General features: G+C 41.7%; 3 protein-coding genes across 6 annotated transcripts; 1 reads left to right on the top strand and 2 right to left on the bottom strand.

Annotated features, from left to right (window-relative positions):
- Positions 1–5,603: 5,603 nt before the first annotated feature.
- Positions 5,604–54,180, bottom strand: LOC310745932 (macrophage mannose receptor 1-like). The gene is made up of 30 exons (XM_083579241.1): positions 53,922–54,180; positions 50,579–50,980; positions 48,402–48,575; positions 46,613–46,777; positions 45,122–45,235; positions 44,419–44,565; positions 42,757–42,939; positions 38,034–38,191; positions 37,813–37,926; positions 36,124–36,239; positions 34,278–34,426; positions 33,169–33,368; positions 32,171–32,295; positions 31,273–31,360; positions 29,554–29,698; positions 27,496–27,537; positions 26,953–27,116; positions 26,109–26,176; positions 24,938–25,038; positions 24,627–24,769; positions 19,332–19,446; positions 18,174–18,331; positions 17,402–17,504; positions 16,300–16,529; positions 14,761–14,926; positions 12,444–12,593; positions 11,171–11,287; positions 9,692–9,859; positions 7,791–7,832; positions 5,604–6,148 (listed from the first exon to the last, which is right to left on the bottom strand). Exons 1-30 carry the CDS (start codon positions 53,980–53,982, stop codon positions 5,898–5,900), a joined length of 4,359 nt encoding a protein of 1,452 aa, XP_083435367.1. The 5' UTR covers positions 53,983–54,180; the 3' UTR covers positions 5,604–5,897.
- A 7,725-nt stretch (positions 54,181–61,905) lies between these two features.
- Positions 61,906–87,291, bottom strand: STAM (signal transducing adaptor molecule). 2 transcript variants are annotated; one of them, XM_083579800.1, is made up of 14 exons: positions 87,015–87,291; positions 80,857–80,941; positions 77,494–77,569; positions 77,294–77,389; positions 76,114–76,260; positions 74,450–74,540; positions 73,972–74,164; positions 73,288–73,382; positions 71,194–71,282; positions 68,851–68,938; positions 68,562–68,616; positions 67,513–67,666; positions 66,777–66,952; positions 61,906–66,465 (listed from the first exon to the last, which is right to left on the bottom strand). In XM_083579800.1, exons 1-14 carry the CDS (start codon positions 87,052–87,054, stop codon positions 66,222–66,224), a joined length of 1,629 nt encoding a protein of 542 aa, XP_083435926.1. In that variant the 5' UTR covers positions 87,055–87,291; the 3' UTR covers positions 61,906–66,221. The 2 variants fall into 2 exon arrangements, with proteins under 2 accessions (XP_083435926.1, XP_083435927.1); XM_083579801.1 differs by having other exon boundaries at positions 77,494–80,263; positions 80,631–80,941; positions 87,015–87,229.
- A 2,087-nt stretch (positions 87,292–89,378) lies between these two features.
- Positions 89,379–110,259, top strand: HACD1 (3-hydroxyacyl-CoA dehydratase 1). 3 transcript variants are annotated; one of them, XM_083580020.1, is made up of 7 exons: positions 89,379–89,808; positions 95,185–95,302; positions 99,012–99,030; positions 99,115–99,200; positions 104,065–104,186; positions 107,184–107,362; positions 108,151–110,259. In XM_083580020.1, the coding sequence occupies exons 1-7, from the start codon at positions 89,534–89,536 to the stop codon at positions 108,231–108,233; spliced, it is 882 nt and encodes a 293-aa protein (XP_083436146.1). In that variant the 5' UTR covers positions 89,379–89,533; the 3' UTR covers positions 108,234–110,259. The 3 variants fall into 3 exon arrangements, with proteins under 3 accessions (XP_083436146.1, XP_083436147.1, XP_083436145.1); XM_083580021.1 differs by having other exon boundaries at positions 89,380–89,808; positions 99,118–99,200; XM_083580019.1 differs by having other exon boundaries at positions 89,383–89,808; positions 99,112–99,200.
- Positions 110,260–111,456: the final 1,197 nt, after the last annotated feature.

The raw sequence follows: 111,456 nt of genomic DNA, 5'->3' as shown, positions 1-111,456 counted from the left end.
GGGAGTGCCTCCAATGCCCTGTTAAAAAGCAAAGATGCTCCATAATTCAGGAATTTAGAATGAAAAGCTGGCATGAGAAGGTGAGGTCACAACACTCTCTTTCTCTCCATTATTCCTCCACTACAGCCTACCTCCAAGTCAAATCAAATCAAAACCTGTTTTTTTTTTTTTTTTTGCAACGACAGACATTCATGTGAAACCCTAGAATGGGTGGGTGAGAGGAAGTCACCTACGGTGGGCAAATCTGATTTGGCCACTGCTATATACAATTCATAGGTAAGAAGTAGTTAGCCCCTTATTTCCTAGTAAATATTCTTAGGACTGCAGTTATATTAATTTAAAGTTATATTTAAGTCAAAGGAACTGTTCTCAGGAAATTTGTTTCACAACAGGATGTTAAGAAACCCGTTTCCAACTCCCCAGGAGTAAATTGCAACCAACAAGCAAATGATATTTCCTTTGCAGCTGTGTCTAAGGTGAAGTAAGTTCAAAAAAAGAAGAATTTAGAATTAAATTATTAAAAGGCACTACAGCAAAGAAATTTAAGGGGCTATTTTTTTTTCCTATTAAATTTATATCGGGCTGCCTGCAAGCTTAAGTATTCTCCCCTGGAAGTAAGTGCTTTTGAACTCAGTGGAGTTTCCTTCTGAGCAAATATATTTAGGATTAGGCTGCCAGAACAATTCCTCCTTCAACCCCCACCCAAAAAAAATGTAAATGGCAAAGTCAACACACATTCAGGTTATCCATCAGCTGTGTGTGAAAGCGTGGCATCATTCTTGCGACTGGAAATCTCCGACTTATTGCCGTCTGAAAGGAGCAGCCTGCAAGACCGTTGACTGCAGGGTCTAAAATTACCAAGCTGTACTTCTGCCCTTCTCCAATCCATATACAGAAGCTGATTGGTCTGGCAGTTGAACCTTACTTCAACACTGGCAATCGGGTGGCATCCTGCACTGCACACGACGCAGCAGGTTAGTTTGACCAGTTAACTGTCTTCCAAGCAGTGGGATTGGTCATGGCCTTGGGATGTTTAGCAGAGAACTGATGCCACCTCCCCAAACATCTGCCATTTGAGGTGCTCCCAATATCTTCTTCACATCACCAAAAATACAACAACACACAAAACCAGACTTGGAGGAAGAGGAGCTGTGTATCAAGTTGTCTTTCCCATAAGAAGAGCCCTGCTTTAGACCAAAGTTTGTCTAGTCCAATATTCTGCTGTCAGAGAGGCCAGTCTCATGCCCATGGAAGTCCACAAGCAGGAAGTCCACAACTGCAACAGTATTCTTCCATTTGTGGTCCTCAGCAACTGCATCTGATACTGTAGGTAATATTGCCATCATGACTAGAAGATATTGACAGCCTTCTTCTCCATTGATGGCCCCTCTGTAGCATCTAATTCATTAGGCTCTGTTTCCTCCAGGCATCATTATACTGAGTGGTGTGTTTTTTGTTCTCACTAGGATGTGGGTGGTGCTGTGGGTTAAACCACAGAGCCTAGGACTTGCCGATCAGAAGGTCGGCGGTTCGAATCCCCATGACGGGCTGAGCTCCCGTTGCTCGGTCCCTGCTCCTGCCAACCTAGCAGTTTGAAAGCATGTCCAAGTGCAAGTAGATAAATAGGTACCGCTCCAGCGGAAAGGTAAACGGCGTTTCCGTGCGCTGCTCTGGTTCACCAGAAGCGGCTTAGTCATGCTGGCCACATGACCCGGAAGCTGTACGCCAGCTCCCTCGGCCAATAAAGCGAGATGAGCACCACAACCCCAGAGTCGGTCACGACTGGACCTAATGGTCAGGGGTCCCTTTACCTTTACTAGTAGCCACCAATGTGTCTTTTTGGGGTGGGGGCAAGAAACAATGCCAGGTTATGAGATTTAAAGAACCACATGTTATAGGGAGAATGAGGGGGAAATGGGGCTGCTGTTCTCTTGTGTGCATTTGAAGTAGTGCCTTGTTCCACCCTGAGTGTTAGCTGGAAAGTAAGAAACAAACGCGAAATGAAATGAGACAAAAAAGTGAAGTGAAAGTAAACCGATATTAAGAAGTTCCGTAAAAATTTTGGAACAGTTATTCAAGTAACGTCTTCATTCTGGTGGCTGCTGTGATTGTCTTGGTCAGGTGACTACCAGCTAATTCAGAAGAACTAACTCAACAGGTGTTGAAATGCTATGAGGAAAAAAATGCTAGTAATTTCCAGATGTGCCATAAGGGGGGTGGGTGGTGTATTTCAATACAGTGGTACCTCGGGTTACATACGCTTCAGGTTACATACGCTTCAAGTTACAGACTCCGCTAACCCAGAAATAGTACCTCAAGTTAAGAACTTTGCTTCAGGATGAGAACAGAAATCGTGCTCTGGCAGCGCGGTGCCAGCAGGAGGCCCCATTAGCTAAAGTGGTGCTTCAGGTTAAGAACAGTTTCAGGTTAAGAACGGACCTCTGGAACAAGTTAAGTACTTAACCCGAGGTACCGCTGTACCCATTTTCTAAGGAAGCAACTTCAGGTGGAACTACTGGAGACATGCATTCCTTGATGAGTCTGTTTATCTGGATCCATTCCAGATAGGAAATGAGGTAGTAAGGGAACACCTAGCTACTTTAAATAAATTCAAATATCCAGGAGAACATGTTCAAAGGGGAGTGAGGGGATATGGGGCACCTGTGTTGGGCAACAGTCGTCTTCTTTTTAATGCCAAAGTTCCTCTCTTGACAATATCTGGATAATGTGAATCAAACGGAAACATACACACACACAGAGAGAGAGAGAGAGAGAGAGGGAGGGAGGGAGAGGGAGAGAGAGAGAGAAATGAAAGTAATCTCTGCTATTAAGAAGCTTCCTGAAGATTTTGGAGCCATTATTCAAGTGGACTTTTTTATTCCAATCCCTAGTGTCAACTGTCTTGTCAGACTATTGCTAGATAATTCAGAAAAAGACATAAATGTTATACAAACCTCCTACTAGCAGTTTTTTAGAACTGTCATCAAGTGGGTTTCAAAAATATATAATAAAACTACAACGCTAAGCACACTTACGTTGGAGTAAGCCCTTCTCAATACATTTCATGTGTACGTAAGTAGGGTCTGTGTGTGTAAATTGTGTATGGATGCCTTGGCCCCGCCCACTTTCTGCTTTGACCCCCACCAACCACTGCCAGGCAGACCTCGAGAGCACGACCAACATGGCCCTCAAGGTAAATATGTTCCCCAGCAGTAATAAAACAATAAGAAATGTAAAATCAGCAAAATTTTTAAAGTCAGTACACATTCACATAACTAAATTATCTGTCTCTGTAGGCTTGCTAAAATAAAGTTTTTAGAAAGTGTCTAAAAATATACATCAAGAGTACCCGCCTAATGTCAATAGTCAGGGAGTTCCAATATATATATATGCTGCCACATTAAAAGATGGACTGCTTGTAGATGTGGAAAGAAAACTGGTCTGAAGCTGTTAAGGGGCTTTATATACCAATACAAAATCAAATATCTTTAATACGGTCAGTGACCAGGAAGCAATACCAATACAGTGGTACCTCGGGTTACATACACTTCAGGTTACAGACTCCGCTAACCCAGAAATAGTGCTTCAGGTTAAGAACTTTGCTTCAGGATGAGAACAGAAATCGTACTCCAGCGGCGCGGCAGCAGCAGGAGGCCCCATTAGCTAAAGTGGTGCTTCAGGTTAAGAACAGTTTCAGGTTAAGTACGGACCTCTGGAACGAATTAAGTACTTAACCTGAGGTACCACTGTAGTAAAATGCTGAATAAGGCCTAGTAACAAATCAGCGGCCAGAGCAGATCTTTGCAGGAGTAATATTCTGCCAGAATCTTATCCCTGTTAGCAATTGTGCTGCAACATTCTGTACTAAGGATAGCTTCCAGACTGCTTTCAAGGGAAGACCCACAAATAGTGCATCACAGTAATCTAATGCTTGAAGTGCTGTGGCCAAGCCATCCCAAGCAAGGCTGGCAATAAGTGCTTCTAGACAACAAAGCTGCCTGGGATCTCCAGTGGCAAAGGTGGATCCAGGAACACCTCCAGATTGCATACCTGCTCCTTCAAAGTGAGTGCATCACCTTTAGATTGTCACTTTGCAATTGATCCTGCTGAGATGAACCTGCCACCTGCAGCACACAACTTTTATCAGTTGAGTCTGAGGCTATCCCTACAACACTTGCTCAAACCACACACACACACACATCCCATTGTCAGCTGCAAGTCCTCAGGCCAGTAATGAAATACAGTGGTACCTCGGGTTACATACACTTCAGGTTACAAACGCTTCAGGTTACAGACTCTGCTAACCCAGAAATAGTGCTTCAGGTTAAGAACTTTGCTTCAGGGTGAGAACAGAAATTGTGCTCTGGCGGCACAGCAGCAGCAGGAGGCCCCATTAGCTAAAGTGGTGCTTCAGGTTAAGAACTGTTTCAGATTAAGAATGGACCTCCGGAACGAATTAAGTACTTAAGCCGAGGTACCACTATAGAACAATTGTTCTTATCTGAGGAGTACTGTACTGTATTTCTCTTTGGGTATATGAAGATCATCAAATGGGATTTGGTTTCCCTCTAGTGGCTGAAGGCAGGAAGACCTGAGATTCACAGAAAGGAGTTGAGACTCAGCTATATAACGTTTTGAATGTGTTGTAAAGTGCAATATACAATTGTGATACTAGAAGGCGAATGTGAGCTATAGCAAATTCAATGCAATTTTCAAAATGATTTAAAAGAAAAAGCATTTTCACAGCATTTTCAACATGTGTGTAAATTCCACCTGAGTCTTCTCCTTCATTTCCCTCAACACTTGGACCAGAAGAGGCAGTGGTGAAAATGTGGAAATAGCTAAAAAAAGAGAGAGCTAAAATAGGATGCTGTGCACCTAAACAACAAAGAAAATGCAGTACTGTACAGACCCAAGAACTTTTTATTGCTAAGTACCTGGACTGGAACCTGAGTGTTGGGCTAGAGATACTTGCTAAGTATCCTGTGAACAGAGGAGAAAGGGTAAAGGTAAAGGGACCCCTGACCATTAGGTCCAGTCGTGACCGACTCTGGGGTTGCGGCGCTCATCTCGCTTTATTGGCCAAGGGAGCTGGCGTACAGCTTCTGGGTCATGTGGCCAGCATGACTAAGCCGCTTCTGGCGAACCAGAGCAGCGCACGGAAACACCGTTTAACTTCCCGCCGGAGCGGTACCTATTTATCTACCTGCAATTTGATGTGCTTTCAAACTGCTAGGTTGGCAGGAGCAGGGACCGAGCAATGGGAGCTCACCCTGTTGCGGGGATTCGAACCACCGATCTTCTGATCGGCAAGTCCTAGGCTCTGTGGTTTAACCCACAGCACCACCAAGAACATTGCTAATGGTAACATACCTCCTGAATGCTGTGAAATCAACCACATACCAGTGAAAGAAATTTCTCCAGCTAGTTGAAACTTTTCAAACCTCCATGCACTGAAAGAATATCACTGTGCCATGAGAACACAGGCACTTAAGGTCCATCTGCACTATACATGTAAAGCAGTGCTATACCACCTTAAACAGTCATGGCTTCCCCCCGTTTGTGAATATGCAGATACACAAATAAGCATAGCCATTTCTCCATTATTATTAATTCAGCATTTATTTGCTCTATCCATCAGCTCAGTCGTCAACTCAGGGCGGCCATTGGGCAAAATACTAACTTTGCCAATTTGGAATACAAAGCTGCTGAACTGGCACAAATACCCAATGAAAACTATTGCTGCTTCTAGCATGCAAACAAAAGTTCTGAATCAGGTGGGATTTGGGCAACTATTTTGTAAAGGAAAGACCGGGTTTGGATAGAATGCTTGTGGATTTCAATATGTGGTGTAGATCTTGTTTTCCCGAATGAAGGACAGTTTGTATTATCCTGGACTAAATGGCAGCGTGCTCATTGCACTCCATGTTCATCACCAAATCCTTTGTGTCGCTCGTTTCAGGGGTGGAGCTGCTATTGAAATAGAGAGAGTTCTCGAAGTTGTCATCTGTGAGGACGAGCCGGCTCCTTTTCTTGTAGAAATAGTAACATGCAATGGCCGCTACCATCACAACCAGGAGAGTCACGACAATCGCAGCGGTAACTCTCCTATTGGAAGGCGCAGGAGTGTCGTCTGTCTTTCTCGGTTCTGTAATTAATGCACAGCAGTTACAACAGAATGGTGGAAATTATTATTACTATTGTATTTTGAACTCGGCCATCTTCCCAGGAGCTGTGTGTGGCATTCAAGGTCCTCCCCTCCCCATGTAACCTTTACAACAACCCTCTCATGCAGGTTACACTGAGACCAAAGGTCACCTGTTAGCATTGTGTTAGTTTAAATTTGCTGAAATGGGAATGTTTAAAGTATATTGCCATGGATGTTTACAGACAGCCCTTTGAGTTTTGATTGGTTAAATAGCTGATCCCAGTATGTTCTCTAGTAAGCTCTCATGTGGTTGGTTAACTTTGGTCACAAACTCCTTTTGTGTGCTTGAGTTCTCTGTGATGAACACAGGGAGCATAGGAAGTTGGCTGTGAGTCAGTAAGATGTTATAAATACTGCTGTGAGAGAGGGCTGTATAAAGAAGATTCTCTGAACAATGCTGAGAGAAACAGCATTAATGTTCTTTTTCTGAATAAAGAAGACAGAAAGGTCTCTCTAAAGGAATAGAGGGGGAGAGAGCAGTGCCACAGTTAAGAAGGTCTCTGAAATTAAACACTGAGAAAGACTGAAAGAAAATGGATTTATTCACACAGCTGCATGGCCTATATGGTAAAGTAGAGGCTGGAGTGCAAGGCTGGAAGAGGGAGACAGAAAAATAGAGCTTCTCATTTTAAAAACTGAGTGAAACCTAGATAAGCATATGTCTTGTGAATGCATATATATTATTCTTTACCATCTGTTCTGCAAGTAAAGCTTTTGAATATTTACCTGAACGATGATGTACTTCCTAAAAGGGAGTGGATCTCATAAATACCATTACTCTGTAACACATCATGGCTGAGGAAGCATCTTAACATTGGTTCTCCTCAGTTCTTGTATGACACTAACACAACCTCCCCCAGCCTGGCATTTGCTCAGTGTTTTGGTCTTCAGCTCTTATCATCCCTGACCTTGACCATGTTGGCTGGGGGTGATGGGAGCTGTGGTCAAAAACCTCTGGGCAGCACTAGGTTGGGAAAGTCCACTTTAACCACTAGGCAGCACTAAGAGACTAAGAGTCACTCAGGCATAGGAATCATTAGGGCAGGGCTGGCTAATCTGTGGCCCTCAAAATGTTGAACTACCATCAACCCCTGTCAGAATGGCTAATGTTTGTTTGTTATCTTGTTTTCTTATTCTTCTGGTAAGTTAGCTCAACAACATTTATAAAGCACAGCTCCCCCACCTCTGCAGTAGGGGATCAATAAGGGAGTCAATTCGGTGTAGGAAACAGTAGGGGACCAAATATTATTTACTTAGGTCATTTTCTATCTCCAGAATATAAGGTAGTATAAAGGATCACCATACATTTTTGGCATTTCTTTTTTTTTTTTTTGAGACAAAAAAACTCAAAACAACAACAACCAACCAATATCAAAGGCCAATCTAATTATCGACTGAAAGATATTTAAATTTTAGACAACAAGTAGAAGTGGATGAAGGGAGGCTGAAATGAAAATGTTCTATTCTGCAGGAAATATATTGGCTTTTTATATAAGATACTCAAAAGATAAATTCCACCACGGTATATCCTTAATTTCTCATTTTATTTTTTCTTTATTTTGATTTTATTTCAAAACCTTACCTTTATTTTCTGGAACCTTCTCAGTAGACACAATTTCAATAACTAAAAATTGGAAGAGAAAAACCAAATGACCATGTGTCAAAAGCCTTTTTATTGCATATTCTGATTCAACTGAATTATTCAGCAGGGTTTGAAATGATCTTGGGCAATGTTTTGTAAGGGTATGGGAGACTCCCTCTGGATTTAAAGCATTGGTTCAAAGCATTAAAAAATATCATCCAAGTTTGGTATAGTTTATTTCTGGAATCACTCTTAACTTCAGAAATTGCCTGTTAACTCCCACCACTCTCTCTCACCTCAGAAAGCCCCCAACATTTCCACAACCTCCTTTCCCTTCCCTTTAAACTAGTGATGGGGAACCTCTTCTGGCCATTGGGCCAGATCCTTATCTCCATGAACCCGGTGAGCCAAATCGGAGAGATGGTAGAGTTTCCCACCTGTCAATCTCCTGGCACTACTGTTTGAGCCTTTGGTTTTCCGGGGTTAAGGGAACAGTGTGGGGCTGTTTGAAGGCGCTTTTGCAAAGTGCCCCATGCTGCTCTTTAAACGTTGAAAGCCAGAGGTTAAAAGAGCACTACAAGGCTGTCAACCAGCTCCACACTATTCTTTGAACCTTGTTCCAGGAGCGGGTAAGTGCTTTCCACTGAAACTACAGTTAAAATGGGAGGAAACATTTTCCCATTTCAGCAGCAGTTTCAATGGAAACCATTTTCCTCTCCTAGAGCAAGGTACAACCATCATGATGGGTGGGGGAGCATGACTTGTTCCAGCAAAGAAATGACAGGAAGCTCGCTGCAGACTCCTGGTTGTTCCTTTAATGCCACACCAGTACATACCCCACCACTGATGTAATATATGACAATAGGTATGGGGTGAGTGGACATGTTTGGGGAAAACGCCTTGTGGGCCAAACCGAGAATGCTGGTAGACCAAGATTGGTCTGTGGTCTGGAGCTTCCTCTTCCTTCCTTAAAACGCTTACATATTGGCTCTACAAACTGGCTGAGCAAACTATGGGGGCAGTGGGGGCAGCAGCACTAGCCCCTCTGTAAAGATAGGGAAGGAGGAAAGCCCACCCCCTGTTCCCCAAGGAGAAAGGTCCCAGCAGTCCTTGGGAAATGGAATTTCCCCAAGGCCTATAGCAATGGAGATGGCACTCCTTTAGATTGCACTGTGGTCAGGAAAAGACCTCCAGTAAAAGGCAAGAATTGATGCTTTTGAATTATGGTCTGGAGGAGACTCTTGAGAGTCCCATGGACTGCAAGAAGATCAAACCTATCCATTCTTAAGGAAACCAGCCCTGAGTGCCCACTGGAAGGACAGATCGTGAAGCTGAGGCTCCAATACTTTGGCCACCTCATGAGAAGAGAAGACTCCCTGGAAAAGACCCTGATGTTGGGAAAGATGGAGGGCACAAGGAGAAGGGGACGACAGAGGACGAGATGGTTGGACAGTGTTCTTGAAGCTACCAGCATGAGTTTGACCAAACTGCGGGAGGCAGTGGAAGACAGGAGTGCCTGGCATGCTCTGGTCCATGGGGTCACGAAGAGTCGGACACGACTAAATGACTAAGCAACAACAACAACAAAAGGCAAATCTCAACCCCAACCAAGCAACCTCTTGATGTACAAGGTCTCTGAGGAAGCCGGACACTTCAGCTTCATTATAGAGTTTCAGGCATGCAGTGAACTCCCCTCACTTTTCCCTGTGGGTGCTTGCCACCTCCACTTGGTTTTTAAGAGATGGCAACTGGGTTGTGGGTGGGGGGCAAGATTGGATTTCATTCAAGATCAAAAAGAATTTGGGTCAAGGCTAAGGTTCACTGGCATCACTTTTTGCAATGTAATGAATATTCCCCAGGAACTACTAAACAAAGTAAAGTATAATAACTGTATTACATACTTTTAGGTCTTTTGCAAATATACGCCCTGTAGGAACTGCAGTAAAAATTATTCCAAGTCCCAGATGAAGAATACATTTCCACACAGTCTTCATTAGTTTGAGGAGAGGGCTCTCCTTCGTTCCAGTTAACAAAATCCACTACGCTGTTGTCGAGCCATAACCAATTGCCTACGGTTAAGTTAGAAAATAAATGAGAGAAAGAGCTCTAGCAGGTCTGCTTCTAGTATATGTTGAACAGGGTTTTCTGAACAAGGATGTGGAATTTTCACTGTGTATAATATATTGGAACTGCTGGGCATGCTCACTGAGAACTTGATTCTTAATGATGTCAATACACTAAAGTAAATGGGTGTGTGATTTTCAATTATGAGACTAAAACACGGGAGCAGGTGATTTCCTGGCCTTGTACATATCTGTGCCTGGAGGACATCATGCATGATGCAGTGCTTGGGCTGGCCACCAGATTTTGCAGATTTTTATATCACTGTGGCAAATTCAGCTGCTCCCCCCACCCCCGATCACTTTGGAGCCTCTTCCTACAGAATTCCTCAGCAGACAACTAAGCAAATATAAAATGAAATTGTGCACAATATTGATTTGCTTCTTCTCTCAGCTGAGTTACTTGCCAGTAAAGATGTTGGGACAAGATGGTCATGATCTCATTGGCATAGGGTAGGGATGGGGAACATTTTTGGCTCAGCGGGTGAGATTATCTTTTCCATATCTTGCACAGTAAGCCATCCACCTGCCAATCATCTGATGTCACAATCACGTTAGGTGATCTTTTCAAAGCATTATTTTGTGCAGCGCTTTGAAAGCGGCTCCAGAAGATCAGCTGATGGTATAGCCCTTTCCAGGATGTCTGTACACATCCTTTCAGCTGAGCCAGGTTTTTACCTGCTCCGTATCTGGTGACATATATGGCATCAGGTATAGGGCAGATGGGCGCGCCCTCATGGGCCAAATGGGGAGGCATATGGAGGCTCATTAGGCCCACAGCCTGGAGGTTCTCCCACCTGGTACAGGCCTTCAGAGAGCCTAGCATAATTGGTGGTACAGTCAATAAAAGACTTATTTAAATTGTAAACCCAAATGTCTACTTGTTCGTCTTCCTTAATAACTTTCTATCTGTTTAAATTGTCAGTTAGCTAAGCAGGATATACTTCAGACTTGAATTTTGTAATTGGTTCAGCATTAAAGCAGTGCAATTTGTAGAATCTTATTTTTTAAAGAAAAGCTTACATTTTGGGCTGTGACCAGGATGAATGCAAATACCAGGTCATCTACCCTGGTTTCCTCATCTTTCACTTACAAAGGATGACGTGCTGGTGAAAAAGTGGAGTTTTTAAGACGGTAGAGTTAAATTTCTGTCTTTTGAATTTGGCCAGATATGATTAACATTTAGATTATTTAAGTGTATATGATAAAAACATTCACTGATTACATAAGCATACACTAAAGATTAAACAAAAAATGTACCATGTATATTTCTGAACATTCCTGTCCAAAACGTTCGCACTTTACTTTCAAGAGGTTCCACATTTTCTGCCAGAAAATGTGATTCAACTGCATCAACTACTGAAACCAGACCACCACCTGCAAAACATGAGTAAGAATTTAGGTGATTAGAATGGCTAATTTCTAATTCTCATGCTCTGAAGACTAACTCCTGGGTGGGACTGTTACTCGGGCAAAATGAATTTTTGCAATTCAGAACACTAGATAATATTTTGACATTTAAGGGGAAAAGATCATCTCCTACCCTATGTTTGATACTATTTATTTTTCAAACACTTGCTGACATCAAGATGGGTTGACCATGGCAGATTCCACACACGCCACTGAAGTATTTTTATTAACCTACTCACTGTATTTTCTATGGAGTTACATGTATTCACAAACCACTTTTTCATATTCTAATCTCTTTTATGCAAGACATACTCTCTTTCACTGACCTGAGGTTTGCAATACCTCCATCACTTGTCTCTGGGGGAAACTGTTGTAAACATAAGGATGGGAAAGTTGGCAAATTAACCACAAAACTTTGAAAGATGCCATATATACACTAAAATGTTCACCCAGCACCTGCACAAAGCACTTCAGGTTTAGAGTCTGCATTCATCATATTTCAGCTATCCCAACCTTCCTCTGTTGTCTTTCTCTCTACTTATCACTACTGCTGTTTGTTGGGACTCAGCCTTTACAATGGTCTTTGGAATTTAGGAATAGGCCTTAGACAGCTGCTAGAGGACAGTTAGGGCCAGAGGTGCCAGCTTTCGAGGGCAATTGGAGCTGGGGGGGGAGTCACAAACATGAGCATTGTGCCTCCCTCCCTAAACCAGGCAGAAGCTTCCTGGGCTTTGGGAAGGAGATGCCAAGCTTCAATACTTTAATACTCTACTTTACTGGGAACATTTAGGGGACTAGCCTAGTCCCCCTAGTCCACTGATTGCTAATAATCCAAGGTTTTTGGATACTCAGGTACATATTTCTCAGGTCAAGATATACTAAGTCCCACCTTAGGTTGAAGTTTCTGTATGTACTAGATCTCTCTCTCCTTCTCTCTCTGATCAACAGAACAAAGCTTTCTAAGATGCTACAGTTTGGTGTATGGTTTGCTACTAATCTTGCATTTTGCATATGCCTTTTGCTGCTAAAAGCCAACTCACTCCTAATGGAAAGGGGGAGAGTATCATGTAACTAAACAAGATGTAACGTCTTGCATCTTGCATCTATATGGAAAGGTACTTACCTAATTGTAAACAAGCTAAAGAAGCCTGAGGCCAAGATTTTTTAGATGACGTCTCAAAGTGGTAGCAGTGGCCACGGAAAGGAATCCACGGTGTCTCCAGTGATTCTGGGCACTTTCCAGGTAGTTGAGGTTGCTCAGTAGGTGCCTTCACTATTTTTTTTTGGGGGGGGGGGAAGCAGCAACTTGTAATTCAATTAATTTTCCACCAGATTCTCTATGCTACATCACAGATAGGTTTCTTGCATGCGGAACTTAATAGAAAGTCTGCTGGCGCAATTGAGACAGTCCTATAACTGGTTATCAAAATGCCATTTTTAAATTAAACCGTTCATAGTGCACAGGTACTAATGAATTACTAGTTATTCAGTGAACTGGAAAATCCAAAAACGGTGATTTAAAAATAAAGGCAACTAACATTGTATTTCAATATCTATACTCTGCTTGGGATAGTAGACTTAAAGATAGCTGTAATTAGATTCTGAAAAGAGAAATTGGTTACCTGAAAAAACTAAGGGTACTTCCACACACTGTGTTTTAATGTGGAATTATCACTCTTTGCCTTGTTAAAAGTGAGGAGAGATTGGCATGATATTGAATAGGGGATGTACCTGCTGAAGTGTAAAAAACAATGCAGCTTACAGTAAGGTAGAGGTAAAGGACCCCTGGATGGTTAAGTCCAGTCAAAGGCGACTATGAGGTTGCTGCGCTCATCTCGCTTTCAGGCTGAGGGAGCCAGCGTTTGTCCACAGACAGCTTTCCAGGTCATGTGGCCAGCATGACTAAACCGCTTCTGGCACAACAGAGCACCTTGATGGAAACCAGAGTGCACGGAAGCGCCGTTTACCTTCCTGCCACAGCGGTACCTATTTAACTATTGGCACTGGCATGCTTTCGAACTGCCAGGTTGACAGGAGCTGGGACAGAGCAACGGGAGCTCACCCCTTCACAGGGATTCAAACCTCCTGATTGGCAAGTCCAAGAGGCTCAGTGGTTTAGACCACAGCGCCACCCGCATCCCTACGCACCTTACAGTGGGAGACCAATGACTGGGCAATGCTAAAAACAAAAAACCCCAATCCCAACACAGTATGGAAACATTCAGAGTAAGAATGGAAAAGTCACTAACTCAGCTCCTTTCCATGTTCTCTTTGAATGAGTCGTGATATTTCCCCCTCTGGCTCATGGTAATGAGCCAAGATATGACAGGCTGCTTTCCACCATGTGACATGAGCAGGAAAGACTGGGCACTCACTTCCCCTACCCCGTCCAACCACATTCAACCAGCCTTCATCCTTGTGGGAACTTCCTGGCCATCAGACTGATGTTGAACCATGCAGGAATTTTTCCCATACCAGGCCTAGATTGGACCAAGGTTTTATGGAGGTGGTGGGTTCTGCCTCACTGAGTGAGGTGGGAGGGCATTATTAATTTATAAAAGTATTTATATAACCCCATTCATAAAAAAATATCTAAGTGGATTACAATGACAGTACTTAAAACCACGCAATTAAAACCATATAAGAAGCTTAAAAACATGCATCAGTTAACTATTGTGGAAAGATGTATTCTTAATCTCCTATTTAGGTGGAATAAAAAAGTTTTCAGCAAGTGTTTAAAAGTTGAAACGGAAGGCGCCTGCTGAATCTCTGTTGGTGGAGTGTTCCACCATACTGGGCTGATGACACTTAAGGTGCCATTACTTGTTGTTGTCAAATAAGCCTTGCCAATTTAGGGAATGGCATGTGATGCTCCTGCAGATGGATCTCAGTGATCAAGCTGGGATATAAAGGCTCACGAGGTCCCTAATGGTTAAGTGTGATAATCTTAAGGAATTAGCAGATAGAAAAATGCTACAAATTGAGTCCTTTGAAAAATGGCTCAAGTTACAGAGAGCCAGTGTGGTGTAGTGGTTAAGAGCGGTAGTCTCGTAATCTGGGGAACCGGGTTCGCGTCTCCACTCCTCCACATGCAGCTGCTGGGTGACCTTGGGCCAGTCACACTTCTTTGAAGTCTCTCAGCCCCGCTCACCTCACAGAGTGTTTGTTGTGGGGGAGGAAGGGAAAGGAGAAGGTTAGCCGCTTTGAGACTCCTTCGGATAGTGATAAAGCAGGATATCAAATCCAAACTCTTTTTCTCTTCTTACACAGGGGTGGACCTTTCAAAATATTTTTGTTCATATAAACGTATTTTGAAACCTCTGTGAAATGCAAAAGCCATGCTGTTCACTGCAAAAAGGCTAAATTATCTAGCCTGTGAGGCGATGCTTCAACCTGAAAGGCAAGTAGTGAATGAGAAGTGTTGCTCGTCATTTGCTTACCATCAGAGTGTTTACAGAGTGGGAAATAATGTTCATTGCATGATCCTGTCTTCCAGGTTCCATCCAAATCCAGATAAACACAACCAAAATTTTGTTTTGGTTCCCCTGGAGCCCATTTTGTGAACTTCATTTTGAACTTGTCAATCCATGTATATTGTCCATCGGTCTGAAAAAATTAGCACATTAGCAAAATGCATTGAGTATACAGGCTGAGACGCAGACAATGGTGTCAAGAGTCACTGCCATCCGAAGTACAGTCTCTAGGTTTGTTCTGGTTGTACATTCTATATATAGAAGGAGAAGGTGAGAGGTTGTAAACAGCGAGGTCAGAGGACAGGAAATGCAAAGGTACAGGCAGTGATAACAACTTTTTTAACAATGACTGTTCCCAAAAAAATCCCCAGTGACTGATAACATAGAACTCCTGGCATTGGTAACCCACTTTACACATGTCAATTCATCCCACAACTGATAGCATTGAATATCTTGATGTATTGCAATTCAGTGGAACATAAAAGATAGTTTGGTAACAACAAACCCTGTTCTCTGCATGTGATTCTCACTGCATGTGATATTCTGAACAGGGCTTTTGTCCTTGTAGCATAGGACAGGAAAATCTAACTGACTCAGTATATTGGAAAGTGAATTTAATATTAATCTCCTTCACCTAGGCTTCATTTGGATTGAACTTTTACTTTGCCAAACCTATATTAGGCATTACAAATATAGGCCATCATAAAACATCCATATATACAATTTCAAAATATATACAAATAAACAGCCATGTAAAAATATGTAACTGTAATGATTTTCATTGGAGTTTCTTCCTGCTAAATAGTGCTATTCATTACTCGAAGAGATACTATTGATAAAAAGTCAGCTTCCAGATTAATAATATCAGACAGATAGAATCTGATATTTTCATTGTGCCATGATGTCAGGCTATTCGGGAAAGGGGATGGCATGTGTTTATGTAGCTTGTTGCACAATGGACAGTAGAAAAGAATATGTTCTACTGTGTCCGGCACATTCAAAAAAACATCTACAATGTCTATCTTTTCTGGGGATGTTTAAATATCTGTCCTTGACAAAAGCTGAGGGGAAAAGTTTCAGTCGGGCTAATATAAAGGCCCTGTGTTGGACTGGAATTATTAATTTTGAAATATGGGACACTGTTATCTGTTGTGTTTGAATCATAAAACGTGGGGCAGCAAATTTTATTTACAGCGGACTCATTTTGTTTTTCAATGTCCCTTAATCTGATTTGAATATTACAATACATATATTGCTCACTTTAGCAAGTCAATACCGATACAATTTTGCTATGTAAGAGTTGGAACCATCTGGGTTTATAAGAGTCCTTTAGTAAGTTAGAAAGCAGACTTGAAATGTTGGCTGGATTGAACTGAATGTGTATTGTAACCTATTGTCCTATTTTCATTGCATGCTGATTGAATGACCTGAGATAAACAAATAACTAGAAACAAATAGAAGCATCCATCTTAAGGCCTCTTCTAGATAAATATGTGATGTACTTACCACATTAGTATTGAGGCCAAGCCACACTGGGCTTTTATACTTCAGCAGCCGCAACCAGAGGAATGAGTGGGTGAAAGGGTCTAAAATGCTAGCAAGGTTAAAGCTTTGTTGTTCACAACTTTTCTGAGCATCTTTCCACGCCATTTTGCTTTCAAAGAAGAAGTAGGTATTGTTATTGTAACGGATACGATATGCTGTTGTGGGTGTTGGAAGAACAGGAGTTTTGGGGTCTGCAAAAGGGAAAGGGAAATTAAATCCAATGCAGTGTTACTTTAAAGAAAAATATATAAAGGAGAAAAATAAGTTTACAGACATGGGGCACTATCCAACTAACTTTCTCCATCAATGCAGTTTTCCACTCGTGCCACAGAATGCCCCCCTCTCTTCCCCCATGCGGCCTTTAAATCTATTCTGGGGGTTCAACCAACCCTCCAGTGCAAATTTGGGGAGGATGTGAGGTACATGTGGAGAGAGGGGAGGGGACAGAATCGATTGCGCAAATGGAAATGCATGCGCTGACAGAGTAAGTCAGTTGGATGCTGCCCATAAACTTGTGACGAGATGTAGATTGGATAAGCTAGATAGTCATTGCATGGAGGTAATGGGATGGAATGGAATGCAGTGGACTAGGATATCATATGCAGAAATGTATGTAACGAAAGGCCACAGCTCAGTGGTAAAGATGACTCAAACACAGAAGGTCCCAGGTTCAGTCCCTGGCATCCCCAGTTAAAAGATCTCAGGTAGCTGAGCACTGCAAGAAAGACCACTACCTGTGACCTTGAAATAGGATGTCCATAATATTTTTCTGTACGCATATTATACAGTATACTATATCACTGGGCCAGAGGTGCAGAAAATGACAATCGGAACCTCCAAGATCCGAACTCGATGTGGCAAAAAGTGCTCTAAAACTGTTCCATGTGTCCAAAGGCCACCTTGCTATCTGGACCACTTTAAAATCATCGAATTGTAGAAATGGAGATTACCCTCTGCAATGCCCTTTACTGAAGCATAGAGGAAACCATGAAAGCTTAATCAGGGCTTGCATGAGATTTTCTTCTAATGTAAGCAGGGGAAACAGATTAGCAGAAGTACCCACCTGTATCTGTCTGGCAAATGTAGCCCTTTTTCTCAGAACAGTGAAAATGTCTCCATTTCCCCGATTCTTGAAGAGGCCTGTTTTTCATTGCGACACAATCTTCCTACGAAAGAAGAAGAAGGAGAAACAAATGCTAAAAATAGTAGTGGGACATTCAGAGCATCTTTGATTTCTTCCCGAGCTATATAAATTTAATTGCAGAGAGCCACCAGGAGTAGAGTCGGGATATTTCAGATCTGTACACTGTTGCCCCTTATGAAACCTCTTATTTATTCCCATGCTCCAGGGTGATTCCACTAACCCAACAATCTATTCATTTTCCTTAATATCATCGGGCTTCTGGGTCAGGCTTGGGCTTTGGCTGGCCAGGTGTCAGAATTGCCCTTGCCTTCCTAGCAGCTACCATAGGATCTTGTTTCCCTACCTACTAGATGTCCTCTGCCACAATTCCTTCTTGGAACTCCCGCCTCAAGTTCAAAATACAACTTGCAGACTGTGGTGCGTAGGGCCTGGTTTTATGGCAAAAAGTATCTGAAAAATACTGATTTTCAGTATTATATTTTTCCAGTTCAGTATTGCTGGCAATTTTGCTGTTCCTATTAACGATTAACTTACTTTTTGCTCCTTCACATTGCCTCTTTTTTCCTCACGGTATGGTTCTGACTTGAGGCCACGTACAGGAGAAGCTTGTGGAAAAGGAAGTGTTGTGGGGATGATATGGAGCAGTCTTCCAATTAACATTTGCCATATTGTGCATTCATCAAATACGTACCCTCTCTGCATCGTAATTAGATGATGGGAAGCCTTTTGCCCAGTTTGTGTAACTGACTCTGCTTCCATCTGTCCAGAGGTACATCTCTTCTGAATTGATATCATTGAATCCTATCCATGCATCCGTTGGGAAATTGTTCAACTGGGAAGTGAGGAAAGCTAAGGAAGGGAAAGGAAAAGTGGAAGGAAAAGCTGACATCTCCAAAAACTGAGACACTATTCAAAACCAAACAGCCTTGAAAAACACTGAGTTTTGGAATGAATGAAAGGAAAGGGGAATGCCTTGAAAATTAAATATATATACTATTATTATTATTATTAGAAAACACAGAGGACTATGAGAAATGTTAAAACCACAACTGTAAGTTTTAGATTCTGCTTGAGAGTGTAGAGAGAATTTCAGTGTTTCATAACTTCAAATATTGAACATTATTACACACTCAGGCATCAATTGTATTCAGATGGTATTTTGAACACAGGCAGACTCAAGCCTACATATTTGGTTTGCACATCTAAAGATGTGAAGGTCCTTCTGCTCCCCACAAAATGGAAAAAATTGTGGGAAACCCCATCCTCCCATTTTTTGGTTTTTCAACATTTCAGAAACAAATGGGGGAAGTGTCCTTCCCCCAAACACACCTGGAGAAAACTCATGGTTCCCCCACTCCTTCTCCCCTTCCCAGGTGTCCCCATCCCTACATGAAGAAAAGAGCTTTGGAGTTTCCATTTTTGGCTTGTTGGTATTGTTGCTTTCCACTCCCAGGTCCCTGCAAACAATAGTGTTTACAATGTTTGTGCAAACAATATTTGCCTCAGGATCTTAAAGCAGGATCAAGCGGTGATTTGGGATCCAAGCTCACAGGCAAAGTATGGTTTGCCATTATGTCTAAATGAAGTAATGGACAGGTGCCCATGCTGCCAAAAACGTTTTTGTAGGCTTTATTGTATCATTGTTGCGTTATACAATTCACATTTTGTTTTATAATCGATAGAAGTTGAGTATCAGTATATGATAATACTACTATTACAGCCTTTCATTGCATACTGAAAGAGATGGGTGTGCAGACTGATGGCACATTAGTTCCAGAAAATATAAAACTGAAGTAATATTTTGCAAGTATTACTTGTGCTTGCATCTATGGATGCAAATGTGGAGTACCTTGAACCCTTTCACTCGATATGGTAGCCAGGTTTCCTCGTAAGCGTTTGCAAACTGTTCGTGCAGAATCCCAATTATTTCGGTCTTCATCTGCCAACCCAAATACTTTGTAACACTAAAAAGTTGAAGAGAGAATGATTAAAAAAGAAAGAAATCTGAGTATAATCGAGGTCTAGGTAGGATTGTCATCTTCGAACCCAGAAAATAGACACTGGCCTTTAATTCTCCCTTTACTTTAAAGCTGTGTCCTTTTTTGCACTTGAAATAGGAACATTTTTAAATGCTTGCAGTTGCTTTCCTCCTCTACCCCTGTGGCTCAAGCTAGTGAACCAACCACTGCCTGGCACATGAATAGGCCCTCTGTTCACATGCTCCATCCTTCCATTTGTAACTTTATGGTCTCAGCCAACCATAGTTTGCCATTACTTCCAAATCAGCCAACTGGCCCCAACAAACCAGCATTAGAATCAAACTATGGCTTTATGTTACATCTGAATTAAGGGTATGTTTACATTACTGCTGGAAAAGTAAGATCTGAAAACATCCAGAAATATTTGTAAGAAGAACCTTCCCAAAACTCAATATGGAATTTGTTTTTTTTATTAAACTCTTTATTAAGCATTTTCTTTTTCAAAATAATTGGTGAAATTAAGTTAATTGTACCACAACTGTGGTTACCTTAAACTATTTGTGATAAGTTATTGAACCTCATATATATCGATTCATCTTAGCTCAAGCATGCAAATACTATGTCAGCTTCAGATATTTAAGAATCCCAGATTTTTCTCTGCTAGGCTGTTTTCCTGAACAGCGCTCGCAGGACACAAGGATCCAGCAGATGTAATCCAGGTCACTTCGGCAATGATCACTGCATTACAAACTGTTAATCAGCAACTGCGATCTGTTCTCGTGGACAGGATCACAGAGGCCTCTGCACACGAGCTGCACCTGGCCGTATTTGCTACACCATTGTTGCCAACAGGAATTTTATATGCTCAGACGGACAAGAAGAAGACTATCTGCATTATAGAATGGTTACATTTACCTCATACCCCTCCGAAGAACATTTATTCCATAACTGAATCCACATCAGACATTGTTATCAAAGGACGTTCACGTGCTATAGCTTTGAGCGGTTTTGATGTTGCATCAATTTATTTGCCTTTTTCACAGACTGAACAGCAGCATTTATTGATCACAAATGCTGCCATGCAAATTGCTTTGGCTGATTTTATAGGTGTCATCATTTTTAATCCTCCAAAGGATGACCGTTTGACATTTCTGACACAGGTCACCTATGTTTTGGCTACCCCCTTGTCTCTCACACCTCTCCCCTCGGCGCTAACCCTCTTCACGGATGGAACAAGAAGTAGGGGAGTAGTGACGTGGGAGGAGGGAGGAAAATGGAAATGTTTATTCACCCCTCCACAGTCTTCTGCCCAGCGAGCAGAGCTAGCGGCTGTGATTCTTGCCTTTCAATCCTTTCCTACTCAACCTTTCAATCTTATTGTGGATACTCAGTATGTATATCGCCTTTTTGCTATTTTACCAATATCTTATATAACTCCTTCCTTGGATTCTGACTTGTTTTCCTTGTTTCTCGCCCTGCAGGCCTTACTTCAGCACAGAGAGTTCCCTTATTATGTTGCACATCTTCGCTCCCACACATCACACCCAGGGTATTTAGCAGAGGGAAATTCAAGAGCAGATTCAGCTCTGAAGAACATTTCTGCCTTTTCTCTCTTTTCTGATCCTGTACTATGTCATAACACCTTTCATCTCCCTGCGAAAGCATTGGCTAAGCAGTTTTCTATTCCTTTGGCCCAAGCTAGGGATATTGTGTCCCAATGTGCTTCTTGTTCTAAATCTCAGCTGGCCATCCCTTTTGATGCTGTCAATCCTAGGGGCACGTCTGCATTGGCGTGTTGGCAGATGGATGTCACACACACACCTGTGTTGGCTCCACTCTCCAAGGTTCACCTCACGGTGGACACCCACTCTGGATTCATATGGGCTACGCCCATGAGGGGGGAAACAGCTCGGCATGTCATTCAGCACACTATCCGCTGTTTCTCAGTCATGGGTAAACCTGCGCGCATCAAAACTGATAATGGTCCAGCATATATTTCTAAAACATTTTCAGAATTTTGTATGTTGTGGAATGTGAAATTAACTCATGGTATACCCTTTAACTCCACAGGGCAAGCGATAGTGGAAAGGGCGCACCTGACGTTCAAAACACTATTGCTTAAACAACTTGGCGGCCGAAGCATACCAACAGCAGACATCCCTTCGGCAGTTCACCAAGTTCTTTTTGTGCTTAACCATCTTTTATATCCACATAATAGGGCCCATACTCCCGCGGAATTGCATTTTAGGAAGGAGGAGGCACTCCCCCGCCCCTTGGTGGTGTACCGACGCTTGCCTGATCCCGCGTGGCATGGACCTGTCCCGCTGATCACGTGGGGACGAGGGTACGCGGCAGTGGACGTCGAGGACAAGCCTTTGTGGGTTCCAGCTCGATGTGTGCGGCCATGGCGAGTCCCTTCAACTGTGGAAGTGCCTTCCTAACCATTTGCCTTGCCATCTTTTGCTGCACCGTTATACAAGGAAGAGAAGCAGACGACACGGTCCAGTTGAAACCACCATATTTCACCTTATCGGCTGGCAAGCAGCTGTCGCCTGAATCCTACTCTGGCTGGCAGTATCCATGGCTCAGCCACTCTCGAACTAGAAGAACTGTGTTGTTGAATAAGACTTTTAGGGGTGAAAATTATCATAAGATATGGAGGAATAATATTTTTGTACAAGATATGATTAACTTTACTAGTTTATTGCATGCTTCTAAATGTTGGTTATGTATGCACATGCCGCCCTTTGCCAGTCATTCAGGCATAATGCTTCATGGTGTGCCTGTTAATGGATCTTTTCAATTTACTAATATCATATCCCCTAAGCAAACTTTTTGGCCTCCAGTACAATTGACCCTCCATGAGCCTGCCCCCATTTGTTTTCGAATTAAGGAGGGGGAAGAATCATGGGGCATATATCCAAACTGTCAAGATACATTGAAATTCATGTTTAATAGCTCTTGTTCTCTTACAGGAACATACAGTGACCAATCTCAGTGCTATAGGAGTGACACCAGTGCATGGCTAATAAACTAGAAAGGAAGCCTACCATGCAGCTTGGAATCAGAATTCTTATATTCTTAGCTTCCGGATGGAAGTTGGCTTCGACATTTATTGATTATAGTGATTATTATAGTAGTTATTTGCATTATTTTGTGTTGCTATATACAATGTATTCATTCTTTTTTGTGTTGCTATATACAATGTATTCATTCTTTAATTTCTGTATGTACTGCATGGTTCTCCAGTCCACGGCCCGCTTCCGGTGTCAAAAGAGTCGCTTATCTCGCTCGACAAAGCCATTGGTACTGATATATATGATTATGATTAAAATATAAAGAAAGAGGGCATGTGGGAGCCAGAAAGCCCTGGCAAAGGTTTGTAGTGCCACCTGGTGTCTTGCTGACCCAGTGACCAGCATGGTTGTGCCTTATCATGTATTAGAATTGTATTGACCTTAAAAGGAGTTGTGTTTCCTCTGGGCAGTGATGACCCTATATGGTGTGGGTGGGTTCAAGCCTTGGCCAGATGAGGTAACATGAGACACTGGCAAGCAGCCATGCGGCTGGAGAGAACAAAGGGTAATAAAGTGACCGGAGGAGAGGAGAAGATGTCTGAAAGAGCTGCTCCTCAGTCCAAGGAAAAATACTAGCTCTCTGCGTCTTTATTTTATGCTAAACAGCGCCACTTATGACGGCTGGTTTCCGACACAATAAGTCAGCAAATTAACCTCTGATTTCTTTTGTACACTGTAGCTATTACAACTCAAACTTCAGACATTGTCAAACGGGTAAAGACGGAAACGACGATTCACAGATGACATCACTTTCAGTGCAGGATTGTCAATAGCAAGTAGTATCTAAAATTTAATGCAGAGCCAATCTGTTGCCAACCTTGTGCTGTGAAAGGCACAACATTCTCACATGCTTCTCTATTAACACAGAAGGTAGGAAGTTGCCTTAAAAGGTAAAGGTAAAGGACCCCGGACAGTTCAGTCGCAGACGACTCTTGGGTTGTGGCGCTCACCTCGCTTTACAGGCCAAGGGAGCTGGTGTTTGTCTGCAGACAGTTTTTCCGGGTCATGTGGCCAGCATGACTAAGCCGCTTCTGGTGCAACAGAACACTGAAACCAGAGCAGCACACGGAAGTGCCGTTTACCTTCCCACTGGAGCGGTACCTATTTATCTACTTGCACTTTTACGTGCTTTTGAACTGCTAGGTTGGCAGGAGCTGGGACCAAGCAATGGGAGCTCACCCCTTCGTGGGGATTCGAACCATCAGCCTTCTGATTAGCAAGCCCAAGAGGCTCAGTGGTTTAGACCACAGCACCACCCACGTCCCATAGGAAGTTGCCTTATAACAAGCCAAATCACTGGTCTGCCTAGCTCAGTCTTGTGGCTGCTGACTACTAGTGACTCTCCAAGGTTTCCGGGAAGATTCTTTCTCAGACCAGCCTTGGGAACACTAGGAATTGAACTTGGGACCTCTTCCACACAAAGCATACCACTGAGCTAAAGCCCTTCCCTGGTAAATTTATATAAATTTATAGAGAGATAAGAGGGGGGAGGGAATTATTAATATTACAGACACAAGGCCTCTTTTTATTGTGCATTCCAGATGATTTGTGCTCATAATGCTGTAGGGACTGTGACACATGATGCTGCTTTCAAACGTTTGCAGCACTCACACTGCTTTGTTTCCAATTAGCACACATCCTATTGAAATCCCATACCCTTTTTCTTTTTTACCACAAATGTCCTGCTTCATTTCTGTCCCACTTCTCTTGTTCTATTGCAACTCCCAGCAACAATAATGTGGTAGCGCTGGGGAAGCACCACAGAAACAACTGAAGCAGAATGAAGCCACCACTCGTGCACAATTAGAGTGTCCATAACATGTTGGACCACATACCCAGAACACCAATCTGGAGGTGCCCCAAACAAATGATACACAGCGCAGAATGGAAAGTACCAGATAAATGAGATCCGTGCTCATTTTGATCGTGACCAGCTGCATAAGCAGAGCTCCATTATGATGGGGGTCTGCCAATACACATTTTGAATATACAAAAAAATAAAAACAGACAAAGCCATGTGGGGCAGTATTGTACATATTTATAGCTGTTTCCCAGTGTTCCTTTGAAACAAGAACATTATAATGGTACCTTGTTTTCAAATGAAAGCCATGATTCTGGACATCCTCCTGGAACAGAAGGGGCTGTAGGAGCAACTGTTGCATTGACTGAACTGTTGTGTCTTTCACATATGAAAGGATTGGGGTGGCCACAGTTTATATCATTCCAAAGTCCTAAACAAGAAAGAATAAGTGATCTGCCATAAAAGTTAAACCGTGCATTGCATTTAGGAATACCGTTCACCCTGTACAAACAAGATGCCTTATTATTTTTCCTGGAAATTTCATGTGCACAATGTGTTGCCACAAAAATAAAATGTCGGCAATCGGCAGACTACCCACCTGTCCTTCTGTAAATGACCACACAGTTTTCATCGTTGTTTGCAAAGTTGGGTTCATGCGGTGCCCAGGCTAAATACTGCACGGGGGTTCCGTCCATCCAGCTTAAAGACAAATTATTCTGTTATCTTGATTTGTTTTCAACATGGCTTAAGGTGCAAGGGAAATTCAAGGGTAATCTTTAGGGAGCGGGGAACCAATAGCAGCTTCGCAATGATGACTGCATCTTAAAAATCCAAGCTGTGGCTCTGAGAGCTGAACTAGATACGAAGGAAAAACACTGTGTTTGATGAAGATTCCTTGTCAAAGAAATATAAAGCAGGATTACGAAGTCCTGTGGAGGATGCTCAGGGGTTGGTGTGGATGTGAATCCCTCCTCTGCCTGCAACCTCTTCCCTATCTGCTTCTATCATAATTTGTATTTCAGTTCCACTAAGCAGCCCAAATATGACCTGGTTTGGAGTTTGAGGGCTGGGTGTCATTAGGAAGTGAATTCCATGTTAACTTCCTTTAGTCTGCCCATGGGTCAGCTTCACTGGATCAGTGGCAGACTTTGGACTTTAATATTTCAGTGGTGCCTTGTGCAATGCCAAAATTCACCACCCCTCCATTGTTCATAATTTTTGCTGCACCCCCTGCAGCTCCCTCTCCGCTTGATCATGCTCCCCTAAATCTGCCTCTGGCTGGAACTAGAACCTTAATTCTAGTATTCTAAAAAGAGAGGGAGAAGGACTTCCCTCTACCTTTTTTCTACATCATACATCATTTTATAAACCTTGATCTTGCACCCCCTCAATTCCATGCCCTTTTCAAAATTAGAAAGCCCTGCATGTTGTATCTGTGTTTGCACCATACATTTAAAGCACATGCAAAGCATATACCCCTAAACACAAAACTTTCAGTTTACCACTTGCACAGCTACCCTTCCCAGCTACAGTTCCCCAGGATGGGAATTGGGGAGAGGGTTACTTTAAATGTATACAGCATACACATTATATACATCCCCACTAAGTTGCTGCAGCCTTTTTCCAGCTCTGCAATATGTGTGTACGCACACAGATAAGTTACAGAACATACTGCATTGGGCTTGATTCTCTATATAGTACTATGCATATTTGTCTAGTATTAATAAATTGAGTCGCGTAATAAGCTCCAATGTTTTCTGTTTACTTACCTGACGTCTTTATCAAGGCTCAGTTTTAAGCCAATGTAGTAAGCGTTGGTCCAGTCGTTTTTTGAGATCTAAAGCATGAAGATGAAAATGCTATGTCTGAGGCAAACACTAAGTTTTTATACAACAAATGACCATTGTAAATGTAATCCCTTCAAAAACACATTGAGAATAACTAAAGTCCCTAGCTACCCAGTTAACTGGGCCTTCTGAAACTTATTTAAAACACTGAAAAGAAAAGAAATTTGTTATTCCAGGTCTCTTTCGATTACTGAATTAAACCCTGTGAAGGCCCCTAGGCAGTCGAAACCTCAGGGGGGGGCCTTGTAAAGTATCTCCTAATATGTTTTTGTTTTTTAGGGAGAAATCAAGCAAGCACCTTCACTGTTCTCTTTTCAGTGCATGCTAAAAACATTCTTGTTTAGACAAGCCTACCCAAATACTTAGAAAGCTAAGGAAATTTCAATCTGTTTTAAGTATTTAAACTTTTGTATGTTTGAAAGTACAGTTGTGAATTGTTCTTGATTTTACTGTTTTATCTTTCATAAACTGTTTTGAGGTTTCTTACAAATCAAGCGGTGCATGAATCTTACAAAATAAATAAATACATAAAATAAAATAAAATAAAATAAAATAAAATAAAATAAAAAGGTGTGTAATTTAAATGGCAAATTGCTGTTACTTGGGGATAACATCATGAAAGGGAACAAAAGGTATGCCAAATTTCTAGAGCCAAATTTCTAGAGCAAGTGTTTCACGAAATGAAATTTCTGAAAAGTCTTTTATAACAAAGAATGTTTACTACTCCGAAGTATTTATTTGAGGAAATAATAAACTAGCGCCTTACATATTTTGTTAAGAATCTTCTTTCAGTGTTGCTTTCAATGACTGCAAGATCTCCAAAGTTCTTCTTGCAAAACTCACGTCCTGTTTCCATAGGAGCAGTGTAAGTGCTGAAATAATACTGCTTGTCTCCATTGATGAGCCATCCATCACTGCTATATTGAAATTCTGCGAGAGAGGTGGTATGGATTAGGGGGGGGGGGCGTGCATCGCTAACCACCCCTACCTGGGTCACTTCCTGCATCAGATCTGGGCTTTGAATAAACTTCTTAAAGCAATAGGGCACAGTAGGGTAGAGCAACGAAGGGGTGTGTAAAAATTATCTGAGTAGGTCAGATCCATAGATGCCTGCCCCATCGCGTCTAGTTTTGGACTCTGAGCAACTGATGTGGGAGAAGCTGTGCTTGATAACCTTATTCCTGAAGTGCAGTTCTCAAAGAAATTGGAAACCTCCATCTGCCTGGGTGGGAATGGTAACACTCACTTAGCTTCAATCCCTAGTTATTGACATGACATGATTTCTTCAAAGGAAGCAATGCAAACTTACTTGGTAAAGGTGGTTCTGTTGGTTCAGGCTTTGGCTCTTCTCCTGGGGAGGGAAATGTGATCCACACATGCATTATCCTATTAAAACCAATAATTAAGCAATGCCTCGGGGTGATCAAGGCAGCAGGAGCCCCTGTGCTGGTGGAGTTTGGTGAAGAGGAAGTTCAACAATATCTTTTTAAAAAAATATATTCTTAGTTTTTAATTTAACTATTTGTACACATATTCCATTTGTTCTTCAAAACATGTTATCTTATTCACAAATGCAAATCAAAATAAATCAGTATTTCTTCACATGTGAGTTCCCTCCACCTCCTTGCAACTCCTTACTTCTTCCTTATCTTTTAACTGTGTTTTTTTCCCCTTAGTTCGCTTCTCTTACATAAAGTATACATTATCTATCTATTATTTACTTTGCAAAATTTAGTCAAAACACATCAAAGATTTTGTTTGAGAACAATGTTTTTCCAAGTACTCTTTGAAGCAGTCCCACTCCTTTTTAAACCTTTGGTTTGGTTGATTCCTGATCACCTCTGTCTTTTTTTGCTAATTCCAAATATTCGCACAATTTAATTTGCCATTCTTCCTTCGTTGGTGTCCTATCCCCCTTCCAATTTTTAGCAACCAGCATTCTCGCTGCTGTTGTAGCATATAATAACACCCTCCTCTTATCAATTGAGATATCAATTTTCAGAATGCTCAGAAGAAAGGCTTACGGTTTTCCCACAAATGTTTGTCTGAACATTTTTTTTAATTCATTGTAGACAATACCCCCCCCTTTTAAAATTTTATCACAACCCCACCACATATGGTACATTGTTCCTTCCACTTGCTTATACCCCCAGCATACATCTGAATTTGTTTTGTATATTTTGGCCAATTGGGAAGTTCAACAATATCATCCAGCAAGTTGAACTGGGGGTTAGAATTGCTCTGCCCAATTCCCACATTATTTCCAAGTGGTATTTTAATATTATTAAGTTGAATTTGGATTTCTGTGTCACTCATATTTCAAAAGGATCCCATTTTGTAACAAAAATAATAATAGAATGACTCTTCACAATGGATTTTGAATTTGACAAATGGTGCCAAAGAAAAAAATGGCATAACTTTTTTGTATAAAAAATTGAAGTTCACAGCGATCCCTGTGAAGGTGGCTACATAATATGTTCAGGCAGAGTGGGGAATTTGATAGGTTTGATAGATTGCATACAATAACTGAAAATGTGAAAACTGGTGATCATATTCTAAGGTAGTGGTCAAACTATTGGGTTTTATTCTTTTGCAACTTTTTTTAGCACATCCGCTTACACTTAATTCTCCCTAATGCATTCACCTTCCTCTAGTTTGGAACAGTGGTCTAAGGATGCTTCAAGGTGGTCTGTTTATTGAGATTTGTTTGAAAGGTAGGTTGGATGGCATTTGCTATTTCATGAGCATTTATTTGTTGGTTAAGGTTGCATCAAAGCAACCTTAACCAACGGAAGCAAAAAGCAAGTCATCTTGCTAGAGCTAAAATGGAAGTCTACGAAAGTTGATAGAATTTAAATCAAAATTTTGAATTTAGAGTTTGGCTTCTAACTCCGAAATTCAAGAGGATTCCAACAAAAGGGGGAAAGAAACTTTTGACTAGCTCAGCTGAGCAGGATTACCACCAGATATGCAACATGACCAATACCTTTTTTTTTTTAAAGGATTTCAGTACAATTAGGGCATTCCTTGGAGAAAAATTATCCAAAGGTTATTCACTAGCAATGTAACCAATATTTCTTTTGTCTCTGATCAATCAAGACTCAGGGCTGATTCCACTCGCTTTGCTGCCGACTGTATTTCAACTCTGCTGACGCCTGGTATGAAGTATTTATGGCAGCTTTCACACCATAAACAGCCACAGATTTATTATTGTCCACATCTCTGAGATATGTGTGTGTGTGTGTTGAATTAATCAGAATGCTGATTTGTTTTAAAAACATTTTTAGTATTTATTTATTTTTAAATACCGTAGTATCACAAGCAATCTTCTGGTGACGTTACAGCTTAATAAGGCAAGAAATCTTACCTTTTTTAATCTGACAAATCCAGTTGTACAAGTCCTCACAGTGTATATCATTCCAGCGCATCCGATAATTTGCATTCAACTCTCCACAGTGCTCAATTTCATTGTAGTTATTGGGTTCTCCATACTCCCAGTTTGTATATCCAAGCTGAGGAGAAATAAGTTCATTACATTGCTTGTCTGAAAATAAGGTGGATTCATTTTAATGAAGGGTGCCTTCACACAGCAGGTTATTGCATACTCAGCACTGATCAGGCATGCAAATTCTTTCGCAGTGTCCACACTGCATTGTCCTCATCAAAATGCCATCTACAGCCTAGGACTCTCGTACCTATGGGACCGCCTCTCCTGGTATGCCCCACAGAGGACCTTACAGTCTGCAAATAATAACATCTTGAAGGTCCCGGGCCTCAAGGAGATTAGACTGGCCTCGACCAGGGCCAAGGACTTTTCAGTCGTGGCCCCAGCCTGGTGGAACACTCTGTCACAAGAGACCAGGGCCCTGCGGGATCTGACATCTTTCCGCAGGGCCTTTGGTCAGGGTTCAGTTTGACTCCCCTTTCCCCCATAAGAACTTGCATGAAAGTGGCCTCCCAACTTTTTGCACAAGTTCATATAACTTCAGCACAAACAGCAGGGCCTGGTGAGCATTGAAAGTCTAGGATGATTCTAGGATGTATTTTAATTGATTGCTTGATTTTATCTTGATGTGTTACATAATTGATGTTAGCTGCTCTGAGCCTGGTTTTGGCTGGGGAGGGTGGGGTATAAATTTATTTATTTATTTATTTATTTGTTGTTATTGTTATTATTATTATCTCCCCCCATTTTAATATGTATTTACAGTGCAGGGGGTTACACAACAGATGGAAATGTTAAATCCAGATGAAGTAGGAAATTAATATGGGATGGCATTTGTACAGATGATGCAATGTAAACGCTGTGCAGAACCTGCACAACATAAGCAGCACTAAGTCTGCAATAAAGTGCCATGTAAAAATGCCCATTATTATTATTAATTACCCCACCCATCTGGCTGAGTTGCCCCAGCTCTCTGGGCATCTTCCAACACATAAAAACACAATAAAACATCAAACAATAAAAACTTTCCGATAACGGGCTGCCTTCAGATGTCTTCTAAAAGTTGTATAGTTGTTTATCTCCTTGGCTGGATTTATACTCACTCTTTAAGCATTCTAGAATGATGCTTTTGATATCATTCTAAAACATAAATACATCCTACTCTTCCTTTTCTACAAGGTCTACCCACTTATTTCACACGGGGAGAACTCTCAGTGTCCTCTGGTGTGTCAACTTAATAATGCATTGTTGATGTCTTAAAATAACATTGTATGGCTATATGATTATCATAATTATCCTTAAAAACCACAAGTATAGATGAGTCCCTTGACATCTAATGGCAGGGCATTCTACAGGGCGGGGGCCACTACCAATAAGGCCCTCTGCCTAGTTCCCTGTAACTCCTTGCAAACTTCTCCTAATGGAACTGCCAAAAGGCCCTTGGAGCTGTATCTCAGTGTCCGCGCTGGTGGGGGATGGAGACACTCCTTTGGGCATTTAGCATTTTGCAGTATTTGGTTTCAAAACTTTATTTTTAGCATAATTTTCAGGCTCTGTATGTTCATTTGCTTCTCTTGGTTTTTGGCACGTAAGTAGTAAAATTGGAACCACAATATTTTAAAAACAGTGCAAGTCACTCACTGGAGAGCCATCACTCCACGAAAATCCTTCAGTTGGACTTTGTAAATTTAAGCCTAGCCAGAAATGTGAAGAGCTGAATCCTTGGTCCCTAAGATATCACACAAACATAAGGAGACTTGGGTAAATAGACATGTTGCTTTATGAAATCACTTTTAAACTAACCCAACTATGTTAGCTTGTAATTGTAATGCTTAGTTTCCAACTAAGCTTCTTGGCTTGTCTTTGAAATAAGATTCACTTTATGCAGCTCAGTATTCCGCCTCAAAGACCATCTGCTTATTACGACATACGTTATTTGTCACAGAGTGTGTTGTTTGCTATTTTTCCAATAGTCAAGTCGTCTACTGGTCTTATTTCTGTCAGACCAATACATTTCCCATCTGAGGCAGAACCACAAATATTTCCCCTTGCCTGCTCTCTGCCCAAATCGAGGTGCATAATGCCCAAGATGAGTCACGTTGTTTAGACACCTTGATGCAGAAAATCCCACAAACACAAATCTCCCCTCCTTGACTAAAATCTACAGTTATAGTTACATTGAATAACTAACAATTCACCCAATGGCACCCAAAATCAGCTGATTGGAAGGACTTCCCTCATTTGTGGATTCACACAAAACGGTACTGCACAAGGGACTAAATGGCCATTTCCATCTTCTTATATGTAACATCCACACCATGGATGCACTCTTCTGACTCTTTAATAGTCATGGCTTCACCGCAAAGAATCCTGGGAACAGTAGTTTACTCCCCACAGGACTACAACCATCAGCATCCTTAGCAAACTGCATTTCCCAGGATTCTTGGGGGGGGGAGCCACGACTGTTAAAGTGGTACAAGAGTGCTTTAAATGTGGGTGTGAAATAGCTATGATAACATGGATAAATCAATTTACTCACGACAAATAGCGCTGCAGTGAACGTTCCTCTTGTGAGCTACTAATGGAGGCCAGCTCACCTCCCATGGCTCTACAAAAACTCTGAGAATCCGCCCACGATTTTTTATCATCACTCCTCATGAAAGCCTAATGATGATATATTATTTTACAGTTAGGCACAATAAGATCTGCACATGACAAAAGTAAGAAACATTGCTTCATAATAAGGGAAGTTATAAATTATGTTCATTATAACAAAATAAATGTAATATAATTTAGATATTTTCAGTTCAGCTCAGCCAGTGCTTTTCTTCTAGAAAAAAAATGGTGATGGAACTGTGTACCCTTGAGTACCCTCAGAAAAAGAACCACTGAGTTCAGCTAACGTATTGTTATCATCATCTCTCTTAAACCAAGTCAGATGATTGGTTCACCTAGCCTATTATTATCTATTCCAGCTGGCTGCTGCTTTCCAAGACCTCAGACAAGTCTCTTTCCCTCTAACCCTTTTTCAACAGAGAGGCTGGCGATGGAAGCTAGAACCTTGTGCATGCAGAACAGATGCTCTATCATCAAGTTATCTATGGTACTTCAGCTATATCTGGAGTGAGAAAGGAGGACCACCTGTGTTACTGAGCTAGTCCAAACTTCACTTGCAATTTCTCAGGTATTTTCCCTCCAAATTGTATCCAAGCTTTTGCTCTATACGTTCTTTAATAGCCCCATGGCAAAGTTGCCAGGCACAACCTTTCGTTAGGGAAACTACAGGTGCTGTGTATATCCGTAAATGAACACAATTGTTACAAAATGGCAATAAGCCTTCAGTGACCTCTTTCCTAAGTGCTGTATCTCTGGACTCTCCCACTGCTTGGAAAAGTGGGAAGAACATAAGGATGAGGGAACACAACATGTTTTTAACAAACATTTCCTGTGCTAACTACAAAGACAAATAGATGTAAACAAACGGCAGTACATATTTGGTAAGATTCATTAAAAAAAACTTGCAATTGAATGTCATACTTTGAAGCACAAGTTCCTACTGTCACTTGGACTCCAGCCGTCAGCGCATCTGGGGGCAGCAGTTGTCGTTGGTATCGGCGGAGGAGTCACTCCATCAGCAAAGCGCTTGCAGAGGAATTTTGCCTTTGTCTCACATTTCAGAAGATCCCATAAGCCACCTGTGATTCCAGTCCTCATGGCAACACAGCCTGCTTTTCTCCCTTCGTGGGACATGAAGAGAGACACACAGGGCCATGTAATTGACACAAAAAAGAAAAGGGAAAAACACATCCATTGCCAATTAGCAACTTAACCCCTAGATTTGTTTTAGCATAAAATCTCAAGGGTTGAAAAAAACAACAACAAATTGTACAACCAACACAGCTTTTTTCTTGAGATCTGTGCTGGAGGGGTTGCTCAGAGGTGCCCAGCTGTGGAGATCCTGGTTTGGTGGCTCCAGTTGTGGGACCCTGCATTTTAAGAGATTTGGCAGGCCTCATTCCTTGCAATCTTTGAGAAGTGTTCGATGTATATTGAGGGTCTTGCATGAGCCTCTTGGATTTCAATTTTAATGTGGTTTCATTGTTTTATTTCGACAGATTAAATATAGAATTATTATTATTACAATTGCTGTTATTCATTATTACTATTATCATTAGCCACAATTCATGAGCCAATCCCAGGGTAGGCTACAACTATTTAAAATTCAGAATTTGTAATGCTGTAATTTTAAATATAGTTGTAAGCTACTTCGTAGAGAAAAAAATCTCAAAGAACAGGGAATAAATTTATGAAAAAAATAAATTCCTTTTTTTCTATACTGCAACAAAGCTGAGGTTTAAGCAAGGGGGTTTCAAAAGTAATACATTTTCAGATCTAACCAGGTCTGCAAAAACTTGACAAAGCAACTTACTTATACCTTGAGCAAGCAGAATGGAAAGTTTAAATGGGGCAAGGTAAGTGCCAAAGAAGAAATATTTCATCATATATTTATTTGTTCTTATATCTGTGAGCAGTTCTGTCTACAAAACAAACAGAACATTCTGTGTAATAAGGAGAGTAGTCAGAATTTTGCCTTTCTGTGGAAAATCCAGGATTTCACAGTATCTCTATAGAATTGGTCTACATACCAGGCATTTCAACATTCCAGTGGGTGTATTCAACAGTTTCCCCACTGGTCCACATGAATGTTCCTCTTTCTTGTATGTCAGAAAGACCAATCCAGAAATATTGTTCTGGCCTGAGCCCAATCAGACTAGTAAAATACGCTTGTTCGTATCTGCAGAAAAGGAATAAAAGGCAAAAGTAGCATTTCATTTCTATGAAATGTTTTGTGACGAAACCCCTGCAAATGTAGCCATGAAGTAGCATGGGCTTGTATATCCATCTACTGTACAATTAAAAGTGTTGGCTCCACTGAGATGGCACATTCATCCCTATGGGAATAAAATAATGTCTTTTTCAGGAAGGAAATATTACAGCACCCAAGAAGGTTCAAGGGACCAGAGGAGGACATGTTCAGACATTGCAGAATTAATGTTCAGAAATAAGTCTGGATCCTGGGGGCATGCTCTGCCTTAAGCCTCTGTATGCTAACCATCTAAGCCTACAGGGCTTGGATCCTAAATTTCCATTTATGAATTGAAGATTTCAGATTTATGGAATGGGCCTTTCCCACATATCCTTTCCCTTTGAAGCCCCCCACCCCATACCCCTTAAAAATATTCTCCTGGGGGTTAGGGAACAGAACTGAATGTGTTGTGGGGGCAGGGGTCCTATGGAAGAGGGAATTGGCAGAAATTACAAGAATTTTAAATCATCATCATCATCATAATTTATTATTTGTACCCCGCGCATCTGGCTGGGTTTCCCCAATCCAAGGTATGGATTCTCTAAGTTTGAAATCAAATGTGCAAGTTGTATATCATCAACTTCCTAAGTAAAACAACGTAACAATATCACTTTGAGTGGATGCTGTTAAACACTCCTAAATTCCACGCTCCCACCTTCCTAACCCTTCCCTGGCATGTTCCCACCTATCCTTCTCTTCCTGGCCTTAACAATAGCCAAGGTTTATGCTGCTACTGCTCTAAACTGTGGTTAATAGACACCACAACTACCATTTTTTATCTGTGATATAGCAGGGTGAGCAACCTCTGGCATGTGGGCTAGATACAGCTCTCTGGACCCCATCCTGCCCATACAGCCCTCCTGGTCCCCTCCCATCCATCAGTTTTTCAGAGGAGAGTAGCTGAGAGGGAAAAGAGCTGTGGTGTTGTGCAAAGGGTACAATTGCAGCTCCTTCCTCTGCAAGAAGGTCTTGCTTCAAGAAGACCAGAGCACGGATAAAATATTTCAGCAGAGACGGGTGTTCCCTGCAAATACGCCAAAAAGTCATCCATGAATTTTGCAGTTGCGTGCATGCATACGATTTTTACAATGCAATTGTGTTTTGAAGTTTTCTTTTTTCTTTTCAAAAGCCCCAAGACTTGCAGTTGATCTTGCATTTATGCTATGTACATATTTTTGCTGGGATTACTGAATTATTTTTGACTTTTGCATATTCAGGACAGAAAAGGGGCAATGCAGTGCTTTTGCATTTTATAACCTATAAAAAAAATGATGTAAAAGACGGAATGTGCAACTTGAGGGAAATTACTAATAAATCAATGCCTCTGTTTCCATGAGAAATAGCTTTGTTGCATAATATTGAGGTATGGTGTATGAATCTGGCTCCTCCCATTTTTATGTCTAGTCCCACCCACTATCGGCATGTAGCCACTGGCAGCTTTCCAACAGAATTATGTGGTCGTCCAGCTGAAAGAGGTTTTTCATCCTGCCTTAAATAGAAGATGTTTTAGGGAAGAAAGAATCCTGAGATTTCTGCATGATGGCACCAGGCCTTAGCTTAACAAAAATGTCATATTTTCACTTCAGACAATTATTTTTATAATAAATAATAATAATAATAATAACCTGTCTGCAACAGAAGCTAAATGAGCATTGTCCTTTATACATGTTTGATTTGCTTCTGCGAATGTTGAATATACATTTCCAATCATGTAGCAGTATAAACCGTGTCTTTTCCAGCCCTGTTTGGAAGGAAGAATAATGTACTTTACAGACAGCCTGTGAGGTCAAGTGTGCATATTATAACCTTTTAAAAACTCTGTTGAAGACTGATGAAGGCTGAGCAAGAGACAAAAACAGAATGAAAGGAACAAAAACTGGGTGAGTGCAGAAAGTAATACAGCTAAAATACTTCCTTAAATGAAATAGGATATTAGGAATGTTTAATCAGTAAAAAGGCCCTTTCCTGTAGGGATATCCGTTTCATTAAGAGTCTATTGTTTTATAGGGATATTAAACCAATTTAACTTATTATTGTATTTGCTCTGCTCCCTTGTGCAATTATGTCTGGGTTTTTTTTTTTTCACTTTCTAAGCATAAATTCTGCTGAAATGATTTTTTGGTGGATCTGACAATTGTCTACTGCTGATGTTGGAAGATGGTCAGTTCCAGCTAATCAAGACTTTATTTTCCCAGATTAAGGGTTCATCCAGACTGCCTTCTGTGCAGCATTTCTAGGCACACATCTGGGATTTCCTGGTCTGTGCCTGAGAGGGTTTTGGTTTTTTGCCCCACAACTTTCCCCAGGAAAGCCCATGTTCTACCCCTGAATCAGAGCAAATAGCAACCGGGTTGAGAACTTGATTTTATTTAATTATGCCAAGCGAATAACAACTGTTTATTCCTGTGTTTTACTATTTCCCTTCCAATAAAATAGCTGAGAGAAAAAACTCTGTACAAGAGTGAAAAAGACCAAAAAAGGAGGGGGAAAGGTTAGGATCCTGACAAATGCCTGGCGCATAAAACAAGTTTACAAAATACCACTAATTCAATCTGTATTTTCCTAAATTAATGCTTCCATGGCCAAAATACAAAACTTACAGTGAGATGATTGGTTTAATTCCACCACATCGATAGATATGGTTTTGTTTTTGTGTTTTTTTTAAAAAAAAGAAGGCTTACAGTTACAAAGCAAGTAAGATAAAATGGCACATAAAGACACATAACTAAAGACACATAACTAAAAAAAGGGGGGGTAGCAGGCAGATAACATCAAGACAGTTAAAGGTCTCAGATTCCAAAAACTTCAGCCAAACAACCACCACCGTAGACCAAACATTAAAAGCCTGGATGAATAAAACCATTTTTACCCTTGACAAATATCCATAAGGCTAGAGGTCAGGAATACGGACCTGAGCAAGCCTCAGACAGGAGGATGTTGTGCATGTTTGTTGCATGTTTGTTGTGATACGCTTTTTTAAAGATAGGCTGTTCACTTGCTATGGTTCTGCAGAGCATTTTGGAGGTGGTTGGAAGAGAACCTGAAGAGAAGGGGGAGCCTGGGGGATTTTTTCAAATGAAAAACCACAATATACAGTAGCTACAAGGTTTCCAGAATAACTAGTTATTATGAGCACTGACTGGTGGCAACAGCAGATGCCCACCCAAGTGTTAGGTAAGCAACCTGCAGAGGACACAGGAACAAGGTTTTATCCCTTGTTGCATTGTACGTGCTGCTCATTGAATGTGAGCACAACAACCACTTGGGGGAAGTGGGCCAAAGAGCCACTGGGAATTCTGTATTGATCTACTTACTTTCTGGCAGCCTTCTTCGACTACATCTACATCTCCCGGAGTTTCTTTTAGTGGTTTGCTTTTGCAAATGTATCCATGTTTCACATCGCAAGGTTGATCTGCCCAGAACCCTTGCTGCATTGGACAAAAAGAGTTGCTTGGATAAGATTTGTGACATATTTAGACAGGAATACACTTGGTATAGTAGAAGCACATCGAATGAGCCATCTGTTTTACTTTACCTTTCCTTTCATAACCACACAGTCTTCTTGTCTGTTGTTAGCATGTGTTGGCTCTCCACGCAGCCAGTTTGTGTATGTTACAGAAGTCCCATCCGTCCATTCAAAGTACATTTGAACCTTGCGGTCATTCAGCCCAATCCACAATTCATCAGATGAGCCTAACAGGATGAGCATAGGCAAAAATGACACTCCGTTGGATGCAGATGAGCAAGGGGAAATGTAATTTCTGTACAGAATGTCTAAGGTCCAGGCATTTTGCTATTGAAACAGCACCATGTCAGCCATTGCATGCCTAAGAACTATTTTCTCCAAGGTCAACCTGTTGGCAATAAATGTTACTCTGGAATTCAATAATGGGATCTCAGTTTCCTCTACCCACACATGAATTAAAATCTGCCCATTATTTTTAGCTTGCTGTTCTGAACTATTTCCTGTAAACTACTCCAGCTCTCCCCAAAAAGGAAAAGGTTTCTTTAATAGTGAAAAGGGACATTAAGCCTCTTCTTTAATTAACCAAAGTGGGGGGATGAAAAAATGAAATGGCCTTTATGCCAGCTTTCACTAACTTGATGTGCTGGCTGGGGCTGATGGGAAAGCAAGCAAACTGAGAAGAAATGCAATTTGGATTTGGTAATTATCGTATTACTGTTCTTATCCTTTGAATTATTTGTTCTCTTTGGACCAAGCTTCCTATGAACATCCCATGGGATGTGAAGCAGAGCCTCTCTTACAGACTTTAACATCTGGGCATGTTAAGTACATAAGCATGCAAAAGCAGATCAGTTCAGTTCAGTATCCTGTTCCCCACAGTGGTCAAATCAGATACCTCTGGGAAGCCCACAAACAGGGCATGACAGCAATACATCCCATTTGCCACAATGGTCCTGTAGTAGCTCGACTATCCAATGTCATTTCCAGCACTTGGTACTAAGTAGCGCACTACTTCTTGTACTCAGAGACATATGCCTGACCTCATTTAGATCTTCAAGGATTTGTGCTTGGATGGGAATCCAATGGAAGTGGGCAAGAATTGCTTTGTACGGCCAGAAGTGCCAGCAACGAAAGCAGAACCCGCCTTCTGAGCCAGTGCAGCTCTCAAATAAATTTTGAAGAACAGCTGCACATAAAATTGTAGAGTTGAAAGGGACCTAAGGGTTACATGCAGGTGACCCATATGGGGAATCGAACCCACAACCTTGGCCTTATCAGCACCACACTGCAACCAACTGAGCTAACTTTGGGGACACTAGACAAAGCGTCTGCTGTATCTCAAACCTATTACTGATAGTACTTTAGTGTGGTGGCATCGTTCTTTAACTCTGAAATCTGCCTTGGGTTAATGAATAAATCAGAATATAGATTTCAAAAGCAGTAGCAGTGGCGTGCAGGCATTGGACTAGGGGGACTAGGCTAGTCCCCTAAATGTTCCCCTGGCACCTCCCTCCCAAAGCCCAGCTTAGGTAGAGAGGTGTGATGCTCCAATGGGCCCAAGAGCCCTCCCGCCACCTTCCCAAAGCCTGCCTAGCTTTAAGAAGGAGGCAGCAGGGCTCCAGCATACTGCCAGAGCCCAGGAAGCTTCTGCCTGGGGGGGCACGATTCCCACGGGCATGACATCAGCACACACACCCCAATCACCCTTGCAAGCTGGTGTCTCTGGCCCTAACTGTTCCCCTATGAAAGATTTCACCGCACGCCACTGAGCAGTAGCAACAAGGAAAGGGAAATTATAAGGAAGGGGAGACAATGCTCTGGGACATGAGAATTTGCACAGAGGGATGAAGGGACACTGAATGGGCTGGATGAGAGACATGAAGAGACCGCTGATTTCCTGCAATGATCTCTCACCTTCTCTGCATGCATATATCCATGCATACCCATAGATAGAGGAGCAGAGATGAAGCGGGAAACGATGGAACTGGTAGGAATCCTCCACTCATGGGCACTAGCACATCAGTCGTAGGCTGGATGGATTGCTCTTCAATGATAGTTTCCCAATTTTTTTTAAAAAAGGCTACATCCAGCAATATTCAATTGTCACCATATTATTTTTTTTAAGAACCAGCGGCAAGTTAATAGCTAAAAGTGTGTTCATGGAGTTTCTTGCCCTTAACTGTAAGAGATGTCACCACTGAGGCTGAATCCTGAACCCGAGCCCAAATATAACAGGTGTTTCCTTTCCACTGACCTGAATCACTAAGAACAAGATGGTGCTGCCAAGATGTGTACACAGGACTTCCTCTGACTAATTCAACATTCAAGCAGAATGTAGTACACTGTTTGGTTTTTCTGGCACCTACTGTCATTATAACCTCTGCTTCATGACAGAGATATTGCTTTTAAATGAGATTTTCCATTGCTCCTGGTCCTGCATTCCTGACACTTACATAATGTTTTTCCCCCTGTTTGTTCCCGCAACAAGGTCTTCTCCCTCATTTTTCCACTACAGCACATCTGCATTACGCTGCAAGACACAGGATCCAGCCAGCTAGCACAGAAAGTTATGGCAGAATCCTCAAAACATCACCTCTCACTGAAACAACTTTCTAGACTGGTTCTCAAACGGCTTAGTTGCCGAACAAATCAGCTCCTGAACGCCACAAACCCAGAAGTAAGTGTTCCGGTTTGCAAATGTTTTTTTTGAAGCCGAAAGTCTGACGCGGCTTCCGCTTGAGTGCATCTTGGTTTCTGAATGGTTTCAGAAGTCGAACAGACTCCTGGAATGGATTAAGTTCGAGAACCAAGGTACCACTGTACATACAGTATTGACTAGTATCTACGTACTTTTTAAAAATCCCAAAGGTCTGTATTGAAATAATCCCAGTTCTGCAGCAAGAAAAGATGTATTTTGTGATCTGTGCAAACTACACAAATTTTAAATTTTGTTTTGTTCTACAGTGGTACCTCTGGTTAAGTACTTAATTCGTTCCAGAGGTCTGTTCTTAACCTGAAACTGTTCTTAACCTGAAGCACCACTTTAGCTAATGGAGCCTCCCGCTGCTGCCACGCCGCCGGAGCACAATTTCTGTTCTCACCCTGAAGCAAAGTTCTTAACCTGAAGCACTATTTCTGGGTTAGCGGAGTTGTAACCTGAAGCGTATGTAACCTGAAGCGCATGTAACCCGAAGTACCACTGTATTATTATACCCACGAAGAATGCTAACAAGCTGTTCAGGGTTTCTGATGTTCCACCACCCACTGAGCATGATATCTTATTCAGCAATCCCTTCCAGCAGGCTATCTTATACCAGGTCAGACTGCTGGCCTATCTAGCCCAGTATTATCCTCACTGACTTGTAGCAGCTCTCCTGGATCAAATGAAGTTGTCTTCCTCAGCACCTGCTACCTTATTTTTGTTGATGACAATACCAAGCTTTGAATCTGGCACCTTTTTCAAGCAAAGTGTTTTCTCTACAGCTGAGCTAGATAGAAAAGCTTCCTCATATTGAGTCACACCACTGGTCTACCTGGCTCTGTATTATCTGCATCAGGGGTGAGGAAACTGTGGTTCTCCAGATGTTGCTGGACTACAACTCCCATCAGTCATGCTGGCTGGGGCTGATGGGAGTTGGAGTCCAACAACATCTGGAGAATTATAGCAGCTCTGCATGGTTTCAGACAGAAGACATTGGACATCTCCATACTTGGAGATGCTGGGATTAAGCCTGGAATGATTTGCATGCAAAGCATGGACTCTGCCACAGCGTGATGGCCCTTCACTGCCAAGCCTTCTCTCCCAGCTGTACTGCCTGCTGTGCATTTTCTGCCCTTGAACCAAATCATAGCATTGGCACAGCCCAGTCAAAGCCGTTAGTCCAGGGGTTGTCAACCTGGTCCCTACCGCCCACTAGTGGGCGTTTCAGGATTCTAGGTGGGTGGTAGGGGGTTCTATGGCACAAGCTGAATCCTCCTTCCATCAAGCACTGGTGGGAAGTAAGGAAATTTTACCGTCATGAAAGATGCATTAGTGGGCGGTAGGTATAAAAAGGTTGACTACCTCTGCGTTAGTCCTTGGAGCCTTCTGAGCCAATGCCTTATCTTTTTCCCACTGGCTTAGCATTGACATTTCATTAGGTCACTACAGATAATAATAATGATAATGATAATAATAATAATTTATACCCTGCCCATCTGGGCAGCTCCCAACAGAATATTAAAAACACAATAAAATATCAAACATTAAAAACTTCCCTAAACAGGGCTCCCTTCAGATGTTTTCTAAAAGTCAAGTAGTTGTTTATTTCCTTGACATCTGAAGAAAGCATGTTTCACAGGGCGGGTGCCACCACCGAAAGGCCCTCTGCCTGGTTCCCTGTAACCTCACTTTTCACAGGGAACTGCCAGAAGGCCCTCGGTGCTGGACTTCATTGTCTGGGCTGAACGGTGGGGGTGGAGACGTTCCTTCAGATATACTGGGCCGAGGCCATTTAGTGCTTTACATCTATTGTCGGACCTCAAGCAAAACAACCTCTCCACAGATGCATCTTAATTCCCACAAGCCTGAGAAATTGCTAGGCTGACACATATGAAATCAAAGACAAAAGGAGGCACACTAGAGAAGAAAGCTTTACCGAGTTGAAAAATGCTGCGAAATAGCCACTAAAATTCTTGATACCATTGTAATATTTATTAATCCTAGATGGGATGAAAGCAGGTGCCAGTTATGTAAACTACTGTTGCTACACAAAACATGCTAATTGTTAAGATACCATGTACAAATACTCACTGTACCCAAGCTGGGAAATTGTAAAGCTGTACTCTTCAACGTTGTGTATACTCGCCAGATCTCCACCTTCCTTTCTGCATGATGCTAAGGCATCATTCCACAAGGCCGGTGTTCTGTGAATCTTGTAACAGTGGCCTGCATATGATATCCATCCCTCAGGACACTTAATATTCACATTTGTTTCTGTGAAAACAACAGCCACAAACAATGATCAAGTAGGCACCTATGCACACAATGCTGTATAGATTCCACATAATGTTAGGGGCATGCACATCAGAAGGTCAGCAGTTCGAATCCCTGTGACAGGGTGAGCTCCCATTGCTCTGTCCCAGCTTCTGCCAACCTAGCAGTTTGAAAGCACGCCAGTGCAAGTAGATAAATAGGTACCACTGCGGCGGGAAGACAAATGGCGTCTCTGTGTGTTCCATCACAGTGTTCCGTTGCATAAGAGGTGGTTTAGTCATGCTGGCCATATGACCCAGAAAGCTGTCTGTGGACAAATGCTATCTTCCTTGGCCTAAAGTGAGATGAGCACCGCACCCCATAGTTGCCTTTGATTGAACTTAACCATCCAGGAGTCATTTACCTTCTTTTACCTTACATACACACACCTTTTCCTCATCACTTAAGCCCCATCTTCCTCCAAAGATTTCCTTTTAGTCCCCAATCCAGCACACACACGATATTGGTGATCTAAGCCTCCTTCACAAGTTTGCAAACCATCGCAAATTAAGTCTGTTTCTCACACTATTGATAAACAGGTGCATCAGCAGGGAAACTCTGCTAAACAAGCTCCCCACTTGAATTAATAAATATAATGATTGTGTCGCTAAAAGGAGCGGGGAAATCTTTTAAATAACGTAGAAATGCATTTAGGAAACACCTGGGCATGTTTGCGTAGAATGCTGAAAGGGAATGGAAGGAAACTGTGACAACGCTTTGGCGTAGCACACAGGGATATTTATCAGAATGTGCTTTTAAGAGCAAAGTGGTGTTTTCCTGTCTCTCAGTGTCAGCGTCTCTGTTACAGATAATGGAATTTGCTGCCATAGCTGTCTAGAATCTGGATGCTTCCTTCTCACACTGAAATGTAAATACAATGTTTTAAATTCAAACTTCTGATGCCGAGGACATACACGTTCTTACATTTCAGGTGGGCTCTACCATAAAGGGACCCAGAATTGTCTCGTCAACCGCAGACTCCTTTAAAATAAAATACTTTACATTCTGTTTCCTCTCATGTTCTCTTTGGATAATACAGCAATAAATAAACCTGAAGCCATGGGCCAGTTTATAAGGAAGACTTTGAGCATGCAGAAGCCCTTGGCTGCCAGCACAGAGAAGGAGGCACTACTGAAGGAAGAGGATGGATTAGCAACTGCTACTGCTGAAAGGGCAGAAGAAGGTTCTTCATGGATGGCTGCAGGAGCTGTCAAAGCTATAGCTGAGATGCTTGCACATACTAGGGATGCTGACTGTGTAGACACCTGTGTTACGCAGCCAATAGACCCTTTTGAAACAACAGAAAACAATACTATCCTCTTCAAGAACTGGGTGTTTTGAAGACTCCTCTTCACAGAGCTTTTTGAAAGAGCTCCAAAATACATCTGAAGCTTTCCCTTTTTTCATCAGCCTACTGCCAACTTCTATTCATCAACCTACCTGAAGAAATAGTGATGGAGTTCAGACTGGAATTCTCTTTTTTACAAATGTAACCAAGTTTCTGACTGCATTCTAGAGTTTCCCATTTGCCATTTTTACTGGGATTAAATGTTCCACAGGTTTTTCCAGGCTCTGGAGAAGGACTCCCTTTAAGAAACGGGCACAAATAAGAAGGATATTCACTTTACAGAGTTCAAGGTCTTCGTTACAAAATTCCATTGTAGCCAACGGGCATGTAAGAGGCGTTTACTACACAAAGTCAGCTCAGTAATCAGATCAGCACATTTAATTGATCCAGGCTGCAATTTTGCTCACGGCAAAAGTGCTCGGTTCAGTGTTTCGCCTCAAGATTTCAGGCCTTCAACCTATATTTGTAATGAACATATGAATGATTCCTCACAAGTCATCATGGCCAGTGATAGGATGATGGTATGTATAACTAAACATATCTGGAAGGCCATAGCATATTGGACCCAAGAACACATGTTTTGGATATATAAACAAAAATTTCAGGATGAAAAGATGAAATGGGGCATCATGAATTGCACTCTTAGTGGGGAAGGGACATTTGAAAGTGGGTTGTTTTTTTTTGCTGTTGATGTTGTTCTCTACTGCAAAAAAATAGGGAAAAATAACAGATATGAGGAAAATTGAAAAAACAAATGCATTTAGAATATATAAACACCCAAACAACAGTGATTACCTGGTGCCCAGTTTATGTATCTGAAAGGATGGCCACCACTCCATTGCCATCCACGGTTGGAGTCCAAACTGTTAAGACCAAACCAGAGTTCAGTAGTCAAAGTGGAAGTTAACCCTAAATGAGCATGCAAAACACAGCAAGGCATCAGTCTCAGGAATGCGGACTCCACAACAGGCAGTAGTAATTACAGGTACCGGTAAGTGGGTAAGGATGAGCATCAAAGTTGCAGAGCGAAGGAGAATTTCAGCAATCGAAAACTTATTTTACCACTGCAGCATTAAGAAGGGAGAAGCACCATCTGCCAAAAGTTCCCTTTGTGGGCACAACAACACCTTACTGAATTTGGTAAGTCTACCTCTAGACCTGCCTTTCATGGTTACGACAAGAAGAACCAGACAAGATGGAGCCAAGTTCTTGCAGAAAATAAGCATTTGCGATCAGTCTCATGCACCCACTCTCCTGGACCGTGGTGATCAAATACATGAAGTAAAATTTAAAATGTGCAAAGTACTTTTGGCTCACCACTAAATCTCCACAACCTGTTCCTACATATCTGGTGTCAGGAAGTGTGACTCCCACAGCAGAGAGTATGAAACATTGGCAGTTTGGACTGGGACATCTGTTTTCACAGATTAAGCAATAAATCTGATCATTTCACATTGAAATTGAAAATGTGAAAAGAGGCTTGAGCAAATAGTTCCTTGTGAATGCAAATCGGTTGCTCAGTATGTGCAAGACAGTCAAGCAACAAACAAGCCCACCTAACAAGGTTTAGAAAAAAATAAGAATAAGACAAGAATTTGTTTGTATTGTTTGTTTTTCTGTTTGTGTTTATTTGTGTTATAAAATGAATAATATTTTTTTTTTGGAAAAAAGCAACAAACAAGACTCTATAGTTTGGGTGCATGAGTTTAAATTTCTTCATTGCTGTGATAAGCCAGTGCAAAAGTAGGATTCTTAAGCAGGAGAGCTTGCTTTTGGCATTTATGAAGCAAAGCTACAAGATCACTTTTCAAATGTCACCTTGCACACAGGGGAGGCAGAAAACTTAGGAGTGCCATCGCCACTCTCAGCCTTCACACATTCAGCTTATTGTGTTCATGTCTAGATATTATATAGAATCATAGAATTGCAGAGTTGGAAGGGACCCTGAGGATCATCTAGTCCAACCCCCTGCAGTGCAGGAATAGGCAGCTGTCCCATATGGGGATCAAACCTGCAACCTTGGCGTTATCAGCACCACACACTAACCAGCCGAACTATATAGCTACACTTCTTTCTGTGCAATTGGGAATCCTGCTTTTTCAGAGTTCTCAGTCGTAAAGACAAACGGACAGGCATAGTAGAAGCATAAGATCTATGCACCTGTTAATGCAGAGAGATCAGGAATGGGGATAATGCAAGTTCTGTTGTGCAACTTTCAAGTCTTTCACTTTAATTTATTTGGGATATAATATATGACATGCTACAAAATATCCATGGATAACTTACCTGTTAGGTACATTTGCTCATGTAACTCAGTAATTCCCAACAAACGTGCACCTTGTTGCTGACAACTTTTACTCGCTTGGTACCAAGTTAGAGCAGCGTTTGAGTTTATCTGGTACTGAACATTGGTCAAATGGTCTGCATTCCACAGCTTGTCCATTCCGTCAGCTATAGGGGGAAATAAAGACAGGCTTCCAATGTTCATTACGACAAAATGAAAGAAGCATTATTTACTTATAAAGTCTGAATCCATAGCCCTGAAATTAACATAGACTTATAACTATTTTCAGAACTGAACTAAGGGACTTCAGAAACACCCCATTTGTGGTAGGTGACTTCTGCTTTGTTTTTTCTAAGGTAGCTTGGACATGCCCTCTCAAACAATGGATATCTAAAGTATATAATAATATTTTCCTGTTTCTGTCTGGATGGTTCTGTCAAATCTTCACCTCCTGTGGTCTCTACTGAGCCAGTTAGTTTGTGAATTACTTCTACTCAGTGACACAGACTGCTTTCTGAGCTGGCTGGATCTATAGGTTTGGCCATTCCTGTTAGTTTTAGCTGTTATCTTTCTGCTTTAAACATCAATAAAGATATATATATATTTAAATGCAATGACAAGCTACAATGCGACTCCAAGCAGTGGGACTGTAATAATATAGTGCTAAAATTCATAGGAAAATTCCTTCTGAGTTGTTCTAGGGCTCTGTAGAAAAATACAGAGTTTTGACATTGGGACAGTCAGACGTGTGATCTTCTTTGATTTTGCCTTTATGTGTTTCATTTCTTTTTGTTAAAGGCATTGACTTTTAACCCTTTGCCCACACCATGGTCCTGATAGAAATTGCCACATTCCCCCCACCCTTGCTATCCACAATGGAAGCTTTTCTCCAATTGCAGATAACAGGCACAAGGACACCCTAGCTCCAGTCAGGACCCCGGCAGGAACAAGCAGTTAATATTTGTTAAATCATATTCATTTGTAAAAAAGGAATATACAATGGGATAGACAGGAAGTCCAAAGTGTTGGCACATATATGATTTTGGAATAGTTTTTTGTCCTTGTTTCTTTTCTTTAGGTATATAAATTTTGTATATAAACTTTGTATACATGCTGAAAATTATAATAAGCCTTGTGATGTAATATGATAATGTTTACCTATGTAACATAAGAACGTTAATAAATAAAACTCAAAAAAAGGTTTGTTAAATCATTACATCCCTGCCCTTTTCAGAAAAGTTGCCTATCTTCACAGTTCAATAATATGCACATTTATGTATGTTTTATTGACTAAATGATCAATTAAAACAGTGGTTTTAGCCATCCACATTTAGCCATATATTTAAGGCACAAAACTTCCACCAGGGAATCATGGAACTAGAGTTTGTTAACGGTGCTGGGAATCGCAGCTCCATGATGTAAACAACAGTTCTCAAGGTTCTTTGGGAGAAACAATGTACAGTCGTACCTTGGATCCCAAAAGACTTACGACTCGAATGTTTTGGCTCCCGAATGCAGCAAACCCGGAAATAAGTGTTCTGGTTTGCAAACGTTCTTTGGAAGCCGAACGTCTGACATGACTTCTGTGGCTTCCTCTTGAGTGCAGGAAGCTCCTGAAGCCAATTGGAAGCCGCGCCTTGGTTGTTGAACCTTTTTGGAAGCTGAACCGACTTCCGGAACGGATTCCGTTTGACAACCAAGGTGCAACTGTACTTTAAATATATGGTGTGTGAACGGCCTTAGATAGTGACATTTCATGATCCAGGCTTAAGAAACAACTACAGAACTTACATTTCAGTGGGCAAAAGCCATATTTCCTGTCTGTATCATAGTTTCTAGTAGTTGAACACCACAGCCAGCCATCGGACCTGCCAGCATTTGTACACTCTGCGTACCAGTTACCATCATACTGGAAAGGGAATACACATGGTGCTCCATTGGCATTGCCGTTCAGAGTGAACATGTCTGGAAAGAAAGAGGAAGAGAAAAGTGTAAAAGCAATAAAAGAACCAGTAATAAAGTAATCAAGTATACCATTACTCTGCTATACTTTAAGACAAAGTGTTAGCCAACTAGCCATGGCTTACAGCAGACACGGAACTTTAGAAGCTAGCAGGTGCATTATTCCATAAGCTTTTGTGGATTATCAAAATGATGCACCTGATGAAGAAGACTTTAACCTAAAAACCCCCACTAATGCCATAATAAATTTGTTCATCTTTAATACCTTACTTAGTCTTTGATACAAGCACTGTTCTCTTTGTTGTTTGGCTCAAATTGTATCGTGGTCTACTTTACAGCATTTTCACAGGGATAAAAAGACTAAAGCACTTTGGCAAATGTAAAAAGCTATTCCACAAAAATGGGATAGTGCCAGAAATGGTCTAGAACAAAGTGTGCAAAGCTCATATGTAGGAAGGCAGTCTACAGATGCCTATGCAACCCAACTAGCAAACAACCATACTGTTATAGGCCTGAATATCCTATCTGTGTTCAATATTCTTATTTCTTTTATTTTTAGAGGCTTTTTATTATTTCAAACATGCCTCCTTGCCCTAGTTCAAAACCAGAGACAGGCAGGCTAGAGGGAGACATTTCATTTCATTTCTTTGTTTGTTTGTTTGTTTGTTTGTTTGCTTGCTTGCTTGCTTGATTGATTGCTCGCTCTTTATTTATGCTTATATCCCTTCACTTTATTCCACATTCTGGAAAAAGGTATAGAAGTGAATAATCTGAGAGGGAAATAATCTTCTCCCCTAGGGCTGGACTTTTAGAAGACATCTGAAGGCAGCCCTGTTTAGGGAAGCTTTTAATGTTTGATGGATTACTGTATTTTAATATTTTGTTGGAAGCCACCCAAAGTGGCTGGGGAAGCCCAGCCAGATGGGCGGGGTATAAATAAATTATTATCATTATCATTATCATTATCATTATTGACGGGGATGTGTGGGAGGGAGCTAGGCTTCATAATCACATGAAGAGGGTGCGGCGAGGCAGGGAAGAGAGGATGACTGAATATGGCTTGGATGCTCTTCCTGTCTCTGTGTTGTCATGGTTACTGGCTGGGATGCCCTGGTTCATAAACCTGAGGTTGACACCGAGATGTCACAAAGTAGAGGAACTGTCTGAGCACTTCCCCTCAATGACACATCCAAGTGCAAACCTGGCATCACTTGCAAATATTAAATTGGGTAGAGGTTTCATAGAATTGTGGAGGGGAAGGGATCCCAAGGGTCATCTAGTCCAAAGCAGGGACCTCAGCTAAAGCATCCATGACAGACAGCTATCCATCTGTGCTTTTCTTTTCTTTTTAAAAAGGGAATTAATAACATTTTGAACATCTCCACAACTGGATATTTGCACGTTGGTTCTGCCTTACCCTAGATGTTATTTATTGTTCATAAATATGAACAATATGACATGGCAATTGAGTCATGCTCTAACTCAGGGGTACCCACACTTGTTGCTCGACCCCAACTCTCATCCTAGCTGGCCACTGGCCATCAACCAATTGGGTTGACTGTGGCAGATGGTAGTTGTAGTCTAGCGATACTTGGAGGTCACCATGTTGGCTACCCTTGCTGTGACCATTTGTTGCCTATTCTGACAGAAATGATCTTACAGCTTGGCATTTCATTATACTTAGGCATTCGATGTGTGGCTAAATTCACCTTGCCTATTGGGACAATTCAGATAATTATGCTATCCTAGTTGTTGAGCTTTTTTAAGGAAGCTACTTTTTGATTGACTTGATGTATAGCAGCCCTGTCCTAGGATGACAAACCTCTAAAGGGGCAAGTTACTTTATTTGTATGGGCTCTTAGTTCTGTGAATTATAATAATAATTTATTATTTATACCCCAGCCATCTGGCTGGGTTGTTGGCTTATATAACAACATGACTAAAGATTCAAGTAGCCAAGTATATTAACTCAGAAGGAAAACGAAACAACAACCAGGAAGATTTACCTTCATAGCCCCGGGAGCACAAATCATCTCTGGTTCCATAGACCCTCCACCGACTCCATTCGCCAGATCCCCGGTACAGCATAATTCTTTTTTCATTTCTGTTGCCATAGTTGAAATGCAGATCTGCTCCTTGGATGGCGAAAAGTGTGTCATTTTTGCATTCCCACCGCTGGAGATCGCTTGTTGAGTCACATGGGTACAGAGTAACTGGTGTCCAGTCAACCTTTGAAGATACTCCAAAACATAACTTCAAAGACACGCTCATCAGCTGGTGGCTGGAAATCCATCTAAATTTTTGTTCATCGCTTTCATGGTTGCAAATACTGGTAGTGACATAGCTTGCAGACTGTACATGAACACAAAGTTTGTGGTTTTCATTATATATTAAAAATTTGCTGGTATCTGTAACCAAAAACAAAAAATGTAAGTTCTATGGCAGAGAAGACCAACTAGTCATGTGTATCACAAGCAGAAATCTGGTTCAAGAAGCCCTTGAACCCGATTTGCACATTAGTATGGAGTGAATACAAAACACAGCTATTAGGGCTCAATGTGATCTCTCCAACAGATCTGTTGAAGCTCTATGAAAGTGTTTAAAGGAGAGAGAGAGCATTCTGGGAAATGATATATAATGAACTGGAAAAAAAGTTTAAAATAACTTTTACAAAAACCCAGAAGCTTTTCTATTAGGAATTCTAGGTGCCAAAATCTTAAGGGAACAGAAGAGATTATTTATGTATGCAACAGCAGCTGTGCAGATGCTGCTAGCCCAGAGATGGAAAGAAGACAAAGTCCCTACCAGAGAAGAATGACAGGTCAAGTTGCTGGACTATGCCAAAATGGCAAAAATGACCGGAGAAATCAGGGAGACCAAAATTTTAATAAGGAATGGGGTAAATTTATAATTTACCTTGGAGACCACTGTAAACAAATAAAATCATTAGCGGGACTGCAATAACACTTGTAATGTAATGAGAACTGTTGATACAATGGAGATATGAAAAGATCTGGATTACTATAAAGATGCAGCAGAAAATGTTTAATAACGGGACCCACAGAGGGGAGGAGGGAAGTCCAGAGATTCATGGGAATCTTGTATTTATGGAAGGTGTGGTATGATTGTAAATTTTAATATGTAAAATCAAATAAATAAATTTGTTATACACACACACACACACACATATATATATATATATACACACATACACACACACACACGCCAAATAGATGGCTCCACAATTGTTTTAAGATGCAGTGGCTAGCTCTTCTGCAAACTGGAAATGAATGTTTTTTTTGTTTCAGTGAAAAAGCTGACCTACACTTATCTAGAAGCTGGTTTCTTCCTCTTGTCCTCCTTGGCTTCCAACCCATTAGGAAGCAGCATAAAGTTGATGAGTACTGGAGACACAAACCCTTGCAGTTTATCAGTCAGTTTTCCTTACAGACAATACAAGGAAATGTACAATTATCACCAACGGTGATAAAGTCTTTTACTATATTGTTGTGCTAACAATTGCTCCACGTTTTTGTAAACTAGTATGTGCAATGCTTGCAAATTCTTCCTAAATACTTTTAGGGGAAGTCGAGCACAAAGTGGAAAAAAAGAAAAGGCTACTACTAATTGAAACATGTGCTGGGATAACTTTGCCTTACTAGTTCATACCCTCCAACATTTCTCCGATGGAAATAGGGACATCCTGTTCCATAATGATAATTTTACTATTTAAACCCCACACATCTTACTGGGTTGCCCCAGCCACTCTGGGCAGCTTCCAACATACATAAAAACATTTAAAAAATTAAACATTTTAAAAACTTCCCTATACAGCAGTGATGGCCAAACTTGACCCTCCAGCTGTTTTTGGACTACAACTCCCACCATCCCTAGCTAACAGGACCAGTGGTCTGGGTTGATGGGAATTATAGTCCCAAAACGGCTGGAGGGCCAAGTTTGGCCGTCACTGCTATACAGGATTGCCTTCAGACGGCTCAGGGGTCGGATAACGCCATACCTTCCAACATTTTTCTAATGAAAATAGGGACATCCTAAGGAAAAGTGGGACATTCAATCAAATCAGAAACTGGGGTGGCTTCACTAAATCAAGGATGTCCCTGGAAAATAGGGACACTTGGAGGGTCTGAGAGCTGTGAGTGGAGGGTGTCCTTTTCCCCTCATTTGGACCCCCTGGGAAACTCAACAAACCTGCTGTACCTGGAACTGGGTGTGGAGACTACAGCTGAATTGACAGCCTGAGGAAGTACCATCCATTTTGGGCCTGCCCATAAAAAGCAAGCCTAGGGTGAAAGGCTAGGATGATGCTTGCTCTTTCCAGGAACCCTACTCTTCGTAAGGCTTTTGTGGATGAGCTGAGAGTTTGTTTGGATCCTGGGTGAGAACCCGGAGGGTGTGCCAGAAGGAAAATGAACTGATACTGATTTTTATATATTAGTAACATGCTATTAATGTAACATTTTAATATGTATCTGTGTATTTTTGTAGTTGTTTTTTTTAAAAAAAGTTGTCTGTTGCTTCAGTTTTCTGTACACTGCTCATAGATATTTTTAATATATTAAGCTGTACAGAAATTAAATAATCACTCAATCAATGCAGAGATTCTCTTTTCGGGAATTCATGATCAACGCAAAAATTTAGTGTAAGGGTCAGAAGTATAGCCCACAGCTCCTGCTGCACATTAGTGTGCTGCATGCAACTAAATGTGTGAATAGGCCAGGGCATCTGATGTACTAAGCAGCTAATCACATGAAAAATGAACTATTCTTGCCTTGAAAGCTAACCCGCCCCCCGCCCCCGCAAAGAGACAGACTTGTACGTAAAACCAGTACATTGCCAGGTGCCCAAAATTACATCCTCAGTCCTAATTTATTTATTGCATTTTTATGTGTATTGATTTACAACAATTAGGTAAAACCATGAGCTAATTTTATTTTCAACTTTGCATCTGAATATTATGCAACATGGAGAAGCATTCAATATATTCTGCACTCACAGCAACAACAACTGACTATTTCAACCTTGCAATTGTTAATTCAGGTATGAAACTTGCACATCAAAACTGACAGCTGCAGTTAGTCTCAATAAACCTAATTTGGAAAGTCAAAACACCAAGCAGCAGGAAAAACCCAGTTGGGCTGTTTGCAGATGCCGAACCAGATTACAACTCTCTCGTAACACTCAGCATGCAGTTCCAGTCACTATACTAAATATATACAGTATTTGTATACTTGTTTTAATGATCCAAAATAGAAATCAGATTTGCAAGCCCCATTCTTGCCCCATTTTTGGCAAAGCCCCATTCTTGGCAAAGAACTGATTGGAACTTACCTACTAGCGAAAAAACGCAATGTTGTAAGGAAAGGAAAACAAGAAGCAAAGAAACAGGCATTTTACGCAAGTTTACTACTGTCTTCCCTTCTGCCAGAATGCGCCATACAAGGTTTCCCTTTTGTAGCAGATCTTGTTGAAGCCAGCAAGGAGGAAAGCCGTGTTCATTTCTGAGAACTTATAGTTGAAGGAGTGCATTCTGGTTGCCTAATGATAAGGAAATGCCCTGCCACACAGGGCATTGTGAAATAACAGGAATTCACCGTTCAGACTTTGCTTCCCTAAGCTAATTTCACCACTGAAGGAAAAAGGAAGGAAGAGCTTCCACAGAATGGCAGGTGATAAAGTGATGAATGCTCAGCATTTATTTTTTTTCTGGGAATGCCTCAGTTGTGTGTGGGAAACAGATTGGCTCATCAAATGTCTCCAAGAATTTTTTTCTTGTGTGTGTGTGTCTTATGATAGCTTTTCTACTTGTTGTGATTGTTTTGCCTGTACTTGTTGATTTTTATTTCTTATTTCTATCTTGCGTTTCAACATGTGAAGCCAAACTTCAACATGTAAAATCAATGTAATTTAAAACATATTTAAATAGAAATGCCTCAAAATGGACTTTATTATGTTGACTCATTCCTAGATGCAGCCCTTCATGTAGCATTATAAAACAGCTTAAAGCAATATTGAACATCCCACAGTGGTTCCTGTCTTCAAGGGGGAAGATTGGAATAATTAGTCTTAAAAAAGAAATAACAGCAACTCAGCAAAACACCAGAGCTATCAAGAACAGCAAATGAATACAAATCAAGACAAGTGCCGCCCCATATCATCAGGCAGAGAGAGGTAGTTGCCTCAGGTGGCAAAGACTATGGGGCAGAAACTAGGCAGAGCTATGTGTGCCACACAGCCTGTCCTTTGCCCCCAAAGCTAGTCTGTGCTCCTTTTTTTTTTAAATAATCTTTATTACTTTTCAAACTTACAAGAGAGAAAAAAAGAAAAAAGGCAGGAGAAAAAGACGAAATAGAGCAGACAAGAAAAAAACAAAAGAAAAAAGCAATACAATAAACAATACAAAGCACAACCTTAACACTAAACTAAACAAAGCAAAACAACAACAATTTAAAAGCATATAGCATGCCATTTCATTACTCTATCTTTCATTCCCTTATTTCATCGACCTCCTCTCATCTCCCTTTTTGTATTCCACTTCTGTTACTTGTTTCAGCAATTCCTTTCCATCTTTCTCTATTTTTATCATTATGAATATCTTAACATATTTTTAACCTTATTTTCCATTAATACTAAAGTACTTATTTATACTTAACTCCTTATAACATTTCTGCTAAAGCCATAAAGTTTCATTCCAACAATTTTCAAACACTCATTAATTTTACAATATTTCTATATACAAACTTTAAACTTTCCCAATCTTCTACCACCATCTCTTCTCCCTGGTCTCGGATTCTGCCAGTCATTTCTGTCCATTCCATATAGTTCATCAACCTGGAGATCTTCTGTCCGAGGCTCTTAAATCTTTTCCAAGTCCCTTCTCCAATTCTTCTTCATATTCTTTGATGCTGAAAATGCTGAAGAGCAAGTCTCGGGGGGGGGGGGCGACCCAACCATGCCCCCATTCCCTCTCGACAGGCCAGCCAACTCTCCACAGCTAGAACCAAGGTCCATACAATATCTCAAATCATGTTTCAAGGCTCCTCCAGATCCAAAGGCCCCCACAACTCCAATCACCGCCCGACCCAGATTCAGGACCCTAAGGTCAGTAAATCCCTGCATGAAAGAGTCTATCCAACCTTCCTTCTCCAGTCCAAGCAGGGCTCCAATCTTCAAATTCTGACTTTTTCTATATTCATTCATAAAAGGCCTCCACTTATAGTCCTCGATTTGCCTCTGTAAGGCTGGAGCTTCCACTTGTATTACTTTAGGTTCAACAACAACAACTTTCTCCTTCGCCTTCTCCCCTGTTTGTCCTGTCAAAGTAGGTTCCTGTGTCAAATCCTGAACAATTTCTGTATTGATGGTCACTTTTTGTCCCAAATTTATCACTTTTTGTTCCAAGTTCTCAAGTTTGGTATTCATAACATCCGTCTTCTTGTGAAGCTGTTCCAACGAATAGCTTATCTTACATAGAACAGTCACTAAGGCTCCTTCTGTCAACATTCTTAAAATCCAAGGTCAATCTCTGATTCTCACAGCTCTTATCTTGCAGCTGGAAAAAACCCAGCTCCACTCTTGTAACAGTTTCAAAAGCTCCCTCTAGAGGGAAACAGTCTCCACTTGTATCAATCCTTTCAAACACAATTTAAACTATAAAGTTAGTTTCAATTTTCAGTTACTTTTCCTCCTTTTTAAACGCAGAAGAGGACAATGGAAACAATATATTTCTCTTATTTAGCCATCTGTCAACATGCTTTCTGTTCACAGTCAATGAACTCTCCCAAAACGTCAATTCTGCTGGCAGCCCGTTTCCAGGTTCAGAGCAGTGGTAATTTAATTTTTCACTCTCTCCTGCAGGCTCGCTAGGTCCAAAATTTCCCTCCTCTTCTCCTGCTTCCAAGGGGGGTTTAATAGTTTTAACCGATGGAGATTTAATCCTTTACAAAAGACTTTCCAAGGCTTTAACTTGCAACGTCTTTGCTTCAATCTATTTACAAAAGAGGAAGGCGGACTACCTGTTTAAAACCTTCCCGTTTTGATGCCAAATTAATGAATTTAAAGATCCAATTTTCCGTTCTACTCACGGGTAGTTGTTTAAAGTCAAATTGTCCACAGGAAAAAGTCAGCGCTCTCCGGCAACAGCGATGCGGCTTCATTCCGTGAAAGAAGCAGTCAATTCGAAGCACCGCGCCGCTCACCCAACTTCGCTCCGGATCCCCAAATCAGGGTTTCCCCGCGAGTAGAGGAGGCACAAAAGGTGCCAGCCGAATCCCAGGTTCACAAGCTTCTCCCGTCTGTGATTTCAGTGGGTCTCCACCTTCACCGTGCCGGTCAGACCCTGATTTCCACGGAGCAAATTCCTCCCGATCGGAGGAACTCCGCCATTGCCTGGAGGCGCCAACCCGGAAGTCCGCTAGTCTGTGCTTCTCAGGTGCATTTTACTTCCTGGATTTATAACAGAAACCTGTTGCAGTCAGCAAGCATCCAGAGTATGTCTATGCTCTATTTTCAAAGTGCAGGTTTAAACCTTTAAAGTACTTATGTAACCTTGGCCCCGCTCATCTTAAGAGAGTAAACTTCTGGTCCAAGGGCCACTCACTCCAGGATTTCAGCTGGCCCTCTGTGTCTCCACCCATCAGCTCTTCAATGGAAAGCAGATGAGAGGGAAGTTGGCTTTGATGTTGCACAAAGAATGCCATTTCAGCTCTTTCCTCTGCAAGAAGATTTGCTCCAAGTGGAGGGAGAAACGCCTTAAGAGATTCATTGCTGTGCCGGGCTGGGGGTAACCTGAGCAACGCGAGGAGTTAGTCTGACAGGGCCAAGGCAGGACACGAGGCAGGAAACCAGGCAAGGTTAGGCACAGGGTCTCAGGCAAGTTGTGGCAAACAGCAATGTTGCTCCTGCTACCTGGGATGGTGTCCAACAGCCTTTTATCTTTGTCAGGGTAACGGCTGGTCCTGATCCCCCGGTGACTCACCTCCCTGTCTCGCCCAAAGGTGAGCACTCCTCCTGCGAGTACTCAGGTCTCTCCTTCTCTCAGACCTCAGTCTCTGCAGCTCAGGAGATGTTGGCAGGCTACTAGACCCAGAGGCCACCTCAGCCTCTCCTGACCCAACTGGTAGTGGAGCAGCTGTGAGTGATTGCCCAGCTGGAGGCAACGAGGTAATCCCCGCAACTGGAGCCAGGGCAGGCTCAGGCCCCTGACTCGGCCCAGCTGGTGCTTGTTGCAGGGGAACCTGTGCAGACTGGGGCTCTTCAGAATCAGGCCCCAGACTAGGTTCAGCTGCCGCCTGAGGCAAAGGATCTGGTGCGGACTGAGACTCCTCTGGTTCCAAGCCCGAGCCCGAGTTGCAGGCCATCACAATTGCAAACATGCAAGAAGGCATCCAGGCATTTTGCAGTTGCATGTGTTTTGGGTGCATCTGGATTTTGAAGTTTACAGCTTTGAATAGTTGCAAGGCAGAGCTATTACAAGATCAAAAATTATTTGCACTGTTCTGTTCACCCCTGCCTTAAGACAATGTCTCCTCCTGTATGAAAACCCTCCTCCCTGCCACACACAACAGTCACCTGAGCAGATCTCATTTTTGAATTCCAAAATGCATCTCCTTCTACAGAGATGCCACCCACTTTAATTTCAGATAGTTTTTGGGGAGTATGTGTGTGTTTATGATTTCTGCTCTAGTAGGCCTTTGAGAAGTGGCACCTTGTTGATAAATGGCCCGGTGCACCATATCCTGGGGGTTTGGAAAGAGTTCTTGCTGTGTGGGGAAGCCTTACAACAGGCGTCTCCTAACAACCGGAGCCAGAACTTCAATAGCTGTACGGATGTACCTTGGAAGTAGAATGGAATCCATTCCAGAAGTCCTTTGACTTCCAAAATGTTCGGGAACCAAGGCGCGGCTTCCAGTTTGGCAACTGAAGGAAGGCTAATTTAAACTCTGGCTTAAGGCAACGTCCATACACCTTAGCTGAGTACACAGATTTATTAAATTCATTTGCTTCTCCTTTTAAAATAAAAGCTTTTAAATAAGAAACTGTATCACCTGTAACATTACTAATAAATGTAATTATGTCTGGGTTGGTATTTTGGGAATCTAGCAATCCCTGAGTCTCAGGAAGTTTTCAAAGCAGATTTATTGGGTTCACAGGAATCAGAGTTATGGAGAAGTGAATGTTTTCACATGCCTCCAATCAACCTACAAAAGCCAACATGAACCTTTCCAGCCATACCACATGTCTGTACTCTGGAAGGAAGCCTACACACCCGAAAGGTCAGGCAACTGTACAAAACAGGTGCCGTTTCCAGCAACAAATTTGTCCGTTTTGAAAACAATGTGTTCCAGTCGGTTGTTGATGCAGTTGTTGATATTGACATGTAGGCTCTTTTAATTTTCATTCAAAACATGATACTCATTGCTACATAGGAGAAAGCCTCTTTAAATTCATTCCCAACTATCATTGTCCTTGAGATCTTGACTGGTGTGACTGTGTACACATTCTGGCTCTGTATCCATTCTCTTAGATCTTTAAACAAGTGTGTTTTCTGTTGGTGATTTGTGGAACATTTAGAAGACCACGTATGATGGGAGGCCTCTTCAGGGCTAAAACTGTGTAGGCCAGGGGTCAGCAAACTTTTTCAGCAGGTTGGTCCACTGTCCCTCAGACCTTGTGGGGGAGCTGGACTATATTTTGGGGGGAAATGATGCAAGAGCACCACAAACCCCAGTGGCTGCTTACCTGTGTCTTATGAGCGGCAGGGGCTGGCGATGACAAAAGAGCTCTGGAGAGGGGCTGCTTAAAATGGCGGCCGCTTAAGTGCTGCTGCTGCTGGCACCAACAAAGCCTAGCCCCCTTCCTCCTCTAGGCAGGGTGGGGAGAAGCCAGAATGAGGGAGGGAGGATGCGGCGGTGCCGTAGCTGTGTGAGGGAGAGAGAAAGAACGCGCACTGGTGATCCATGCAGCGATTCCCGGACTGTCCACAGGCCAGATCCAGAAGACAATTGGGCCTGATCTGGCCCGCGCACCTTAGTTTGCTGACCCATGGTGTGTAGATGGACAGGGTGTTCACACAAGCCCATCCCCAGTGTTCCATGTGCACAGGCTTTCCTCTCTGTGTGCTTCCTAAATCTGTTCTAGGGGTTCCTCTGATCCTCCAGAGCAGATTTGAAGAGGATGCAGGCAGAGGGAGGCAGGGAAGTTCCATTGCGCAAGCAGAAATCATGAAGCAGAATGAAGCAAGTTGCTTCCACTCACTTCCTTCCTCCATGGGTGGAATTTGGTACAGTCATACCTCAAGGTGAATGTGCTTCGGGTTGAGCGCATTCGAGTTGCGCTCCGTGGCAACCCGGAAGTAACGGAGCACGTTACTTCCAGGTTTCGCCGCTAAATCCACCTCTGTCCACTACACACCCCTTCCACTCCTGCCTCCCACCCCACCCTGCCCATCAACCCCCGCTCTTGTTGCTGCATTTCCCTTTCTCAGGGAAGAGAGGTAGCTAATGGAAAGGGCACTCAAAACCACCAGCCTCCTCCTCTGCTGCATGCCTGCTGCCCTGTTTCCTGTTACTGCAGCAGCCCATCAAGTGGTGAAGGAGCTGCAGCATCTTGTTCACATTATAACACGTATTCTTCCATGTGCTGGGGCGGTTGGGAAAGACATGGGAATATGCTTTATCTTCTTATCATTTCTATTCCCTCCCCTCCTTATCTCTGACATAAATCAATTAAAATTGGTGGAGAGGTCAGGCGCGCGTGCGCGCGCGCGCACACACACACTGTCCTTTTTTTGGAAATGGGAGTCTTTGCTATGACTGCACAATTTAAATGGCAAGTTCACAAGATAAGCACTTTGAAGTATAGCTTGCTTATAACATGTTTCTATGTTTGCAAGAATGCATGTGCCTAAGGCTCGGATCTAGAGGACAACATACATGTTTACGTCATGTGAATACATAAAGAGGACACTGCTGCATACAATCAGCTACAAAAACAGCTTTATGTTTATACTGAAAATGTCTGCACCCAATGAAGGCAATGATGAATACAAAACACTTTGTATTTATCCCTTATTTCAAAGGAAAATGTCACCAATCCACTTCAAATTCTTTAATTGCAATGGTTCAATATCCTGCATTTTTTTTTATGGAGCATGTGGAGTGTTTATTCCTTTATTGCAAATTGATCCTTACACTGCCAGCCTCTCTGAGTTTAATGGAGCTTATTCCCATGTAACTGGGTAAAAAAATTGCAGCCTTACACAACGACCCTAAGCATTTTTGCTCAGAAATTAAGTCCCACTGAGTTCAGTAGGACTTATTTTTATTATTACTATGTTTACTTAGATTCCACCTTTTTCCCTGACAGGGATTCAACGTGGCTTGCAGCTAAAATAGAAATAGCTGGGTGGGGGGAGCAATCATTAAAAACGATCTATCTATCTATCTCAACATACAAAGCATTGCAATAAAAATATCACAGCACCAGCCCTTTCTTTAATAAGTCAATTCTTAAAAGCCTGTTAGAAATGAAAAGTCACTGCGGTTTACAATACCCCGAAAGCAAGAAATCCTGCTATTAAAGATTTTTTTTGTCCTTCAAGGGGGAAGTTCTGTGAAGATATTTCATAATAGCTGGTTCTCAATTTTTTAAAGAAATGGTGCAATAGCTCCATCTTTGAAAGAGAGAGACTGACTAATATTGTGTTGCATTTACATCTTTAAAAGATTTAATTAAAAAAATGTGCATTCATATTCACAGACTTGAATCTGAACATCAGGAATTGCAATTAGATCAGCTTTTGCCCAGATTTAGAGCTGAACTAATTCAGTAGACAATACTGGGCTGTTTTTCTATGTGCTTAACTTGAACCCTTAGAAATCACTGAAACTTAGTGAATAGCATGACCTATGGATAGCTGAGTTAGAGTGTGGTGCTGGTAATGCCAAGGTTGCAGGTTTAATCCCTGCATGGGACAGCTACATATTCCTGCATCGCAGAGGGTAGGACTAGATGATCCTTAGAGTCCCTTCCAAATCTACAATTCTATGGTTCTGAGATTGATTTCAGTGGAACCCAAGTTCACTAACTTGATCTGGTTCTAGCTCATAGTATTTTTACATTGGGTGGGGGCACTGCAAGCAAGATTTGTACATAAAGAAATGAGTTTTATTTCAAGAACAGGACTCCTGAATTATGCAATCCTGAATCCAATTCTACTTTAAAGCACTTAATCCACTAATTGCCATTTATATGCTGCTGAAGACCACTAGCTTGATCTTCATCTGAAGATCACTGAATCACTACTCAACATCAATACTGACCATAGTTTTATTATGCCGTTTCAGAATAACAATAGCATTTTGCAAATGTGTTTAACATTTTGCATTTTAGACATTGGTTGTTGTTTAGTAAACTGCGATAGTAAACCCAAGTAAAAATGTTTTTATTATATATTGCAATAAATTGTCACTCCTGACAATTTGTACCATGCAAGACCAATATTTCCTGCTCCAGATGGCAGTGGCTCAGAGGTCTCTGGTGCAAGTCTTTCCTAGCTCTTCTACTTGAGTTCTGTAGCCAAAAATGTTTACAAGTGATTTATGGGTCTTCCATCTTGCTGTATTTAGTAGATATTCTCCCAAGAGTCATCAGGCAGGTGTCCTCGTCACTATTCTCCTCCAAGAGTCCTTGCCCACCTCAGGCAGAGCAGATGGTAGGGGTACTGCTAAGTTGTGGTTAGACTGAACACACAGGAAGACTATGTCATTGACAAAGGATCACGACTGCTGTTTTTCTGAGGATAAGAGACAATCCATGGGGTTTACTTGTTCCACATATAAACATAGACCATCACTGAGGAAAGATGAGTTAGACAACAGTTTGGCAGAAGCTCCAAAGCTCTATCTGAAGTGATATGATTGGACCTAGAAGTTTATCATTAGTAATCCATTGAAAAACAGGAAGCAAGAAACTGTAAGTGAACACTTTTTGAAATGCAAGACAGACACATATGGACTTTCTAAAGATCTGTACTGGAATCAGTGGTAATTAACTTGTTCCTAAGTGAACTGGAATTAGGGGGGAAATGGACAAGCTTGCACATGACACCAGTTTAGAGTGGTGAAAAACAAAGCTGACTGCACAGAGCTCCAAAAGGGCATCTCCAAAACGGGGAAATGGGCAATAATAAGGCAAGTGAAGTTAAATACAAATGAAGTTGTGCATACTGCAGCAAACAAGCTGCATGTGGCTGTATGTACAGGCTAATAGGGTCTGAAAGATCTTTGGGTCATGATGAATAGCTCAATGAAAATAAGTGGGCAGCAACTGTAAGATTATTAAAATAAAACAGACCATATTGTAATGACCCGTGGTACAACTGCATTTGGAAAATGCGACCAAAAAAAGGCAACCAGAATGATCATGCGATTGAAGCAGATTCCAGATGAAGCCAAACTGGTGTTTGGGGCTTTTCAGTTTTGAAAAATACACTGGGGTGGTGGTGGGGAAGACATGAGAGGTTGAGATTATTATTTGCATAAGAAGAACATGATTTTTTTTGTTCCTCGCTCATAATACCAGGTGTTGGAAGTAATTGGCAGGATTCAGGATGGACAAAATAAAGCACATCACATAATGAAGGAACAGATTGTCCTAGATGTGATGACCACTAGGCTTAAAATAGCATAAAGGAGGGAAGACAAACTAATGGAGGATCATTTTATCAATGAGTATGAGCCATGCTAGCTACATCCAAACTCCAGGGGCAAGAGAATATGCCACTGAATATCAGTTGCTTGAGGATAGCAATGGGGAAAAGTTTTGCCTTCCCACCCTACTTTTCGCTTCCCTAGAGGCATCCGATTTGTGACTATAAGAAACAGGTTATTTGACTAGATGGACCTTTGGTTCATTCAGCAAGGCTCTTAAGGTCTACCTAGTAATGGGAAACTTGCAGTCCTCCAGATGCTGCTAAACCACAGCTCCCGTCATTCCTGACCTCTGGCCATGCTGACTGAGGCTATTGTGAACTGGAGTCTGACAAGATCTGGAGGGCCATAGGTTAGCCACCCCTGGCCTGCACTTATATGAGAATCGCACTTGGAGGGATAAGGTAACAGTCCACTTTATTCAACGCTAGGACCATACAACACAGTGGAGGGTACACATCAAGAGCAGGAGTAAAGAGGTTTGGAACAAAAGAAGTGGGTATCATAGCAGTCAACAGTGACCTTGGAATCCCCACTGTAGATACCAAGAAAGAGCCAGCTGTTGGATCAGCCAGAATTGGAAGAAATGCTGTGCAATTCTGTTATATAAAGGCAAGTCACTCAAGTTCAGTGTTGGTTATTCTCAATGCTGCATCTCTGCAAGGTAAGCAGGAAAATGGTGATGCTTTAGAGGACCAATCCTAGTCAACATCATTGGGATCTTGCTCTTCCCAAGCCACTAATGCTATTGCAGATGTGATAGAATGATCTGAATGCTGATTCAGCATTCCAATTGTGTCTGAAATTTGGATTTGTGGTCCCAAGAGCTAAGAGGAGTGGCAAAGCTCAGAGGTTCCCAAACTGTGGTCCACAAGCTTCATTCAGGTGGTCCGTGGCATGTCTATAAAAATACAATTAAAAATCACACAGCACTTAGCACAGCACATTCTAATTGCTAGAACAGACAGAAAATCCGCAAGGACTCTCAGCAATGTTCAAACGGTCAGAGTAGGTGGAAGAGTTTAGGAACCACCGACTTAAACAATATCAGGCAAAACAGAGTCATAGGTGCCTCTGGCTGAGAAAAGGCAGAAGCATTCCCAGCATTCTCCTTGAAGACCAAGATGAGCACATGGACTTATCCAAAGTCATCCTGTGGTCCTGGGGAGGAATTCAAAGGGGTATATAAGTTACTGTCCTCCATCCTGTGTGTAGGTTCCTGGTTAGTCTGAAGGTCATTAACAATCCTTATTTATCGCCTATTAGATATTGCTTTATTGAGGCAAACTTAGAAACCCAAACCCAAAGCAGCTATCATGCTGGCATCAGAAGCAGATAGAACAGCAAAAGGGATAGCAGAAACAGATGTGGTGGGTACCACAACAGGCGCCAAATGAGCCAATAGTGAGCAGATTATCTCCTCTGTACTCACAGATCAAAGATCCATTGTTTGATCTGATCTCATCATGCCCAATATTGTTTCCTGCAAGGTGGGAAATTCTTAAATGCATACCAGGCACTACTTCTAAAAAGCTATGCCCTAAGTGTGCAGCGAAAGACAGAGATAAATACCTGCAGGAAAATAGCAATACCTGCAGGTAGAAAGAAATAAGTGGAATTAAAAACAAAACAAAACAGAGCGAGAAAGAGGTACCCACTATTCTATGTTCAGATAAATGCTGAAATTCGCTGATGAATTCTACAGAAAATGTTCCCCAAGCTGCTGCGAAGAGAGAACTAAGCTTGCTCCACCGCTCAAGGCACGAACAGTTAATCAGAAGTCTCCCCATGAAAACAGAGGGCATAAACACCATTTCCATGGCTATAACTTCTGGATGTACTTGGGAGATGATCTGCATTAGGTGCAGTAGACATACTCTGGAACTACACAGAGACTATGAAGGATAAAAAGGCTACCAATATTTTGACACCATACACATAACGAAGCAATCTGACAATTATGGCAGTCCTTAACAAGACTTTAATAAATGTAGTGTTTCTTCTTGTTCCAGTTTAAAAATGCCACTCACTCACATCCAAAGTGCCCCCTCTCTGTCTTTGGTGTGATCTCCACCAACGTACACAGAATATAACTATTCAGCATTCAGGTGACACAAAACTAGCATGAAAATGTAAGTTACATAATTTAAACAATAAAAGATAAAATGGTTCAGATGTGTTTCATGGTCCCATATGTTTAGCAGCTTGCAAGTTATTATTTTGAAACCATTATTCATAAAAGCAGAATCTTTTCTGAATGCAGAGTGTCTGAAGTTCTAGACCCCTTACTTTGGTAGACAGTGTCATCTAGTAGCACCCAAAGGCTACAGGAAGGAAGGACACACTCACATTCAATGTACAATTAATGAAAAAACTAGGCAATTCAGTTTCAAGAGCATATCCATAGCCAGTAAGTATTTGTGATATGCAGGTTAGAGCCTTCTCCTACACTCTGAACAAACATCCTTATAAAATCCATGAACATGTTCCATCTGTTCATGATTAATAAAACAGTAAATTATTTTAACACTGTGTTATATATTCACATGATCACCATAGTAATTGAAAACGGCCACTAACACAAACACACTATATGTACATAAACATATATGCCACAACAGTTTGCCAAGTTGACTCGTCACAAACTAGCCAGTTTCAGCAGACATAAATAACCTTGTACCAATTTTAGGCATTTTTAAAGGAATTAAATGTCCTCTAAGTATTTTAATTCCTTTGCAAATTAAAAAAATAATAATCCTAAAAAGTCAGTGCAAATAGAATCATTATACTTGTTCACCAAGAAAGATTCCTATTAAGCCGAGGATAACCCACGTTTAAGATATTAAAGGAATAAACTCATAACATTGTAAACTGCCGTCAGCAGAGGTTAGAGTAGATTAGGAATCGGAAGTCCTCTATCCTATAGTAGTGCCTTCTGGGAATAAGTGTTTTGTTGTGATGATGGAGGTTGTTGCTGTGGTGGTGGTGGTTGGCTGCCTGGTGGCTGCGGCAGGGATGAGGCGACTAAGTTATAGTTTGGCACCTGAGATATAGTTCCAGAATTCTGGTAAGCAGCAACATCAGCAGTAGCAGCAGTTGGGGGTGGGCTGTAGACTGAAGCTTGGCTAGAATACGTGCTTCCTGGAACAGAACCAACCATTGTGCTAGAGGTAAGGGTGAGAGGGGGGAAAAAGAGTAAGTAGACTGAAAAGAGGTACGAAACAAAAAAATGAAAATTGGATCCTTCATCTTAAAAAAACAAACAGGTCTCCCCACCCCACTGCATGCCTTGAGCCTGTTTTGAAAACCTAAGGAAAGCAGAGGTTTCTGTAACCTGATACAGAATGTCCAATCCAAACATACTGCAGGTGTCACAAAGATAGCTTTAGCGATCAAGTTGTCAATTATTATTTCCCTTAAGCATTTCTAGCTAACATTACACGCAAGTTTTGGATATTTGAAGTTTCACAATTACTTTGTGTAAGATGTCTGAACTGGCTGACTAGGTAATCCAGAGCTTGCTGCTGGAGTAATTGTGCCTTGATTCAGAGGTGGTAGCTGCTCTGATGGAAGACTGTAGGCTTGAACATGACCCATTTGTGCATTTCCTGCCACCAAATATGCATTGCTTTGAGGTTGTCCTGGATAAACCTAAACACACACATTGGGAAGAGATAAACACAGGAATAAGCTAATGCCAACTGACGCTTATTATTTTGTTCCACTTAAAGCCATAAAAACAGGATTCGAAACCATCTTAATAGTCACCGCTTTAAAAGCTAGTTTATGTAAACAGTGCTAACTAATGATTCTATCCACCACCACCACCACCACCCCCCGCAATTGTGAGCACCCCCACACCACTGGGCTTAACCCCGCCCCTACAAACTCCAGAAGCCTGGATCAGTTCCTCTCAGAATGCATGGAAGTTGCAGTTTCTTGTGTCTCTTGATCATATACAATGAATTGGGAGGCATAGTAAATGATGTTTTATGAAATCTGTTACATAATATAACCTCATTATATTTGGGTGCAGGAGCCCTCACAAGTTATAGGCCTCACAAGTTATTAATTTATAAATGTTAATGTTGAAGGGTTCAACTATACGTAACTGGCTTTATCACTTGAATTATGCATTATCCACCAGTTTCTTGGATCAATGCCACAACACAATTATCTACCTCAGATCTTTACGGCCTCCAGATACATACCTGAGAGCCAGAAACACCGGACTGAGCCATATAATATTGTTGGTTTTGTAGTTTTGAGTACATTGAATACATTGGATCCTCATTCATCAACTTGGTATATAATGAGAGTGCCTCCATCACTTTCACATTGAGCTCTGACAGCTCAGAATGTTTCCTGAATAAAACATTTCAATATCAATGAACATTATTTTACGCAAAACAGATACTAGCTTTATAGTTTATCTTAGGGTGTCTGGACCTCCAGAAGCTTTTGGAATACAACTATCAGCCCCAGACAGTCTAGCTAATGATCAGGGATGACGGGAACTGTAGCCCAACAACATTGGGATGGCCACAGGCTCCCCAACCCTGACTTATCCACTGGAGGAGGCAGAATTTTACTGCAAATAGAGGAAGGGTAAAGTTGCAGTCATGAGTCTTTAAAAGAGAAAGAGAGCTCTCATGCTTTTTGACAGCAGCAACTAAGGCAACTTCCATCCTCTTCCTTCAACCGCCTAAAGAACCGAAGTGCTACACAGAGACAGCGGATGTTTCAATTTATGCCAACAAACCAAGCATGGAGACTTCATGAAATGAGAACTGAATGCCTGCCCTAAAGTAGTACACAGACACTCAAAGATAACTAACAAATAGCTGTGAGGGAAGCCATCCATACCTCCTACTATGAGGAAAATGACCACAATTGGGAGGGGGGCGGGGGACAGGAAATTGTGGTCCTTACCATGAAAAATTACTACAGGATATAAAGAAAATTGTCTATACTAGTCAAATTGTCTGGTCCGTAACTTGAAAAAGTTGTATTACAATAGCTGTCATTACTGAAGATGCACCAAACCTTCTGTTTTGAAATAACCACCCTATCTATAAAAATAAGCCCATTTACTTTTCAAGTTATGTATTTAATTTTAAGGGTTTTTTTATTCCACTGTTAATCCAAAAAGGATTCAAGAGTAGCTTACGAAGTTCAGAAGTAGGACACATAAGTAGTTAAAACAAAACAATTGCGGCTTTGCAATATCAGGCGTTTCTCTCTTGATATCTGTTCTTACCTGTCAATGTCTTCTAGCTTTTCATCAATGAGAGGTCCCATTTGATGGCACATTGCTAGAAACACAATGTAAATAGAAAAAGTATAAAACACAAGAATTTTTTAATAATGAACATCAAGCTAGCTAAGAAAAAGTTATACTAAAAGAGAAGACTTTCCACAAAACAAACAAGATGACTTGAGATAATCAAGTAAAGATTTTAGAGAAATGATGAAGTTAGCATCCTGTAGTCCTTAGGTGGGAACTTGTTTGTGACTATGAGGACAGAACAGGGGGAAAGAAAGCTTACTTTCAAGGTGGATCAGCTCTGGGAGGTCTGGTTGATCATCACCTGGATCTGCACTTTGCAGCATCTGCAACAGTTGGTCCATTTTATCCTAGAATAGGACACACACATTATTTATTTGGGTTCGGATCTATGAGCAGTCCATAATTTATGTTTCAAAGAATTACTTTAGGCACTCCCAGCAACTTGAGCACACGCAATGACTTCAGCACAACCAACAGCATTAAAAAAATAAATAAATCCAACAGCAGACCTCCGTGACATATCAGAAAGTGCTTTCAAAAGATCAGAAACTTTCAATTCTAAAAGTTGTCTGGCATGTAGCATGTGGGTGGCTGCTGAATCGGAAATATTAAGTCCAGGGTCCACTTCAGCATGAAAAACTATTTGCATTTTTCTACGGGCACAGTTGAAGTGTTACAATAGTTCTAATAAAAACATTACATGCATCGTTTATTAGCTGTTAATGTTCTGTCGTTCTATGAGAGAAACAGTGCCAGCACTGACAAAACATTCTACAAGCAGGTTTGACAATAGGCATGTTTTCCTCTCAAGGTCTTAACAATAAGGATGTCCCTTCTATGAACAGCCTTGGCTTAATGCACACCTGGTGGAAGTTTTCAACTAAAATTTTTATAATGCATATACTGTACAGTAGTCACCCAAACAAATAGTCTAAAATTATATGGACCTCAATTACTTAATTCACTAAATTGCATAGCATTATAGTTCTGAAGGGGGGGGCACTTTATTTTTAAAGTGCTGCAAGCAGCATTCCCTCTTCGAAGATGCTGCCTCTCATCCACGGTTTTTGTAAGTTTGTACAATAATAAATAAATGAGTCAATTAATTGGAGACTTTTCTAAATATTTTAAATTGATTTGTTAACTGGAATACAATAAAAATAACATTCTCTGGAAACTGCACATCTACCAACATGGTTCTTAGCAACTTTTTATATGCAAGTCTTTTGATATACAAGTAAATAATAATACACCCACATCCACATGCACAACACACTGTGGAAGAAGTTCACAGTGTCTATATCCTTCAAACACATAATCTGTTTTCAACTGTCACTCTATAAGAATTTCTGAAGTGGAATGCCGGTTAATGTTACTTATACTAGCATCACTGCCACCTAGTGGTGGAACTGCAAATATTTATGAATGTGAGAAGGTTTTTTTAATTTCCTGGCAGAAATATCCCAGGATATGATCTGAAGACACATGAGGCCACTACCTTGCTGAAACTAAGCAGATCTGGGTCTGGCCAATGCCTAGATGGGTGACCAAATGTGGGAACCAACTTGGCTTCCATGACAAGAGAGGCAGGATACAAAAAACAAACAAACAAACAAACAGAACACAGCCATTCAAGCTCATAATCCAGAAGGCAAACACTTCACAAAAGACAAGAATTTGATATGAATACACTATGAGAGTAAGCTGGGCCTCATTTAATAAAACAAATACAGAAACACTGTAAAAAAAAAAGGTAAAGGTAAAGGACCCCTAGATGGTTAATTCCAGTCAAAGGCGACTATGGGGTTGTGGCGCTCATCTTGCTTTCAGGCCGAAGGAACCGGCGTTTGTCCATAGACAGCTTTCTGTGTCCTTTGGCCAGCATGACTAAACCGCTTCTGGCACAACGGAACACCGTGATAAAAACCAGTATCAGGTATTCAGCATGTAATATTTGGTGGTCTCTGCTAAGAAATGTTTCAACAGAGTTCAAGATATAGGTGTTTTCCTTTCTTTTTTCAAAAATCTTTATGCAGAAAAGTAACACACTGGACTTTTAAGATTTATAATCTTCCCTTTTTGTACTTCACCTGTGCAGCACTACAAAGGTTTACCTGAAGTAAGTCTTGCCATTCAATGGGAATTGTTCAGAAGTAAGTATGTTTAGTATTTCTAATAAAGGGTGTGTCTGCGTCCAACTAAGTTCTACTCAGAATGCACCCATGGAAATGTTAGCCATGACATCCATTTCAATGGGTCCACTGCAAGTATGACTAATGCTGAACACAATTCAGGAGAACTGGTTACTGAATACAGGAGAAGTCAGAACAAGACAGTTTAAGGAAGTCCAGACAGTAGTGTGGACTACTACTTTAAATTAAGACAGAAAGTGAAGCACAAAGATAGGGAGACACAAGAAAGCCATTATATTCTGCTTCAAAATAAAAATATTTGAAGTTTTTATAAAAATCTAATCACATTTTAAAAACGAAGGAAAGCATTAGTATTTGTGTAAGTTGAAAAAAGTGCTTCTAAGTCTCAAACTGAAAAGTTTTATAAATATTATCATATACCCCTTGTTGGTCTACATTTTTGTACTTACTTCATCAATATAAACTGGTTCAGGCTCCGGTTCAATGGTTTCAACTTGAACTTCATCACTAAATTGCACGGTTTTCTTCTCGGTTTTCACTGCGAAAATATAAGTTGACAGAATACTGAACAGAAACACAAAGTTTTAGACTGAGAAAAAAAATGTAACCAAGGCATTTTGTTTATAAGGTAAAGGGTAAAGGGACCCCTGACCATTAGGTCCAGTCGTGGCCAACTCTGGGGATGCGGTGCTCATCTCGCTTTATTGGCCGAGGGAGCCGGCGTACAGCTTCCGGGTCATGTGGCCAGCATGACTAAGCCGCTTCTGGCGAACCAGAGCAGCGCATGGAAATGCCGTTTACCTTCCCGCCGGACCAGTACCTATTTATCTACTTGCACTTTGACGTGCTTTCGAACTGCTAGGTCAGCAGGAGCAGGGACTGAGCAATGGGAGCTCACCCCGTCGCGGGGATTCGAACCGCCGACCTTCTGATCGGCAAGCCCTAGGCTCTGCGGTTTAACCCACAGCGCCACCCACGTCCCTATTTTGTTTATCTTTTGTTTACAGTTCATGACATAAACGTATTTGGTCTCAATATGATTCTGTGGACAAGATCCTGCATCATCACCAGCAAGTGTAAAACACTGTTCACACATGGTGGCAAGAACAACATGTATTTCTGACAATCACCTCTTATGGTGCCACTCTGAAAGGACCTCAAACCTTGAGTGGGTGTGACTTTGGGAGTATAATAAGTGGGACCTTTGTGCATGAGTGCAGCAGTCACTCGGGATCCAGATTCTAGTCTATAGATATTTGTTTATATGTTTCTGGGTTTTTTTAACAAATTACCATCACCATCTTAACATTTGCAAGGTACTTTCAAGTATTCGTAGCACTTCACATGCATTCTTATAATTGTCATAACAGTCTTGTAAGTTTAAATCGCTATCGCTATCTCCTACATTGCAGATGGGGAGACTGGCTCAGAGGGAGTGTGCTGGGTTAAGCCAACTAGGGCATGGCAGATTTAAGATTCAGGCCAGTGAGTTGTAACTCAAGTCTCTTCACCGTTACGCTAATATTGAAGTTTTCAATAACTGGAATCTTCCAAATGGAAAAAGGAAGAATGAGGGGATCGTTTTCAAAAACTTATTTCATGTATAGATGTACAATACTGAAATTACATGCAGTACTGCCTCAACGCACATTTAGAATTAAACAAAGGAAAGTAGAAGTACCCACCTAACACACACACCAGTAAAGCCAATGGGGGAAAATAAGATTGAAGATAAAATGGGTCATCGTCACATAAGCTAAGACATTCATGTTTTATTCATATTATACGCAGACTAGGAAGGACTCATGTTTTGGATATCTAGGCATTCTAAACCAAGGGTTGTAAACAACTAAGTCCTACTCACAGTAGACCCAATGAAATTACTGGCCTTAAGTTTGTCACGAGTAATAGTTTTTGTGGGTCTACCCAGAGTAAAACTTACACTGAATACAACCCTAATTTGCCTTTGGACTGGCTCTTGGGGACAGCATGCTAACGTAATAAGATTAAGTGAATGGTGGAAGGAGGAGCCTTTTACAAAACCTGTCTGACTTTGCAAGATGGCACACACGATCAGAGATTCCCACATTTAAAAAATTACAGAATACTTTTCTTTGATACTTCCATTTCCCCCTGCATCAAGGGATCGGTGAAGGGAATAGGCCATATCTAGCATAACCCAGGGTATTCTCTTCTAGACAAAAGGCATCCTCTTTGCCTATCTGCATTTGTAACAATATTAGAAAATACACAGAGGCGGGAATCAAGCTTTTTATTACATGAGTTAGCTTCAGAACTCTCACATAACTAGTCCTTCTGAGAGGGCTAAATTATGAAATTGTAAATTATTCTAAGAGGACAAAATTATGAAAAGTTCCTATCAAATAATAAAGCTAACAATTCAAGAAATAACTATTAAGACTGTTTGTAAAATGATATAATCTCTGTAGAGAGGGGTGTAAAACAGGGACTTGCATTTGATGTATTAAGCTTTAATGTGCTAAAAGCAATGCACTTTTCTATGTGAACATTACATTACTCACTCATTTCTGGTTCAGCAGTAAGATCAGCAGTTACAAAATTAGAAGGAAATAATCCTGTCCCTTGATGCGTTTCACCTTTCCACCAGTTTGGATCACTATAGGTTAGAAATAAAAGAATTAGACATAAAAGATTGGAAAACATGAGCCTCATATTCTCAGGGTTGTGGGTTCGAGTCCCGCATTGGCCAAAAGGATTCCTGCATTGCAGGAGGCTGAACTAGATGATCTTCATGGTCTTTTCCAACTCTACAAGTCTACGAGTCTATGCATGTGAGAGGAAGAGTTCAATGGTCAAAAACATTAGGCCAATTCCATCTCTATCCATCCTGAAGGACAAATTTCAAGAGGCCCTTTCATCATTCTAGCAGCCATTTGGGCCTTTGATTTTTCTTCTGGTTCATTACAATATGGAAAGAAAGACAATACACAATCCACTTTTATGGGAATGACAACATACTCTCGATCCAATCCAATGAAGTTAAGATATAAAACTCCTGGGTCTCTTTGGAAGCAAGCATGCAAAAAGGGCTTCAAGATTTATATCACAATCCTGTACGGTTGACAAAATAGAAGCGCTAGTAAATGGAGCTTGCAAGTGTGTCAACTGTGAATTGCAGCTTCACGAGTCTGCCTGCCCCAAATATCTACTGTGCAAATGTGATTTGTGGACTCCAGCAGATTTACCTGTCATCGAGTACAGTGATAAGTTCTCCAGCTTTAAATGTTAGTTCATTATCTTCAGCAGCTTCAAAGTCATAAATAGCCCGAACCTTTCGGCCCTCATGCTTGTGATTAGTTAAGAGGCTTGAGGTGCTTGGATAAAGAGTGGAAAGCGGCGTTTGTTGTTGTCTTTGTTCCTTAAGTGACAATTCAATAGCTGGAAAAAAGTAATAAATCCAACTTAAGTGTAAGCAAAACAAAATAAGGATTTCTCTCTGAATTTATTCACACGAGGGAAGCCTATGGAACAGCACTGAGAGGATGATGGAAGCTGCAAAGGGCAGGGGGAATCTGCCACAATCACCTCCCTCTTCCGTCTCTATCAGAATGGTACTGTTGTATTCACAGTATGTGGACCCAGCCCATGGGGAGAGGGGTTGAAATCTGGAGCCCCAAACATGAGCTGTGATCATTTGAAGATTCCGATCAAGCAACAACCAACCTTTAGCTAGATCCTCTTCCTCCTTCTTGTTGGCTACTATCCCAGGATCTTTGGCTACTAGAGCTGGGCTTGCTTTTGCTTGTTCTGCAGCCTTACAGGAGCAAAGAGGGTAGATGTTATTCGAAAATTCAACGCAATATATTAAATCCAGCATTTGTGGACATATCAGAAATATATTAGTAAAAAAAAAATCAGCTTCTTTTGAGGAAGGGACGAGGGAAGCTGACCTTTTAAGAGTTGACCTCGCAGTAATGGTTAGTGGTTGCATCAGCGCACGCAAATGAAAAACCTTCCTCAAAATGAGCCATGTAACTCATCTCATGTTACATCTGAATTGGCAACTAGAAATCATGGGTAAATTACTGTTACGGTATTTTCTTGACAGGTCATAGAACATTTTGTGAATGGTCTGTTAAATTAGCAAGGTGGTATTAGGACAGGGAATGGGGAACCTCTGGCTTGTGGGTTCCCCATCTGGTTCAACAGCCTTTTCTGTGGCCCTTTTACTTCTCTCCTTGGACACATTGCTCCCAGATGCTGTAATCTCTGATCAGTGAAGAAGTGGAGGGGGGCAATCATGGAGAAGCTTACTACACAAGTTTTAGACATCTGAAGGCAGCCCTGTGTCAGGAAGTTTTCAATATTGGATATTTTATTATGTTTTTATATTCTGCTGGAAGCCGCCCAGAGTGGACAGGGTATTATTATTATTATTATTCCACATTCCTCTTCTCCCAGGTCTGTGGCTAATTAAACAATCTATGGCCTTTTAAACTTAGAGGGGGGGGTCCTGTTTTGTCTGTTATCTATTTCTTTGTTTTTATATTGTGAATTATATTTTATATTCAGCCCTTGGCTGAATTCAATTATTTGGCAAGCAAGCAAGCAAGCAAGCAAACAAACTGATTTACTTACTTATTTTACTTATTTTAAGTCCCCCAGATACTGCCAGACTACAACTCCTCTACCATTGGATATACTGAATGGGGTTGATGGGAATTGCAGGCCAACGACATTGGAAGGCTACAAATTGCCTACCACTGCTTTACAAACACATCCCCTTGCCATGAAAATAAGCAAGAAAACATGGACTAGTAGCGTGCATCATTATTGCCTTCCAAGATGTAGGCTTGAGCCATTTTCAGATAACAATTTAAACAATTACAAAGGATATGAACTTGGAAGCCACGTGGATGTTCTTCATAATGACGGGTAGGGATGACATTTCCACCACTCAAAAACTGAGACTATATGCACTTTCAGAATCATGTTGCCCACCCATATATTAAATTAATGAGCTCAAACTTATTTCAGTGAAAGCCTTTGACATATCAAAGCTCTCACCTTCACTCATGTAAATTAAGGCTGTAATCTAGCAACACCATTTTGGCACACAAAAGTGTTTGGACCTTCTTCTCTAACTTTTGCATGGCCACCAAGTTGATCTGGCATTGTAAGGGTCTGCATCGGAAGACGAAAGTTTTAAAATGAAAAAGAGATGCTTCATTGAGAACAATGACTTGGTGTGCATTTTTATGAACAGTGACATGGGAAAGAATCAACAACAGCTATATTCAGGAAGCAAAACAGCAGGCTGATAATTCGTAGACCTTCTTAGTATTACATCTCACATTAACTACAGTTTTTGCAAATTAGCACTTTACCTGTGAACCAATAACTGGAAACATAACACCCTGTTCCTTAAGGTTCTTTATCATTGCAGATATCAGACTAAGCTGGGGATCATTCTTGAATTCGTCTGTCCATTCCACCATGAGTGCTTTCAATTTTTCACAGACTTTTGGATGACCCTGTAAAAAGGATAATGCTAATATAGTTTACAAATATATTTATTTGTAAGCAGTCATTTATTTATAAGCAGCTATTCTGGACTATGTCCACTGAAATGAGGCAAATAAAATACAAGTATAAATTAATGTAATGAAATCTGAACATAAAAAAATTGAAAAAACCCTCCAAAAAATCAACTAGCAAAAAACCATTTCCAGAGCCATAGCAACAAAACTGGGTCTAGTCCATGTTAACTGCACTTGGGTCCCACTTAAATCAGTTTGATGTAACTTATAATGACTAACTTTTCACACTGATTTCAGTGCAGTTTACTATAACCCTCAAAAAGAAGCACAAATTGTTTTGCTATGTTTGTTCATATCAACCCCAAACCAGTTTAAAATTTATCCCCCACCTCAAATCATTAAGCACTCCTTTAAAATATAAATAGAGCCACCATGTGAAATCAATACTGGGATATGTATTTAAGTTAGCAGCTTTCAGGATGTTCAAAAGTCTTCCCATTTATTTACAGAACAAACTAGCTCTAGAATGGCTCAGATTTCCCAAGCCATAGGTGTGGCCTGCTTCCCTAAAATCTGAGAGTCCTCTTAGTCTTAATCCTCAGCCGTCTAAGCACTGTATTCAGATGAAAAGAGGAAAGAGAGATGTCCTGAAAAGTATGAGATTCTGTCTCTGGGAGATCACCCAAACCCACCTAACACTAGTTTGGGCCAGCATTTGACAACAAGAAGTTAAATCAGAAGAAAGAAGGATCTTCTGATTATCTTGAGGCAGAGGAAGTGTTATAGATTAACAACCTTATCTCGGAAACCACTCTAAAGTCACAAGCAAGAGCCCTGTGGTAACTTAAAGGCTTAACAAATTTATGGCACAAGCTTTTGTGCTTCTTGTTTTTGTAACAACAGACTAACAAGGCTATCCCTCATTTCATCCATATGTATATGACTCCATTGCCCAAATGTATTTTACCCCACTTCAGGAATCATTTAACTTGACATAACAAAATTTAAAAGACTCAAAATAGAATACCTTATTTAGCACGTTGCTTACTTCACTAGCAAAATCTCTTGAACATACTTCTAAATGAAATATTTTACCGCAGTTTGAGACACATGCTCCTAAAAGCTAGAGAGAGAGAGAGAGAGAGAGAGAGAGAGAGATTAGAACTAAAATATTTTGTAGTAGAACGTGAAAATTAAGCAAAATTATTTTTTTCAAAGGCCACGTACGGTCAGCGCTTGCATAGCAACATGGGGATCCTTGTGGTTCACTCTCTTCATAATAGACCGAAGACAGTCCTTAGGCCTGATAAATAAGACAAGCAGTTTTTTAAATATACTGGCATAAACAACAATATGCATTACAACGAAAGGGTTGGACACACACAACAAGAGAGTAAGAGCAAACTTTTGATTCAGCTACTTGGGAGGTAGCAAAACCCTCTCTTACAAGCTAGCAGCTAAGGAAAATGTGTTTGAAAATGACTGAGGCACTCCATAACATAATTTGCCTGTTTTCCAGTGGCAAGAGTCCCTGTGGCACACCCTCAATGCAATGATCCCCTTTCTCAAGGGCTTTTGCAAGGTTCTGATGTTACTTTCTCAACAAAACAAAAAAACCTGTGCAAAGAAAATACAGTACTCATTTCCCTTAATGAAATTTTTCCGCTTCCTGAGGCAAGAATAATCCAGTGAAAAAGGCAATGGCAAGTAGCAAGTCTTGGTTGCTGGAGACCACAAATAATGACTGGTTCAATGTACTAAGTCAAAATTGGTGTACTTCTATCCTATGTATATCCACCTATGGCATCTCAGTCCAGGGAATTTTTGTAGCATGACTTTCCATAACAAATACTTCAATTTTTTCTAGGCAAAATGAACAGTTCAATTCTGTATCAAAGTTAGCTCCCTGTAGAACTTGGGAAGATTTGCTAGAATCTGGAGTTTCTCAGCACACATAGTGCACCACCTAACTGAAAAATAGCATGAAATCCGTCGTTTACTGGCCCAACTTCTACAACAAAGGACTTGAATGACAAACAACTCAAACAGAAGGATGGATAAACTTAAGATTCAGAGGTTAGGTACAAATGCCAATGTTCTAGCCATCCCAGACAGCAGCCTATTCACAGAGGTTTCAGCATCTGAGAAAGTATGAGAAGACACAGGTCACTGTAGAAGACCAGAAGCTAACAGACTTCATTACTGTCAGTCAGAGTGTAACTAACTGCTACCAAGAGATATTTTGTATATGAAGGAAATAGATACTGTATTTCTTGAAGTATGGAGTTGCAATTATACATGCCATGTTTTAGTGAGAAACAGGAGAGTAAATGTGGCCCATCTTCACTACATAATAGAATCTGCTTTTTCAAAAGACTCCAGTGAGGAAATTTAGCTGTTTCACACAATATTGACTAATGAAACAAATAGCAGCTAACATTTAGATTTCTATCGTTATGAGATTACTTTTTAAAAAAATGTTTGCAGCTTTTTTGGGGGTGAATTCATGATTTCATTTTAACATAAAGCACTGATACCCAGCCACATAAAGGAAGCTGTAGTTTAAGTTACACTGCAGCTTTCAGTAATCTATATTTGGTGGTGTCTGTTTTACAAACCACTGCTTCATACTTAACACTACTAATTATAGAAAATGCTGTGACATAGCATGGTCACTTCACTCTGTACAAAACTGTGAACTTGTCTTATTCCAAGAAGCAGCTGCTGTCAAGTTGTCTATCAAAATAATTTGGAGGAAAATGAATAAATTGCATTTATGAACTCATATGCAAATAAATAGGGAAAACTTCAACAAAACATAAAATACTTATCAATATAACCCGAATCAATCAGTTTATTAGGGCCTTAGACCAGCAGTTTATAATCACAATCTGTTAAGGTAGCACTAAAAACTAGCATTTATGGTGATACTTTAATCAAAACATATGCTCTATTCCATAAGCAGCACATATTTCATTTTCTTGCAGTCAGCAAACCTGTTGAGTCTTCAGTTATAAAAATAATATAACATTCAAGGCCTTATATTTAAAGAGTTTATCAAATTATCAACCAGAGTCTCAGATGGCTGTATTTATATGTTTGAAGCTGCCTTGTGTTTGACCCTAAAAGGCAACCTAATAATATATTAAATGAAATAAACTCTCATGCTGTAAGGCAAAGTTGATTCATGGAGTGACAAGATTTGAAGGGATCTGTTTGCCATCTGTCCAATCTGTAAGCTAAAGGATAATTCTCATATCAACATCCATCCTTCTCCCCCAACTCCCAGATTGATTCAAATTGCTCAAGTTTAAGTGCACTAAGTCCGCAGAACACTTGTAGATAAGAAAAAGTTGATAATTATTGGCTGAAAGGAAATTAGACAGATCATAAGTAATATTCTCACTAAAACTCCATATAGGGAGACAGTAGCACAGCATTTTAAAGGAGGAATTAGGCAAATCAATCTTCATTTTCAGCATTTGTTTCTTTGAATAATGCAGACACTAGACTTAGAATTAATTAATTTAGGACAATTTAATCATGTCAGTAATGATGGGTTTGAGTTACATCCTAAACATTTTGTTTAAAATTTCCTACAATATAGAACTGCAAAAAAGTTTCAGAACCAAGTTGTAAAGTGCACTACACTCTTACACATGCCGATACTATGACACATTGGTACAGGGGAGAGGAAAATGAGTTGATAAATTACATCAACCAACCAAATGGTTCTGCTAAGATGAGGTGTGTCCTCTAAGCTCTCTTTCTAAAGTGCTTTTAAATGGTATGAGAAATTATTTTTAAAAGAAACACTTTATTCAACAGATGGTAGACTGCTTGATCATTTCAGAAAGAAGATTCAAGAAGAGGGAGCTTAATTTCTGCCAAAAAAAGTGATGAAACAAGCTTTCAATATCAAACTGATTTCAGCAGTGCATTACACAAATACTGCAAAACACAACATAAAGTCTCTAACGAAACTTTTTAGAAAATACTATGCATTAGGGACACGGGTGGCGCTGTGGGTAAAACCTGTGCCTAGGACTTGCCGATCGCATGGTCGGCGGTTCGAATCCCCGCGGCGGGGTGAGCTCCCGTCTTTCGGTCCCAGCTCCTGCCCACCTAGCAGTTCGAAAGCACCCCCAAGTGCAAGTAGATAAATAGGTACCGCTTTATAGCGGGAAGGTAAACGGCGTTTCCGTGTGCTGCGCTAGTGCTGGCTCGCCAGAGCAACTTCGTCACACTGGCCACGTGACCCGGAAGTGTCTCTGGACAGCGCTGGCCCCGGGCCTCTTAAGTGAGATGGGCGCACAACCCTAGAGTCGGACACGACTGGCCCGTACGGGCAGGGGTACCTTTACCTTTTATGCATTAGTCACATAAGCAATGCTGCTGAAAGCACTCTCCAAATTTCCAGTGCCTTTCAAAAATTCTAGGGCTATGAATGCAGTGTACATAACTTGGCATTAAGACATTTGGTTTTCTAGTTTTCCCAGCAGGTGTCATGCAGTTTGATCTTATCTAGTTTTATTTATGCTTCTTCCAAATAAAATAACGAAGTGTTTCAAATAAGAAATGTATACTTACCCAGTTCGTGACTGTCCAACTTTATCACAAATATCTAAGATGAGCCCCCAGTCTTCAGCAGTATTCATTTCACTAGTTGCTTTTTCTAAGTGACACAAAAATGCTTGGCGTGAACTTTACCAAGTAAGTGAAACTTCAGTATCAACTCTAAATAGAAATGCATCAAAACTGATATGGTCATCCTACTCTGAATTATGTTGACACATTCCTAGATGCAGCCCTAATGTAGCATTGTATGAAATTCAGGTTGAAACTCTGAAGAAAACATAGCACACTTGTAGTTCTGAGGGTGTGAACATGTTCAATAGCGGCATCTCATTACTCAAGACATTAGCACATTGGTTTGTCAAGTCAACACATTTCTGCTGCAGCCGCTCCAGTAGATCCTGCAAGCCAATAATAATCACCCACACTATCATGTACTTGCTTGAACTTTGCCTTGAAATGTAGCTCAAAAACACCATTCCTCTGACTTATAGTCAGACCCAAAGGTGGGGCTAGGAAGATCTGAAACAAGTTAGAACAGGCCAATTCAGATTGGGCTTTACCACCTCACCACCCACTGTGTAATACCTCTGCTGCTACCAGCCCTTCCTTCTTTCCAGATCTAACCTTTACAAGAGAGTTGAAGAACCTGTGGCCCTCCAGATGTTGGGACTCCCACCATGTCTGTTTCAGGCTTATGAGAATTAAGAGGTCATCAACATCTGGTGGACCAGAGGGTCTCCATCACTGCCTTACAAGCAGGGACAGCAATGGGGAGCAGCTCTCAGCATTGGAGGCCTCAGGCAAGGCTTGAAACTCTCTACTTCCAGGAGTTCTCCATACTGTCGTTCTCTTTCCTAAGGATATGTTTGGAGAAAGGGGAAGGAGAATGACAAATCAATCATCTTTCATATCAGTCCTGCAATGGGGGAATGGAATTGGTCCCAGAGGCAGTAGCAATGAGCAAAACCTTCAGTTCACGGTTTCATTCCTGTTTCTGAAATTCAGTAGTATCACTACTCCCAGCTGTTTCAACATTTTATAACTGATTGGATAATCCCGTGCTATCGTTAGCTGGCCAGTTTGCTAATTCAGCCTCTGAATACATACAGTTCGGGGGGGGGGGGGGAGAAAACAGTTTTCCTCCAAGGCACAACACTTGGCTGTACATAATGAACTTAAGCCCTTAAAGATTCCTCAGGTGTTCTGCAATACATATGCTATTGCATCCCACATAGCTACAAGTGGAATGAAACTACCAAAAATAAACCATTTGCTGTATGTCCTGGAGTAGCGTTAAGTTGTAAAACCTAAGTTTGTTATATACCCAATATACAATCCTAAATATGCATTAAAAACAGAATTAAGGTGATAATAGCTAATGTAAAGGTTTGATTTGCATAATAAACTCAAATTTTCATGTCTTTCTACAAAGAAATCAAAGATCTGGCATCAGTATAATGTTAGTGCTGCTTCTGCAATGAGCAAGACTATTTTTATGAATTCATTGACAGATTTATTTTTTTGTAATGTCAGCTGGCTAGAATGCTTTCCAAACAATCTTGGACACAGTCTTATATGGCTCTGATTCTTCAAGAAACCTCTGGTTGACAGCTATGCACACACATAATATTTTCCTTTCCAAACCAATTCCCTCCTACTAGCACACAGCCAGATGAAGCTACATCTCTACTAAAAATTAAACTACACCCCCATCCACCCCACCAAAAAAAATCTGGGAAGACAAGTCAGAAAACTGTCTTATGACTTGTTAGAACTTCCAAGACTGATAATCTGAAGAATGTATTTCAGTTTGTAGCCTGCCTTATTTCCAAGATATAGAGCAGACTGAACAGTATTATAGGCACAAGAGACATGTGGGGTCTTGGCAGGGGCTGGGTTGAATTAGACTGCTTTCTTATCATTACTGTTCCTTCCCTTGAAAGTCTGCTGAGGCAGCTGAGACCGTTCTGCACATCCTGCTCTGCCAGGAAACCAGCAATTCAGCACTATGGCAGTTGGGCACATGCTTTCATTCTCGTGTATCTTTCACAAGCTTATCATTCTTTTGCTTAATCTTTCAATATAATATTTCACACACAACAAAGTTAAAAATATTTTAAATAAATAATTATTAGTACATGAATTATTAAACTAAACCGTTTTGTACTATGTGCTAGGGTCTTCGATAACTTTAATATCCAATACAGCTTTTGCATCTAAATATCATCATGGCTTGCCCAAAGGCAGACATTATCGCCATTTAAGTTAAAGTAAATACTAAACAAAAATGCCTATCTCCCTCAACCAGGACTAATGACAGAAAACAGCATATCTGCCTTTGAAAGTTTCCAGACTATAGTAAACCTGCAAGATGCTAATACTGCTATCAGCCCAGACTGGCTCACTCCTCTAGTAGGAGAGGAAGAACAAAGCACTGTCCTGTCTACCAACACTAATACATATCCAACAGTAATTAGGTCAAGCACCAGCTGTCCACAATGAACAAACCTGTAACAAAATAAATCCTTGCAATAAAAAGCCACCTTAAGTATTCTAACTGCAAGTTAAAACCTATACATTTTTTTAAAATGTAAGATAGCATTCAAGGACCCAGGAATAAGGCATGTGAGCCTTGTGGGTTTAATAGCATTTGACTGCTATCGCAGGCCTGAAGTGCTTGAACACCAAAAAAGACCAGAAGCCCAATGGTGGTATAACTAAAAATATGTAACACTGCATTATTTCTATAATCCCTGGTATTAGTAATTTAAAAAATAATAAATGCTGTATACTATGGTAACACCAACACATTATTCAAAGCAGCACTTAATTAATTTGTGGCTTTATTTTATTTAATTAAAATAATTACATTTAAAAGGATCAAACTCTGCCCACAGGCTTGTGATGTAAACTAGAGCTGGCAAGACTTCAGGCCTGTTGGATCTACTTTGTTTGTTTTACTTCCACACAAGGATCTACCAGTGCCACATGCAAAATATATACAGTGATAATTAAATAACAGGGTGCATTTCCGAATACCTTTTGGGCTTTGAACTTTATTTTCACTACCAGAACTGAACTCCCAGTCCTTTCATATGAAACCCCAATCCCAGTCAACTTTCTTTATTAAAGCAGCCTAATATAGGTGGAAAAGACATTTTGTTGTTGCAATTAACAACCAAGTAAGGAATCCTTGCCAATCTATTGCAAATCCTGATCTACTTTCTGCCCTCTTCTAACCTAAACAACTATTTTTTTCACTGATCAGATTTCCTGGTTTAGCCCAGTTCGCAAACAGCAACTTTCTCTGGTAAGAAAGCAATGGCTACCGCACGGCCACCACCACAATGCTATTTCAGTTGAAGAAAGAAAAAGAAAGTCATATTGAAGCTACATGACTTCTCTTCTAGCTCCTCCATGGAATTCATTCTCAGGAATACAATCTGCAGTGTTGCTTCCCAAACAAAATTAAATACTTACTATTAATGAAAGATGCAGCCTTTTACTATGAATGTTTACTCAAAAGTAAGGTTCACCATGTTTACTAGAACACACACAAATGTGTGTGTATTCAGCTGCAACCCAAGTTTTGACAGTGCTGTAGTTAGCTTTTTGAGTTCAGTGACTGTGCTCGCAAAGTAATGTTAAAAACTATGGTGGAAATGAAGTATCCTTTTCAAAGAATGTTGGCTTGTCACGTTGTTTGAACAAGGAATGCTGACAGGTTAATTACATAAGTCACCTTTGCAACTAATGGTTTGAAGCTGGCTTGTTTTAGAAACTTACTAGAGTTTATCATAAACTGTGTTTTCTAGCATGTGTAACAGAACAAGCAAAAATTATCTGAAAGGGAAACAAATCTCTGAAAAATGATATGGATGAAAGCTTGTAGGCCCAGTGCTTTGCTTGGACACTGCAGTTCATCCATACAGCACTACACAGTGTGGGACAGAGGGAGAGAAGGAATTCAATGAAGCACCGTGTAAGCTCTGATAAAAACAAACATTATGTTTTTACATGTCATCAGTTTATTCTATCTTCAATTCAAACATTACTAGAGTGCTGGACAACTTCATTAGTGAGCTACACCAGAAACACTAAACAAATCCAATGCATTTTATGGTAGTACGCAATCCTTCATTGCAATCCATGATGAATCAGCCATTACATCCATCACACCTCATTTCTGAGGTTCACAGCAGCATCTGGTTGACCACTTCTTGGGCCTATCTAGATATCCCTTTGACACATATTGTGAAACTAGAAGGTCTCAAGGCTTGTGCAAACATATTCACTCCCTCTCCCTGCTTCTCTGTACTGTGGGAGAAACAAACATTTGAACCTTAAAATTCCAGTTCTTTTAACACAGGAGCTCCCCTGATGCTGGCACATTAATCTTCCCCTGTGGGAGGAAAGTGCAGGACAGGCAGGAAAGTTACTATATGAACTTGTCTGTTCCCAATCTTTCCCCAGGGAAATCTTGATACAAAAATAACATCTGAATAAGACTGTGTGCTCAGCTATCCAGTGGCCCCTCTTTGGTGTGACAGAACAAGGAAGTTCTTATTTGCTGGACATTCAGTCTCTTCTGAAACAACCGTTTCCCCAGGATTTCTGCATCTAAAGACATAATACAAAAGCTGCATTTTGCATTCATATTTTGTTTCAGCTCCCCTCAGACTATCCCACATTAACAGGTGTGGCCTTGTGACAAATATCCACATGTTTTTATGAATCACTGATGACTCTACATAAATAATGAAGTCAGCCAGTCATGAGCTGAATGAATTCCAACTTACAACTGACAACAATCTTGCTAAAGCTCTGTTGTCATCAAACTACGACTGCAAAAGCTGCTACCTCTCTACATATTATATAGCTGCTTCCAACATATTAATGTCAATAGTGTTAAGTTCTGTGTAGGATTGACCCTATCTATCCCAAGCCTTTTGATCTTTAGTTCCCCTTTCTCTTACCAAAAAGCAAAGATGTTTTAGAGATAAGCCAAATATGAATGGGTAACAATTCAGAGTATGTGGCTCATTTTAAACAATTCCTACAATGAAGACACTGTAGGAAAGATTATGAATGTACCATACAGACCATAATATACAATGATCCTGTGTATGTGGGAATGGGAGCTGGCCATATATATACAGTATACACACTGGTAGGCCACAGATGGCTGTAACTTCCAGGTGCATAGCCAACCCTATCCATGACAAGTAATTTTAATCAGGTGGTAAGGATTTTATAACCCACAAGACCTTCTACAAAACAGTTTACAAGAGCAAATACCGCCTGGCAAACCACTAGAACTGGAAGCTGCACACAGTTAAAGCCCATTACTTCTCCTTTGGCGGACCTTGGGAACCATAGTGTGTTGAGAATGTAGAACTGCACCTGTGAATGAAGAAAACTGCAGTTCCCAGGATTCTTCCCTCTCCCAGGAGGGCCTCAGGGCTTTAAATGTATGATGTGTATGCAGCCTATCTAAAAATCACATCTGTCTTATTACAGGAATTCTGAAGCAGAATTCCTGTAATAACAGGAACAACAACAAAAAGTTACTTGATAGGCACTCAATGAGGAATTATTTTAGTGGGAGATAGAAAGAGCTGAGAGCTACCAAGTGTAACCAATTTATGTAAAGAAAGAACACATAACTTGTGAATGTACTTATCTTTGGGGAAGTCACACTCTGTCAACTTAAGCTATCTCCTAAGATTTGCTGCAGCGATAGAAAGAGAACCAACCTACACATTTCCTGAGCTCTGGGGCGGATTTTAACATTAATTTAAAAAAAACAACACCTGGAAAATAAAGAAGTGTGGCGTGGTGGGGTGGGGAAGAGACCCCCTGTCCTCTCTTAGCTCCTAACAGCTTTAAAAGATGGAAATAAAGGCGATGGAAAGACACATGACGCGCCCTTCAAGAGCTAAGCCCCACCCCGCCTGACATATGGGAAAGGGAACTTGACAATGGCGAGGCGGGACCCTCGTGCAGGGAGAAGAAAGGCGGGTCGACCCCCGAGGGGAGATGGGGAGGGGGTCGCACCCAGGACGGAGGAGGGAAGGAAGGGCTGGCGATGGGGCAGGAGGGCGAGGGGGAATCTGTGGGTCGGGCCCAGACTTAGGCGACTGACTGCCCGGGCCTCCTTCCTGACTCACCCACATCCTGGTCGAAGGGGTTGCTGGTGAAGAGCGGCATCTTCCCAGGGCGGCGCGGGGGGAGACCGGCGGCGGCGGCGGCTGAGCGAGGCGAGCTTCCCTGCCGCCCCTCCTGGGCGGAAAACAACAAACAGCCACAGACGCCTCAGCGCAGCGACTGACGGAGCGAGGCCCCGCGGCGGCTTAGGCTCCGCCCCCCACTCCCCCTCCTCCTCTTCCTCGCGCTCCCTCTGTCCGCTTGGTTCTCCTTAGTCGCCGACGCTTCCGGGCGCGCGGTGCATGACGGGGAGCGGCGGAGAAAAAGAGGTGTCCACCGCACTTGCCTGATGGCGAGGCGGGCGCGGCGAGGCTTCCCGACGGGAAGCGCCTGGGAAACAGCGGTCGTTTTTATCTCTCCCCCGCCCCAAGTTTCCCAACCCTGCTTCTGATTGTCAGACAGGGTTGTGTGGATGTGTCAATGGAGTAAAAGGCCCTTCAGGCGCGCTTAGGAAAGCCGCTTGCGTCCCCCTCCAATGAGATCTCCTGGGTTCTAGGTGTCTAAGGTTGCCTGGTCTGCCAGGTGAGGATGCGGAGGCTGGACGAGGCAAGTGGGACCTGAATCAATGCATAGCAAACCTGTATGCACACACGCTCTCTCTCAACAATCAGGAGAAACTATGACATCAGGGGCAGCCATCACTCGCAAAGAAAATGGGCTAAATGAATATATGATATGATATTTCACTATTGGGCAAACTCTGGCTGGGCTAGGCAAGAAGGAAGCATGGAAACTCCATTTCCCGCCTCCGTCCCTGGCACAAGCTAGTGGCCAGCAGATTGAAAGCTGCAGCACCTGACATTTCTGGGAGCTGTCCAGCATGCCTGAGCCTCAGGGATATGGCCAGACAGCAGCTTACATTGTTGCCCACAGTGCTGCTGGATCATGGAGCAAGGAACGGGTGAGAGACACTGTAGCCTTGCTGTTATAGGATATTGAGAGGGAGGGCATAACTCTCGCATGGAGGTCACATCTGACTTGGGTTCAGCTTACTCAGGACAGGACAGGTATATCCTTCTCCTCCCTCTTTCTCTTTACTTTAGCAGTGGGTACTGTGGCAAATTGTCACACTCACTCTTCAGGCTTTGGCGTAGTTAGGGATCCTATACTCTCATAATTAAGGTGTGTGCTGAATGATTTGCTGTCTGCCCTTCTTATTGGGCATAAGCTTAAGGGCAGAAACACATGTTCAATGAGACAGAAGAGTGCCAATTTCATTTTTCAGCTAGGATGTCCTAATGTTCACTCCTGGAAATACTATAGGAAAGAAACTTTAGGATGAGCCAGAAACAAAAATTCATGAATCTGTTTTATATTAGAATTGCTTTGCACATTAAAAAATAATATTTGACACATGTTCAGTCTCTCTGGGTGCACATGTATTCCCCAGCTGTGTTCCCTTATCTTAATTCAGGTGGTCTGCAGCATGCTGATATTATATTAATTTATAAATGGATTTGTATTCCTTTTTTATTTCTCATATTGCATTTTATTGTATTACAATTTGAATTCTAATCTAAACCTAAGACAATAAAATGTAAGAAATAGAAGAAGCAACAAAAATACAGTTAAAAATCATACAGCACCTAGCCCAGCACATTACAATTGCAGAAGAACCAGTGAGTGGTCTGCCAAGACCATCAAGCAATTTTCAAGAGGTCCATGGGGGGAAATGGTTTGGCAACCATTGCATTAGGAACAGAGGAAGGGTCCTGCTGGTCCGACCAAAGGCCTGTCCTATATGTTGCATTCTCACAGTGGCCAACCATATGCATGTGAAAAACCTTGATATTTCATATGGGTTAGTAATTTATAAATATTGTGTGTTTGGGAGATTCCATTGTTGAAGGAGCCAGGCAAGTTTCTTGGTGAGTTAATCACCCTAAGTAGTGGTCCTTAGTATAAGAAAGGAAGTTGCTTTCTACTGGGTGGCCGATGGGTGGCTGGTAGTGAGAAGGACAAAAGCCAGAGTTGAGTTCAGTGAGAAAGCTGGGCTATAGACAGGCAGAAACCAGAGAGTGAGAGCCATGCCTGATTTCTGCTTGAATCCAAAGCTGTGACTATGGGAGAAGCAAGACCTTCTGGGATATTAATGCTGTGAACCATCGCAAGTTGTATACATGTGTAAATAAACCATATACCCTATACATGTGTAAATAAACCATATACCCTAAAGACAGCACAGTCTCTACTGTCCCTCACTGCAAGTGAAAAATAATTAAAAATAAAATAAATGCATATTTCCACCACACTTGTCAAGGAAGATGGTCCAAGAGGATGGTCCTGTTCGAGTGAAAGAGCAACGTGGCGCGGGAAGGGTGCGGACGAGTCCCAGCTTGAGAGGCGAGTCTCGTCATCCTGGCGCACAGAGGCGGCCGGGTCTCTGGTATCCTCCGGAGCCCCTGCGCGGCCGGGAGGGGGCCGGGCGAAGCCTCCGAGCAGCTGTCCAAGCAGCAGCTGCCGCCGGGCTCAGCGAAGACGGATGGGGCGAGCGCCAGAGCCAGCTGCCTGCCTGCCTGCCTGCGCGCCCGACTCCGCCTCCGCCTCGCCTCCGCCTCCTCCGGCCGCCCCCCACGTGTGTCCGTCTGTCTCCGCCTGGCCTCCGGGGAGGGAAAGCATGGCGTCCAGCGAAGAGGACGGCGGAGCCGGCAACGGCTCGCTGGAGGAGAAGGAGAGCGGCAAGGCGGCCGCCCCTCGGCGCCGCGGCTCCGTCACCACCGCCTGGCTCATCTTCTACAACATCACCATGACGGCGGGGTGAGTGAGGGAGAGCGCGCGCCCGGCGGAGCTGGCCGAGCGGCGGGGCCGGGGCTCTGTCGCCCACTCGCCCGGGGAGGAGAGAGGGGCAGCCGGGGAGCCCTCGGACAAGGGGGGCGGCGGGCGGCGCAGAAGGGCGGCGGCCGCGGGGGGCGAAGCTCTGGCTTGCCTGCATTGCCTAATACGGTGCAGCCTTCCAGCAAGGCGAGCACGTCATGCCTCTAACCCGCCGCAGAGGTTAAGTATAGCCCCAGCCCGGAATGCCGGGCGGGGGTGCACTGGGGCGGCGGCGGCGGCTGCATGGGGCAGACTGCTTCCCTCGGCATAATTTACGGCGGCTGCCGCGCAAGACGCATCCCCGCTCGGCCACTGGCGGCCGCTTGCTTCCCCTGGCGAGCGAGCCGCGCTCCCCTCCCACTGCCGCAGGAGCGCAGGCTGCTGGGCCCTCCGGAGAACACCTGCCCGCCATGCCAGAAGCTGAGCAGGGACAGACTGCCGGTTACGCCACAAGCCAACCCTCAGCCACCCTCCAAAACAGAAGAGCCTTGCGCCACCTGGAAGTGTGCTGCCCAGCTTTCGACGTGGACTCAAATCAAAGAGCAGAGAGGCGGCAAAGCTCTCTTGTTCTATGGGCAGCTTCTTCCCGAGCCAACTAGACGTGGCTGCTGCACTAAGGATTTTGTTGACCCCCTCCCCCCATGCTGGCCGTGTTAAATGTAAAGATATACATTAACACCGTTGTGGTATAGTGGTTAAGGATTGGGACCTTGGAGAGCCAGGTTCAACCATGAAGCAGCGCAATGGGCGACCCTGAGTCCCTGTCCCTCAGTCTAACCTAACCTGCCTCACAAGGTTGTTGCGGCCATAAAATGGGAAGGGTGATCTCCTGGGAAGGAAAAGAGGGATATAAATAAGTGGAATAATAAATGCATGGCTGGTCTGGCACTTCCACAAGCCATGCATATGCTAAACGTGTCTTGCATGAGACACCAACACAGGGGTTCACAGTATGCATTTTTTTTCCTACTTGAAAGTGCTCTTCATATACTGTAGGAAATGTGGCATGAAATTATTGAAAGTGTGGTTTTTCAGTATGTGTGTATTGTGAGGAGTTTCAAAGGATCTGAGTGAATAGGCATTAAAATTGCAAATGTTGTTGTTTAGTCGTTTAGTCGTGTCCGACTCTTCGTGACCCCATGGACCAGAGCACGCCAGGCACTCCTGTCTTCCACTGCCTCCCGCAGTTTGGTCAGGCTCATGTTTGTAGCTTCAAGAACACTGTCCAACCATCTCGTCCTCTGTTGTCCCCTTCTCCTTGTGCCCTCCATCTTTCCCAACATCAGGGTCTTTTCCAGGGAGTCTTCTCTTCTCATGAGGTGGCCAAAGTATTGGAGCCTCAGCTTCACGATCTGTCCTTCCAGTGAGCACTTAGGGCTGATTTCCTTCAGAATGGATACGTTTGATCTTCTTGCAGTCCATGGGACTCTCAAAATTGCACAAATTTGGACAAAATTGCAAATTTCCAAACAAATTTGGACAAAATTGCAAATGTGGCTTAATGTAAGTAAATGTAAAGTGATGCACGTAGGGACAAAAATAAACAAATCCATACTTTGCATCATAATGGATTCTGAACTGGTGGTGACTAACCACCAGAAAAAATAACTTGGGGTGGAGGGTTCTTAGCAAATAGTGTGATGAAAATGTCAGCCCTTTGCAGCTGTGAATAAGGTGAATTATGTGTTGCAGATCATTAGGAAAGCAATTGATAGGGGCAGTAGGAAACTACCAATAACATAATACTGTTATACAAATCTGTGGTGCAACTACACATGAAATACTTTATGCAGTTCTAATCCCTGCACCTCAGAAACAATAGAGTTGAACTGGGGAAGGTACGGAAAAAGGTAACCAAAATGACCAGTGAAGAAATGTTATGACCTTTGGGGCTTTTTAAGTTTAAGGGGAAAACAGTGAGTGAATGAAAGGCTTGATAGAGGTGTTTAAAATTATGCATGGTATGGGGTAAACTAGACATAGTTTTTCTGTCACTTTCCCATTGGGTCATCCAATTTATCCAAATATTGGAATATTCAGGATAGACAAAAGGAAGTAAAATACCTAGTTAAACTATGGAATTCACTGACTGAGGGTGTAGTGATGGCCACCAACTTAGGTGGCTTTAAAAGGGATTAGACAAATTCATGAGTGATAAGGCTATCACTGACAACTAGTCATGATGGCTAAGGACCAACGTCAGTATCCAAGGTAGTATGCCTCTGAAAACCAGTTGCCAATGGTCACAAGTGGGAGAGGGCTGTTGTGCTCATGTCCTACTTCTTGGCTTCCTGTAGGCATCTGATTGTGCACTGTGAGACCAGAATGCTGGATGAGTCTCTCTGGGCTCTTCTTTCGTTCTTTTGTAACTAGGAGGACTAGGGGAACATGCTGGTGCCTTTCGCCTAGCACATCTTCAGTGTCTGTAGGAGCTGGTCCATCTGTGCTATGTCAGCTAGTAAGCAACAGCATTCTCAGAAGCGCCTCCCACATGCAGATCACAAGACCAAGAGGGCTGTGTATGTGAAATTTCAGCCTGAAGAGGAACTACAGGAGCTGCAGAATCCAGGGTAGTTGGTATAGAAGTGCCATAGACATTCATCATTATGGAACAAGGCGTCTTGTATTTGCTTTTTGTTTTGATCATGGACCTTCTGAATGCACACCACAGTCCTGATAAACAACAGCTGTCTTAGCAGGATGGAACTTGAAATCCTATTGCACGCTTATCATAGGAAAGTTGAATTGGAAGAGTGGCTCTTTGTGTTGGATTGGCCATGGGAATTTGAGCAAACCCTGGCCTCAACATCTTGTATTCCAGAACTAGAGTAAAAAGCCCTGGTTGGACTTTGGAGTGGGGTTGAGACCATGGTTTCTAGATGTTTCGCAAGGAAACCTACATGTGGAATGAATGCCTTTTTTAAATGGTGGCAAATACGATAGCACTTTTTAGGTGTCCAGATGAGCACGTGTAGGTCTAAAGGATGGGGAGTTATACTCACAAGCCTCACCGCTCAATGTCCACACATGTTCTAGCTCTGCTTTCAGTATGTGAAGGTCTGAAGGGGGATTTCAGATGCTTTGGGTTGAAGGTGCTTAAAATCCTCATTGGGATCAGGAATTCTGCATAGTCAGGCTTCCCCATTCAAGGGTGGGTTCTAACCATATTCAGCAAAGCACAGGTCAGGAGAGGTGTGGCCAGGGCTGGTACGCACATAGATGTCCAGCGCAGACCCAGTACAACCTCCTACATGTCTGAGCTCTCACACATTCCTTTGAACACCTAAGGGGTCTTATATCAGTTATGGAAGGAATTTCTAATTAAAATATATATTATTACATTTATATCCCACCTTTCATTCAGTAGTGCAAAGCAACATAAATTATTCAACAAACCTGTGAGATAGGTGAGCCTAGGGCTTTTTTCCCAGGAGGAACTACAGGAACTCAGTTCCGGCACCTCTCAGGTGGGCGCCATTGCCATTCTAAGAGAATGAGAGAGGTATTCATGGTGAGTTCTGGCACCTCTTTTTTCGAGAAAAATAGCACTGGGTGAGGCTAAGAGAGTATGTCCAGTGAGCTCTATAGCTGATCTCCCTTTCTGCAGCCCTCCTTTTCGCAGACGCCCTCCATGGTAACCTCTTACATTTTCCTCCTATGACACATTGCAACAACTAAACACCCTTTTCGTCTTCTGTCCAATTATAAAGCCACTGTTCCCTCCTATTCTGCAGCCCCTTTTGTACCCTTGCTTTCATCTCCGCCTCCCTTTTCATGCTTCCTGCTCCCTCCTTTTTGCAGCCGCCTTTGCACCCCTCCATTTTCACTTTTACTTTCTGTTTTCTCCATCCTGCCTTTTCTCAACTCCCTCCCTCTTGCCTACAGGCAGTGGCGTAGCGTGGGGGGTGCAGGGGGGGGCCGGCCGCACCGGGCGCAACATCTGGGGTTAGGGCAAATCCACGGGTTAGGGGGCGCAAATCCACGGGTTAGGGGGCGCAAATTACTTGCCTTGCCCCGGGTGCTGAGAACCCACGCTACGCCACTGCCTACAGGCCACGCTCCCCGCTATTTCCATGCCTCTTCCTCTCTTCCATTATACAGTCTCCTTTGCACACCCACCCAGCGTTATGTTACTGTATCTTTAAGATGAATACAATCTTAAGAGCAAGAGTTAGAGATGGAGAAAGTTCAGTTTAGTTGACGGATGCTGTACATATACAGGTGTTTGCTTGGTAGTAATTCCTACACTGAATCTGGAACTTCCTGTTGGGCAACACATGGTATTGGGTATGAAAGTACTATGGAATAGTTGAGGGTTCTTAATCCTTTATCTCCCTCATGTGAGGCAACTGAGGAATGGAAGTTTGAGTACAGTAAAAAGGAAGTAACACTGAAATAGTCCCCTTTATTTTTTTTCCAGTGCCCCCTTTCACTCCTACACAGCATTGCACATGTCCCTTTTAATTCAATTCACTTCCATCTGCCCCCTCTACAATTTTGTGTCTCCCGTTTTCTTCCCCCCATCACCAAAGCCTTAAAACTCTCTTCTCTCACACCTCCCTCCCCTATTATCCCACATTCCTCCAAATGCCGCGTTTACCTCCACTCTGTTCGACCTGCCCCTGCTCCAATTCCTCCTTTCTCTTCTCCCAGTGACCAGAGGTCTAAAACTGTCACACACAGAGACACTCTTTTGCCCACAAGGCATTCTCTTCACCCCTGCATCAAACCATTTACTACAGACACGAGTCCACTCCTTTTCCTTCCTGCCTGCTCCTTCTTCCCCTGCCTCTACTTTCGATCCCTGGGAAACAGTGAATAAAAACAGTGTGATGACAGACCAGTGCAAATACAGTATAGAAAGAAAGAATTTTGCTGAACAGAGTTCTTGAATCCGCCCCCCCCATTCTTCTGAGGCACATTGGGGTTCTAATCCTACCACAAACTATGCAGATGAGCCTAAGTATCTGTGAGGAAACTTTTGTAATTGCAGCAGTTCTATTAAATGTGGTAAATGTCAGCTGAGGTAGATGAGATTTTGTGTCAAGGGTGCAGTGAGGTAATTTACGCTCTGAACTTAGTGGAGTTTATAGGGGAGCTGCTGTTTCGATGGCAACATATTTTATGTCATTTACTTCAAAATGCGGTAAGCCAAAAAGTTTGGGAGGCCATTCTGCTCATGCTTTGGAATGGGGTGCTGGACTCCTGCCTCAAAGGCCTGACTGGAAAGTAGTGCTGCTTGGTAGAAGGTCTGGTAAGAAATAAGTTAACTGCACGAATTCATTATTCCATTAAGAATACTGCTTCTCCTCTTTCTAGGTGGCTGGTTTTGGCTATTGCCATGGTACGGTTTTACATGGAAAAAGGAACACACAAAGGCTTATACAAAAACATTCAAAAGACACTTAAATTTTTCCAGACTTTTGCTTTGCTTGAGGTAAGTTTTTTAAGCAATGCATTTTTTTTTAATGGGACAGTGGTGGTCTGGGAAAATACTTTCAACGAAAAATTAACGGACCCAAAGAAGTTTAGTCTGTTGGCAAGCTAACAGAAGTTCCCATACCTTCAGCCAGGGGGAATGGTTCTCATAAATTAGGCAGCCTAAATTAACTGTCTCTGGACTGCTGAGTTTGAGGTCAGAAGCTGCATACACGGAGATGGGACCAGCCCCTATCCTGGCAGCTACCAGTCCGCGTGACATGCTGACTCTAGGCCTGTATGGAGGTGCTGTTTGTATCAATGGGTGCCTCTTCATGGAGGCTGTATTTTTAGCTCAAGGAGTATGATTTGTGTGGTTGCAGCGATCCTTTATCTGAGCTGTCATCGTTATGCAACTTTGTTATTCATTTACAGTATTTCATACACACATACCGACACCACTTTTCTGCCACGACATCCAAGATGGCTTACAGTTTTAAGATATTAAGATATTAAGATATTTAAGATATTTTAAGATATTAAAACATGCTCTGATGGCACTCAGTGTGGTTGGCTGCCAGCTAGGATGAACCAGGTCATACAGATTTATTCTTGACACAAAGCTAGCATACAGATTTGCTAAACATTATTTAAACATAATGAATGTCTAAATAATTTAGAGTGATTATGAGCGCTTTGTGAAAGAGCTTGCAAACTATGCAGAATTTGGGAGAAAGGCACTTTAACTTGGGCTTTTTGTAAATCACCAGTCTTTTGAGTTTCCCACTGATTTGAAATTGAATTTTAAGTTTCTCACCCTCTTTTCCACATAGTTTGCTGCCAGTTATTCATGGAACCCCTGCTGTTTTTCTATATCTGTTGCCAACACTTTGTGTGTGACTTCAGCTCCATGAGTTCCCAAGGTGGTGTTGGGGTTGCCTCCCCATGCTGTGATTCTGTCCCTTAGTAAGATCCTGGGCATGAATATGCTTTACAGGCCCAATGCTGTGTTCATCAGCTAGCTGAGAGGGAGGGAATTAAAGTGCACCACACAATGGCATTTGTCTCCAATAGGGGTGGGTAGCTACACCCACCTGCACTTCTCCTGACATTATATATGGCATCAGGTGTGGGACAGTTAAAGCGGGGCTTTGCAGGCGCTGCTGATTGGCACTGCCTGCAAAGCCCCATGCACAGCACTTCCAAAGTGTCTACTATCAGCTGATCGTTGGTGGTTGGAAAGCACTGCACACAGTTTTTTGCCTGCATGGACTGATTTCAAACTGTGCAGGACAGAAGGAGCCACCTTATATTACAGTCATACCTCGGGTTACAGACGCTTCAGGTTGCGGGTTTTTGGGTTGCACACCGTGCTGAACCTGGAAGTACTGGAATGGGTTACTTCTGGGTTTTGGCGCATGTGCAGAAGCACTGAATTGTGACCCGTGCATGCACAGACGCGGCGCTGCGGGTTGTGAATGCTGCAGGTTGCGAACATGCCTCCCACACGGATCATGTTTGCAACTCAAGCGTCCACTGTATTGTGATGAATGATTGGCAGGTGAGTGACACCACCCACCTGTCAAACATGGCTCAGTGTGTGTGTGTGTGTGTGTGTGTGCGTGTGTGCGTGTGCGTGCGTGGACATAAGAATCTGCCCCACTGGCCAGAACCAGTTTTCTTCCTCAGGTGTGCAACATTGTACAGTACAGGCAATGTATGTCGTACAGCTTGCATGCATTTGATCTCAGACTTGCTCCAGCCCTCCTAACCTCCCTGGAGTTTGGAGGATGGCAATTTTTTAGGAATCCTCATAGACCCAGATGTGGCCCACCAGCCATTCACTGTTAGTCCCATGTACAATGTTTATTTAGCTGTACCATTATTTTCAGAGACACTCTCTTGTGTTTTTGAAACCATAGAATTTTTATTTTATTTTTTTAAATCTCACTTCCTCATTTGGAAATCCTATCTCCAAAATAGGACACCAAAATAAAAATCTGAAATAGTCCCACAGGGTTCTATTTTGTCCTCCATGCTATTTAACATCTATAGGAAGCCCCTGTGAGCTGTCATCAGGAGATTTCAGGTGAGGTGTCATTCATATGCAGATGACACCCAGCTCTATCTCTTTTCCATCTGAAGCAGGAGAGGTGAGAGTTGAGGTGTTAGGCAGGGGCTTGGAGGCAGTGATGGGTTAGATGTGGGCCAACAAACAGAAGCTGAATCCCCAAAAGACAGAGGTGGTGTATGTCTAAAGCAGGCTTCCTCAACCTCGGCCCTCCAGATGTTTTTGGCCTACAACTCCCATGATCCCTAGCTAGCAGGACCAGTGGTCAGGGATGATGGGAATTGTAGTCTCAAAACATCTGGAGGGCCAAGGTTGAGGAAGCCTGGTCTAAAGTCTTCATAGGCAGGAGGTAGGAAGATGGTCTGCCCTGGACAGGGTTGAACTTCATTGGAAAGAGCAGGCCTGCAGTTTGGAGGTGCTCCTGGATTCAGTACTGTCACTAGAGGCTCAGGTGGCCTTAGTGGCTTGGGGTGCTTTTTTCCAGCTCTGGCTGGCTTGCCAGATGTGGCGGCGGTTCAAATCCCCGTGATGGGGTGAGCTCCTGTTGCTCGGTCCCTGCTCCTGCCAACCTAGTAGTTCAAAAGCATGTCAAAATGCAAGTAGATAAATAGGTACCACTCGGGCAGGAAAGTAAACGGTGTTTCCGTGCAGTGCTCTGGTTCACCAGAAGCGGCTTAGTCATGCTGGCCACATGACCCGGAAGCTGTGCACCGGTTCCCTCGGCCAGTAAAGCGAGATGAGTGCTGCAACCCCAGAGTCGTCTGCGACTGGACCTAACTGTCAGGGGTCCCTTTACCTAATATTGTAATATCCTCTGTGTGGAGCTGCCCTTGAAGAAGAAGCTTCAACTGGTCCAAAATGTGGCAGCCAGATTACTGGCTGGGGATCCATTTAGATCTCACATAACCCCTGCTTTAAAACAGCTGCACTGGTTGCAAGTTTGTTTCCAGGCCTAACTTCCAGACCATTGATTTCAATGGCTCTATTGAGAATATGACTTGTATTGCATATACAACCCAATTTAAGCAACTTAAGGCAGCAATCAAAATTTGAAATTGAGTTACAAGCCCCTTTAACATTGCAAATGTCGTGAGCTGTTTGGCTTCTGGGTTCTAGTGCCATGGCTGGTCAAGGGATGCATGACTGTACACGTAACAGCAGCCGGTTCGCGGTCATAGAAATATATTGAGATAAATAGCAGAACATTGTACAACCCAAATAGTGCAGCTAACAATTCTAGTAATTTTTATTTTATTTTTATGCTCATTGTATTCCAAGCCTTATGCTTTCCAGTGGAGTGGTTGAAACTTTTGCCAGATGTTTTACCTTTCCTGCCCCTACTTGTGCAACTTTTAAAAAATATATTTTTATTGTTTTGCTGTTTATGAAGTGCCTAGTTTTGCAACAGGGTAGTGGTATTCTCCATGCTGTCATGTGCCCACCTGCCAGTAGAGTCATCTCCTGATGCTCATTCCTCCATGATTGCTGTGAGTCTTCTATAGTTTGTATTTTCCATGTTAAATTCTATCCCAGCCTAGAAGTTCCATTTCTGTGTTTTATTTCTCACATGACTATGATGCTAATAGACTTGTTACGGTTTTGCTTTTGAAATACTCAGTTGTTCATCCTCCCCATCTCTCTCTCTTTAAATTTACAGATAATCCACTGTGCATTTGGTGAGTCTTGGTTTCAGTTTCTCAGTTAACTAAACAAAATCCTGCCCTGTGAGACAAAGGTGACCTGTTTCTCTTTTTAAGGAGTAGTGCACACTTCTATGCTTGTGACCGGGGTCCAAGTGAGTTCCAGAATCTTCATGGTGTGGTTTATTACACATAGTGTAAAGCAGGTAAGTGTCATGACACTGTTTGTCTCTTCAACTCTGCGTGTTTTTTGTGTGACAATTCGCAGTCTTCTAAAAGTCAACAGAGATGTGTCTTCAGCAAGGCTGAAGGAACCTTCAGAGGGCTGAGGCTGACTTGTAACAGCACACAGCTCTGCAGGCAGAACTTAAAAGTTCCTCATTTGTGTCTGCCTTACGCTTGGGAGATGAGGACTTAAAGGCCACTGGAGATGGATATCTGAGCTAGGTTGGCCTCCTGCCTGGTTTGCTCTCTCTATGAAACAAGATCAAAGGCTGACACATCTCTTTGGCAACCGATTCACCAAGCTGTCGGGCTGTCCCTGTTTCGGAGAGGACTTAAAATTAGCACATGTTGAATGGACTAAGTGAAAGTAAGCCTTAAGCTAAATGCATGTGAATTAATCTTTCATGCAGGTGTTTTCCTAGTTAGCATTAGTGTCATTGTTCTTAGGTATGTGCAGTAAGTGCTTATAATAGGTATAAGGAAAGACTCCTACCATTCCTTTATAAGCTCCCAGGGGAAATTAGCTGAGGCTGCTGAGGTGTATATTACAAAGTTAAATTGGACCAGAGTGATTTTATGTGAAAGCCTAGTGCTTGATGTTAATTACCACTAACTAACATCATACTGATTTCCATTGGGGTAAATGTTAAGGATGTGCTTCCATTGGAAATTTGTGCAGGAATCCTAAGCATTCCTACTAGGAAGGCAAATCACACTCAACCAAACTCAGACTTCTGCTTAGGATTGCCCTGGAAAGTGTGGCATTTTGGCTGGACGATGCCCAATCTTTCACGGAGTGTAGAATGTGCTTTACAATAGTTCATAATTTCAGGCTGTGATAGTTGCTCCACAATTCAATTTTGTTTTTAATATCTTAATGGTTACAACCAAAATTAACCCTAGCTTTTCCCCCATTTCATTTCGATACTCATTTGCTGTAAAGGGCCCAGCCATTAAACTGCATCACCAGCAGGTGGCAGTTTTGACTATCTGCTTATAGTCATGAACGGCATAATTTCTTCATTCCTGTTTATGTTTGTTTTAAACATGCTTGCAGGTGAGAACTCTTGGGCTGATTATTATTTTTAAAAATTGGTATCCCAAACTGTGTGCAGTTTGCTCAGAACCACAACAGCTTGTTTTTAAATGATAGAACAGGTTTAACATTCAAATTCATTTTTCTTTATTTTTATGCCTTGGTACAAATGTTTTGTATTATTTCCTAAGATGCCATGTCCGCATTTGAGGAGAAGGAGGAACTAGATTCATGCAGTCATTGGCATATATCAGTGAGTTTGGGAAGAGGCCCCACCTAGTAGGAAGTTCCCCCTAAGTAAAGGTAAAGGGACCCCTGGCCATTAGGTCCAGTCGTGACTGACTCTGGGGTTGTGACACTCATCTCGCTTTATTGCCCAAGGGAGCCAGCGTACAGCTTCTGGGTCATGTGGCCATCATGACTAAGCCTCTTCTGGCGAACCAGAGCAGTGTACGGAAACGCCGTTTACCTTCCCGCTGGAGTGGTACCTATTTATCTACTTGCACTTGACGTGCTTTGAAACTGCTAGGTTGGCAGGAGCAGGGACCGAGCAACGGGAGCTCACCCCATCGCGGGGATTCGAACCGCCGACCTTCTGATCGGCAAGTCCTAGGCTCTGTGGTTTACCCCACAGCGCCACCCGCATCCCATCCCCCTAAGTAACAGTCATATAATACATTTACTAGCACAACTGAAAAGCAGCCTTTTGAGATAATTTAAACCTGTGGTGGAGAACCTCTAGGCCACAAACCGAATAAGGTCTGCCGGGACTCAGAGGCTTGCTCCATGAGGCCATTTGTGGCCAACCACACCAACCCTTCCTCAGTCTCACATCCTATTTGAACTCAAGCCAGGGATGCAAAGGATTCTCCTTTGCAGATGTGACTTGCACTCCAGCAGAAGATGCAAACAAAGAATTTCCCTTTTCAGCCCTTTGCAGCCATCTTGAATTTTGAATCACCTAGTGTCATGTGACATCATGTGACTGACAGGTGGACAACCCAGCCCACCCATCAGAGTGGTCTGTGGAGGGTGGCCAAGTTCGAGGTATGGCCAGCATCAGAATCTACTTCCACACTCCTGATCTAAGCTCTTAAGAGGCTGGATTTGAAAGCAAAAATAAACCACGAATAAGGTCTAACATAAAAGAAAGAAAGAAAACAAGGTCAGATAAATAATAATAATGTTGCTAGGTATGATGAATAAGTCCCAGTCTGCAACTGATAATTAAAATGAAGGAGGGAAGGTGTTATTCAAACGCAATTAACTTAGATTGTGCTAGGTGTAAAAATGGATTTTTGACTCTACCAAGAGCAACATAAAAGACATGAAACATAAAAGACAGCAATTCCGTTCTGCATCTAGCACTAATCGAAATGCAGGGGTCTCTTGTAGGGCAGGGCACAGAAACTGCTTCTTTGCTCACAGGGAACTGCATTTTTCCTCTTGCAGGAAGGAAAGCAGCCAGTCTGTCCAAAATAAGCTGATAACATTGGCATTGTAGAAAGAAGTGTACTGTATCTGCCTTTCTGCATCTTTGCCATGTTTTGTATTATGCTAGGATATTGGTCTACATGCTTTATGCTAAGCCATTAATTTTCTGGTGCAGAGAGTTGTGGGATATGGCTACATATGAGCTTAAGTTCAAATGCTTAACTGTAACTGGATTGCTAACAGAACTATTATCAAGCTCATCATCCATATAAACTGTCAGCTTGCTCTCTTTTTGTAACAGAATGGATAAAATCCAAAAGATTAGATCCCCACACATAAATGAGCCTTATTACCTGCTATGGATAAGACATTGCAAAGAATCCTCCCGAAAACCCATGCTCATCAATTTGCCGAGAATGGAAACTCTTTGAACAAGCTCGAAGTTCGATCAGTCAAGGTTTTAAATCATTTTTTGTTTATATTAGCTTGTTAAGGCTGCTCCTTCTTCAGAATTTCAGGTGGGCAACAGCACATTAAAAATAGAAAGCTGTGTATAAACTGTTAAAAAACAACAACACTAGACTGCAATTTTGTTCACACTTACCTGGGAATAAACCCTTTACTGAACAGAGTAGGACTTGCTGCTGAGTAAGCATGCATAATACATTTTTTTTTATTTTGTTTTAGGGATTTACAAAGTACAGCCACCTTTTAATCAAGTCTGCTTTAGACGCATTGCCATTCCTCTTACGAACCAAATTAGTTTGTCCATTTCTGCTAATTCTAAGCATTTCAGAAACCATTCCCATGCAGATAGAACATAAGGATATTTCCATTTTCTGGCCTGCACTACTCTGGCTGCGATTAACAAGATTTTCACTAAAGAATCTGTTCTGCAGACACATCATGTCCAATCTTACCAACATTGGAGAAAGACTAAAATCTGCTCCTATCTTCACTGAAATCTGTTGCATAATATGTTTCCAAAACCCATTGGCATGTTGACATTCCCAGCAGTATGTTGGGTGAACATTAATACAAAACATTTGAAGAGCAACAGTAAACACTTGGTGCTACTCCTTGACCTCATGTGGTACTTGAGATGCTCCCCTGTCTGAAAACTTCACGGTCTTCGGATTTTGTCAAGTAGTTGAGCACGGAATCCCCTTCTGGTCTTGTAACAAAATCTGTGTTGCTTTATCTTATTTCACCGACACCCACGGAGCTTTTATTAGTTTTCAGGCACTTTAACGAAAAAGAAAATGGTCTGTAATTCCTCAGAATGCAGTAAAAGAGATCCCTGCCCCTCCTTTGCAGAGTTAGAAATTAATCTGTTGTTGCTTGTTTCAACAGCTCTGGGTAGCCTCTGATATCTTGAAGTGGTTGGTAGATCTCCAGCACCTGCAAAGACAGTAGAATGACTTGGTTGTTGACCAAGCTGCAGATGAGCATATAGTCAGCTACAGCGCCTAGTTCCTTGCGCCATGTTGCACATTTGGAGATCTTACTGCCTAAGGGATCCTCTTGCAGAAATGATTCCAGCCAGCATTCTGGCACTGGGTTCTTTTTGCAGCGTGTAGCCTCCTTTTGGTTGCACAAGACAAAGTGAAATTATCTTAATTTCTTGGAAAATAAAACACGTGGAGAGGAAAAAGCTGCAACGGCCTGTTGAAGAGGACAGGCCTGGCACCAGAGAATGGGAATGTTAGGCCTGGAAAGGCCAGGGCCCCAGAACCAGCAGAGGGCTTATCATGGGCACAGTGGTACCATCTCTACTGATCCAAGAAGGTCAGATGCAGCCTAAGAGAGTTCTCACTTTGTATGTCCAGCCCCTATTTCTGATTAGGGTCGCCCAAGGGCCCCCTCCCCCAATTCTTAGGTCAAGCACTGTAAAGAGGAGAGTATAGAAGGTTTCCTATACTAGAAGAGGCACGAAGGCCAAAAAGGATGCGCAAGCAAAATAGTAGCTGGGTTGAAAACTGATGTGTTTTGACAGTGATTTAAATCAGGGGTGCCCCTTCAGATGTTGTCAGATTCCATCTTCCACCTGTCCCAGCCAGATGGCCAATGGTTCGGAGTTATCAGAAAAGTAGTTCAGCAACATTTGAAGAATAACAGGCCAAAGAAGAATTATTTGGGAAGGTAACTTAAAAGGTTGTGGGGGAAGGGGGAAGAGAACCATGTGCATATGTGAATTTGCTATATTTAGTTATTGCTCTGTTCCATAGGCAATCTCTCAGTTTGGTGCGGGCTGTTTAGCATAACATGCATTCTTCTTAAAAACATTGATTTGGGTGTACTGCCTTGCCATTCTGTTGCCAGCTTTCTTTACAATTTAAGGATGCAGAAAATGTTGGTTCTTTATACTTCTGCAGATCCAGAATGAGGACAGCGTTATTCTTTTTCTGGTCGTATGGACTGTGACAGAGATTACTCGATATTCCTTCTACACATTCAATATGCTCAACCACTTGCCATACTTCATAAAATGGGCCAGGTGGAGAATGCCTTGCAGTTTAGTCTCTCATTGTTCTGTGCATGCTAATTTTCATGCATGCTGAATCGGCAAGGAAATAAACAGTGTGTGGTTTGTTTTTAAAGCTGAGAAGTTGTGTTTGTACTTTTGGATCTGCTTTTAATGCAGAGTTTGCTGGTTTTAAAAAATTAACCTGTCCTGTGTTCATGCCATTAATATTTCTAGAGAGTTCTTGTGTGTCATTTGAAAATTGCATATTGAATAAGATAGAAAAAATGTTTGTTCACAGGTGCTTTGCTTTTGCTTGGATAATATGCTATTTTGGGATTCCCTATAGATAAACAAGGCCTTTTATAAGTGAAAGTGCAAAAGCTTGTAAAATGCAACACCTGTGCGAGTCTTTCTGTTATGTCAATTCGGGGATATAATTCAGCTGGAATTCGATGCAAAAATAGACTAGGTGAAAGAAATACAAGGATGCAGTTTGGAGGAAGGCAGCTGCAACCTTAACTGAAAATCTTCCCACCCCAGGGGCGAGGAACCAGTGGCCTTCCAAGTATTGTTGGACCAACTCCCTCCCTGATACATTGGTCATGCGAGCTGGAGAGTTGGAATCCTTTGGCAACTGTGGTTCTAGCCTTTTTTTATATATATAAGATATTTATTAGCATTTTCCATTTTTTACAAACAATAAAAAAAGAAAAAATTAAAAAGAAAAAATAATAAAAAACACACAACGTTCAAAACTTATTTTTCAATCACATCTTTCACTGACCTCCTCATACCTCCCCTTCTTGTATTCCAGTTCAAATTGTTTATCCAGCAAATCCTTATCTCCCAGCATTACAATTAAACCCCTTATTTTCTAACCATCCTCTTATATTATTGTATCTTAAACTCTTGATTATATACCAAGAAAAAAGGGACCATTTTTTCATAATCTTATTACCATTACAGCTAGAAACCAATTAATTTCAATCCTGCATCATTCAACATTCATTAATATTGCAATATTTTTGTAGATAGTCCTTAAATTTCTTCCATTCTTCTTCTGCCGACTCTTCTCCCTGGTCACGGATTCTGCCAGTCATTTCTGCCAATCCCATAAAGTCAATCAATTTCGTTTGCCATTCTTCCAGAGTGGGTAGATCTTGCGTCTTCCAATACTTTGCGATGAGTATTCTTGCTGCTGTTGTGGCATACATAAAGAAAGTTCTATCCTTTTTCGACACCAATTGGCTGACCATGCCCAAGAGAAAGGCCTCTGGTTTCTTCAGGAAGGTATATTTAAATACCTTTTTCAATTCATTATAAATCATTTCCCAGAAAGCCTTAATCCTAGGGCACGTCCACCAAAGGTGAAAAAATGTACCTTCATTTTCTTTACATTTCCAACATTTATTATCGGGCAAGTGATATATTTTTGCAAGCTTGATGTGGTTCTAGCCTTTTGCCATGTTGCTGCTGTTGGCCACTGTGCTTGTATTGTAAACATTGACCCAAGTATTTTGGGTCAATCATAGACATATTTACTTGGAAGTAAGGTTCGTGTGTGTGTTCAGTGGGCTTCTCCCTGGTAAATGCATAGTATTGGCAGTTTCAGTGGCTGGTGCTGTCGCCATTTTGTTTAACAGCTTGCGTCAACTGAAGCAGACACTTTCAACTGCACTCTGGTGGTGAGCATGTGGTAGTTTAGACACCCAGTCATATTCACATACACGGCAAAAGCTTCTGTAGTTGCAACACCTGCAGCTCTTTTCTCTCAGGATAGATATTTTTCCTTTTAAAAAAAATACAGCTGGACAAGTGACCGGATTTCACTGATCTAGAGTTCTTTTCTAAACTGAGGATTCAGTTTCAAACATGGCATGTTTAATGTTACGCAATGTGTATGCCAAATCATAACAAACTAATGTTAGGACTGTATATTTCTCCTTTTAGCATCATATACTCTTGACTAGCAGTCACTATCCAGTGTCTTGCTGGAGCTCCTTCCCATCACTTGCTACTTTTAAAGTAGAGATGCTAGGGCTTGATCCAGGATTTTCTGCATACAAAGCATGAGCTCCATCATTGAGTTTTGGTATCTCTCCCCACCCCCACCTGCTGCGAAAACGCTACAAAGCAAAGCAGACAACCATATTCTGATTCCACCGCCCCCTCCATTGTGTATTATCTCTTAAATGAGATTTCAGAATTCAAAGGAACTCATTTAGCACCCTGCCTTTCAGCGCATTAAAAAAATGTGACAAACTATGATTCCGTACTTCTTTGTAATAGTTTGGGATTTTCTAATCCTCTTGTGTTTGCCGCTTTGTGCATAGGAGAATATGTGCAGCTTAGCTATATGAAAACTCTCCTTTCATTAATTGGCTTCTGATGTGCCCAGACAGTATTACTGAGTTCTCTTTCTTTCTTTTTGCATGCCGCTAATGTGTTTGGTTCTCTTGTGAACCCCATACAGTCTACTCGAGTTGAGTTCTTTTGAGGGTTTCGGGTTCCCTGGCTGCACCAGTTTTGGTCATGGAATGCACGTGGTGCATTTCCTTCTGACCCTGGGAGCAAACCACCTTTGCCTTTTCCAGCCTGAGTTCAAGAGGCTGGTTCTTTATGAATGGCTGCATTTGTATGCATTTAACTTGTGCAAAAAAAAACTCTGTCAAAGTATTTATGGCTTTAAGTGTCCAGCATGTAATATGACAAATATAAAAAAGATAATATGTTTATTAAAGCCAGTACTTTTTTGGGTGTGTGTAAAAAATTGAGGAAGACAGTAGGGAGACCCATGGCTGCTCACAGTTGACTGAGGTGTGTATTCATTTGGCTGGCTCATTCACCTGAGTTTATAGCTTTTGAGGAATTTACAGCATTTTGCTAAATCAGAACACATGGGCAGCAAGCATGGTAAGTTTCATTGCATCTAGGGGAGCTTACTCCCAGGTAAGTGTTGTAATCCAAAGCAGAAAATCAGAAAGATAATGGTTGGAGTGATTTGTTTAGTTATATTGTTTCTTCCAGGTACAATTTTTTCATCATCTTATATCCCGTGGGAGTCATCGGTGAGCTTTTAACCATTTATGCTGCTTTACCTTACGTGAAGAGATCGGGGATGTTTTCAGTGAGACTTCCCAACAAGTATAATGTCTCTTTTGACTACTACTATTTCCTCCTCATCGTCATGGCATCCTACGTACCACGTAGGTATCGATAGATGCATGTGGAAACATTTGTCTTTTAAAAGTGCCATTCAAAAGCTTATCCTATCTTCTTTTATTACTCAGTTACCATACCTTGCATCTTTCCATAACAAAGTAATATATAATAAACCCAAGCCATCCCCATTCTTCCGAATTCAATCACGCTAACCACCCTGTGCTTTCTGCCTTCAATTAATTGCTCAGGATGAAACACGGCTTTGGGCTACATGTTCTTTCGGCTTATTTTCATTGAGAACTGTTCTCTTTACGATTGCTCTTTTTAGAAATTGTTTCCATCATTCTCTGGTGGAGGTTTTAAGACTGCTGCTTTAGGACTTGGCTGATGTACGCATTTAAAAATGATTGCATGATTGTTTGTAAGCTGTCTTGAATCCTTAAAAAAGAAGAAGCTGGGGCGTATGGCTGAAATTCAAACTTTGACTGGGGTGGAGCCATTCCTCCACCCAGCCCAACTCCACCCCATGGAGCGATGTCCCAATCCCTGTTCTGTCCCTATAAGAAATGCTGCTGTTGGATCCCTGAAACTGGGCATTCCAGGTGTGGGGGCAGACTAAGCCAGCCCCACTACTATCAGGCTCAGTTTGGGCCTGATCACCACACTACCTCTGATTTGCCTGGCCCCTCCCTGCCTTGCTTCCTGACCAATGTAAACAGCAAGGCAATGGTGACCCTACTGCAGCCATGGTGGGGGGTTTCGGATGACATAAAATACCGAATTCCGTTTGCTACAGTTACACATCTCTGCTCTTTCTTTTCTTCCCTAATAGTGTTTCCACAACTGTACTTCCATATGCTTCGTCAAAGAAGAAAAGTGCTTCACGGCGAAGTGATTGTAGAAAAGGACGATTAAAAACAAGCCCTTTTAACCATGGTGCTTTTTCAGAGTAACAAACCAAAATCCAGAACGTGTTGCACGAGTCCAAGTGTGAAATCATGGAACAAAAATAACCAGTGCACAAAACCAACAAAGATCATATTATTTAGTAATGCTAATATTTTTCGGACTTCAAGTCTGCATTAATTTTTGGTACTGTCTCCACCCCCAATCGTCAAATTTAGGGGCCTTTTCATATGTTCAAAACACTGCATGTACTTGGAAGGGGCTCCTTTCTTCTGCGGAAGGGTCCTCCTAGCCATTAGGAGAGCTTTTCAGGGGAATGCAGGAATGCTGTTGGGAGGGGAGCTGTAGAAAACCACACACATCCCTTGGGATCCTGGCCTGCGTCTTCCTTTAAATGTCATCATAGGCCTATCAGATTTCCCACCTGTTAATATCTTATAGGGAGAATCAATAAAATGTACCTTTTATCTATGTACATATAATAAATTAGAAACTTAAGACCATTTCAGTGGCTGCAAACACAAAAACCTGAATGGTTTTCAGAAGCATCTCCCTGAAACTGATGCCAAGTGGGTTGTTCACTGTAAATGGAGATGGGAATGAGCTCAGTCTTAAATGCTGCAATTATTTTTTTTTAAAGCTCCTGGAAGGCAGTTGTCTTATTTAAAGGAATTCGCTACAAGATACCTGCAATATGTTCTACACAAAAAAGATCAGATTAAAAATTCAGCTGTCCAGATAATTTAAGGACAAGGGGTATTTTTGTTCATTTTGAGAAATGTTTATGTGCCAAAATACAATCAAAAAGAGAAAAGTGTATGGAAATTTGTTTGCCCTCTGCACATTGGCAATCTGTGATAAATGAAATTTTGGTTTACTTTGGTTTACATGACTGTTTAGCAGTTTGCTCAGTAGACAGGATCCAAAGAACTGCACAACTAATATACCCATGGGACCTTCGGGCTTTTATTTTTCAAAAGGCAGTCCTCTAGGTAATATAGAAAACCAGTTTTGAAGCTGAAGGTTTTCTGCTCAAAAACTGGTGGGGTGGAGTCAAATGATTCCATGTGCATTAGGCAGATCTTTAGATCCCGGCCTTTGTGCCTTATTGTAAAAGAATGTAAAATCATGATGAATAAATTACAAGTAAAGGAAATTCAGGGAAAGAAAAACACTGGATATCTCCACCCAGCACCTGCAGTCTAGTCTCACGCATCCTGAAATCTGACTCAAGGACTACAGAGCACCTGACCTTGGGAAGCTGCCAATAGGAGTGTGTGATCCCTTTCTGCTTTCTGCTTGTGCTGTAGGATCTTTGGATCCAAGCCGTGATGTGATTATAGCTTGTGGTGAACTCTTTCTTCAAATATACTTGAGTTTATATGTCCAGTCCTTTCAAATTGTGTATTAGCAAGGTTTTAGCTAAAGGGGGGGGGTGCAGCTCTTTACTGTACACTTTTTACTGTAAGTGCTTTTCCGGCAATATAACAATTTTAGTTGGGGGGGTGGGGCCTCTGCAATTTAAAAACACACACAAAGGTGCTATAACCATTTTTCATGTTATGTAAAGATTTTAAAATATAGTATCACACAAAATCATCCAGCTGTGTTTAGATTAAAGGGTTTCAAGTTGCATCAATTATATTTTTGCAGTTACTGTTTAAGCCTGATTTTTTTTTTCCTTTTAAAAACGCCAAACTATTTCTTACAAAATATCCAGGCAGCTCTTTGGTACATGTTTCTGAATTAGTACGGAGAAGAACTATGTGAGAAGATCTACTATTTTTTCAATGGTTAATACGGTTACCTTTTCTAGCATTTTAACTTCTTAATGCCTAAGTATATTATGTGCCTCATCCTGTAATTCTTGCTGATCTAAATTGGAATTTCTGCAGCTGTTCTTTAAGTAGAAATATTTGGTTCTCATGTATGCTGTCGTTATACCTGAGGATGTTGTCATACAGTAAACAAGGAAATATTGTAGGTATTTTTTTACCATTTTGTACATCCAATATTAAAATAATACAATTTCTTGAAATCATGATTTCTGATTTCCCACAGAGGAGCCATGTAGTATCCCTGGGTTATACTTTAAGGAAGAAAACATTTTAAGGTGATTTTACTCTGCTAATACTCTGCAAAATTGCACTTCAAATAAACTATTAAATCCACACCCAAATGTTTTTATAGTTCTGCAGTTTACAGATATATAGAACATAAAGGTTTTTCAGTGCAGGACTGATGTGATATTGTCACTAATATGTTATTAGCTTCAAACATAATAATAGTATTTCTAACATCCCATCCACCTGATTGGGTTGCCCCAGCCATTCTGGGTGTCTTCCAACAAAAATACAGGAAAAACAACAACACTTTGTGTCTCCAGATTGACTAGGAAATTATGAATTCAATACATCCTAGATAATCTGGAGACCTCTGTAAATAGTTCCATTTACATAGAATGTATTGCTTAATTTTGACAACAGATCCCACCAAGAAAAGATGATAAATGTAAACAATGTTTGGTTGCATTCACACAATATTATTCTCATAACTGTCTCATTGTCTTAGTTCTGAGCACAATGTATGTGGGGTTACTCTAGTTATAGAATCCCTTTAGGCTGTAGTTGCTCTCCATCTGTGAGAATCAGGCCCCCAAGTTAAGTGGCAGGGGTGTGAACTTGAATAAAATATGGGGGGCGGGAGATAAGCCCCGACCTGCATAACCGATCACAAGACATGGCGCGCACACACTGTTTGAATGGCAGTGCCCATCAACTTTGCCCCCCCCCGATATTTTATTGGGTGGGGGGCGAAGGGACCTCAGCCCCTAGGAGTTGGCTCCTATACTAAGTGTCCTATATTGAGTATATTTTGTGGCTTGATAACAAATGATTTCCCCCTTTTAGTTTTCAGAGGTCTTCTGCTTAGATGTAATCCAATCATTTCATGTAAAGGTATTTCATGCTGTAAACATAACTCAGTCTATAAACTTGAAGTTCACCAAGGTGTATTTCCCCAAATACTGTTGTACAATGTCAGTTCTCAAAATGGGGTGGTTTTTTTTGAGAAAAGCAGAAAAACTGAACTTTTAAGCAAGCTAATTTCACAATGTTTACATAGCACCATTTTTGGGATTTGACTTCATACTAGCCTGCAAACTAAAGCATATTGTTTCTGGTACTGTGGCTAATTAACTTAACAATTCAGTTAAAATTTGTGCTTCCTGTTA

The sequence above is a fragment of the Podarcis filfolensis genome, assembly GCF_964270895.1.
Source record: "Podarcis filfolensis genome assembly, chromosome: 12".
NCBI lineage: Eukaryota > Metazoa > Chordata > Lepidosauria > Squamata > Lacertidae > Podarcis > Podarcis filfolensis.
The sequence above is the reverse complement of the archived record's forward strand: the minus strand, read 5'-3'. Positions and strand labels throughout refer to the sequence as shown.

Excerpts from the sequence above, each read along its gene's own strand:
- HACD1 (XM_083580019.1), top strand. The coding sequence starts at position 89,534 with ATGGGGCGAGCGCCAGAGCCAGCTGCCTGCCTGCCTGCCTGCGCGCCC. Across the intron at positions 99,201-104,064 it reads TTACACATAGTGTAAAGCAG|ATCCAGAATGAGGACAGCGT; the intron begins GTAAGTGTCATG and ends ATACTTCTGCAG. Across the intron at positions 104,187-107,183 it reads TACTTCATAAAATGGGCCAG|GTACAATTTTTTCATCATCT; the intron begins GTGGAGAATGCC and ends TGTTTCTTCCAG.
- LOC310745932 (XM_083579241.1), bottom strand. The coding sequence starts at position 53,982 with ATGCCTGTTTCTTTGCTTCTTGTTTTCCTTTCCTTACAACATTGCGTT. Across the intron at positions 26,177-26,952 it reads GAAGATTCTTAACAAAATAT|ATCTCAAAAAACGACTGGAC; the intron begins GTAAGGCGCTAG and ends TTCATGCTTTAG. Across the intron at positions 25,039-26,108 it reads AGCCTTGATAAAGACGTCAG|CTGGATGGACGGAACCCCCG; the intron begins GTAAGTAAACAG and ends TTTGTCTTTAAG.
- STAM (XM_083579800.1), bottom strand. The coding sequence starts at position 87,054 with ATGCCGCTCTTCACCAGCAACCCCTTCGACCAGGATGTGG. Across the intron at positions 71,283-73,287 it reads TACTGCTGAACCAGAAATGA|TGAAAACCGAGAAGAAAACC; the intron begins GTGAGTAATGTA and ends ATATTTTCGCAG. Across the intron at positions 68,617-68,850 it reads AGAGCTGATCCACCTTGAAA|CAATGTGCCATCAAATGGGA; the intron begins GTAAGCTTTCTT and ends TTGTGTTTCTAG.